General features: G+C 42.6%; 1 protein-coding gene and 1 long non-coding RNA gene across 2 annotated transcripts; one reads left to right on the plus strand and one right to left on the minus strand.

Moving 5' to 3' along the window:
- Positions 1-27,040: 27,040 nt before the first annotated feature.
- Positions 27,041-116,072, minus strand: FOXO1 (forkhead box O1). The gene is made up of 3 exons (XM_019749470.2): positions 114,971-116,072; positions 31,364-32,719; positions 27,041-30,461 (listed from the first exon to the last, which is right to left on the minus strand). The coding sequence occupies exons 1-2, from the start codon at positions 115,619-115,621 to the stop codon at positions 31,382-31,384; spliced, it is 1,989 nt and encodes a 662-aa protein (XP_019605029.2). The 5' UTR covers positions 115,622-116,072; the 3' UTR covers positions 27,041-30,461; positions 31,364-31,381.
- On the plus strand, positions 60,263-63,483 carry LOC141571057 (uncharacterized). Its single transcript, XR_012495556.1, has 4 exons — positions 60,263-60,383; positions 62,432-62,528; positions 62,607-62,698; positions 63,353-63,483. It is a non-coding gene; the product is annotated as an uncharacterized LOC141571057 (long non-coding RNA).
- Positions 116,073-117,773: the final 1,701 nt, after the last annotated feature.

A 117,773-nucleotide genomic window follows, 5' to 3' on the forward strand; every position in this document is an offset into this window, starting at 1 on the left:
CACCAGTGATTTTTGGCATTTAACTCAGAAGGAATTCAAAAGATTGAGTGATATTGCTCTAACAGAACCTTTCCACTTCTATCTACTTATGTATGCAAGCTTTCTTAGCACTTACATCTATAAAAATCAAAAATAGTAACAGAATTGATGTTGAATCTTATGTATTCAGGCAATAAGTCATGTTCAGCCATGGGTATTTCAACTAATTGTCATTTTAAAAGGAGGATCAAGTATATTTAATACCAAGAAATATTTACAATAAAAATTTCACTTTTTATGTTATCAGAAAGTGTTAAGGTTTTCAAGCATAAAATATGTAACATTGAGCTAAAATTCTGATCTAGAAATACAAGTTCAAGGAGAAACAGAAATGATGTTACATTTTCAACAGTTAAAGGTAAGCTTGTTTATGTAGTTTTAAAATGGAAGATGGTAGATACCAAAAAAATGTGATATTTAGATTCCATTAGATACATTTTTTTAAAGTGGCATAATTAATTTTTTAACAAAAGAAATACTTTTCACAATATGCAGAAGTTATATTCTTTATAACTACTAATGCCAAAATTTAGAAGTCCATTTAAAATGGTGAGCATCCAAGAGGACATACAGATGGCCAATAGGCACATGAAAAGATGTTCAACGTCACTAATAATCAGGGAAATGCAAATCGCAACTACAATGAGTTACCACCTATTTGTCAGAATGGCCATCATCAATAAATCAACAAACAAGTGATCATGAGGATGTGGAGAAAAGGGAAACATCATGCACTGCTGGTGGGACTATGAATTGGTCTACCCACTATGTAAGATAATATGGACGTTCCTCAAAAAATTAAAAATAGAACTACCTTATGACCCAGTAATTCCACCTCTGGATATTGACCCAAAGAAATCCAAAACTCTAATTTGAAAGATAGGTGCAGCCCTATGTTCATGGCAGCATTATTCACAACAACAAAGATATGGAAGCAACCCAAGTGCCTGTCAATAGATGATTGGATAAAGATATGGTACATATATAAAATGGAATATTATTCAACCTTAAAAAAAGAATGAAATCTTACCATTTTCAACAACATGGATAGACCTAGAAGATATTATGCCTCGGTTCGTGGCTTGGCATCACGAGGCATCTCCAAGCCCAGTGGGTGTGGTGGCCACCTGTGGATAGCTTTGTGCCTCATGCCAGGTGTATCCGGACAGGGCACAGGCTTCAGCTGAACTTGGCCTGTGGCAGAGCCCTTCCCAGCACCCCAGGGCAGGTACACCTGGTGGTCAGCTTTGGAATGTGCTGGAGCACCACCTGGCTGTCTCCAAGGACAACATACCCAAAGAGCAGACTGGGCAGGCACCAGAGCACTGCTAAAGTGAATCCTGGTCTGTAGGGACAGCCCCTGCACAAGAGCTCCTCCACTGTAGTCACAGCCAGTCCTCTCAACCAATCAGCCCAAGGGCCAATCCCTCTCACTGACATGCAAACAGAAACTAAGATTCAACTACAACAAGAGGGCACACAAAATCCACACAAGGGACACACCTGCAGCACACAGCTCAGGTGACCAGGGAGACTGTGCCACTGGGCCCCACTATATGGACACCCACTACATAAGGCCACTCTACTTAGACTGGGAGGCATAGCAGCCCTACCTAATACATAGAAACAAACACAGGGAAGCAGCCAAAATGGGGAGACAAAGAAACATGCCCCCCAAAAAAGAACAGAACAAATCTCCAGAAAAAGAACTATACAAAATGGGGACAAGCAATCTACCTGATACAGAGTGCAAACACTGGTTATAAGGATGTTCAGTGATCTCAGGAAGAACTTCAACAAAGAAATCGGAAATATAAAAATGGAGATAGAGCTAGAAAACATAAAAAAGAACCAGTCAGAAAGAAAGAATATAATAACTGAATTGAAGAATACATTAGAGGCAATTAGCAGTTGATTAGATGAAGCAGAGAATCGAATCAGTGATTTAGAAGATAAGGTAATAGAAAACACCCAAACAAAACAGAGAAAAAGAAAAGAAAAGAAGCCGAAAAAATGAGGATAGTTTAAAGGGCTTCTGGGACAACATCAAATGTACCAACATTCACATCATAGGGGTACCAGAAGGAGAAGAGAGCAAGGAATTGAAAACCTATTTGAAGAAATAATGATGGAAAACTTCCCTAACCTGGTGAAGAAAATAGACATACAAACCCAGGAAGCACAGAGAGTCCCACATAAGATGAACCCAAAGAGACCCACACCAAGAAACATAAGAATTAAAATGCCAAAGGTTAAAGACAAAGAAAGAATCTTAAAAGCAGCAAGAGAAAAGCACTTAGTTACCTATAAGGGAGCTCCCGTAGGACTTAAAAAAAAAAAAAGATCAAAAATATGAATAATAAAATGGCAATAATACATATCTATCAACAATTATTTTAAATGTGAATGGATTAAATGCTCCAATCAAAAGATAGAGTGGCTGAATAGATAAGAAAACAAGACCTTTACAAATGCTATATATAAGAGAGTCACTTCAGATCAAAAGACACACGCAGACTGAAACCAAAGGGATGGGAAAAAGATATTTCATGAAAATGGAAACAAACAAACGAAAAGCTGGGGTAGCAATACTTATACTGGACAAAACAGACTTTAAAATATAGGCTATAAAAATAGACAAAAAAGGACCCAGTAATCCCACTTCTGGGTATTCATGTGGAGAAAACCCAAAATGCTACTTCAAGGAGACATGTGCATCCATATGTTCATTGCAGCATTCTTTACAATGTCCAAGATATAGAGGCAACCTGGTTGTCAATTTTTGGACAAATGGATAAAGGGAAGGTGTTACATATATACAATGGAATATTGCTTGGCCATGGAAGGGAATAGGTTCTTGCCATCTGCAGCAGCATAGATGGACCTGGGGGATATTGTGCTGAGTGGGGTATGTCAGACAGAGAAAGACAGATGCGATGTGATTTTGCTTATATGAGGAATCTAAGGAACAACATAAACAAATGAAACAGAAACAAACTCATAGATACAGAGAACATTTTGATGGTTGCCAGATAGGAGGAGGGTTAGGGGATGCGTGAAAAAGCAGAAGGGATTAAGTACAAATTTGTTGTTACACAGTAGTCATGGGGATGTATAAGGGTATAGCATAAGGAATACAGTCAATAATATTGTAATAACTATGTATGGTGTCAAATGGGGACTAGATTTATCGGGGTGATAAATGGGAGGGATTGGGGTCAGGGTGAAAAAGGAAAAGGGATTAACAAGTACAGATTGGTAGTTACAAAACAGTCATGGGAATGTAAAGTAAAGCTCAGGGAATATAGTCAATAATATGGTAATAACTATGTATAGTGTCAGGTGGATACTAGAAGTGTCACGGGAATCACTTCTTAAATTATTTGTCTAACCATATGCTGAAAACCTGAAATTAATATAAAATAATACTGAATGTCAACTGTAATTGAAAAGTTTTAAAGGCGGGGGGGGGGGGGAAGGTGAAGGGGAATATTTTCCAGGTATAAAACAAATAAGTCACGGGGATGTAATGCACAGCATAGGGAATATAGTCAATGATATTGTGACAGCGTGGTACAGTGTCGGATGGTTACTGGACTTATCATGGGGATCACTTCTTTAGGTATATAAATGTTGAATAACTATCGTGTGCCCCTAAAACTAATATAATATTGTATGTTAGCTATATTTTCATAAAAATCTTCTAAAAAAAATAAAAAAAGGAACAAACTACTGATAAGTGCTACAAAATGGATGAACCTCAAAAACCTGAGACTATGAAAGGAGCCAGATGCAAAACACTACCTATTGATAGTTCCATTTATATGAAATATCCAGGTAAAATAAATCTATAGAGCCAGAAAGAAATATCATGTTTGCCTGGGCCTGGGGATTGACTACAAACTGATCCAAAGAATATTTTGGGGGTAATAGAAAATGTTTGAAGAAGTGTTGGTTGTACAATTCTATAATTTACTAAAAGTTATTTAATTGTACACTTAAAATGACTCAATGTATGATATGTAAACTATACCTCAATAAAGCTTTTAAAATTTTTTTTAAAAAAGCACTTCCTTAAAATTGAAAGTGAAATAAAGTATATAAATTTGTATGCTTTAGTGGAATAACCACAGAGAGATTATTTTCAAGTGACTTTAAAACTCAGTGACATTAATAGAATATTATTGCTTAGTAGAATATCCCTAAAAAGGAAAAAAATCTTCAAAAAACTTAAACTGTTTTCAGTAAGCATATTGTTTATAATATTGCTGGTATAGTTGTTCTAAGACTGCTATATGTGTTGATAAAGCAAATATGTGATTATATTCATGTAGTTGAAAATGAGAATTTTCAATGTGGAACAAGGAGATACAAATAAAGTTAATTAGGCTAAATAAAAAACCTATGGTCCTGAGTTTGAATTAGAAGTAATCGAATGAATTAATGATTTTTTTAGATCATTAAAAATTGTAGTGAAAAATGACCTATCCAGTACTAATGAGTCTCGTAGCATCCAGACTATGAATACAATTTTCCACTGAAAAGAACAAATACTCCTTGAAGAAATGACTGATTCCAGATCTGTGGCACAAAATAAAATGTACCATAGAAACCTGGAAATTTTTGTCATACCACAAAGAAAAGAAGCTACCAAAAACTACTAGAATCACGTCCAAAAGAATGGAAGTGCCAAGTTGATTAGATTCCACTTGGCCAAAATGGAGCAACTGACAATCAAAGAGGACAATAACCACAATACATTGAAACACTTCCAGGAGGTTCGAATTCTCTGACTTTATAATGACACTAAAAAAAGGACCAAAACTCAATGGTTGCCTTTGGAGGATGCTGGGGAATCAACTCATTATTTTGAAAAATGGTAACTAAAGCAAAAAAATTAAGCATTTATCTTGCTTTTCTTATTCAAATTCAATCTTAGGATACTAAATGGTTTAAGAGGACAAGTTTATCTTACAGAGGTATTCCAGATAAAAAAGGAAGAAGGAAAATGAAATTAGAAAAACCACCATTTTGCAATCCTAATGAAATAATGGAGTTAGGCAATAATTATCAAAGGTTGCTAATATCAAGACAGGAGAGATAATCACACACTGTGACATCTCCCGTGGAAACTACACTATATTAACTATGTATAACCTTGAAGAAGAAAGAAGAAGGAGAAGGAAAAGAAGGAGGAGAAGAAGAATTATTGACCTTTTGGAAAATTCTAAACACAATGACCCATTTTTAAACTTAAAAAAAGGGCGAGAAAAATTGATATAGAGGGTACACTTATATATTAAAAGAGACTTAAAAGACATCACACTGTATGGACCTTAATAAAATCCTGATGCAACCAAACCATTAAAAATGTATAAGTGCTTTAAGACTAGATTGTGGTGATGTTTGCACAACTATGTAAATTTACTAATAATCAAGCTGTACATTTATAATGGACGAAGTTGATAGTTTGTAAATTATACCTCAATAAAAATGGAAAAAAGTGTGTCAGACTATCAAGGAAATAGGAACACTAATGGGTAATAAAGAATTATTGCTGTTTTTTTTAAAGCATAATCATCGTATTGTGGTTTTCAAAAAAGAGTCCTTATCTTTTAAGATTAACACTGAAGTATTTACAGACATAGATAATTCAAAGCATTGGCTTCAAAATACTCTGGTGTGGGGTGCATGAAGGCTACACGTGTTACGGCTGAGCAATGAGCACATAAGGTCATTACACTAGTCTACATTTGTGCCTGTTAGAAATTTTCTATAATAAAAAAGTGACGTATATAAAGATGACTTGAAAAACAAAAGAGAAAAAAGAAACAGTAAGGAAGACAAAGTCTTTTAATGAGTCAGTTCTGTCTCCCTTAATTATTTAGTTCTGTTTTCATCTTCGATATTAATGGAAATGCCTTGTGGGAATAGATGGCACATAAATAATAACACTGTAACTCAGGCCCTATGTCTTCAAACTATATAAAGTGTGGAATTACTGCCTCCCACCTCAGGAATGTTGCAACAAAAATGGAAACGAGCCCGCAATACATGGACTGACCCCACAAATGGAGTTGAACTTCTGAGCAATGATTTGTTTAGTCGTGGTCTACCCTCGACCCAGTGCCACAGGCAGGTGTCATAGCATTTATCAGTCAAGCTGGTAAAGTAAGATCCCCAGATCCATTAAATGGCTTCTTTTTAAAGGAAAATACTTTACACTGTTTAATGAAAGTCAGAGCTTACATATCCATGAGTAACATGGCAGCAGGAAGATTCTGAGTAGAAGTGAGCTTTCCCCGCAAAATTTGGTAAAATAGCTCTGAAACTCTAAGTCTCACCACAGCTCTGCGTAATGGTTGCTCATTGGTTTATACAGTTTGTTCCATTCTAACCCTCCCCCTTTTATTTTCTTGAATCCTGGATTATTTGTTCCGGAGTCATCAGTTCCAGAAAAGCGTGTGGGGGATGACGTTCAGGCCTAACAGTGTTAGTGCATTAAATCATCTTCACCTCCCAGGAGCTGCATAAAGCATGGCCTGTGTTGGGTTATACCTGGCAGGTGTGTAATGTGGTTTTTCATATCTGAACATGACCACTCAGTCACTGGCCCTGGACACTCAGCTAAAGGAAAGACTAATGTTTCCTCTGGATTTGTCTGAGTTAGGCAACACAGTACGGTGGTAAAGAACGTGGCCCTCAGAGAGAGACAGATGGGCTCTGTTCAACAAGTTGGAATAAATTCTTACCTTTTCTAACCCTCAGTCTCCTCATCAGAGACATAGAAATAAAAAATACCTTCCTCTCAGGGTTGATACAGGGATTTAATGAGAAAATGCAGGTAACACTTTTAGCACTCTGCCTGGTACATAAGATATTTTAACCAAAAACATTGTAACGATTGTTCCTAACACTGAGACTTGCGGGAGATTGAACTGGAGATGGACCTTGCAGCCTACTTCACTGGCAAAAAAAAAAAAAGAAAAAAAATTTAATAAAATAAAGGGCTGCTGGATGACCGGGCAGGGCACATGTCTGATGAACAGATTTTTCCAGTGATGCTTCTGCAATGGCAAAGATGTTTAAAAGAGCTTCAAAGGTCTGCCGCAGTCTCTTGGGAGCCCACACAACCGCCCCAGCGGCCTCCAGAGTGGGGCCTGGTGCAATGGAAAGAGCCTGGACAGGGAGTTAGACAGACCTTGCCTCTGGATGCTTGGCCGAACCGCTTCACCTCCGCCTCTTCCCTTGAAAATGAAGATGGTCACATCCACCTCACTGTGAAGGTTAAAAGGAAGCTTCGCAGGAGGACCGGGGGAAGCTCATGCTGACTGAGGCAGCACTCTGGGCCTGGCATGTGCGGGGCATTTACAGTCACCGTGTTATTTCGGCTTCACAACCATCCGGAAAAGGAGGCATTATTATCCTATTTCATCAGGGAGGAAAGAAAGGCTCAGCTCGGTGAAAGCACTTGCCCAAGGTTACATAACTGTTATGTGGAAGAGCCAGGACTTGACAGAGTCTGAGAACAGATCCCAGCCCTCTAAGCACTCCTTTCTACTCCCTCTCACCAGCTCCCCACCCCAGACACAGGGAGGCCAGGACTGCATTCGTGTCGGGACATGATTTCTTAGGTCTCTGTGTATCCCCATGATTTTATGAATCCCTCTCACTGTTACAAAGCGGTGCGGGAGCAGCACCGCTGATTTCCCTTTCTAATCTTGATGAAGGATTTAGCTCTATTGTGCACAATGGGCCCAAGTAAAAATATTAGGGCCCCAGAAGATCAAGGGGACATTTATTTGGTACCTACGGGTCAATTCTTGGAAAGAGAAATAGGTAATACATCTAAAGTCCATTTCTTCCGAAAATTCATTAATGGAAGGGCTGCTCTCAGCAGAGTCTCCAAAACGAAATATGCAGGGAGCGTAAGAGTTTACTTTTCTAAAGTAAGTGCTGTCTCATTGCTTGAATTCTTTAACGCTCAAGTTCTAGTCTCAAGACCCCCAGGGTTAACCTAGGTCCAAAAGTCCTGTGGTACCTGATAAACCTCACAGCTGCTAAGTTTTATAGCTGTTGTCAAACTGTTCAAACACAAGCAGAGCCAAAGATCCTTCCAGCCAGCACTGCCCTGCGTCCCAGAATCATGTGTTATGGTTTCCATCACACGCAGCCATAAAGTCCCATCTGAGCGTGTCATCTGAGGGAGCCATGTGACTGCCGGCACCTACCGGTTACCCTTGCCTCTTCCCTGGGGACAGGGCTTTGCAGCAGAATGGCCATAGTCACTTACTCGCTAAGATGAGTCAGAAGTTCCCCAAATCTCCTGACACCAACTTGGGAGCAAAGAAAAAGGGACAGCAAACAGGCCCAGCGGGGTCTGTCTAGCCATGACCTAAGAGTCCAGCACATTTCTCAGAGGAGCATTCATGCTCAAATCCCTGCCAGCTTCACAGACACCTGGGGGCAGCTCCAGAGACAGTATTTCCACTGCGAGTGACAAGAATAGGCCGAACATCACAAATCCCCACAGGACACTTCAGATGTTCAATGTACCCACCGTAGCTGCCCTGACTGCCCCTGGGCCCAGTGACTCTCTTGGGCCCAGAGCTGGTTCCCAGAAAGTAAAAGTCTGACGAGAAGATTTCTTTCTCTCTGAACAGATAAGGTTCCATGTGACAACAGGAATGTTTGCACCACAGGAGAGGCACAGAGTACACAGTAGCCAAGGACGGAGACCTGCTTCCCAAGTGACCCACGTTCACAGAATAAATGCCCCTGTGGCTTGGGAGTCCTCGCCTGCCGCTACGCACACACTGGTCTCCTGCTCATTCCCTGACTGAGGCCTCAACCTCCACAAAGGCCTTTAAAAAATACATCATTTGTTCCCACACACCTGTCATTGCTCTCGAGGCAGTGGGGACGGACAGGTTCAGACTATGTCCCTTCAATGGGTGAAATCTCCCGTGGGTGCTCAGCCAAGGAGTGTTCTCAGAGACCGTGGCCTGGCTTCCAGCTCCCACACGCCTGCTGCAATGAGGGGCCTGGCTTCTGTCATCCCTCTTTGAAGCTATGGACCTCCAGGTAGACCTGCCCACTCCCTCTTTTCTTGCCCTTGTGCTTTGATATGCCCCACTCTGCACATCAAAATTCCCCCAGCCTTTAAGGCCCAGCCACGTGCTCCCCAGCCAGAGAAGGCAGCCCTGAGTTGTCACATCCTCCACCCCGAGTCCACACCTCACACCTTGGGGGCAGTTCATTTCATTCACCAGCCCGGGTGACTGAACTGTGAATCAGCCTCACTTTTAAATTTCATCTAGCTCTTATTTTTTTACTCTTAGCTCTTGGGCACATATACATTTTTTAACCTTTTTTTATTTTGAGATAATTTAGGCAAACAGAAGAGTTGTAAAAGCACTATGAAGAGTTTTTGAAAATGCTTCATCCAACTTCCCCTAATGCTAGCTACTTACATAACCATTGTACAATCATCAAAACCAGGAAATTAACACTGGGACAACACTGTCACCTAAACTACAAGCTTTATTTGGATTTCACCTGTTTTTCTACTAATGTCACTTTTATTCTATTACAAGATCCAATCCAGGATCCCTCATTGTATTTAATTATCATATCTCCTTAGTAGCCTCCAATCTGTGACAGTTCCTCTGTGTATCCTTGTCTTTTATGACCTTGACATTTTTGAAGATTACTGGCCAGGTTATTTGTAGAATGTCCCTTAATCTGGGTTGATCTGATGTTTTCTCACCATTAGATTGAGGTTATTCGTTTTCAGCAAGACTACCACAGAGTGGATGCATCCTTCTCAGTACATCATGTCAACAAGTACATACATGATGCTGGCATATCTTATCACTAATGGCATCAACCTCGGTCTCTAGGCTAAGGTTTCTGCCAGGAATCCCCACAATAATCTCGTTATTTCCCATTATAGTTAGGAAATATTTGGGGGGAGATACTTCGAGGCTATGCAAATGTTCTGTTTCTCCTTAAAACTCTTGCTTTTTAACTTATCATTCATCAGTGGATCTTCCTGCAGCAATTATTGTTATGATATTCTAATGGTGATATTTATTTCCCTCATTCTTGCTGTATTTATTCATTAGAATTTTTTTGTAAATATCTGATCACTATGTTGTACACCTAAAACTAATATAATTGTAATTGAAAAATAAAAAATAAAAAAATTTTTTTAAGAATTTTTTTCAGACTTGTCCCTCATCTTCACATATTTATTTATTTCAGTCATTTATACTTATCAGTATGAACTCAAGGGCATTTATTTTACATAAAAATTAACATTAAATATAATTATATTATATAAAGAACATAATATGTTAAATTATATTTGTTATAATTATGTATAATGTATTAGATATAGATTATATTAAATATAAGTATATAAATACTAACATTTTTATTTTATCACTTTGGCTCATTTGGGATGCTGTGTTTTGCTTTACTAGATTACAAATTTTTTGAGGGTAAGAACCACGTCTTTATTGGTCTTTTTGCTCCCAAACCCCCTAATACAACGTCATGAATATAGCTGATTCTCAATAATAATACTTAATATTTATACAAATTTTAATTTTAAAAATGTTTTCAGATCAATTATTATCTTATGTTGAGAAGAATGTATGAATAAATAATGACCAGAGTAATTCATGAATAAGTAATTCATGAATGTCCGAAAAAGGTACCTAATTTGAAGTCACTTAGGAACTCAACTCTTTATCTGCCTTTCCTTATTGGATTCTAGAGGAGCCATTATTTGACAAAACACTTGTTATTTTAGCTGTGTTCAGTCACCACTTCTGACTGAGGCTAATTCTATGCAGGACTCTTACATGAGCTGATCTTAGGTTCTTGTTTGCGTGCTTGTTTCCAATCAAGCTGAACTTCCCTTGTCCCTCTGCTCTTCTGGACTACGCTGGGATAGCATCACACACAGAGCCCTGAGACGCCTGTCTGAAGTGGGAAGCATCCTCAGCCATCACACACTCTTAATATTGTTCTCCATTGTCAGGCAAAAGCTTCTGGAGCATCATACCCAGCCATAAACATCTAGCCTCATTCTGCAGGACTGTAATATAGATCTATGTGGCTAGGCTAACGTGAGACACGTAGGTTGCTGTATTTTTGCTAAAATTGCTTGTAATGGGCTGCATCACAGTTGACTAAGAGTGGCTTCTGATGAAAAACAATGTATCCTAGCTATAAAAAAATAACAAGTTTGAATCATAATAGGGTGGCATTCTCAGTCTCATTGACCATATCAGAGGGGGACAGTCATGAAAAACCAGAAGGAGACAGGAGGCCTTTTGCTCAACCTGTGGACTCTTATCTTCATTCTCCCCTGAAGCACATTTCCACCATTTCATGTGCGGGGCCTGAAGAAAGGTAATGCATAAGTCTTGTGCATAGATAAAGTGACCACATGATTTATCCTCCAACCTAGAGTATTTTTTTAAATGAATTAATTATTAATTATTATCATTAATAAGTACAATGGGAAATAAGGCTATTCTGGGAAAACTGGGATTCTATGTAAAAACAGAATTCGCAACTTAAAACAATGGAGACTGGTCAACTTTTACTAAACATATCTGTATTACAAATTTGTAAACACCTTCAAAAAAGCCTCGGTAATGTTTTGAGGGGAAGATAGATTGTCTGGCAGCTGAGTTAAATGTGCAAAGGGACAGAAGTTGCCAGGCATGTGGAAGGTGTTGTGCAATGGAATCAACGGATGGGAAACAAGAGGAGACACAAGCAGCCTGACACACAAGAAATAAGCCCCCTCCTCCAATTAAGGAGAATTCAAACCTCTCTGCCTATGAGCCAGCTGCACAGTGTGCGTCCCTGCAAAAGGGACGGCTACGTAGCATAAGCTCCATTATCTTTCAACTCTTAAACTTTCTTCTTTCAAGTCAAAGTTAATTTTAAGTATTCTGCTTAATAGCTTCCTTCAAACATCCAGTCACTTAGGTCATTTCCTCTTAAAAGACACGAAGCCATGAAAAAGGAAAAATGGGGACTCTCACCAGGAAGGGTGTGTTCTCTGAGATGTTGTTTTCTTCCATTTATTTGGAAGCAGTTACAGACCCTACCATCTACCCAAGCTGTCTCTAGTTGGTCCGTAGTGGGAAACACCTCTTTGGCAAGAAGTCACGATCCAGTCTTATTTTTTCCATTCTACCAAGGAGGAAATGGAGCCTTTCTAAGAGGCAAAAGATCTATTTAAATTTTTGTCTTGAATCAGTAAGCACCCAGAGTTGGGATTACTCATGCGGTAGCCATGGCCCTTCTCTTTCAGCTTCAATAGTAACAGTCAACATCCTATTATATGAGTCTTTATCTTGAGTTCATATTTTTCAAACAGGTTAAGGCATTTATTGGTATAATTCTTTTCAAATCTAAAAAGTTAAAGGAGGAGGAAAGTCTTCCACATATCAATAGTGGAGACAATGTCCCAAAAAAACCCATACAGATCAGAGATCATCAGATAATCTATTGTTATGAAAGAAGCCATGAGGATCTGTGAGTAATAATTTCTACCTCAGAGCACCTGATGAGTGAAATACATTGAGCACTTAGGTAAGGATCTGCCCCAAAGTTCTCAGCATATAGTGATTATTATTGTTGTAGTTGGAAATGTTAATAAGTAACAACTTCAGCCTAATGCTGTGGGGAAAACTTAAAACTAGTGATATAAAGCAGATTAATAACTCTAAAAACATTGGCATGCCTGGGACTATTCAAGGTAAAGGTATCCAAATTGTTTCAGGGAAGATGCTTCATATAAGTTTTTAGCTAATGAATTTAGAAGAAATGATAGAATTAGAATATCACCATTTTAGCACCCTAATAAAATAATGATAATGATCATTAATGCCTGCTAACACCATACAAATGAGAGACAATCAAACATCATGTACTTACTTCCCACCTTATGTTTTTACAAAATATTATGAGAATACTTGACAAAAATTTAACCTAAATATGATCATGCCTCTAGATCTAACTACAGGTTTTCAGGGTATACAGGAGATGAGAAATATACTAAATGACACGAAGAAAATGCAATCTGCACAATTCAAACTGTGGGTTACTCTGTAAGACAAATGACCCAGTTTCTTCAAAAGAAAACAAGGAAAAAAAGGGGGGGGCGGCCCAGTGGCTCAGGTGGTTGGAGTGCTGTGCTCCTAATGCCAAGGTCACCAGTTCGATTCCCACATGGGCCAGTGAGCTGAGCCCTCTACAGCTAAGATTGTGAACGACAGCTCTTCCTGGAGCTGGGCTGCCATGAGCAGCCGGAGGTTGCCGTGGGCTACTGAGTGCTGCCGAGGGCTGCTGAGTGCTGCCACGGACTACTGTGTGCTGCAGTGGGCTACCGTGTGCTGCCATGATCGGCCGGTTGCCAGCATGAGTTGCCGGCAGCCAGTGTGAGAGTCCGGCAGCCATCGTGAGCGGCCAGCAGTTTGGGGAGAGCTGCCATGAGCTGCTGTGAGCGGCCAATGAATGATTGGCAACCGATGGCCTCAGCCGGGGGGAGCGCAAGGCTCATAATACCAGCTGGGCCAGTGAGCTGTGTCCTACACAACTAGACTGAGAAACAACGGCTTGAACCAGAGTTGGGGGAGGGGAAGAGGAGGCGGAAGGAGGGGGGAAAAAAAAGAAAGCAAAAAAAAAAAAAGAGATTCTTAGAGACCTATCAAAATAGCAATATATGAATGTTATTTGGGTTCTGATTTGAATAAACAAGCTATATGAAAAAATAGAAAATAACTGAGAAAACTTAAACATTGTGCTGAATGGGTATTTGATAATAGTAAGAATTTTTTTATTCTTCATATGTGATGATTGTATTGTGCTTATGTTTTTGCTGTAGTTGCTGATTCCACATATATACAACAAAGTGATTAGAAGTAAACATAAGTGAATACAAGTGTAAGTAAAGAATTATTGGTGAAGGCATAGAACGCACAAACCATAAAAGGAAAAATTAATAAATTGGACTTCATCAAACCTTAAAATTACTGTTCATCAAAAGACACTGCCATGGAAACAGATAGGGAGATATCCAAGATGGCAGAGTAGATAAACACTGTGCCTGCTTCCTTCCATTACCACATTAGAATTACAACTAAATTATAGAACAATCAACCTGGAGAACCATCTAAAGTCTGGATGAACGGAAATTTTATAACTAAGGATTTAAGAAGCTATGTTGAGACTTATAGGAGTGGTGGAGACACAAAATTAGCTAGCTGCAAACCTCCATGTGGCAATTGAAAACCAGATCCATTGGCCCCACAGGTTGCCCTCAGAGGAGTGACAGACCCAACCCCCACACCAGTCTCCCCAGCGCATAGTACTGGTGGCGAGAGAAGAAGCCCCCACAACTTCTGGCTGTGAAAAACAGACCATCCAGGTGGGACCAAAGGCTGCTGGAAACCCAGGCGTCCTCTTAAAGGGCCCACACACAGACTCTCTCACTCGCAGGCACTCACCTTGGCTCCGCCAAAGGGACAGTAACTTGGGGTGTGTCGGAGACATACTGAGGGCAGACTGAGGGATGTGGCTTCAAAGCGAAAACTGGGGGACAGTCAGCATTTTCCCTGTGTGGGGTCCTTCTCCCGTGTAACCGGGCAGATAGAAGCCATCTTTACTGTGTTGAGCCCTCCCCCACAGGACAAATCTGAATCTGATTGGCCTGGTGAGCGCTGCTGCTCCACCCTGCTGACTCCCTGAGACCCCACCCCACCCAACTCGCCCAACACCTGAGGTACTTTCTCCAAGAGCAGCCAGCCCTGCTCCCATTGCTCTCTTTCTTAAAAAACTATTGGAGCCCACAGGACCCAGGCAGGTTGCAGCTGTCCTTGGTGTGCTCTGAGACTTTTGCTAAGCAGCTCCAAGCTCAGCATTGGCACCAAACCAGAGTCTACATTAACCTGTTGACCACAACTCTTCCCAGTCTACTGACTCCCTGAGACCCTGCCTCACAAATTATGTACCACACAGGGCTTTATCAGTGGCTGAACCTTAAGGGAACAGGCAGGTGGCAGCAGGCCTCAGGGTGTCCTGGCTGTTTGCAGAGCTACCACAGGCCCGTTACTTGTGGCAGACATCCTCGTTCGCAGCATGGCCTCTCCCACGTGCCTCCAGGGTTAGCACAAGCAGGGAACACCACAGATCACTTTGTTGCTCCTACCAGCTGCCCCTGGCCAGTCACAGGATGTAGGTAACCTGGGCCTGCCCTGGAGCTCTTCTCAAAAGGCCCCAGAACCAACATACTTGGAGGATGGCTTCAGCCCACAGCACAGCATCACCCAATTAGCCCACAAGTGGCACACCCAAAGGGTGGCCTCAACAGGCACCAGAGCCCTCTGGGGAAAATCCCACTTAGTGGGGTAAGACCCCCACACAGCACCCTGTAAGCTGTGTACATGGCCAAACCCCACAGCCACTCAGCCTGAGAGTCAATCCTACCTACTGATGTGCCAACAGCAGTCAAGGCTCAAATATAACACAACCCACACAAGGGGCACTCCTGGAGCACTCAGAGCAGGTGACCAGGGAGACTGTGCCAGGGCTCCACAGGGCACCGACTACATATGGCCACCCAACCAAGACTGGGAGACATAGAAGATCTACCTAATACATAGAAACAAACAGAAAAACAGCCAAAATGAGGAAACAAAACAATACTTTGAGGGCACATGTGCACCCATATGTTCATTGCAGCATTGTTTATAATGGCCAAGATGTGGGGGCAGCCTGGGTGTCCATCAATGGATGAACGGATAAAGAGGAGGTGGTACATATTTACAATGGAATATTTCTTGGCCATGGAATGGAATGGGTTCTTGCCATCTGCAGGGGCATGGATGGACCTGGAGGGTACTCTGCTGAGTGGAGTGTAAGACAGAGAAAGACAGATGCAATGTGATTTTGCTTATATGTGGAACCTAAAGAACAAAATAAACAAACAGAAGCAAACTCATAGATACAGAGAACATATTTGTGGCTGCCAGATTTTTTTTGGGGGGTCAGTGAAAAAGGAGAAGGGATTAAGAAGTACAAATTGGTTGTTACAAAGTAATCGTGGGGATGTAGGGTATAGCATAAGGAATATAGTCATTAATATTTAATAACTATGTATGTTGTCAGATGGGTACTAGATTTGTTGGAGTGATAGATTGATTAGAAGGGGAGGAGGCAGGGTGAAAAAGGTGAAGGGATTAAGAAGTAGAAATTGGTAGTTACAAAATAGTCATGGGGATGTAAATTAAAGAACAGGGAATATAGTCAATAATATGGTAATAACTATGTATAGTGCCAGGTGGGTACTAGACTAGTCAGGGGGATCACTTCTTAAATCATATAAATGTCTAACCACTTTGTTGTACACCTGAACTTAACATAAAATAATATTGAATGTCAATTGTAATTGAAAAATTTAAAAAGCAGGGAGAAAGTGAAGGGGAATGTGAAGGGTTCCACAATTCCAGGTATAAAACAAGTCATGGGGAGGTAATGTACAGCATAGAGAATACAGTCAATAATATTGTGACAGCTTGGTACTGTGTCAGATGGTTCCTGGACTTACCGTGGTGATCACTTCTTTCGGTATATAAATGTTGAATAACTATGGTTAACCTGAAACTAATATAAAATTGTATGTTAGCTATATTTTAATTTAAAAAGTCTTTTAAAAATGAAGTACTGCTACAGGGTAGGGCATGCATGTATCTTGAAAAGATTAAGCTAAGTAAAAGAAGCTAGTCACGAAAGACCACATATTATGATTCCATTCATATGAAAGTCTACAATAGGGAAATACAGAGAGACAGAAAGTAGATTAGTGGTTACTTAGGGCTGGAGTGGGGGGTTATAGGGGTGCTAAAGGACACAGGGTTTCTTATTGAGGTGATGAAAATGTTCTACAATTGATTGCGGTGTTGTTGCTCTGTGACTAAAATCCATTGAATTATACACTTTAAATAGGTGAATTGTATGGTATGTGAATTATATCCCAATAAAGCTTTAAAAAAAAATAGCAGATTGGAAGAAAATATGTGCAACAGCTATATCTAGAGAGGGAGAGAGAGAGAGAGAAACCTATATGTTGTATCCATAATATATAAAGACTTCCTACAACTCAATAATAGACAATCCAATTAAAAAATAGATAAAATAGTTGAATAGACACTTCACATAAGAAGATATACAAATATCCAATAAGTACATGAAAAAGGATTCACCATCATTAATCGTCAGAGAAATGTAAATTAAAATCATAATGAAATACCACTACATACACCAGAATTGCTAAAATTAAAAAGATGAAAAATACTAAATTTTGGATGGAATGCGGAACAAACAGAAGTCTCATACGTTGCTGGTTGGCAGTGTAAAATGGGACAAACACTCTGGAAAAACATTTGGCATTTTCTTAAAAAGTTAAATATATCGCGATCCTGCAATCCCACACCTCGAGAGGTATTTACTAGAGAGAAATAAAAATACATATCCACACACACACACACACAAAAAGAAAACCTTGTACCAGAATATTTATAGCAGCTTTACTCATACTAGTCAAAAACTGGAAACAGCCCCGATAGCCAACAACAGAAGAATGGAACAACCAACTGGCATATCCAGATCAATAGTTACTTCTCAATGCAGGGGACTGAGAAGGAACACAAAGGATGAGATGACAAAAACACGCTGAGTCTTGATATGCAGTCAAATTGATGAATGGTACTTACATTCTGAGGACCTGAATGCATGTAAATTATAGGTCAATAAAAATATTTAAAACTTGAGGGGCAGCCAGATGGCTCAGTTGGTTAGAGTGCGAGCTCTTAACAAGGTTGCTGGTTCAATTCCCTCCCACATGCAATGGTGGGCTGTGCCCCCTGCAACTGAGATTGAAGGACAACGACTTGGAGCTGATGGGCCCTGGAGAAACACACTGGTCCCCAACACTCCTCAATAAAATTTATTTTAAAAAAATATTTAAAACTTGAAAGGATTTTTATCTGCATAATTTTACATGTATATACACTCATATGTATATTTTTTAAACAGGTGAAATTATATATCTGGGGTTTTCTTCAAATAAGCCAGTGTTAAGGGCTAATATATATACGAACAGTTTGTCCATGAGTTGGTAGTTATTTAACCTGGGTGATGAATATGTGGAGGCCCATTATACTTTTTAATTCTTCCTATTTTCCTTCTGTTTAAAGTTTTCCATGATAAAAGCTGGTGAGAGAGAAGGGAGGGAGGGAAGAAGAGAGGGAGGGAAAGGAGGAGGGAAAGAGACAGGGATGAAGTGTTCACCAAGGAGACCCACCTCCACAGCCCTGAGGCCATCTCTGGACACCAACTTGACTCAATCACAGATATTCCTGTGATGACCGAGTCATCAGAAAAGATCAGATGGAATTGGATATGGTGCTTTTTGCAGCAGAGGTTGGAGGGTCACTTATCAAACAAAACAGAAAACATCCAGGCCACAGGGGCAGTGACTCCCGGTGATCCAGAAAGTTTCTTAGTGTGGAACAGAGCTCTGAGCCTGAGGACACCACCCAAACGAAGTGTCAATGCTTTATCATCGTGGAGTGTCTGGCCCGGCCTCAGGGCGGCTCAGACTGGCTGCTGCTCTGGGTTGGAAGCAAGGCTCCCTACCCTGGAGCTGCAGCCGGCTTGGCCCGGGGCAAGGCCATACGCCCAGCCTGGACCACACAGTTCCATACGGTGAGCTCATCTCAGTGGAACAATTGGGTCCAGCTTATAATTCCTCAAAGATCTTGCAAGATGAGCTGCTTCTCTCCTGCAGCTATAAAATAAAGTAAGATAAAATAAATGTTTAAAGCCTCATTTCCAATGGAAAACAGACCTTTCACGGACTGAGTTATTTTCCTCAGACCTGGATGCATTTAGCTCAGCCATTTGGTCACTACGGATGAAACAGACTGCTTCCAGGTCTGCCTCTTGGCTCAAGCTGCTTTAGTGCAGCTCCAAAGTGTTATTCAGGGATTGAGCTGGCGAAAGGACACACAGGCCTTGATTTGTAAGCACCTAGAGGACAGGAGGTCACACTGTTCAACCAGTTTCCTCCGCACCCACAGCAGGTTAGGTACGTAGGTAAAAGCCTCTGATGGATGATGGACATTTTAGTTTCAGAGCCCGTTATCAGCCCAGTGTTTATCTGATCCAAGTAGCCTAATTTTAAAGAATACTTCATGGCCTCTTTCTGGTAAATCTCACTACACGTCTGAAGAGAGTAGGAAACTGAAAGCCTCAGGAGGGCAGATGACGTGTCTGTCCTGTTCACACAGGGAATCCCTAGCACTCTGCAGAGCACCTAATACACAGGTGGTGCTCAGTAGGTATTTAATTGTTGAATGAATAACAGTAAACGTTACAGCTCCTCCACAGACTGCTGGTGGTTCTCAAACTTGAGTGTCCATAAAACTCACCTGGAATAGTTAAAAATGCAGATTTCTCAGCCATCACACACACCCCCAGCCCCCAAATCCCAGATTCTGAACCAGTAAGTCTGGGGAGGCGACCTGGAATTTGCATTGTTAAAATTTTCCCAAATAATTCTGTTGCCCATCATCAGTAGCTCACACTTTGAAAAACACTGTGTTGAACTTCAGCAAGTTTCCTAGGGTCTCCAGGAAGTGATCCCCCCCCCAGGGGACATTTGCCCTCATCTGTGGTCCTCGAGGGTGGGTCTGCTCTGCTCTTTTTAATTCAAGGGGGGCTGAGGAACTAGCATGGGCAAATGCTTGGTATCTCTTAATGAGAGGTATTACACATGCAAAGTGCTACTAAAATCACAAATCCTTTTGAATAAAAAGCCTTTCCTATTTAGCCCATCTACTTTTCTTAATCACAGTTTTTCCTCCACAAACAAGTCTGAGAACTGTCCTGGAAAAAGCATTGGCTCATTTCATAGAGAAATACTCAATTCCAACACTTTCTTTGTGATGGTCAAAGACCAGCCCTGCTACTTTCAAATATTTCATATTTGAGACATTTAATCTCAGGACTCTAAATAAAGTGACAGGAGGCCTTCTTCTCACCAATGCTGGCAAGCCCTCTCCTCGGGCAGGGACATCTGAGACAGGCAAACTTCATTTCAAACTTAGGTCTTTGAGATACAAAGCTGATTCAAACTTCTTTTTGCTGTCAAGTATATTAAGAAATTCTAATCCCAGAGGGAATATTATTGTCCATATTAAAGAATTTTCATTCATTCAATTCATATCAGTTTCTCCAACACTCAGATCCAGCAGTAGGAAGATGGCTGGGTTTTGAGCCAACTCTTTGAGGAAAGAAAGGTAACTCAGACTCCAAAAGTATTACACAACAGAATGCCCAGTCCTGGAAACATTCCGAAGCCTTTTTTAAGCTACTCAGAAACGACAAAGGAAATTATTTACTCCAGAAAGGTTTGCAGATTGATGTGGCTAAGGGATCCAAGAATGCATTTTTCTTATGTCTTCCTCCCTATCCCTATTCCTGCCAGTAACCAAGTGACAACAGAATTATTGCTCGTCATCTATTTTTTTAATCATGTGATTTTCTTACAAAAGACAAGGACAATTGTTGTTTCCAAAAAAAGGCACATGATGGTTACATGAGATTCCATACAGCTGTTAAATGCTTCCAGCCATCCAGGGTTTTGAAAATTATTCATGCTTCTAATGGAATACCAATTAAGAAAAAGGAAGGGAGTTGGAAGGGAATGGGAACCTTAAAGACAATACTAATTTAAAATATAGTCCATAGGGCTCTAAGAACTTTTGAGATCTCAAGATACATTTATAAGAATAAATGAAATTTTCTATTCGGGGTATGTTTCAGCACAACTTCACAAGAATTTCTAAGCAGAACTGCGTGACTTCAGAAAATGTCTCCTTTTTACCAAGTCATTGTTTTGGTAGGTGTGGTGAACTGACATAGAAAACATTTTTGACTTGGAGAATAATTACCTCCCTTTCAAAATAATATTTTATTTTAACAAATATTTGAATATTTCAAATTAATTTCAAAATGTTAATCACCAGAATGCAAAATCCACCTATTTTATCCAATTCCATTTGGGAGAGGATAAGTGGAGACAACCCAATGACATAACATTAAGGCAAAAATTACAAATGACAGAGTTTATGTCTATCTCAGGTGACATTCTGTGAAACCTAATCAGCAACTACCTAAGGGTGATCAGCTGCCTTTTTTTTTTTTGGACTGAGCAACTACAGCTGTTCCTAGGTTGGCACAACCTGTTTCTATAGACATGAAACCCTTCTGGGAGGTAAGCTGGCATTTCAGTCTTGTTAATTTTGGAGGTGGGTGCTAAGTCAAAGGACCTGGTTCTGGCCCCTGAGCCCAGAGAAAAGCTTTACAGAGAGAGGATTATGCAGTCCGATGAGGGACTAGTTGGAAGGAAAGCCTTTGGTCATATCCCCCCTCTTGCCTTTGAACTTTCCTTGGTTGAAGAAAGTGAACAGCAGCTCCAGACTTGTCAAAATACCTTGGGCTTCTTGGTCTGCTTTTAATTTGTTGGAATGTTGGCAGGCACAGACTGGCTCGCCAAAGAGGAATGCCTTCGGCTGTGTCCAGTTGTCAAGTGCACTGGCCAGTTGCTTTAGGCTCACTGGGAGTTTGGTGATGACCCCAATTTGTCAGGCCTGGCTCTGAACTTCTCAGGTAGGATGGCCAGACGGCCAACCTTGGGAGGACTAGTGATAATTTTTAGCTAGAGCTAAACAGCCACACGCCCATATTTAGAAAAGAAGGCCTGAAATTCATCTAGCCCATCTGTGCAAGTAAATACTCCAATACAAGAGGCTGGAGTGGGCTTGAAGGGGAGAGGAAGGTGTTGAGCTGTACCTTGTTGGCAAGGAAAGGAAGAGAAAGGCATTCCAAACAAAATTTCCAGCACATGAAAAGGCTGGAAGCATGAAAGGGAATGGCTGTCGGGTGTGACTGGTACATGAGGTGGAAGAGAAGGCAATGGTAGGTTGGGAAGAACCTTGTATGCCACAGATAAAACTGCATGCTATTTAGACACAGGCTAACATTCCTTTAGGAGAATAACCCTCCAGCAAGAGACAGCTTGGGGGTGCGGGGGGCGGGCAGGGCGAGTTCTCTCACCCACTGGGGGCTCTTGGGATGTCCACTGAGAATGGAGGGCTCTAGGAAGTAATTAACTGAAAAGCAATCATTTGCTGATAAGGTGAACATAACATTAACCAGCCAAACCCAAACACTTCAGAGTGACAAGAGCATCTACTACCGTATTTCCTCGAAAATAAGACCCAGCCAGGCCATCAGCTCTAATGCATCTTTTGGAGCAAAAATCAATATAAGACCCGGTATTATATTATACCTGGTATTATATATTTTATTATATTGTTACATATTATAAAGACCCAGTCTTATACTAAAATAAGACCGGGTCTTACATTAATTTTTGCTCCAAAAGACACATTCGAGCCGATGGTCCAGCTAGGTCTTATTTTCGGGGAAACACGGTAATAATTATGCTGGACACAATTTGTTTGGTCACCCCTATTTTTTGAGCCCTTTCTATGGGCCAGGTATTGAGATAGGGTCTTAACTTAGGTCGTTTATTCCCCCAAGAACTCCAGTAAATAGGTGTAACTACTTCCATTTGACAAACCACGAGGAGTCTCGCAAGTTGAACTGGCCTCCTTCTCATTCCTTTTCCAACTCCAGAATCTTTGCCTTCTTCCTTCATGTCTAAAAAAAACCTGTTCATGCTCAGGGCATCCAGCTCCTTCACGGTGCACCCTTCCTAGTCACTGACATCTACCTGTGACCTGCCTCCTGGTTTCTCCCCGTTAAGCCTTGGAGACTTCCTCTCCACGCCCCATCCCGCTGACCCTTTCGTTGGCTCTGAAATGCAGTGTGCATGGCCCATGCCATCTTCAGACCTTATCTTCCCCGGGCCTCATCCACTCCAGGGCCCCGGACCTCACTGCTACCATGACCACACCCTGGACCTTGCACCAACTTCCTGTCCTCTCACTCCTATTCCCATTCCACCTGTTCTCCATCACCCAAACCACTAGTCCCTTAATGCCTCCATGACACCCAGTCCGTGCTGCGCTGGTAAACGTTTAACCTCCTCCGTGGGGAAGCAATGCATGCCTGTCCATATGCACACGCCTTTATTTTAAATGTACTGTTACAAAGGATGTGCGGCATACAGCTTACAGGTAACAGACAATACTCTCTGTGAATTCTACCAGGCCAACTGATGTTCAGAGAATGCGCTCAACGAGTTTTGCTAAACTCCTTTATCTGTAGCCAACATATGGAGGCGGTGGCAATGCAGCCAGGATTTGACAAATGGACTTGCACCCCAATTCACTCACTAACTCCTTTCTCAGTACATTTATTTTCTCAATAACTTTAACCGATGTGACTTACTGTCAAACTATTTCTCACCCTGTACAAACTCTATTTGTTAAACTGAAGCTGTTCAGCTTCAGCACAAACAGTAGCACAGCATTATACAGCAGGTCCGCGAATACTTCATTATAATGTCGATAAGATGCCGTAGGAACTTAACTCTTGCTTGTATCAATTAGCCTGTGGTAAAACTGGTTGTTACATGTCATTTAAAGTTGCAAAACCCATCAAGGATGTTTAAGTGAGGGCTTAACTGTCCAGCTGTCCCAGAGATACAACCAACATAAATACCTCAAGAGCAAAACGTAGTACATTAGGATGTGATCACTTTTCAGCATTTACTACCTTTGATTTTTTAATATAACTTCATAGCAAATTTATCTAATTGTAAATAATGGTGGTATTTAAAATCAGCTCACAAAATTCCTGCAAAATTACCCATCAGTTCTTATGAATTGGACGATCAGGCTCCAACACCACTGTGGCCCCCTCAGCATGAGTCTTTTCCTCTCCCCCTATCTTATAGGTCAGCCTAAAAAGGGCACATGGAGTTGGCACCCTTCACAGTCTACTGGGTAAACATGACCTAATGTCACAGTCTAAAATGTCTCCCTTTTCTTAGTGTGGGTCCACTGAGAACCTCTTGGGAAATAAACACTAGTTTGCATTGGGCACATAACAACTTACTAAGTACTTCTAGAGTTGCCACGAAAAAGGAGGCCTACTGACTCTCTTCGAGTTTGGTCTGGCAAACTGTCTACGAGCTCCGAGGCCTAAGAGATGGCGGGCTGCACATAGGAATGCAGAAAAGCAATGGACGTGAACCAAGCAGCTCTCCCACTTATCCTGTGGGGAAATGCTGACTGCCCAGGAGCTCCACAAAGGAAACAAATCCCCAGGGGTTACTGTCACCTATGATGACACCAACTCACCTGTACACACGATGCCAATTGTAGACATTACTTCATCCTCTAATCCTCACATCAAACCTGTGAGGCAGGTAGCATAAGGTATCCTCGGCTTCCCTTGTCCATGGGTATCACTGCCCCAGCATCAGAAGAGCTTACGGCTTTGCCAGCACCCGAAATACCCCTGCCACCAGCATGAACTAAGCAGTGGGCATCTCTGGCTTATTCCAGAACCAAGCACGAAAATGCAAATGGATCTCCCCTCTAACTCAATTCATCAGAGAGAAACCTGGTGGAAAAGGTTCACTGTAGGCCCTATTCTAAGCAGCTGTCTCGTCTAAGGTCATCTCACCGGGGCAGCAATTTTAGTCATCTTAAAACCCCAAGTGTGTGTGCAGAAACTTTAGCAAGTATGGGAATCCCACATGGCTCCTAGGCGACCATCCTAGGAAACAATTTTTAAGTTTTATGTGAATTCTGAAACTTTCTTGTCAGGGACTGGAGCTCATGGGGAAGGAATGAGACGTAAACAATAAACAACAGGCGCGCTCTCTTCTTGGAGGATGTAAATCTCTACTGTCCACCAGTGGCTTTCAGGGCAAACGAGTCTTTCACTTTTGGAAGACGTGGACATGATAAAGGTGCTAATGCCAAGAAATTTCATTTAGCTTTTGAGTTCACAGGGGGCAGGGGAGGGGGGTATGGAGGGTAAGGGGGAGACTGCCCTGCTACTAGTCAAGCTAAGAGGCGTTGGCCTAAGAAAGTTGGCCCCAATCTCCTTTTCCTTCTTCCTGTAACAGGTGAATGAATGCCTTCTCATTATGGCTGCTTCCTCCTCTCACAGCCACATCATTGCCAAAGTGAGGCGTCTACACAGAAAGCCACCTCTCCCAGCCACGTGAACACTTGCAAGTCCTCTTTTTAACTTCCATATGCCCACGCCCCTCCGTAGCTTCCTCCAGTCAAAGGACGCGAGACCTGCTGCTCATACCTCAGCTGTCTCCACTTCACACCGGTTTCCTACCACCACCCAGGACTACCTGTCTTCCTCCTTCCTTCACACCAGCATACGCCTCCCTTTCCACTCATTTGCCAGTTACTTACACTGGAAAACATCCCGAGTTCATGTATTTAAGTTATTGCCAGTTACAATTTCTTACAGCAAAATAATGAAATAGCAAATTAGAGTAAGGAAACTTCCCAGGGACACACCCTCATTTTAGAGGCCCAGCCCGGCTGCAGGCTCACGGCCCCAGAAGGAATACTAACACGTGATACAAGTTGCAATGTCTGTGACAGTGGCTACCACTGCCACTTACTGCGGTCTATCTCTTGGAACAGCCTTCCACTTACCTAACCACACCAACTGCTCTAAGTTTAACGAGAACCATGGTTAGAGGTCAGCTAAGCGTGGAGAAAACAACTGCCAAGGCAAAGTCCTACGGTGTGGCTGGTTCACAGGTCAAGAAACAGTCCTAGGTACACACCCTGACTCTACCTTCAGCTCTCCTGTCACAGCAGGGGCCTAGATACTGTCCCAGGAAGGAAGTCTCTCCCTCTTCCTTAATCTCCACACATGAGATCTACCATGGAAACGTTCCTGTGTTGCTTCCTCTTATCAGGTTATGTGAAACTTGGGAACTGGTCTCAATAAATGACATTAGATGCATGATTCTGTGTGTATCAAAGCGTTACAAAAGCAGCCTGCTGGTGTGCGTCCTGGCAGTACAGTCAAGGTGTTTTTCTGCACTTAGACTAGATGAACAGTTTTCAAAGTGCTCTGTGCATAAACCCCAGGATCTGGGAGTAAATGGTTTCATCAGTTCTACACTTGGGGCAGCTGATCATCACGTCTTTTAAAGAAAGGATTCCATTGTCGGCAGGGACGCAGGCAAACCCTGAAAGCTACACTGACCTAGGATCTAGAAAGACTAACATTAGAATAACCTATTTCCTTGTTGTTTCTCCAACTCATTTGGACACTCACGTGCCTGGTAAAAGAGTCAGAAGCAAGGAGGGACTGGCCTTTTTCCTGGTTTAAATAAGCATTTTAATCGCTATTAATCTAACCCTAGCTCATTCTTCAAGGCATTCTATGAAAAAAGCAAACATAAACCTCCAATGTGCAGCCACTTAAATGAGGATGCAATGGCCCTCCTTCAGCGTGTGTAACGTGGTGACCGCAGCACCTATGGCCCTGAAAACCAATGCTCCCTCTACACCACCCAAGGCCTGCTCGGTGACCTCTTGGCCAGGACCCTCCTAACTTGCTACCTTCAGCCCGGTCTGCTCTGACCTGACACTTAACTATCTAGTTTATGACTGTACCAGCCGGTGCCTTCAGACATGCCGAAGATGCAGTACCCACACTTGGGGGTGTTTGTTATCAGAGATTTTACTTGTTTTTAACTCCAGGGGGCTATGGTCTGGTCAGAGAGACTGAACCTCACACCCTCCAGAGGAATCACCAGATTTGAATAAACCATGGCACTGTGGCTGACAAGGTTTAACCCAAGTGACAGTAAACATTTAAAAAAAAAAAATTCCTAATAGAGTTCATTCTGTACAATTAGAAAAGAAAGACACCAAACCATTTAAACGTAATTTATGTACATTTATGGCTTTTATACAATAACATCAAAGATTGTTGTGTCTGTAAATACATCAGCATCATCAGGCACTTCTCAGGGAGTACTGGAATAGGAACGTGGAATCTGCACTGTTACTACCGTGTTTCCCCGAAAATAAGGCCTAGCCGGACCATCAGCTCTACTGAGTCTTTTGGAGCAAAAATTAACATAAGACCAGGTCTTATATTATAGTAAAATAAAACCGGGTCTTATATTAATTTTTCCTCCAAAAGACGCAGTAGAGCTGATGCTCTGGCTAGGTCTTATTTTCGGGGAAACACGGTAAGTAGCAAAATGCAGGCGGGCGTGACTACGTCCGGACAGAACTTACGTGGTACGTGGCCACACCCACCACAACGCCAGGCTGCGCACCACCCTCAAACAGGAAGCCAAGAGTCACGCTAGGAGGTTTTGTTTGCATAAACCACACTGCATTTTTTACTGAATGATTACTCCCAAACTAAAATCACAAGATAAACTTCTCATTTAAAAGTCAGTTGTAAATTAAAAACCCTTAAGAACTGAATATAAGAATTTCGGGGGTGGGGGGGTGGGAGGGGGGCATATCCACAGCAGTTGAACAAGTAAGTCCCAATTGTATAAATACCTTTGGAGAACAGTTTCCATTTTTAAGTGTCCTTCTCTTCTCGGGATGTCCCATTGATTTACTGCTCACTGGGATATAACATTTGCTAATTAATTTAGACTTTGTCAGTTTGTCGAAGCAGAACTTTCCAAGTAATGCGTCTATTACCTAAATATATTCCAAACGTCTATATTACAGAAACAATACTTTATACTTAAAATATCTGATAGCTCTATAATACAATATGCTTTTAATAAAAGTACAAACCAGAGGAAATAAACAAGGCTGCATAGGTGATATCATTTGCACATTTCACAAAGCAATCATGTACAGTAACTGATACACTCATTACTCCAGAACGTCAGTATTCGTACAGGAAAAGAATTACCAGAGGTCACATAATGTTCTCAAATAGACAAGGTGCCTTTCACTGGAGTTCTAGCTACCCAGGATTCATGTTAGAATTTAACACAGAGATAAATTTGAAGGGAAAAAAAGATATTTACAGACTCAAGGAAGAAACATCTTTTGTAAAGTCACTCTGTGAAGTAGTAACATTTCAATGACTTCAGCTGTACTTATCTCTTTACTGAACCAGGGGGGCGCTGACGCCCGTGTGCTGCGGCGCGTGACAAACAGTCCACGGTCACTGCACCAACGCGCTCTATTCCACATGCGGGAGGCACTGCTCAGAGGAACTAGGGTGTCTAAAACCAGACATATTTTGGAGTATCCAACAAGACGGTTAGAGAGGTGGTTGTTTAATGAATTTGCAAAACAGAAGTTCCAGTGGGAAGCTTAGCACAGAGCTGGCCTCCTGTAGGAAATCTATCAGGAACACGTGTGTTCTTGTTAAACATGTAGGAAAAACCAAGCCAACAGCGATGCAATTCACAGGCAAGATAAAGCAAAGTGATTTGGGCCAAGTACACCGAAATCAGAGCCTTCCCAAGAAGGCAAGAGGAGCAGTTTTGTGCACCTGTTCCTTTTATTGTGCTGACTTCCGGCATTCCACATGACTTGAAAATACCAATGCATTAAGTGGGACACAAAGCCAATTTAACTTTGTCTGTCAGTTACAGGTAATTGGAAAATATTAAAACAATGATCGGAATTCCAGTTTAGGTTGCTAAAGGCTAAAGCAATTCTTAACTTATGCAAAGGCTTTCAAAATAAATTCAAATATGCTACTTATAGCTGCTTGGCTGATTTTCAAATTAATTTCCCCAATTTTTAAACAAGTTCCATTGCATTTGGTTGCCATCTGTGCTTATGAACACCAAAGCAGCCTACAAATCACTTAAGTCCCATTTTAAAATTCCCCTCTTCGACTTACTTTCCCCAGTGTGCTAAGCAATCTGCAGAACAGAAGGGAAAAAGGGATGAACTGTGACTGTTGACATAATCCTTCAAGGCAGAGCTACAAAACCAACCTCCATCTAGACCAAAATAAGAGCACAGAATTATGAAGGAAAACTTTTGCTGAAGCTCAACTCAAAAAGGTTGTTGATCAAAACCCCCCCCGTTTGAGAAAGGAGAACTGTTCTGGATGCAAAGCTCCCCTTCTGATCTACAAATATTACAAGGCTCCCCAGTACAAGGCCCCCCAGGAGTAACTGCAATGACAAGCTGACAGGCTTCTATCAAAAGATTCAATGCTATGCGGGACGCTTAGTTCACAGGGTACTAGAAGTAGATGAAATTTCTTTAAAACACATACATAAAAGTGTATCGAGTTCTCCTTAACATGAAACGCAAAATACCCATAACTATACATCACTCTCCTGTCAAAACAGGGCCAGAAACGTTGAGTATGCAAGTACTAATTACAATGATTTTAAGATTAGTCAGAAACATCACCAAGTAGCATCCCAAAGAGTACAAACCAATTAAGCACAAAGTACAAAATTAGTACTAATCCAGTTAGAATACAAAATGAAAATTATGGATGCCGCCTCAAATATCTGGATTTCCACAAATTTACAAGCATACTATAACAAAGTAGACTCTAGTTTTAAGAAAACATTACAGTTCAATGTCTATTCCATAAAAGATCTCAAGTCCCAGCAGTAACATCAAAAATCATTTATCTGGAAATTAGAACCGTTTATATGTTTGTACAAATTTGCAAATAACAAAATAAACAAAAAAAATAGAAAAGACCTGTACAAGGCTGGCATTTAATCTATTTTTTTCCCCAAAAGAGTTTGACAAGTCCATTGATTCAGCAGATTGATAACAGGCTATTGGTTCTCATGTGAATTATGTGGCAACATGAACAGGTCCAAAGCTGTTCAATGGAGGTGCAGAACAGAGAGCTTGGCTCTCTGATATGTCAGTTCAGCAGAACACAGGTAGTACAAACAAAAATTTAACTTATCAAGGACAGAGGCCATCACAGTATTACAAAAAGAGTATAAACTTTCCTTGGACCAAATGGATATTTAAAAAAACAAAACACACACAAGTACAATTCTGCAGCTACTGCTTATATACAAAACTTGAAAGCACACCAGAATCCGAAAGTCTTTTCTGCAGTTATATGGTGTAGTGAGTTTGGCACTTGATTGTAATGAAGTTTCCAATGGCACAGTCCTTATCTACAGCAGCACATAACCTGCAAACACTGGGCAAACATCCTGTACAGGAAAAGTGTCTTCGCTGCCAAGTCTGACGAAAGGAAAAAAGAAACGTTTTTTTGTTATGTTTTTTTAAATCAAGAAAACGAAAAGGTGGGGTGAAGGACATCTTTGGACTTCTCTCAGTTCCTGCTGTCAGACAATCTGAAGTACTTTTAAGTGTAACCTAGAAAAAACAAAACACAATAAAAATAAGGCCAAATTAAAATCAATTCAACTTAACATATTAGAGTGGTAGGCATACTTGGGGTGGGGAGCTTTCTCAAAACAGCTCTACAATCATTGAGGTAAAATTCCACTTTAAAAAGCCCTTCAGCATTTGATTTGTATCAAATGTATTCATTTATTGAAGAGCTACTAAAAAGATGTAGCCATCTAACTGTCAAAAGAAAATCTTTAAAGCAGTTGGAGGAAGCGTCTATGTTTAAGCTCAAAAGGAAAGTTTGTAAGCTATAAAAAGGGTGAAGAATGAAGGATAAAAGAAGCCTCTTGGCAAGGGGCAGCCAGGTGACATCAAAAAAAGTCCTAACCAGGGCCAGCCCGGTGGCTCAGGCGGTTGGAGCTCCATGCTCCTAACTCCGAAGGCTGCCGGTTCGATTCCCACATGGGCCAGTGGGCTCTCAACCACAAGGTTGCCAGTTCAATTCCTCAAGTCCCGCAAGGGATGGTGGGCTTTGCCCCCTGCAACTAACATTGAACACGGCACCTTGAGCTGAGCTCCCGCTGAGCTCCCGGATGGCTCAGTTGGTTGGAGTGCATCCTCTCAACCACAAGGTTGCTGGTTCGACTCCCACAAGGGATGGTGGGCTGCGCCCCCTGCAACTAGCAACGGCAACTGGACCTGGAGCTGAGCTGCGCCCTCCACAACTAAGATTGAAAGGACAACTTGACTTGGAAAAAAGTCCTAGAAGTACACACTGTTCCCCAGTAAAGTCCTGTTCCCCTCCCCCAATAAAAAAAAAATCTTAAAAAAAAAAGTCCTAACCATGGAGGACACATGGCAAGTTGCTGTGTTCCTCTCTTCTAAGCTCTGTTTCCATAAGGCCGTTAGATTTGGGATGGTCTTACCTGCTCACTCACTCACTCTTAGCCTGACACCCAGCTGTGTGTCGTCGTCTTGACACTGTGCTGGAAGCTTTGGTTGGGCAACACATTGTCAAAATTAAAATCCAACGTATCTCCATCCATGAGGTCATTCCGAATGATGGACTCCATGTCACAGTCCAACCTCTCGATTGACATGCCGTCCAAGTCACTGGGGAGCTTCTCCTGGTGGAGAAGGCCCATCCTGCCGTAGCCGTTGCAGCTGCCCATCAAGGAGTAGCCCCCAAGGGCGTTCATCTGCATGGGGTGGGACAGAGGCACTTGTAAAGCTGTCTTCACGGGGGCCAGGCGGTTCATGCCCGCGCTGTGGGACATGGTGTTGACTGCGTGGGGCAAGGCACGCCCGTTCACTGCAGACGCCGGCTGAGCGTGGCCAGGGTGGGTGTGGGAGCTGGGATTCATCATTTTGTTATGAGAGGCCTGGCTGCCATAGCTGGGCATGACCGAATTGGGGCCCATCAACACGTTCTGGCCAAGGACACGGCTGTTGGGCTGGGCCACCCCAGGGTCCACGGGGGTCATGATGTCATTATGGGGAGGAGAGTCAGAAGTAAGTAACTCTTTCAAGAGCCCTGGTGCACAGTTATACTGACTCATCCCCCCGTAACTTGATTTGTTGTCCTGCAGTGTCTGCATCGACATCTGGGGCAAAGGACTCATGCTGGATTGGCCGTACGTGTACTTCTGGTAGTTGGGACTGGGCGAGTTGAGACTGGTGTTGGGTGGCGCAAACGAGTAGCACGGCGTCTGCTGCATCAGGGAGCCGGGCGAAGACTGCGTGGAAACCGTTAATGACGTCGGTGATGAGAGGAGGTTGAGATTATCCAAAAGGTTTTCCATGTTTTCAGGATTGCTGATCTCAGACAGGCTGGGGAGCGTGGACGTGATCTTGCCGGCGGACGGTGGGTACACCAAGGAATGCACGTCCCCATCACCCAGGTCATCCTGTTCCGTCATGATGGGCGACAGTCTCCCGCTGATAGTACTGGCATTGGAGCTCGTGCGCGGGCGGAACGTGCTCCAGTTGTCAAAGTCATCGTTGCTGTGGGAGCCGGGGCTGGCAGGCCATTTAGAGAACTGAGACCCCGGGCTGTCCCCGGCCCCCTCCTGGCCGGACTGGAGGGACGCCTTTTTCTTGGCGGCTCGGCCTCGGCTCTTAGAAAACTTACTGTTGTTGTCCATGGAGGCCGCTCTTCTCCTGGGCGACTTGCCACTCTTGCCTCCCTCGGGATTGAGCATCCACCACGAACTTTTTCCAGTTCCTTCATTCTGCACACGGATGAACTTGCTGTGTAGGGACAGATTATGACGAATTGAATTCTGTAAAGCAAAATATCACGTGAGAAATAGAGTACTTCTCCAATCAGAAAACTTACTAATTGAATAGAGGTGTATATTATATGGAAGGACAGGTTTCAGCTAGTACAGTCACACTGGTTTTTAACCCCAACACAAATGAGTTCAACCTAGTACAGAAAAAAAGAGTACTTTATCTTAAAAATATTATAATAGTATCTGTATGTTAATTTCATGAGTGGACAAAATGAAATATATATTATTATAAACACCTCCTTGTATACAGTTGCCTTTTATAGGGAAATTATAGGAACTGGTTTTAAAACCACCAAAATTTTGTTTAGTCACAATGCTATGCAAATAGTGCTTTACAACAAGGTGCTATCAAAAACCCTTTCCATTCTATCACCCCTAAAGCTACTGCCAGTTCTCTTCACATTGCACACACGAGAAATTTTACATTACTGGGCCCACCTGACTATGAAAAACAAAGAAATGAAGCATATATTCTTAGTCAAGAATTAAAAGCCTAAAAACTAGTAAGACCTGGATTCATCTACTCCCTTAAAAGTCCATTACGCAAATATTAGTGAATGTAAGAAACACTAGGTCATTATTTTTTTTTTTTTAATTTTAGAAAGTACAACTGCCACCCAGGAAAAGAATTTAAATTCAAGCGTTATTCACCACCCCTTCCTCACAAAAATAACCGGTAGTGGGCACCAACTAAGCCAATGACACTGGATCAGAGGTTACTCTCTGTCCAACAAGACAGCCTGGGAGGGGGTGAAGCAGTGGCGAGTTCAACGACCTCCAGGCTTCGACCCACTAAGTAGAGGTTCCTGACTGAATCGTGCCAGGTACACGCCCAGGACAGCTAGTAGAGAAAAATCAACCTTCTTCCGAGCATTCCGGTGGCTCTGCTCTTCAATAGATACACAACCTCATCAAACTGCTTAGCTATGCACCTTAAGTTTCCTTATCTGTAAAACAGAGAAATAATAGCTCCTTGGGCCTGTTACACAGATTAAATGAGATGTGGTATGTAAAATGTCTGGTACGTGGTACGAGTTACCAAGAAGAAGGTATCACATGGCAACTTTAGAGGTAGAGATACCGCCATTCTAAGCCCCCTTCCCCTCGTCCTATTCACCGGGGTGTGGGGAGGAGCTTAGAGGTATTACAAAGACAAACCCACAACTCAAAACATACAGTGAAGGAACTGGCGACGGTCTCAAGCTCCAGTAGAAGCAGTGAAGCCGGGCTGCAAACAAGAAAGCCCCAGCCTGATTCCCCTACCAGACGCCCTGCAAGACTGCCAGCACCTGGAGAGCCTGAGACATACTGAAAAGGAAAGTGGGCTCCTAAGATGGGGGGACCTGTCTTACAGCTTTTTTGCCTCCAGCACAGGACAGGGCATAGGTAAGCAGCAGCTGTCATCAAGGCCTATCCCACACCCAGCAGTGGGTTTCTGGGTGTCCTGGAACCATGGAGCAGGGCAGAGCGCACGGCCGCCGGACATCCCTGGGTCCTTTGCCAACGGGGTGCGAGGCTCAGCTGGCTGAGGCTCCTGGACTCCTGTGGTCCCTCTCCCTGACCACGAAAAGGCTCTGGCTGAATCTGTGGTCACCCAGGGATGCAGCCACACCACCCACATCCTCATGCCATTGACATGGGACGCAGATGTCTGACTGCCAATCATTGCTCCAGAACAAGCCTCTGCACTGCAGGACAAGGCCAGGGCTCCAACACAAACCATGAGCTCAAGTTGTTCCTCAGTAAAAAGAGGTAGAAAACAGAACAGGGGGAAAAATTCTTCCTTTCTAAAAGGAGATACAGAAGCCAGAGTGAGGACAGTCGGGGCAAAGAGTCCACATTTCAAAACGCCCTCTGACCCTCTGCTACATTCCACCCAAGGATTGCAACACAATGGCCATGTGACAAGCCCTTCAGTCAGTACACACAGAGTGGGGGTCAGACCGGGCCCTGAAGGGGGGTAGGAGGGCCTTCAGGCTGGATGCCAGACAGGTGTGTCAAGCGGATGACAGTAAGGGTTCTCATGTTCCCGAGACTTGCCTCTTCCTTCCCACCTATGGATCTGTCCCCAAACTCAAGACAAGGTTTGAGAAGGACTTTATATACACACAAACATGACTCCCTAAAAGAGGCCAAGACTGCCCCTCCCCCATGCTCCCAGCCCCACCCCCACCCCCGCCACAGCCTCATCTGCTGGACCCATCAACCCCAGCAAACTGCATCCAAATTCCTCCTTCACGATGCAGGTCTGGCCCAGGGTGGACCCGAATGGAGCCTGGGCCTCTGACTGAGACATGTTCTGTGTACGCTGAATGTCTGGCATTTGCACTTTGAACACAATGGACATACAGATAAGCTACAATGACGAAATCTCTGCAGGAAAGGAAGCTGGACTCCTGTCCCTATCACATTTAAAGATAAAGGGGGAAGATCTTCCTAGATAGTAGTTTCTTGGCTGTCTGCACTGGCTGGGGGAGGGGTGGTGCAGCTCTGCAACATTTATAATTAGATCAGGTCATCTGCAACTGCAATCGAGAGGCATTTTTCACAAGACTTCAAAATACATAATAATGAAATCTTTTAAAAATTCAAGAAGCATTCACTCACTCAGGTGGGCCATATACTAACTCACTACTTAGACTTACGACAAAAAGGTCCCACAGCAATCCCTCACTTATCAAAATGTTATACTACATACTTTTCTAAGAGGACATTTCAGGTCGCTCTTGGAGTAACAGAACTGTCTCGTAACTTTGCCAACAATTAAAAAAAAAATTTTCCGAACAGGAAAAGGTTTTCTGTGCAGGGCTTGTTACATAAAGTCCTGTTTTTCACATAGCCAGCAGGACATTAAAGCAGCTATGGTTTCCAGGGTGGTGGGGGGAGGGGTACTGAGTAGGTAAATCTTGTAAAACTCCCAGCTGCTATTTAATGATGTTGTGTCCCAGTCTCTGGTGGACCCGGCCGAGGCCAAAGGAAAGTGTGGTCCGTCCAGCAGAGCCGCACGTCTGTCAGCGCTGAGACAGTCAGTTCTTGAACTATGACAACTTACATGAGGAAAAAAGCAAGGTGTTGGGTGTGAGGACAAAAGACCCATGCACTGCAGACCACTTACCCAAATCCTGGGCTGCTGCATGACACCGTTAGAGAAAAAGGCAAGTCAGCACATTTCCTCTCTACTAGCTGTGCTTCTCTGCAGCCAGGCTTTCTGCTAACGCTGAGCTGCCTTTCCTCCGAACACACCTCCCTCTGCGACCTGCTCCCCGGCTCTCCCCCACCAGCCCTCTGCAGGCCTGGCCACCCCGAGCAGTACAGCAGCATGTTCTTCTTGGGACGCTGACCCAACAAACTCCATGGATCACGTGGGTGAAGAGGTACCCTGGACATGATATGCACTTGCTTGTTCAACCTGCTCTGCTGGCTGTTTCTAACTGTCAGGTGTTCGTTCCCTTTTATGTGCTTTAAAGACCAGATTCCGAGGCTCCTAAAAGGGAGAGGGGCTGAAGTCCGGTTTTATTTCCTAATCTCAAATCCCCTGAAGATGTCCTACACACGATATAGTCAATGAATGTTTGTTGATGACATCCCAAAAACATCAGAGGGAAGATGCAATGTCTTCTTAAACATCTTTTATCCATCCATCCAGGTACCAATTCATGCCAAGTAGCACTTATTAGGACCTATTTTCTGCTACATGCAGTCCGGGACAAAAGAAGGAATTAGACAGATTCTGCCCCTTCAGTGGTTTGTGATCTGCCCAGGGAAAGAACAAGTCCACCTAAATACACACTCGGGACAGAAATTGATACACAAAGGACTATCCACTGACTTTTTCCCACTAAAGGTTACTACCCTGCGGCCAAATTCCGTCTCAAGTGTCCCCTCCTTCTGGAAGCATTTCCTGATAACCCCATCCCAGCCTGCAGCTCTCTAACAGGACCTCATTTTCTCACCATAATTATGATTCTGCTATGTCTGGTCCCTTGGGGGTGTGTCTGGCTGCCCACTACACTGTAAGCGGCACGAGCTCAGACACCTGGTCTGTCTTCTTGTACACTGTATGCTCACAGCTCCACCACCAAGAAGGCACTCAAGTAGCTTCCGAATGCATTCATGGTCCTACATTTACAGGGCTGCTGTGAAAATTAAATGAGATGACACATGCCAAGTGCTTACCTCAATTAGTATTAGCTGATGTTGTTATTATTAGGCTAATGGTATCTACAAAATCACACGTCTATGTTTCAGAAACTTAGCTGTATTACAAACACTAGTCTCATTTCTTTATAATCATACCTTGCACTGGTCCCATTAACATGAAGTTTTTACATGTTAATTACTGGAAAAATAGACCAATTTGGGGGTAAGAGTTAAGATATTTTTCTCTGCACTAGGTCATGTCTCATGCTGTGGACAGACGTTGAGGAAGGAATGCAAATACTACGCTGGTCTGTGAACACACTTGGCCGTCAGTGTCCCCAGAACCCTGAAGCCTTTTGAAGGTATCACTGCCGAGCCTTGTGTGGGCCTCACACACGACTCCGGGCCCTCTGGACACAACCAGTGTGTGACAGGGACGTGAGCAAGGCTACTGCCACAGGCCCCAGTCTGGCATCTCAGCGGGGATGGCTATGACTGAGCTTGGCGCTTCGCCGCTGGCCTGGTTAGAACAGCTGGGCTCCAAGGCTGGCCCCTAGGGACCCTGAGGACACCGGACAGGAACTGCCCTCCCCAGGGTGCCCCTAGCCACGCCGTGGAAAGCCATAGTCAGACAGCCATTCAAGTGCAGAAAGAAGTCTTTACACCTTTCATTTCAATTTTTGTCTCATTTTTTTAATTTGTCTCATTTTTTTAATTTGCAAATGTGTTATAGAATACATACAACATATTAGTATAGTATAAATAAATATAATTAATTAATGGGTATGTGATTTTTACAAAATCATTGAGAGGCCACTAGTCTATTACAGTAGACTTCTAGTAGACTAGAAGCCCCAACAAAGAAAACCAAGGGGCAGAACTAGCCCTAGAGCCAAGTCTAGCAAACTCTTTGGCCCCATAGGCCTGGGCTGAAGAAAGGATCTGGTCTAGCCCTGGGTCTGCACCCCCCTTCCCCGGCCCAGCCGGGCTCCTGGGACAATTCCCCCCCACCCCCCCGCCAGCCCATCACTGCATGGACATCACCACCTCTCGGCCGCGGGTCTTCCCATCACTGCCGCACTCCCCTTTTCTTCCTGCTTCGCTGTTCTAAGACTACTCTGGTCTTTGTGTTTAACCAAAATGAAACAAAACCAGCAACTTAAACTGAATACATCCTGCTCATGAGCCCTTGGCTTTATATACTTTATATTGTATTACTGTGTCGTTCACAAACTGCTTTCAATATAGCATCTCATTTGATCCTTGGAAGAGCCCTATATAACACAGGTATTTCAGAAATGGGGAAACTGAGGCTCAGAAAATGAACTCAGACTAAGGTGATGTGAGTCTGCATGCAACCCCACCGCCAGCTGGAAACCCAGCTCACTCACCACCATGGTTAAGACTGAGGTTACATGTGAACAACTTGAGGGTGTGGAAATAATTCTGTTTACAAACACTAGTTTACAAAACTCATTTTCTGCTTCAATGGGTAATACATTTACAAAACATAATTTACTTTTAATTCTAATGGTTACTCTTTGTGTCCGGAAACCACAGTAGCTAAAGTGTGAATTTCAGGTGTGAACAGCGCCCCAGGGAAATCTTGTGTAAAGTGGCTGTGGGGACCCACAAGGAAAACAGAAGGGTCCCCAGAGGTCCCCCAAAGTCTAGAACTGCCCATGGCCCTGGGAGAGGGTGGGTGGGTGTGAGCGACAGTCACCAAGTCAAATGAAAAGAATTTCCTGGACATGGGAACACATGACTAAATGAACCTGTTGTTCTAGGAATTCTAGAATTCTTTCAAAATGCTAGACAAACTCGATTTTTGCAAAAGCATTTTATCTAATTTCTGTGAACTTGGTCAATGTGGGCGATTGTTTCGTGGACTCCCAATGTGGACTTTACTCCCTCCTCCTGCTTCCTCTCTTTTACACCGTCCCTTCCTGCACTTCCACAAGTGTAAACAAAACTAAGGAGAAAGTAGGAATCACCTCTATTCAATCCAGAGTTCCCATTCAAGTTGCTAATAGAACAACTTTGCAAAATAACCCATTTTGCTCACAAACAGAAGGAAAAAATGTGACCTTGCCAATAGGTTTTTACAAGTGATGTGAACAGATATAGTTATCAATAGACAGCGCCTAAATTCAACTTGGAAAAGTGTTACAATAGAAGATGTACCGTGACTAGCTAATCTAGAAGCTTACACATTAGGCCCCAGCAGTCAGCTCTCCTTCCATGTGGCTCTGCATTTCCCCGAAACCCGTCCTTCTTGCCTGAACATCCCAAAAGCTCCTCTCACCCGCTAGCTGCACTGGGAACTCCGGCCTCCCCAGTAATCCCAGGGCTGTCAATGGAGGAGCTGCAGCCCTCATAAAACTTGCGAGCTGGAAGACCGGGCAGTCATTGGGCCCAACAACCCCATTTTATATTCGGGAAGACAGAGTTCAGAAAGATAAAATGCAGACAGAAAGCTTATGTGTGTGCATTTACAAAAAGTAGAACTAGATGGGGGGCTTGAGTCCTGGAATCAATGTAACACAAGAATCAAGAACATGCCATGTCCCTAGCCCTACCAAACCAGTTCTTCGCTACAGAGTCTCAACGGGATACAGATAACACATTTAGCTCTAAACAGCTTTATCTCTGACTCAGATCATTCCAAAGGAAGGAAAATACTACTGTATTATAGCAACTTCTACAGAAAAAAAAACAGGCATGTGGGCGATTACACACGCGTGTGAAACAGGACCAAGACAACTGTAAGAAGTCCTAAGTGCCATGAGAAGTTTGTGTTTGAGGAGGCACACAGGGAGGCGGGACCCACGGTCAGCCTGACTTGGGGCCACTCTGCGTGAGTCACGACCTCGAACTCAGCCTCAGTCCTGACGTGTGTACAGCAGGAATGCGGACCACATGGGGCCCTTAGGGGCGGGTGGGCATAAATACACATGGGAAGTGCTTAGCATCACCCGGCACAAAGCGGAGGAAATACAGATCGGCTGTTTTGTGATAGGAAGTAAAGGGACCTATAACAGGAATTCGTAAGCTATCATGAATGGTTACAACTTGATTAAAAACCATTCATCACAAACTTCCTGTTTAACAGGCAGCCAGCCTTTCTCAGGCTTGTTTCCATGTCCTCACAACTGAGCTGCAAGTCTTCTTTTGCACAAAAATTGTTCTCTCCCCTTAAGAAGATTTTAAATTAAAAAATATGATCGTGTAATTAGCGTTTTCTATTAACTTTTTGACCTACGCCAGAACACATGTATATCCAAGAAGTTATTCAAGGACAGGGAGCCACACCAATTGACTGCTGATGGAGTATGTCCAGGACGGCAATTGTTAGAACAATATTTTCTCATTTCTTCTCACATACTAGTTACCCACCACCATCTACTTAACAAAGAACACACCCCCAAAAGGTGGGGGGAGGGAGGGGTTTCAAGAACACTTTGTAGCACAAAATGCTTGGTGAAGAGATGAGCTCATGAAACCTGTTCACGTTAGGTAAACGTTTACTCAAGGTGTGTGCTCGAACTATTTATAAGAGCCAATGAAAAGCTTTTGTGAATGTAAATTCAAAGGCAAGAACACTGAAACTTTGACAGATTAAAAGCTCTAGGATAGTATCTTACCCATAGGATGCATTACCTAGAATTGTTTTTTATCCTAAATATGCTCACTGTCTGGAAAATCTAGGGAAAAATGAATCCATTGAATACATAATCTATTTACCAAGAACTGCTACTCTTAGTAAATAGAATTTAAAAGTACAAAGTCTAGGCTTATGTGTTTCTTTCCTATTTTGGAACTCAAATACAATAAATCCAGATTACAAAAAGAACAACAAATTGCAATAAGATAAAACACTCTCAATTACCTATTACTTGCAATGTAGTTTTCGTAGTTATACAGAATCTTGAAACCAGCTTGTTACACATCGTTCTGGCTAAGGAGCCTAATGCCAACAATGCTTTGTGGCTGCTGAGTATACATGGTTTTGGGGCTACCTCCCAAAAATTCTTAAGAGTTTGCCCCATGTCGAAGAGCTATAAAAATTCACTGGCTGACCCAATACTAACAAAACCATTGGGGCCCATTTACTTCACGATAAAGCAAAACTCTGCCCCCACCCCATCGCTACCGTTGGGAGACAGGGCCTGAGCCAGGGCTGTTCCCAAGCAGCCTGCAGCCATCAGGGACGTGTCTCGGCAAGCAGACCTCAGGTCTAGGTGTGTGGGGTAAGACGTACCTCGGAGACAGTGCTCATTCAGCTCCGGACCACCACAAAAAAAGCAAATATCACGATACAGTGAGCCACACCAAAATTTTGGTTTCCCACTGCATATAAGTTATGTTTACACTGCACTGTAGTCTATTAAGTGTGCAATAATAGTATTATGTCTACAAAATGTACATACCTTAATCAAAAATTCTTTACTGCTGTAAAACCTTAACCATCATCTGTGCCTGTTGGAAAAATGGCATCAAAAGATTTGCTCGACACAGGGTTGCCAAAAACCTTCAATTTTTAAAATAAACACAGTATCTGCAAAATGCAATCAAGCCAAGTGCAATAAGATGGGGTCTGCCTGGAATAGCCCTCCCTGGTCACCACACCTTCCTCCTGCAGCACCACCAGGCCAGGGCAGGGACGCCAAAAAGAACCTCAAATGTTTTAGAAATGCAGCTTGCATGAAGTTACGCAAAAGCCTACAAATATGACCCTCAAGGCCTCTCTCAATGCGTCTACCCAAAACCCACACCTCCCCACAGCACAGACCCTCGTCCCTGAGGCCTAACACTTAACGTCACGGACTCTCGAGACAGTAGGTGTGCGCCTACCTGTAAGGCCACGTTTCCCCCCAGTGTCAGCACCCACGCAATGAGCAACACTTTCACCTGTTTGGAAAGGAACCTGAGAAGTGGCCCCCTGGCCCCTGCACTGTCACTGATGCTCTACATTTAGGTCAGTGACGCCCACAAAGACTCCAGTCAAGACCAAGGCCATCCTGGAAGAATGTGCTTCTCGCCAAGGTCATCCCCGGGAGCAGGGGAGGCTGGAAGGCTCCAAGCTGAGTCGGCCCTGGAACCCGACTTGGATGGCTGGGGACATCCCACTACAAATCCTTTGGGTTCCATTATTTTGGAGCTCAGCCCCAGGGCGAGGCTGGTCCACATTCCAGAAAGCAGAGAGAAAGTCAGGACAAAAAGGATCCTCACTGAGGGATTAGCAAACCTTACCCTCTGGAAAGGTTTCATTTAACTTTTCAAAGGTTTCATCTTAAAAGTGCATTGAACTTTTTACTCTAATACTGTAGTTTGAACTCATGTCCATCTTTGGAAACATCAACAGTATTAGAGCCAAGAATTAAAAGTACAAGACTGTGTTTATAACTCTCCAAAGACAGTAACCTCAACAGCTACTTTCGGTGGTTATATCATTTTTGAATGCACTGGCCACACACAATAGACATTTGTTGTTTGGGGCTGAGAAAACAAAGAGAGAATTTTGTACAGTGAGCTCTATCTTAAATATTTACAGGGAAACTACCAAAGGAAGAATGAATAAATGATTAAAGGAACCATTTCTTAGGATGATTCACACCAATGGAAAGTTAAAACTTCTCACCCAAGCCCTCAGTAGTCATACCCGTTACTCTTTCGGAATTTTCGTGGCCACTATTTTCAATGTCATCACTCTGAATTTCCTCCTAAAGTGAACTGTGAATAGCAACCACTGCAGCTGGTTTCTCGCACACAGTACCAATGTTTGCAATCTCTTCCAAGCTGCTGCATTCGAGGTCACACTAGGTGCCATTAGGACATTCAGGGGGCCTTTTCTCCACTTCCTTAAAATCATGCATTTGACAATATGGCTTGGTACGCAGGGTCTTCCTAGAAGTCAAGGGCTTGTATTCTGCCCAAGTGAGGTTGTTTATTCTGCATGAGAGTCTGAGCAAGTTAGATGATGATAGTCTTGGTGTCCCACTGTCATGTAACCCAAAGGAGCACGACGGAGACTAAAGGAGAACGTGTTTGGAAACAGCACCACATATTAAAAATGGAAAAGATGCTAATAATTTCAAGCATATTCGAGAATTCTTCTACAAATTCTTGATATGCTAAAATAAAATGTTTTCTAGAAGTTGTTAGCCCCATTGCTGAAGATACTTAAGCAACTATGAGCAGTGAGATCCATCTGACAGGCCACAGATCACTTTTCTCTAAACGTCTTTTCGGTATTAATTTACTTTATTTTTTTATTACTGAGAAAAGTAATTTAGTTGAATTCTGACAATCTAAATAAGATTGTAATGGAGAATTGTTTAGAACTGCCAGCAGTTGAACAAAGTTTGAAACAATCATTCTTCAGTGCAATCCTGCCCCTGACAAGAGGTTTTACATTTTAGCCATTTTTAAAGTCCATGATACATTTCCAACAAACAATGCATGAAGACAATATACTGGATAACCATCTTAGTCCTCAAAGTAGCTATAAATTAACCTGGACCAGCATGCAATTTTAGAGTATTTATCTTACTGAATCTCTGTACCCGATGCTCAGTGCCCAATAAGTATTTGCTATTAGTATTTGAGAGAAAAAAATTTTTAAACACTAACAAGACACGTCTGGAGAAGCAAGAAGAGGTAAGTGCTGCTGTGTTTGAGTTCAGACATAGAAAGGGAGAAATAAGGTGGAAGGGGACTTGAAAAACCACCTAGGAGCTTGTATCTTATCCTACTGCAATACACAGGAGGGCACCTGAAACAATCAGAAGAAAGTGACGATGTGGAATCCAGAGGAAAGCGCCCAACTGCCCTCCCCTGGCGTGCTGGAGAGAAGGGTATGTGCTCCGCTTGGAAAGCAGATATTTTCGATTATTCTGAAATTTAAATGTGTGGGTGCCTGTATTTTTGTGCAGATAAATTTTTGTCGATAAGTAAAATCACGTGAGGGAAGTGCCATCTTGGTGTGGCCTCTCCCACCCCGAAAGGCGCCCTTGGTTCCATCTCCCCAGCGGGAGGACGCTGCCACTTGTGTGGAGAGGGTGGCCTCAAGAAACAAGTCTGTCTACCTCTCTGAAACTCCTGGGGTTTTCTATTAAAGCAGCTGTTTGCTTTTGTCCCGGACTCGCATGCTACTCGGTTGTTCTGAACCTCCTAGAATACTCTCTGATTTTTTCACAGTCAGAGGATGGCAGGATGCTGAAGCAGGGACGCATTTCGAAAACAAATTTTAAAACTCTCCCTTCGTGAAGTCTAGTGTTGTTGTTGTTGTTTTTTCCCCATGCTTTATCCGTCGTTCATAACACTTGGCATACAAATTCAGTTCTTACTTTTTAAAAGGTTTATTTTTGTTTCTTGAGGTCATTGTTTAGGCTCAACCATAACATCTTTCGGGGTGTTTTTTTGAAAACAGCTAAAGGGAAATTAAAGGAAATAATGCCCTGCCATGTAGCCACGCGCTGTTCAACATAAACATGAACAAAGCTACCACAACCACTCACGAGTTCCCAGTACCCGAGTGGATATGTACGCGATCCAGTGCCAAGAGTGTCCCATGGCTGGCCTACACTGGCGTGAGGGTACACTGAGCTGAGCTGACGTCTGGCTCCCCATTATCCCACATACATACAACATTGCCCCCGACACACACACACACACACACACACACCGTCGTAAAAGGTACCACACACATGCACACAAAGAAAAGAGGTCCAAATCTTGGGAACTTAATTTTTAATGGCTGACTATCTCATCAGAATTTGATTATAAAAAAAGCACATGATTGTGGGTATAAACCCCACCCTCGACCTTTCTTTTACCACCCAGATGCCCTGGCCTCGTATCTAACTTCTCTGCTTTCTGTCCCAAAATAAGTCAGTGCCAGGCAACTTACAACCAAGCTGGACTCGCTTCCTTGGTTTGAGATTTCACTGCAAAATAATCTATCACTTCTGCCTGGTTGGAACCATTTACTTCAAAATAAAAGTTTTAAGATGTTCTGCTTCTGCTAAAGAAGTAGGAGAGCTGATTAATGGGATGAATTGGGAATCTGCCAATTGCACCTTTACTACCGTCCTCCGCTCCCTTTGCCCATCATCAGCCAATCTAACAAGAGCAACAAATGCAAGCAAAGTTGAATATTAAATACGAAAGAAAAGCGGGTGGGGGCGTTGATGCAGGTGGCCTCACTCAGGGAATGTGCCTTGTCAAAGGCCTGCAAAGTGGCAGCCGCATGCTGTTCTGGGTCCAAATTTCTGAAGTTCATTCTCTTTGCCAAACAGTGCAGCTGTCACTCAGGCTGCAGCCCATGGAGCTTTCTTTACCTAACAACACTGACAATTGGCCTTGGAATGCTGCTACTGGTGACTGAGACTTTCCTGCGTTCTGATTAAAAATCCTACCCCATAAACCCATAAAGCGCCTGCTGACTTGCTGACAATGACACAGCAACAGGGTTTCCCGTGGCCACCCTCCCATGCCACCCCGAGGGGTAGCCTTTATTCCCAAAACACCTCCAACCACTGCCAATATGACAGCATCCCCTGGACTCTCCCTCTAGGTCCCCAGATGGTTCCTCTAACCATTGAGGTCTCCCGGAGCACCTCCAAAGTAAATCCAGGACAAAGCAGCATTTTTTTTTTTTTAATTAAATTTATTGAGGTGACAATTGTTAGTAAAATTACATAGATTTCAGGTGTACAATTCTGTATTACATCATCTATAAATCCCATTGTGTGTTCATCACCCAGAGTCAGTTCTCCTTCCATCACCATATATTCGATCCCCCTTACCCTCATCTCCCACCCCCCACCCCCCACCCCCCTTACCCTCTGGCCTAGTAATAATGCACCTTCAACATGTGCGCCATAGCATAGCAATACCTCTTGGAGTGAGAGGTGTGCACTGCGAAAATATAGTCGGGACACTCTGGCCACACCGAGTTCAACAGGATCCTAACAGCAGGGTTTTTACAGCCTTTAATACACTAACTTCATGTTAATACACAAAGCAAAGCAAAACAAAACACCCTCCATTAACTTAGACCTCATTTGTTTCGTGGCAGCGGTAACACGCACCCTCCCACATTTGTCTGACGCTTCCTGACAGGCTACCTGCTATGAAACCAACATTTAGGGGCGCGCGCTACTTAGGAGACCACACTGCTGGTATGATGAGCAAGATGGTGGTCAAGAGGGAGAAGACCTCAGCATGGTTCTATCTTTGTATGTGACTGCGGACAAATTTTATATCCTGTGCCTCTAAGCTTTCTTGTCTATATAGTGGAAAAAAATAATGCCACTCAGAACCGCCTCGCAGGAGTTGTAACGGATACAACTGCTTCAACACGCATAATGAAGTCGCATGCAACTGTGCGATTTTAGGATCATGCCCAGGAGAGAAGGGGTAGCACCTGGAAGCTGAAGAGCTGCCCAAGCTTCCCAGCAAAGAACACACCTGTCCCATGTACCTTAGGAAGCCCAGGTGCCCTGTGAACCATGCTTCTTACTCTCTGAAGGATGGAGGAGAAGCGGACAGTTGCTCAGTGTGCAGAAGGCCCTACTCAGGCGGCTTCCCACTCACCATACAGTCAGAACCACCATCTTCAAAACTACACGAGGCAGAGATGCCAGGGTAGAAGAACGGGCCGCTCCAATTTCATCTCGAAACCCCTTCCACCTCTCTAAACACTTCTGAGGGGAAGGCAAGCAGGTACCGGAAGGAGAAGACACAGGGAAGAGAAGACTGGAGGAGTGTTGTAGGTCGATTTGCTTAGAAGACAGCAGAATAGAAAATATGACGAAGAATTCTGAGACTTCTCCTAGGTCCGGAAAATACGCTAGGTTTGGCTGTGACATCGCTCCTCACGCTGCAGGAATTGCGATGGGAGCAGGGGGACAGTTTCTAGGGTCATGGAACTAGAGCGGGGGGGCGGGGGGTAAGGAACCTGCACACAGGCTCTCCCCATGAGCACAGTGAGTAGCAGAACTAGTGCGGAACCAGACTGGGCAGAAACAGCATCTAGGACTGGAAAGTTCCGAGACAACATCTGACAGTGAATGTCCATTATGACGTCCCTGAAAAGCTAATATAAATGGTGCCCTTTATGAGCAGTTACACGACGTGTATACAGTCAGTTATTCCCTTTACAAGACAATCCTAATGCCTATAATGATGTGTCTCTGGGTGGGGAAGGTAACGGGGCTTTTCACTTTCTAGTTCACCTTTGCATGTTGTCTTGTTTGCTGTTATTGTTCAAAGAAACAGCCTGTATAATCAGAATAAAGCCACTTCTTTTGGGAGGAACAAACAGAAAACCTAAACCTGCTCCTCTTCTATGCATTCACTAAAAACAATAAAAAGTCATTTCCTACCAAGTGCCAGGACCTGTACCATGTGACACACACACACACTTAATATAAACACATAGTATTTACATAATCAAATAATATGAAGTTCACAAACTATATCCTAAGATTTTTGTTTTTCCAGGAAACAATAGTTCTTTCCTTAAGCAGGAAGCGGAAAAAACAACAGTTTCATAATAGTTTTACACAAAACAGTATAACGGCCAAGGCACATGGGCTTGTTATCAGACAAACCTGGATTCTAACTAACCCAGTCCTAGCACTTAGCAAACGTGTGACCTTGGCTGAGTCACTCAACCTCCCCATGTTTCAATCGCCTCATCTGCAAAACGGGGGTAACAGTTGCCACTTCAAAGGGCTTCTATAGGGATAAAATGAGATGATCACACACAGCCCTTATAAATATAAAATGTCAAGCAAATGTCTCGTCTCTGACTGCAGGCAACGCAAACCTGTCAGCTCCCCAAACAAATCCGCAAGGAAACTAGTGCTGCTATGTTCTTTGGGCAAAACACATCCAGGACGCTTGGCCTTAATGTTTATCCAACCATTATTAGCAGTAGCAACAAAAGATGCTGTCATTTGAAGGTGAAAGTCATCCAGGGCACAGTCAAGCAAAAGAGGTTCAGCCAGAAGCTCACAGACACTTAAGTCCAGGCCAGTTTGCAGAGCGCCTCTTAGCGCTCACCTACACAGGTACACACGTGCCTCACTCAGGCACACAGGGGCCTTCCTGGGTTATGGCCCGGCCACCAACATTTTAAAATCCATCAGGAGAGGGTGTTGGGAGAAATAAGAAAAAATACAAATGAAATCAAATGCTTGGGCACTTTCTTGGAGAATACAGAAAGCGAGTTAGGCTTTTCCAGGGTGTCACCGATGTCTAAAGTGGATGGGGCACCACTGGAAATCTTAGCTGATTCTGTGATTATCCCTTATCTTGGATAAACCCTAAAGAGACATTGCTTGAAGGCAAAAAGCTGAACAAAAATAAAGCACAACAAGAGCCTTCACACTTGTTGCTGAGACACATTCCTTCACCTTTGAAAAACAATCATGAAAACTTACAAAGGGCTGCCCTCATACAATAGTACAAATTGTGTTTAAATTAGGAAACCAGCTGCTCCTTGATCAGTCATCCTTTTATCATCAACAGAACTTTAATTAGCCCCCATCTGCTTCCTGTTTTATGCCACAAATCTTAACTTTCACCTGTTTGGTGGACCAAACTGCAATAACTATACCAATAGTAAATAAAAACAATGGACTTTTCATACAACATGCAATTAACTCTCATTAAGCTGATATTGGGCTACTCAAAATAGTGCATAATTCAAATCAGACATTTTCCCATAAATGACAATGTTCTATATTAAAAATTCAACAGAAACTCTCTCCCACCCACATCTTGTATTTTTTTCCATTAAGAAGGTTTTCAAGCTGTCTGGCTTCAACTTCCTGATTTTACTGTTAAATATGGGGCCATGTCAGGTCATATAACAACAATGGGTAAAATCTCAAAAACATAATGCTGACTTAAAAAAAACAACAATAACAAAAATACAACTTGCAGACTGATATCTGCATTAATTGACACCCTTTATGTAAATGTTTAAAGGGGGGAGTTGCTATGTAGGGTTGATGGGCCCACATACAGCAGCCCAGCCAGGGAGCACACCTCGCACAGGACAGGAGGCCTCCAACACACCAACTCGGGATTACAGCAAGATGGGTGCTATTTGTTAAAACCTGGCAGTGATGTGTGTGTGCTAATTATATTAGCCTTTGTGCTTTTCTAGATGTTTGGGATCGTTCATAAAGCTGTGAAAGACAAAAGGAGGGTGGCCAGCAGCTGACAAGGGAGAGCGAGCTGGCACTCTGCTTCCTGAGCCTACCACACAGGCACGTGCCCATCTGATGTCGGGGTAGTACCGTATACAGCTCCCCAAAAGATTCTCATGCCACCCACAGACTCATCCTTTGAGAAAGGCTGAGTAACAATTCATGCTCCTCAAGGTCAGGGACCCTGCTCACTCATCTCGAAACTGCCATGCTCACCTACCTAAGTCAGTACCTGACACATAAATATTATTTGAATGAATCAATAAATATCAGAAGAGGATTTCTTGATCTGCCATTATCTAGCCCAATAGCCATTATCTAGCCAATAACCAAGCACATCGAATCAATTTCCCTTTCCTGAAGGAGTCTGAAGATGAGTGGTTACTACTCTACACTAACGATCAGACTCTTCTAGGAAGCTTGTTGAAAACAGAAACACTAAAGCCCTGGCTCAGAGGTTAGTTTCAACAGGTACAGAGTGGGGCCCAGGAGCTGCACACAACAGTCGTGAGACTGACTGAGGGTCACCGGGTTTGCTTCATGCCCAACACCCGGGAAAGCTTCGTGTCTAACATTCCTCTCAGTTCTAATATTCTAAGAAAATAGCTCAACTGTGTTATTCCGTACAGATTCTGATTCAACAGAAGGAGGGTAAAGTACCAGAATATTCTAACAAGTATCTCCCATGACAGGCAAGTGTGAGGAATGCTGTGTTAGTTGTACTTTGGGTCACTGACACCATATAATAAAAGGCAACTTCTTAGTATGATGTTATTTAATAGATGGTTAAGAAAGAATGTTTAAAATATAAGGTTATGGATAAAACTCAGTTCATTCTGAGATCAATTTTTAAGTCATCATTGTTTTTCAGAAAGAAAAACAACAGCATCGTTAATGAATGAGGACGTGTCAACCTCACATTTCAATTTCCTGGAATTTTCCTCCCCCGCTTTCCCCTTTAATAAGTAGTATTTCCTTTGGACTCACGCACACGGCCAGCTTCACAATGGACTCTTTACAAGATCACTGCTCCAGATACAGGGCAAGTCAGGGACTCGGGGAGGGGCCTGACGACAGATGCCCCCACTGCGCCTGCTCTAGAAAAGGGTAATCATCCCTCATCAAACACTGGTGTCCCCGAAGATCTCCTGACATCTCAGACAACCCGTCTGACTGTGGGGTGGAGGCGGACTTCACATCTGCTCTGAGAAGTGACCAGTGGACTGTACTTTCCTGGGATCAAAGTTCCTGCAGACAGCTGACTGCAGGTCAGGTGAGCCCTGACTCAAGCTAATGCAGAAGGCAGGGCGCAGGAAAACCCCGCCAGCAAAATGGATCCAAGCAGCTGCCAGTTTTCAAGGGCTGAAAGCAAACCTAAATGACAAAGTTGTCCCTGTAAGTGCCCAACTATTTTGGCTAGCCTGTCACATCAGCGCTCCCATCACATCGAACATCTTTGGGGGATGTTTAACTCGCTCCATTTGGAGACCAATCCAAGAGGGGCTTCTTCTCATTCTTAGTTCAGCCCAAGTCCTTCAGTACATGTCCAAGGGAACATGACCCCCTCCGCTTTATTCCACGCCTGTGGGCCCGTCTTCTAGACATGGATGCATCCACCTCTTCTCTGCTAACTCCACGGCTGTTACCATGACATGAAGGTCTAAACAGAACAAACGTGGGAAAGCCCCGGGCTAAAAACTCTGGATCACAATCCATAAAGTAGTGAGTCAATCTAGAGTCGAAGACCAACATTTAAAAAATAAAATACAGCACATGTCACATAAACATACAGTACTATTTTGTAAAGCTCTGGTAGCATGTGTGCACATGTACACTGAGTCATACTGTAAGATGGATTTCTTACAATACATCAAGCTGGGAGAAAATGAGAAAGACACAGAAACAGAAAGACAGGTACGTACTGCTTCCTAGAGAACCAGCCTTCCCTCTCCAGGAAAGGCTTCATGACAAAGCCCAATAACATGGTAACACAGCTCCATCCCCAGGGTTTCTGGAGACACCCCCAACCCCTGGGGGGCTTCCACCCTGCACAGGACACACAGGCATCTTCTCAGCGCCCCGTGTGGCAGAGGTGAGTCTCGCCACCCAGGGCAAGGAAGGATGCGGATGAGAAAGGGGTGTATAGTACCACGTCCCACAACCTTTTTTTAACCAAGTAACTTCTGCGCAAGTTACTTCAACAGTTGGAAAGTGGTAGGCTAAGCCTTCACAGGGTGCAATTTGAAAGAAATATTATTACTTAAACCTTCTAACTACCCCTCCATCTTTTCTTTGGGTGAGTGCAGACTCAGCCCAACGAAACCATGGCTCAGGCAAGTGAGAAGAAATGAATTTAGATTATGTTTACAGCCAAGGAAAGGAGGAAAGGAGACACGTTGAACAATCCTCTACTAGAAACATTGCTAAAGTGTTTTTAAACTGAAGATTATACCACCACTTATATTTTGTCTCTACTATTTTGCCCAGCATATTACAAAACTGCATCTAGGACTGAAATAGCAGATTGCCTCAAGAGCAAATGACAATATTTGTACCAGAAATGTTGGCAACCAGCAGCACAGATGGCTTTCTGCACAGCAATCTTCAAACCGGGGCTCCAAAAATAACCCCACCTACTGCACCGACGCTAAGCTGCTGAAGCCCAAGTCAGAAGGGCTCATTATTCCAGTTGTTTCCACCACCTCCCAAAGCATGTGTACCTGCCTGACCCCCTCTGCCTGAGAAAGGCTCAGAACGACTAGAAAAAGAGGAGAGCAGATCAGAGTGAGAAGTTCCCCGGTTATCAACAGCTAGTGAATGGTCAATTACCGCAAGAGGCAGGAACACAGAACGCTATGGAAATGTCCAGATAAACTAGTTATTTACATAAAGTTTTCATCTTCCCCATCAAATAAAAACAAATGTAAAAAAAAAAGAAAGATTTACCCAAATTTCATCTCCTCTCCAAGGCTTGGTCAAATAACAAGTCATTTTTGTTAAAAGAAAGACTGAAGAACGGAGGGAGAAAACAGCCCCAACCACAATATGACTAAGATGGTCCTGAGGCAGCCCTGCCCTAGCAGCACAGCTCGCCAGACGAAAACCAAATCTCCTTCAAATGCTGGGAGAAAAAAGCCACCTCTAAACAAAGGGGCTGGCACTTCCACATCTGCTCTTACTAAATGCCAACTGAGGTGCTGTTGCCCTTCCTCCGTTCCTCTCCAATTTCTACCAAATGGCCTGGAAAGGCAAATTAAACAGAAGTCCTCACTTAAAGAGACATTAATTATGAAACCTATCCAATTAAAGTACTGACTTTGGCATTCACAGTCTCCTTTTCCTGACTTTGAAAACAGCCAGGGTTCAGGAGTGGAGAGGGATCCCTGCCTCTGTGCTACCTAGGCCGACCTCCGAGTAAACCACGGGGGCTCCCATACAGAAGAAAACCAACATACAAACTTCTTCAGGATACGACAGTGCTTTTCAAATAACTTTCAAATCCCGTAGTGCAGAGTACAGAATACTGCGTTATGCTCCACGTCTCCTATACACAGGAGGCACTCCACAAAAGGTTAGAGGTTCAAGCAAACAGAATCCTACATTTAAATAAATGTGGATTTTACCCTAAAGAAACTGACAATGGAGGATTAAGGGAGAGCTAATCTCTCACCTTTCCTCTCCAATGATCAGTATGTTCCTAGGACAGGCTCTGGTTATCATTCCCTGAACTAAACTTTACAACAAGTTCAGGTGTATGTGGAGAATGGACCTAGGCTTTCATTACCACACCTGGACTCAACAGATCTGAATAAGCCAAGCGATGCCACAAGTGAAATAAAATTCCCTGCCTACCTTTTCATTTTCCACCCAGTTAGCTGAAAACCTAGTGAAAATGAGGGTTTTGAACCCTACACAGTCACCACTAACAGAAGCAATCCCAAAGTCCTTGAAAAAAAAACATTTTTAAGCTTTGGAATGCATCTTCATCTTTATATCTGAAGCATATATATATATATATATACACACACACACACACACACACACACACACACACACATATACACACACACACACATATATAAGATTTTAGAGGAACTTTACTTCAAGCCAAAAAGTCACCCTAAGAAGACCCCACTGAAAAAGGGCCTGGGAAGTAATATGCTTATTTCCCAGTTTCCCATCTAATTTTCACAACCCACACTGGTGAAGGCAGCGCCTCATCAGAGCAGTCCTCAACCAAATCTCCTCTAGAAAATTCAGAATGAGCAACAATACAGCCTTCCTTGGTAGAATAAAGGGCAGGTCCCTCACAAGTCATCATAAACTGAGTCAACGACACATTGACCAGAAGTGCATTAACTGCAAACTGCCCATAGGACAGTCAAGGTAGATCGTCAAGAAGTGACTGATGAGTATTTTACACTAAAGAAACCTCACACATTCCCATCTATTCTCATAAACAGCTCAAACCAATTCTCATCAATTCTAGACAAGAAGAGACTGGCATGAAATTTACATTTTCTCACCAATCTAGGCCTTCCTCACCAACGACGTGAAATTTTAAAAAAATTTTAAAACATCACACAAACACAGTCAATATTATTTTTGGAAACAACTTTCATTTCCATTTCAATTTACTTAAAATTCAAAATTTGCTAATAATAGAAACAGTATGTAAGTGTCACTAAAACCACAAGTTCCTGCAAAATAAAATACAGTATTTCAGAGTTAAATTCAAGGACCTGTGTTGTAAAATATTTGGTCTTTGTTACTCTCAGCATTCAATTTGTGAAAAGGAAACATGTTCTAATTTGGTTAATTAACCACTAACATAAGTCGAATAATGAACGCTGCTGCCTCCTAAATAAATCAGAATAGATTAACAGAATCCACTGAATTTATTCCTTTTCAGGACAGGTTTCAGGGCCACCACTGTAACTCTGTCTGGAAATTAAGGAGGAGGAAATGCACTTCTGCATGTCAACAGCAGAACAGTTCTCAGGAGTCCCATTGTTCCCCTGTGCAGGCAGCTCAGCTGTTCTGAACTGGCGAGTCAGACAGGAAGAGCTGTCAGACTTCTGAGGCTGGTCACTGGAGCGCAACTGGACAAGACCCGAAGCAGGTGTTTGAGGGGTGCTTGGACACAACGTGAAGACACAAATACTAGTGACTTGAAGGGTTACAATGCTCTTACTCTTTTATCATAACTGGAATCAAGAAGTACGTTTTAGTAAAAGTCTGCAGTTTTTTCCTGTGGCAGCTTCTCCTCTCTCTCCCTCCTGCTATGGCCCAGACCCAACTCCTCCCAGTAACAACAGTATTATTTTACAACCTCTACAGCAAGTCTGAAAATGTAACAGAGATTCAAAAGCAAAGCTGTCATTTCTGTCCAAGAGTGATTATTCCAACACAGTGACAAAGAGAAGCCCACTTGGATAAACACAAAACCTATTTTCACAAAACAAGGAATTGGATTAGACTAGTAACATCTAATAACATCTAAGCCATATGATGCAAACAGAACACTGCGAGGAATTTACACCAGGGCCTACATGCCACCGACAGGGAAATCCTCTTCTTGCTGAAACTCTTGGGTCCCTTCTTACATAATGACTCCTGGCAGTTACCATCCCGAAAATAGTTTTCTTTCCAAAATGACCATTACCCAAATCCCACCCCTTCCAGAGTTAAAGTAACTCTGAGAGAAACATTCATGCATCAAGGTGCTGAATGAGACCGAGATTGCCTTCCGTGAGCTCTGAAGGCAGCCCAGCTGGGAAGGAGGAGGTGTAGGCAGCAGCCAGGAAACCCTGCTCGGCCTGGTGTCACTAATTAGCCCAGTGACCTCAGGCACAGACTTAACCTCTCCGTTACTCAGACTCCTCTAGTAAATGATAGTCTTCAAAGACCCTTCAACTCCTGGAAAAGTTTGTTAAGTCTAAGAAAACAGGACCCCATTTTAGTAATCCAGCCAAGCTTGAGGAAATAGAGGGACCTAAGCGTACTCTGCAGGAGGGATACTAAGTATTGCAAGTGGTAGCCCAGCAAGAACTAAAATATGGAAACACAAGAAACAACGCCAACCCAAAAAATCCAACAGATGAAACTTCATTTTCCATCTCCGCGGCACAGCATATCCCAGCAGTCTCCACACCCAGAACGCGTTACGTTGCTTCAGATCTGCTGAACGGAAGGCATGGAGGAGCTGGAGGGCCTGCAATTAAGTGTAAGCAACAGACAGAACTACTGATGCCTTCTGTGCTGTTTTTGTTTTTTAAGAAAATCAAATTGTTTGGGGGGAATGGAGTGGCCTTAATTTAACTAAACATTTAGCCTGGCTCATGACAAATTTTTATTTAGGCTATAGCTTTATAAGTTGACCAGCAAAAAAAGGTCAATGAAGTTGACCTTTGTAAGTTGATCATTAAATAATCTACTTCATGATTACTCTCCTCTTCCTTTTATTCCCTTTTGGTTTAAAGGTATCAGGTATTGCAACACACACACACGCACAGACGTATGCACGCGCGCGCACACACGCGTAGGTTCTGGAGGACCTGTGGAGAGATGGGGCACGGCTGATGGAGGCAGGATGAGTGAAGCCAAGAGGACTGGCAGTGTCAACAGCGAGATGACCACTCAAGGAATTCATCAATATTCCATCACTTCTGCTCTGCAAATGAACAGAGACACGGAGGCCCTTCAGCCCACACGTGAAAAGGAGGAAGGGGGAACAGTGAGGAATCCAGGAGGGAGCACACAGTTTGAAAGAGGGCAAGTTGGGAGCTTGCTGGTAACAGATGGCGTGATGCAGACAGCTTCCTAGTGGCGCCCACCTTCCGGACACATAGCACCATGACTAGGTCCCAAACGTAGTCCAGACAGTAGCTCAAATGAAGAAGGGAAGCTGCCCAAAAAGAAGAAACCATCACTGGCAATGCACGTCAGCCAGTCTGGGCAGAACTGCAAACCAGATGGAGAGAAACTAGAATTCTGAGCAACAGAAGCCCCAGAGATGAGGAGTGCAGGGTGATGGGAGGTTAGTGCAAGGCGGCCAGAGGCCCAGAACAGGACGCCCAGCGCTGCCCTTGCCCAGCGGGCCACCCAGACCCTCGCCAAAGACAGAGCAGAGGGAGGCTGACGAGGAGCAGCTGATGCGGCCCATACACTGAGACACCACAAAACCATTCAAGGCCACTTTGTAACCTTAACTACTGTTTTGTTAGTTTTGCCAATCATTTCCCTGGGACGAGTGTTAAATATCTAATTGAAAGACTGGATTTAAAAGTCAGGAAATAGTTTCTTCTTCCTTAGAGGGCAGCAAGAAACGCAGTTCTTTTTGTCTCCCCGGTCTCAAGGCCCATCTGAAGAGATGCGGCGTCTGGAAGACCCTGCATAGCAGCCTCTGCGACTCCCTGAGGACGCCTCCTGATACATGGGCCGTGTCACCCCCCCTCCAGCCACCCGCTCAGCTGGGCTCAGAATTCCTGACACACAGAAACTGAAACAAGGACTGTGTGTTATCTTAAACCGCTAAGTTTTGTAAGACTTTGCTATGCAGCAATTAATAACAAAAATAGCCCATTTCGTTGAAGCCTTCAATATACAAAAATGTAAGCAACTGAAACTAGCATTCCCTTAAGTATGAAGCCACCCAACTCCACATTCAGCTACGTCACCTACCTATGGGCTCAAAGACTTCATTAGGCGCCGGGATTATGACACAGTGACATACCGTTGTCAAGAGCTATCACCACATGGTTCTTTTCCTTAATATTTATCTTTGATGAATAAATATAAGTTACGTGGTACAAAATGTAAAAGATCTGAAAGAAGCCTCACCATTTCAGATGTTTGTATAAATGTTACCCCAATAAGGACACCCTAGAACTCAGGATGCACCCCTTCCTTGCTTAACTTTTTCCAAAGCACTTATCACCATGCCACACGTCACGCTATGCTTATCTAAGTACCACCTCTCCCTCCTGCGGGCGCTGCAGACTCCACGTGCACATGAATTTCGAGCCCCCAGGACGGCACATGGCACGTAGGTATTAGTATATGAACAGGAGGAACAACAAGGAGATACAGTGAGAAAAGTCTCTGCTTATTCTTGACATGGCGACTGTTGTGGGAATTCTAGATACTAAACTTAAAATACTTTCCATCCAGGAGTTGATATCTGTCAGAGCTCCAAAAGAAACAGGACTTTTCTACAAAAAACACGGAACCTTGCCTTGGTGCTCATCAGATGACAACAGTTGACACAAAAGGCCTTTTCATTCAATGACATTTGTGAAATTCTACTTTTGATAAGAGGTTCCAATGCATATTTTACCTTAAGCCAAAATCATTACAGATATTTCCAAGTGTGCCTGCATCTTCCTCCCAGTCACTAACTGTCTCACCAAGTCTTCTGTGGAAAGACTTTACATTTCGATTAACCGGAGGCCGCGCACACCACGCCGGTGTCCGCTGGCATCACTCCGCTTCTCTCACTCCTCACACAGTCCCACGAGCTGCTGGTTGAATGTCATCTCCCAGGGACAGCACATAACCGAAAACCATGGCAAAGACTACTGGAAACTTTCGGTTGCTACAGCTCAGTAAATCAGCAAAAGCTTCACGAGTAGATTACATGAAACAGATTCTTAGGCTTGCTGAATTCTCAAAGTGATAGCCTCATCCCTCAACACTGTGTATGTGTCACTCTTCCAAGGTGGGTACACCACAGTGTGCAACCCCCATCTCATTTACTCCCCACGCTGCTCTCACCTCCTCCTCCAAAAGCTCTCAGATTAATCAACCCCAGACAAAATTTGAGGACCTATGTACCCACCCTCCATTTAAAAAAAGAAAGCTCATCAAAACTCTGGACACAGAGAATGTTGCTTCCTGCACAGTTTGTTTGGTGAAGTAGGCCTACTGTATCTGAGGGAGTTGCCTTAAATTTTTAAAAGCAACAGATCAATTTCAAAGATCCAGAACAAAGAAGATTCGCTTTTTGAATAGCAGTGAAAGCAGGCAAGAAGAAACACTAAACCAGAGGGTGCCCTGATTATTGCATTCCTCAGAACATTTTCTGAATAGTTCCAATCCTACAACTAGAACTGTAATATCAGGTGACCCCTGCCTTGGAAGTAAGCTCCTGAGGGACTAAAACTCTGCCTTCCTCTCGTTATCTTGCTGCAATACTTAGCACAGTCAGGAAACCAAAGTTTTAGTAACTGAAAAGAACTTAAGTTATACCCTCTGCTTTTAATTTCAATAATCCCAATTCCCAATTTCCAATCCCTTATATTACCTTTCTGCTTTACAATGATGGCTGGTCCTTATTGTTTTGTCATGGGTCATGAGCATTTCTGGGTCTCACGTTATTAAAAATAAAAAGGTACATTATGGTATTATTACAAATCTAATAAGCAGCCATTTCACAGCCTACACAGCAATCATGTATATAAAACTTACACTGCTAATGTATCAACTATGGCACTGGAACAGAAGGAATCATTTTGAATGAGACTATTTAAAATCTAAGACTCAAAGAAAAGGGGTAGTAAACCTTGGGCCACAAATATAATACAATAATTAGAAAACAGTGCACTCCCAGGGTCTCAGGCAGCAGTTTACAATCATTCCAAGATGTTACTGTTTTCTATTCAAGCAACGTGAAAAAGCTTAGCAAGACAATCATGCTGCAAAGAAACACCATTACCACTGTACAGTGTGCTTAGAAAGTATTTCAAGTTCCAACTTGAACCCTAGTAATAAATAAGTAATACAAACTACTGGACATCCCAACCTAGGAGCTGGTTCTAGTTATAACACAGATAAAGAATTGGGAAATTTTAATTTTTTTGTTGTTTCCTTTTTTTATTTATTTTTTTTTCAATCTTTATTATATAAAGAATCCTCTGGCATCCAGTAGAATCTGCCCCAATATAAGAAAAAGTCAGGACTTGGGATCCTTCCCTGCTCCTTAATTAGAGGTTTCATTGGCTTTCAAGTGGACCTCAACTGGCTCGGAAATAATTTACGCTGAGTTAGACATTGTAAGCTGTCCTGTCACTGTTACAGAGCTCTGCCTGAGGTCCCCTAAGACAAGCGCTGACTCAACAAAAAGAAAACCACAATAAGTTAAAACTGAAATAAAATGATCCAAGATTTCCTAATTTCTCTGAATTTGAAAAGGATTTAGTGAGCCTTCCTCCCTAAAAGGGTGGGGAAAGAGAGGCAATATTTCATAAAGGGGTGTCTTCTGCTTGAAGCACCTTCCAAGAGAACAGGGCAATCATCAAGCGGACAGTAATATAAAGTCCCAAGTTCACCTCTGAGTCCTTGAACATGACTCTCCCTCCTCCTTGAACAGTTCATGGATAGGACACAAAAAAGCCCACTTCTGTGCTCTTTCGGAGTCTAAGGGGGTCCGTGGAGGCAGGACGAGCCCAGCAGAAGGCAGGGCCGTTGGAGTGGAGGAGAGAAGGGGGTGTCAGGAATGTGGGCAGAAGAGCTGGCTGGGCAGCGTGGGATGGGATGGTGAGGATGTCTGGCTGTTGGAATCCAACACCTTCACTCGGGAGTGAGGACAGAGGCCGTGGTCCGACAGGGATCGAGCCCAGGCTGCCTGAATCCATGTCGGTCAACGACGAGCGGCCGCCGTGGCCTACGGCGCGCCTTCCTGTGTGCCCCTCACACCCCCCTTGGAAGGAGCACAGGAGGAATCAGGAGAGAAAGGGCACCGCAGGGAGAGAAGCCGCTAACACAACTGGCTCATGGGCTTCTATCTTCAATGGTACCTCATGAGTTATTTGGAATTTGGTTCTTTTTATACACTTATTAAGAGAGCAGATAAATGAACACCCTACTAGCTTTGCATTACAAATGGAACACAAACTCAGTACAAACAGAAAACTGAGTTGGATAAATTAAAGATTTAATAAGTCAGACTTAGCCAGAAATGGCAAAACGCTCCTCAATGCTAAACAACTACACTTGAGACTTCAGTTCTTTAGGCCCCTGCTCTAAAAATGTAAGAGTTCATCCTTGAAACAAGTTTAGTAGAGAAGGAAAAGGCCTCCACCCAATAAGGTTAACCATGAACTTGGATGGGGCCAAGTACCATAAAAACCAGTGCTTCTCACACTTCAACACGCAGAGGAATCACTGAGGATCGTGTCAAAGTGCAGACCGTGTCAGCATGAGCTCATGTCAGGTCTGAGACTGGAACAAGCTCCCGGACGGACGTGCTGATGCCCCGGCCGGTCCAGGGGTCCAGGGGTCGCGCTGTAAGTAGTGAGGCCATAAAAGGCAGGAGGTATGAAAGCCTCATTTCAAGGTATGTTTATTTCACAACTTGGACTGCTGGCTACAAAACAGTAACATGTGAGCCTTTTTCCTTTGGAGAGTGACAGGCTCTGTTCAAACATCAACATCATTTCTTTGGGGGGAGGGGGAAGGGGTTCAAGTCCAATAAGTAAGTAGAAAAGCATGCAGTACATTGCACAGTGGTTATTTAATACAACAGAATTTGCCCTGGGCTTAGGGAAGAAGTCTCAGCCTGTGTTTGTCACACAACAAAGGGACAGTGAAGGCTGGTGGAGTTAGGGAACCTGATTTAAATCCTCGAGTGGCCAAATGAACCAAGTGTTCATTTGCATGAAAGCTAATCTTTCCTTAAATGAAAAGGAAATCTGCTCTCAAATGGACACTGCATTGTTTTCCAGGAGTCCTGAGCCTTTTTTACCTGACAGCCCACAGGCGAGCCTGGGCCAAGACCATGGAGCAGGGCGGCTCTAATCCACACACATGACTACTAATACCCGACACCATTTCTTTTCGTGGCCCCATGTGCCTTAGTAAAAATGTCAGCCTTCTGAACACTACCCTCCAGTCTTTGTGGGCTAGTCTGTATTTGAGAACTTTAAAAACTAGTCTTAGGAAGTGATGTGGCTTTGGTGATCTTGACTCAAATCCCCGCATTTACGAGCTCTGTGACCTTGGGCAAATGACTTACGCTTTCTTCCTCTGCTTCCTCCACTATAAAACGGGACAATAGGCACCTGCCGGCAGGAAGGTTCGGGTGAGGTCACGTGTCACATACTCCAGGCGCCCAACAGCGCAGAGGCTGGCCCATGCGGCTCAAGGGCGGGAATGCCACTGCCACCGTCAGGACCACCTTCACCAACTGCCCAGTACCAATGGTGTACGCATTACAGTCTTTCTTTACTGAATACCACAGTGCTTAGATCAGTACAGCGAAATCGAGAATTATCAGTGATGTTTAAAAAATGGGTGTGACGTACATGTGTTGGAATGTGGACTCCCTGAGAATGCAGCCTGCACGCGTATATTTAGCACATGACAAACGGGGCTTGGTTGGCCGTCTCATCATCATGAATCCCCCCGCCTTCCCATCATGTGCTCTCACCCTCATTCTGTCTGAGGACGGCACTGTACCCCAAAGAGGAGGAAGAGAACCTGTCCCCTCCCTCCATCTCCCCATTACCGTATCCTTCCTAAGCCAATAGCAATTCACCTCCCTCCACATGGTGTAAAAAGGAATGGACTGCCCTCCTCCTGCTAGTTTCACACTGTAAGGAAGACCATTACACCGTTATTTACAAATAAGTGCATGTGATTAATGCTTTCCCGTTCATACTCTTTCCGTGGATATTATCTTAATCCCAACAACCCCCTGTGAAGCATGACAATAGGACTGCTATTCTTATTATCATTACAGATAGTCTGAGAGTTTGATGTGATGTGAGAGAAAAGTTCGCGGCCACCCCTTTTTGCACGTGTGCTCTCATTCTCCTAAGGCAGAGATCTCCCCAGTGAGAGCGTGGCAGGGATGTGACAACATCTTCGTTATTGGAACCATTTACGTAATCCAATTACACGCACACACTCCTGACAGAGCACACTGGAGCCCACGTCCGCCGGTCTGAGCTGTGCCCCTCTGAGTTACTAAGATCTGCCAACCTCAGCCCATCATCGGAGGCCCTTAACCATAGCTTTAAAATGGTCTCCTGTGTGGGACTGTAAACGGCAACGCCGAGTTACGACGGAAGCCGAAACCCTGCATTTCCCCTCAGTGAAGGGTCCTCCTTTTGAGTTTGCACCTCCCTTCTGCCAATTCAGGGCCGTCTAGAAACAGCCGGCCTTTGAGCACGCCCCCCAAGGAGCGTCTGAGACCCCTGTTCACCAGTGTGATAGCAACGCTTTCTCTGCCCTCACCCCCTTCTCAGGCTGAATGGGCCTTTGCAAAGGGATGAGAGGTGAGCTACAAAATCTTCATTAAGTAATTTAATAATGTGTGCGTCTGGTACTTCAGTCCCAAACAGAAAGGAATGCTCCCGGGTGCCAGTAGGCAGAGCCACATTCTTCCCGTCACCCTGTGAGGCCGGCCGGCTGACAGGTTCTGCTCTGGGGTAAGTCCTGTCTCTGATGGCACTGCTTCATCCAAGGGGAGGATCTCATCTTCAATTTGTAAGTTGGATTTTTCTCAGTTTCAAATCACAGGCTGACAGAGGTCAAAGACTGACAGTGTATAAAATCATCCTCTACCGAGTCCAGAATGTGACAAGCAAAAAGGAACAAGGTAATAAAAGAGGTTGCAGTTCAGAAGGGGAATGGAAATCTACCACAGTCAGTGGCAGAACATGAGGGATGAAATTGGCTCTTCAAATAGCATACAGCACAGTGATGGTTATTCTGTCAAGTATCGTTCACTGAATACAGTGACAAATGGAGAAGGGCTGTGTCTTGCTGGGGCTATTTTTCAGTTTAGTTTTCTGATTTTATTTTTTATTTTTAAGAAACGGCATTCACAAATGATTCCAAGTTATTTCTAAAGTTCTTTCCCTAAAATTTCTGACTGAATTTGTAACCATTTCCACCGATATAAAAACAAACTAATGAAATCAATCAGGCTTGCCCACTAGCATGAAAAAAAAAAATCACACAGCTCCCATACTTGAAAAGAAGAGTTAATACTTTCTCGACTGGATTCTTTCAAGAATATTCACACAAATATGGTTCACATGGTCATTACCCACCCAAATTTGTGGAGATTTTATGGGCCAAGTTGTTCTTGTTTCGCCCTTCATGATGTCACATCTCTAAACCAGAACATACCCTTAACTCTGTGCTACGCCAAGTTCGGGGACCAGCACCACCACCTGGGATCTGGTTACAAATGCAGAACTTCAGGATTCAGCACAGACATACTGAGTCAGAACTTGTATTTGTACAGATTCCCCAGGTGATGCATGTAAGAGGACGCCAAAAAAAAATGTATACACATCTTAAGGAAGGAAAAAAACTATTAAAATCGTAATAATATCTACCAACAACAAAAGATGAATAAACGTTTGACGTCTGCAATACAAGAGGTGCTCAAAGTGGTCACCATCAGCATCCAGACACTTCTGATTACGGCGAACTACTGCTTGAGCAACGTTGACCAAAGTGTCCACTTGTATACAATTTATTGCCACCCCTGGTATATATACATTAAAGCCTGCTAACCACCATCTCATGAGACGTTTTATTTAAAAATCATTTAAGCCTATTTTAACAGCTCTGCTAAGAAAGTCTTCCTTACACTGAATTGTATTATAATATGCTGTCCCATTAGTCCCACTTCCGGATGCTTCCCTGGCAACTACAATACTCGCAGAAATAACTCCAATCTTAAGCTTGTTGTGTAAATACTTTTAAAATAAACTCAAAGTGCTTTTTCTGATGTGTACAATGTGTGGGGGGAAATCTTTAAGTCCATTACAAGCTTTCCATCACATGCCACACACGCTATTTCTACTGATAATCAAAAATGTACACTACAAACAATACAAGCAGGTACCCACATTAAATCAATAATAGCAACAGAGCAACACACATGGCAATAACATTTGAGTGAAGAATGTAATACAAAAAATGTCTCCAAGGTCAAATCCTTTACAAAATTAGTCTAGCTGGGGAACGTCCACTACACCATTCAGAGTGGGAAAGACAACTGTGTCTAACTGAAAGACTTGGCATTTTCCCCACGTGCCAGTCTCTGTGCTCAGCGTTTTAAATATTATCACATTCAAGCCTTACCTCAAGCCTTACCACAAGCCTCGTAAGGCGGACACTGTTTCAGTCTCTGTTTCACTGAGTGTTAACTTACATCTACCCAACCAGTGAAATCTGCTGTGGACAGCTCCATGAATTTTTACATTTGTATGGCCCTATGTGACCACCACTCGTATCATTTCCAGGCCCCTTGCAGGAGGCTCTCTCACACTCCCCTCCCCAGTCAGCCAGCAGCCCCTTCCCTACAAGTAACCACTATTCTGACTCATAGCACAAACACTAATTCTGGTTGTTTACTGAAATTCATAAAAATGGAATTGTGCAGAATGTACCTTTTTGAGCCTGGCTTCTTTACTGAATAGTTCTAGAAAGATCAGTGTGGACAGAGAACAGGATACGCCTAGCTGGAGGAACAGAATGGAAGGTGGGCTGGTAGAGGTCTTTGTAGGAAAGGAAGCTGGAAAAATGGGTCTTTCAGACGGTGGGTGGCTTGAATGTCTGACAGTGTTTGAGGAGATGAAGGATTTGGTGTCACAGCTTGCCCGGAGTAGAATGAAGAAAGAAGCTGGAGGCAAGCTCAGGTAGTGGGCCAGGTGAGGGGCGTAACAGCCACCGGAAAGGGGAGAGGGGCAGAACTCTGAGGGAGCCTTCACCGGAATCTCCACTGTGGAAGCTGGAGTTAATGAGCAGTTTTTCCACAGCTCCAGGATCAGACTGCTGAAATAAAGGCGGTAGTGCTATTCAAAAAATAATGGAGTCGGGAGGGAAGACCAGTTTTAGGGAGGCAGGTAAGTTTAAGGCAACAATGAGATGCCTATTCAGTTACCAGCTAGTTGACAAATTAGACTAAAACTCAGGACAAAACAGGTCGAGATGCACGTATGGGAGGTAAAAGAAGGAGACAGCAAGAACTCAATGGGACTCAGAAACCATGTGCTTGTATCAAAGCAACTGGCTGAAACCAGTGAGAAGAGAAGACCAAGGAACAGTGAGAAACACAGGACTGAATCTTGCTGAATACTCACATTAAGTAAGAAAAAAAGAGTATGTAAAGGAGGAGAAGGAGAAGGAGGAAAGAAAACAAAAGAAGGGACAGGAATAGGATGGAAGATAAAAAACCAAGAAATGCTAGCATAAATTTAGCCAACAATTCCTGTAACAGGCATTCAATTTAAAAACATTTTTCCTCAGATGCAACCATTGTAAATGCTGAATCAGATTCTCCAAGAAAATACAAGGTACTTCAGAAGCTTCATTAACTCTTTCTAGCATCATCAAAGTATTGCTTTGCAAATTACTGTCTGGATAGGCTAAACTTCGTAAATTATTGTTTGGGCTGACTAAATAGTAGCCTAGTACTCTGAAAGAGTTAATGTAGCTTCCAAACTGTCTAATTTACTCCTAAAGTGCTTTTCATATTCAAGACTCTAATTCAATTTGCATATCACTAATGATGATTTAAAGGCAACCCACTAAACTGGGCATTAAAATTTCTGTCGAAATTGAATCTAATAGATTTTTATTCAGACTTCCTAATCATTGTAAATTCTAGATAATTAACAACCAATCAACAAGTGGTTCTTCCTCAAGAAACCCATACAAATAAAAGCTGAAAAAGGAGAGAAAAACAGAAAACCTGAGATCAATGTCTGCCCAGTAAGGTGTTTGGAAACATGAACTTGAGGTGGGTCCCCTCTGTGTATAAAATTAACCCACAGGCTGACATTATCACTCAATCCCCCCTTTCCTTCTCTACATTCATTCCCACCCCCCACCCCACCCCCACCCCCCGTCACCAGACTATAACTTCTACAACGTGACAATTTATAAATGCATAAAACCCAGTCTTTGGGAGACGTTAAATGAGAATCCCTAAGGTGAAGTATGTTAGTTTTCTCTAAATGATGATAACATGAACAGAGGAATTTAGCTTTTAACTTGAAGCTAATTTTTATCGGCTCAGGTCACTTCCAGTTATGCTGTCAATAGTCATATTTTACATTATTCCCTGACTGAACTTTATCAAAAAAAGGCAAGTTGGGAAGTTCTATACGTAGCATTAAGCAGTGATTCTTTTAAAAGATAACGCATAGAAAATGGAAGCATTGCTAAAACATTGTTTTGTTTCATTAAAGAAAGACGGCTGAGAAGATGGCTGTTAGCTGAACCTACTGTGGTAACCATTTCACAGTACATGTAAATCAGACCTCATGCTGTCTGTCTGCCTTAAACTTACACAGGAAAAAATAACCCACCTTACAGTGATGTCAACTATTTCCCAATAAAACTGGAAAGAAAAAAGAAACATAGTTGCCTCTTTCCCCTAATTTTCAAATTTTCTTTGATGATCGTATTTTTCAATTATAAATTGAGGTGAAATTTGCACTATCAACTCTCCAAACAAATCTGAACACATCAATCTTCTGAACTGACCAACACACTAAACATTTACTTCACTATACTACGATTTTGGAATTCCTATTAAAATTTTCAGTGGTTAAATGGCTTTTTGTCAGACTGCACTTTTTCGGCACATGTTTTCAAAGATGTAACTCTTGCTTTGCTATTCTGAAAAAGAGCAATAACTAAGCATATCTTTGTTCAAGCATAATTTTGTGATTAACATCTTCACTTGACAAATGCTTTGAAATGGAAAAAGATTCTCAGTTCAGACCTTTTATCTAATCTTAGAAAAAAAGTCAAAGATCTATCTACATTTTCAAATATTAGAGATTAAAAAATAAGGAGATTGGAACTCTAGACAGGTACGGATGTCCTTGTTAACAATGAAATTATATACACATAGCTTTCAGGGTCATGAGGCATCGCTTGAAATCACACACAGAAAAATTCACAGAAACCTCAGCAAAAAGACAAGCATTCTGCTTTTCTTTTTCATTTTTCAGTTTCATCACGATAGAAACAAATAAGATTAAAAAATTTTAAACTTTGTTTTTACTAACTACAAATTAAATAACCAACCTACACGTTAACTGTCCCTAACTTTCTGAAGGTGAATCTGAGCAAAGACATGGGGACATGAGCAACCAAGGAACAGCGAATCGCAACATATTCTCTGGCATTTAGTCATTTGCAAACAACCAAGTCTGCTGTACAGAGAAATTTTCAAAAGGAATAGGTATGTAAGATAAACAAAAGCTTTCAACGGAAATTTGAAAAGCTTTCCTTCTCCTTCTCTCCAGTCTCACTTTTAAGGACAAGAAAAAAATTTAAGTTCAAAGCATAAAACTCAGCACAGATCCCTTGAGGATTAAATGTGGAGGATGGGGAAGATGCACAAGCAAAGTACATGATAAATGTAAAAGACAATGGAAGTCATATAAGCAACACAAAAGATTATTTCAAACACCCATGGAGAGATACTTATCTTCAACCGCTAACACAGCTTTTGTAATGCTCATGTTTTTCTACATAAAATCATTTAGATTTTTTTAAATGTTTTAATTTCATCCCAACACAATGCATTCTATCAGCCCCTAACACACCACCTTTGGCCATGATGGAGTGCCCATCATTTAAGGCTTTTTCCAGGACTTGTGCCAGAGATTTGGGAGTACATTAACAATATATCATTTTTAGTTGACACATGTAAAGATGGTCCCAAATACAAAACAAAAAAGCCATACTACCAAGCTCATCTATTTCATAAGCAAAATTTTCTGTATGTTATTCACACTACCTGAGAATTGGTACACTGTTCAAGGTCCCCATAGAGAGGTAGCTGTGTGGGGGATGAGTCAGGGACTAACGTGAACACCACAGACACGCCCATACCACACACTCAGCTCACCCACGCACTGCCCCCTCAGTCACGCGACAGCTACCCTCCGTGAGGCCGTTTCCTCAGTGTTCGCTGAAGGCAGTGGCAATAACCCAAGTCTCTCTCAATGTCTTACTTGTGCCTATGCCTTCTATTTGCATTTTAATCTTCAACCAGCACACACTTAAGATAAATCTATCATTTCGATATTAAGGTAGTAAGGAGAAACGATCTAGCTCCCAAATAAAGTAGGCTAGAGGTGCCTTTTGGCAGCCAATGCTCTTAATGTCAATGAACACGAGGTCAAAACAGGTTTGCTGTCCAGTCCAACCCAAGCCAACCCAGACCAACACGCCAGTTGGTCAAGTAATCAAACAAAGGCACGTTCAAGTACAGAATATTTTAAAATGTTATATAAGCCTTAAACATTTACCTTAAAAATGTACTCGTAAATGTGCTTGAGAGAAGGTAAAAACTTTCCTTGGAGGCAAGGTCCCTCCGGCTGGGCTTCTAGTCTTTCTTACAATGCACTGTCACCGACGATTTACAACTTTGATTTCAGAGTGGAGGGCTCTCCCTAAGCAGGGCATGGCTGTCCAACTACAAAATTCTTCGTGCTTCCCCAGTCTTGGGACTGACCACACCTAATTTATCAGCAATTTAAGTCTTTCCAAAGTGTTCCATTTCGTTTTCCTAAAGATAATTATTTCATTCACATTTAATGGGTTCATTTAATATTTAATTCATTTTTATGAATTGGGACAACAAGTACCACTGCACAGACATGTCTGAAAATGCATAACCGAATTCCAAGAGAAATAGCAACTAAACCGGTGTGCGCAGGGGAGCGCAGGCAGGCAGCGCCACATGCACCAGGGAAGGTGCCTCACGGAGAGAAGGAAGAGCACGGACATGAGCACTGGTGAAGGGCACCGGTGAGGACGGCGGCTCCAGTGGATGCTGTGTTACCACCAAGATGACCCTAAACAGGTCTGGGCCAACGACTACATCCAGCGTGGTTTTTTGGAATGTTTGATTTATGTTGAATGTGAGTTTGCCTGAATTGTTTCAACTTCCACTAAAAAAAATAAAATAAAATAAAATAAAATAAAGACCTGCAACCCAAGAGCATGAATATTAATGCTTTCAATGTGTAAGAGTTGAATGTTACTTGTTCCGACAAGTCCACCTTCTGGCAAAGCTGCAGAGATTCTGTATGTGCACGTGCATGTGTGTACACGGTGATTAACGTGCACATATGACCGCACACGGCTCTCAATTATCTCATAATTAGCTTGATGCCAGATCGTTGTTAATCTTCCTAGGCTTTGGAATACATGGTATATGGTCTGTATGTAGTTCTCTAAGCATGTTTACCTTCTGTTTTTTGCTCTTTATACCTACATTAGAATTGATTCAGATGCCGTCAGCCCAGTGTCCTGCTGGTAACAGGCAAGGACATCAAGGACCCAGCACTGAGGAAAGGACAGGCAGCTCCACAATCTACATTGTAGATGACTAAAAGGCAACACTACGCAATCACCACAAGGCTTTCTCTGCTGGAAGCTTTCTTCTTTGAAACGTCAGGCAACACTGGTTCTAAACCAAACAGCTCTGCATTTGCTCACATATTTGTAAATATTACTGTCACCCCTAAAAGCATCCCTATATAGAAGAACAAACCACACACCACTAGGTTAAGGTGTTATTTTTTTCCAGATAGAAACCAAAAGTGTATTTATTTAACTTTACAGAGGGTGAAACAGCTATATGTTAACTCCTTCCTAAAATCCAGCTGCTTCCTGTTTGACACAAACTCTTTCCCCCGGTTCTTACACTGCTTCAGAATTTGCTATGAATAATCACATTTGTTAAATGCCATAGAAACCTGAAGTCTGTTTCTAGAATTTAAAAACTTGTACATATTTCTTGATCTACTAAAAACCAAACAAACAAAAGTGGGTAGTAACGTTCTTCATCATTTTCTTTAAAAACATGTGATTTAACAGTTTTTAAAACTGTAAAATGCGTACTCTGAGTTTCTAAGAGTAAAGGAACAAGCATCCCCAGGAAAAGGAATTATAGTCAGTTAAGTTAAAGTCCTTGTAACATGCTTTTAGGTGGACAAAAATTGGTAACTCGAACTTTCCAATGACAATTTATATATAGTTTTTATCCCTACCCACGATCCAGGCCTCATTTTTAGTCAGCAAAACCACACACTGGAGAAAAAAGTCAGTACTAAAAGTCAGTCAAGTACACGTCTACAGGAGCAAATAATTACACAGAAAAACAAAACTCTTCAAATTCACTGCTTGATCATATAATTTTATTCCCTGATCAAGGAACAGGCGGATGCTTCCAGGGTATTTTGAGGATAATCCCGATCTGTCTGCAGACGCTCAGTCACAATGCTAAGCAGTCCAGTGTCTCAGCTGGTCTTACAGCTCCGACAGGATTACTGTCCGCAACACATAGGAGGAATTCCTACTTAGTAGCTTCCTGTTCTCGAGGAGAAATGATGGCGACAAGGCCCCCACTTTTCCAGCATTATCGCCGGTAATCCAGCTCCCACTGCACTGCGCTCCTCACTCAATTCCCTCTACACACCACCCTCTCCCCCCACCATCATCATCGTCCCTCTGTTCTGGCTGCCCCTCCACCCTGAATCTCTTCACTGCCAGGCCCAAAATACAGCACCAGCCTGTTGAAATGCTACCTACACTTCAGCACTCACCTTAACTGCAGGCCATAGTTTTCCTGCTGCTTGCAACCCAATGTGACCTTTCGAGCTCCTGAAACCCAAGGTACTTACTCCCTTTTACATTTCTCTGCTCACTTGCCCTATTATAATACTCCAGCATCCGTTGCCAGCTTCTTAAGGCAGAGGCTGTACTGTGTCATCATCCGCTGCACAAAGGAACAACTACCATTGCTGATCAATGGAGACGCAGAGCTGGCAAAACAACCAACTGGTGTGAAGAAGGTGCCACAAATTATAACAAAAGTGCTGCCAACACTAACCACTAAGAGATGCCTCTTAGTATCAGTTGACAAGTGTTTAAACCTTGTAAGAATGAACCTAATCATCTAGAAGATGTACATGGGCCAAACAATAATAAAAGTACCAACAAACCTGGGACAATAGGAAAGACATTCTGACACAACACAGTGGAATCTACTGAAAGGCACGGTCTGCTCAACCAAAACACTGTAAAAACAATTTTTTGAAATGTTAGATAGCGAGATGAAGCAACTATAAAAACTGAAGATCAAAATAACATCCATCACTTTAGTGACCCCGGTGGCTGCAAACATACCAAGTTGCCTGTGTACCAAATGGAGATGACATCACCTGTTAACAGCAGAGACTATGCCACACCCATCCTGTCACCTGAAGCCATCCAGCCTCAAACAGACTATTTCCAGGAGTAGCACCATCTCAGAAGTAGCACACCAGCTCTGTCAGCTCATGAAAAGGTTAAAAGGAAGTTTCAAATGACCGCACATCATGTTCTCTATTTTTTGGAAGGGCGGGGAGAGGCGTGTCCGACTGGGCCTGTGGGAAGCTGTGGAAGGGGCTGCCCATGCGGGACTCTCCTCACCAGCGTCCCTGTCCCTCCATCCTTTCCCAAGCCATCCTGCCACTTAGGGGCCACATCCCCGCCCGGCTAGCTTCCTGCCATTCCTATTCCCCACTTTCTGAAACAAGCACATGTGACCACATCCCCGACCCAGCTTTAAAACCCCTCAGTGGCTTCCTTGTTCCATCAGGTGAAGATCAAGTTTATGCAACAAGGCTCTCGGGTCTGCGCCGCCTGTCTCTGCAGCCTTGCCTCACCTGCCTCTCCCTTCAGACTTTGTACTTGGGCTCCCCAAACATTGTGCCACTTCAGGTTTCCCAAAGGCTCTCCATAAAGCCCTCCAATTTCTTCCCCGAGAGAGGTCCCTCTGTCCCTTCTGACCAGAGGTCACTGCTGCCTCCTGCACGTCTCCCCTGTGCCTTGTCCAGGCTTCTGTTACAGGACACATGGTGCTGCCAAGTGCAAGAACTGGAAAACTGGAGAGCAGTGACCGTGTCTCCTTGTTGCGTACCCTGTGTGCCTAGCAAAACGCAGAGACACAGCCAGCAGTCAGAGTCCGTGACGTCTGCATCCCGGGGGCAATCCCAGGACCACTGTAATATTCCAAATCCCCAGAGGCAGACAACGAGGCGTCCTAGTCACCAAACAGGAGCTCCAGGAAACCCACATTGTTCTTGGAGACACTTTTACGCTATATCCGCACTAGTTTCCCATGTGAGGCTTCTTACTTCATTTGTTCCAAATGTGCTCTACTGCATGCCAGGCAGTGTACTAGGCTGGATGGATGAATGAACAAGAGGGAGAGGGGCGAGTGGAGGGGGAGAGAGGAGAGGGAGGAGATAGGCAGGCACCGTCTCCACTCTCAGGGAATTCAGAGCCTACTACTGGGAGAGTGTACAACCCCAAATACAGCATTCAGCAGTCATTACTCCACCTTATTTAGTACAGTAAACACAGATAATAAGTCCCTATACACTCAACACTTTTATGCTCATCCACTATTTGACCTTCTTTGGCTACTAAAGTCATTTTTGTTGGCCTGGGTGTTTTCCAAGTTTTACACCCTTCTGATACTTGGCAACATAAAGGTGGACTGGAGTTGCCAATAAATAAAACGTGCATTTTACCAATAAGGAACGAAATCTCAATTCTAGTGGTAGAAGGAACTGCAGCAACAGACAGTCCAACATCTTCATCTTACAGAACAAGGGCCATAAGACAGGGACAAGTTATGTGAACGCCTAGCGTCTCCCAACAGGTCTCTAGTTGAACCAGATTTGAAATCTAGATCTCTGAAATCTCAGCTCCATTCTCTTTCCCTCTCTCTTGCCCCTTACATGATAGTAAGGAGTCCCCTGTGATATGTTCAATTTGGCCCAAAGTCACATGAAACGCTGAACTGGTATGTCCTGGGGCAGAGGAAACAACAAAAGTCAAAGGCAGCGAGGTACTACATTATATAATCTTACCACCAAATGCTCCTTCAGCTGCTAACATTTTTAGCATTTGTGGTAAATAGAACTGTTGGTCCCAGTTGTTCCCATGTAGTTATTTCCATGGCCTCTGGCTGGATCAAGTTCACTTCGCTACTCCCTGAGTTCAGGCTTGGTTGGCCATGTGACTTATGTTGGCCAAGGAGATGCTAGGGAACCTGACACAAATAGGCTTGAAAGGAACTTGCACATCAGACATCATTATAAGGAGAACAGATAGTTACTTACCTTCCAGCCTGGGCCTCAAAGTAAGAAACAGAGTAAGATGCCCCAGGCAACTTCGTACATGGGAGCAAAAAATAAATGCTTATTGGTGTATAAGCTACTGAGATTGAGGTTGTTACGCAGCAAAGCTGACTGATACAATCTCTTATCCTTCAAGTCAAAAATGGGTACTTCTGGTTATCTGTCACTGTCGTATCCCCTCACAGCATTAACTCCCTATTAAAGTAGCAAACACCTTATTCTTTATTTCTGTTTTACTGATTTCTCGAGGCCATCTTTTACTTGAATTATCTTCAGAAAAGAACATGTCTTTAAATTAAAATGTCATCCAAATGTTTTACTGATTCTGAAGGTAGGTATTACGTAAGTGAGAGCAAAATGTATGCTTTCAGTATCACCTCAGGAAAAGCCTCCTTCTCTCCCTTCAAAGCAATAAGATTTGTCACGATCACAGTTAATTTATTAAAGATAATTTTCAGCTTATATGATGGATCCTACAGCTAGGTGGGAAGGGAGTACATGTATATTTCAGTGCAGGCACCGAAGATTTTTAAAAGGCTGTTCTAAAACCCTCAGCTGAAATAAATATTAAAATAAAATGATTTTTGATATTTTTAAAGGTTTCTAAATCTGAGTAACATTAAACAAATGTCCTTCAACTTAGCCTTTTTCTTATTCCAGCACATAGCTCAATGTTCTTAAAACTACTCCAATTCAATTAGTTATTATCATAATTTTTGAAGCTCAGTAGACTTGAAATAAAATTACTTTTGTGTGACACAACATATAAAGTCATCTGGAGCGTAGAATACCAAACTGGAAACTTGTTCATTTTTCCTTCTGCTTGCCATTACAAGGTTAATTTATTTCCTTTCTTTATTATTCTTTCTGTATTATAAAATGAGAAGGATATGCTTCCTTTTGAAAGGATGTAATTCCCATGTTTTATATATCAGTACATGTACAGAATTATACACGTGCACCTGTTCGTGTTAAGTCCATTTCTGCAGCACCAGAGAAAATATCTGTTTGAAAGAACCTATCTCTTGATGTCAAAACAGTTGGTGATCTTCTTTGAAAAATAAAGGCTGGTTTGCTCATTTTGGACTAGAAAGAGTTAATCAGCATTTGACCAGGAAAACAAAGTGAAACACTCCTCCCTGTTTCTGAACCAAGACCAGGAGAAAAGCACTGTCTTCAAGAAAGACTAGATTTACATATATTCAAATTGATGTCTGAAGACATTCTTCAGGGAGAAAAAAATATGCCTCAAGGCCAAAGCTTTTTAACCTGGGGCCTATGGACAGAACTCAAAGGATTTAGTAAACTTGGGGGTGGGGGGAACCCATTTTTACTTTTATTAACCTCTCACTGAAACTTTGCATTTCTTTCCATTATGAAAACTAGCAATATGAGCAGTACCTGTGGCTCTGACACCAATGGAAATCTGGTACCTTCACATTACAGTTGCTGTCAAAAATTCAAACTAAAACTTACTTGTGATGCAAAATTACAATGACTCGCTACTAAATCCTGTTACAATTTTAGCGTATTGATAAAGCACATCTACCATATGACAATTTTGATAACTGTATTCAGTAAAACTGGTTTTCTCTGCAATCCCATGTGTTGCTATTAACTAAGGATATCAGAGCAGGGAGAAGACGAGCACATTGGGGAGAGGGAGGAGATAACGACATATATATGTCTACAACAGTGAAATTAAAAAATGGTAATTATGGTGAGGCATCTGTCTATTTGGCACCATCTAAAACCGGCAAGTAATAATTGTACAACAAGGGGGTATTTAGTGTGTGAGGTTTAGGAGAGCGAGCCAGAAAACCTAAAGCATCCAGGTTGTAAAACACTGTAATAAGCAGGTAACCACAGGCCCAGCATCCAAGTTTCTGCCCTAACCTGTTCCTCATGATTATGATTTTACAACATCCCAGTGTCAGCAGGTTCACTGTGAGTCAGACCTGAAATAATAAATGGCTTATTTTCCATCCTGATGGAGGAAATACATCATGGCTCATTGTGGCTCACTTAACTGAGGCTGTTTTTACAGGAAAATACAAAAATAACTAAGTCATCCCGCCTTAGCATTTTTATTTTAATTTTTTTATTAACAAAGCTCTATACTACAATCCACTTGGAAAAGAAAAGGCATGTTTTCAATATAAGCTATAAAAACAATACCTCACAAACATCTAAAAAGGAAAAATAATACAAACAGTGAGAAAGAAAATAAGTTTTTGATCAAAAAATACCTGGTGGCCAAGATAACCAATTAAATGCATCCACTTCATCAAGATACAGGGCTGCTTATTTAAACTGTCAACCACATGATAACGCCGTCAGCAACAGCCAAAATCTTTCACCACCACTTGTTAACGCTGCCAGGTTTTATAAAACTACATTTATTTATACACAGACACATACATACATTCCAGAACCCCAAGCCTTAGTTATTACAAGTTCTCAACTAAGTTAGGGGGAAGGTGACATCATCACCAACAAGAATGCTTATTCAGTGACACATATACTGCAGACTGTAAAACCCCTCATGTCTGCAGACACAGTAACTAGAATGAATGAGTGGTAGGTACATATATCCTAGGAACAATGAGTTTGTTCTGTCCTGCTATTCAAATATATTCTACGCGAACTTATGGGTTCCAAAGACCACTGATGACACCACTTTAGAATGTAATTTTGTTTGTTACCCAAAATTGTGCTAGAGCAGAGTCAGTACATTTAAAAAAAAAAAAAAAACTGTTTTAACAAGACATCATCACTATAGCCAATATTAGGTACATACAGTATACATGTCAGGATATGACCAATTAATTTAGAATTATATAGAAGGTTCTCAGCGTATAATACATGTGAAAACAAAAGAATCCGTACTCAGTTCTGCTGATGAGTAAAGCGGTCATTCCATCCCTCCTCTGTGAAAGGACACCGAGGTAATAAAGCCCGCTAGGAGCTCCCACTGACTTACCTGCCCGTTCCCCTCTCACTTAACTCTTCTCGTGCCCCTAACACAAACGAGGAAGTGGCAAAAGAACACACATATAAAGGCAAACAGAAGGAGCTGTATTCTCGTGTGGTGTTCTCGCTGTCACGTACTCGTTAAGTTTTAAAAGGCAGACACCGCGCTCTTAAAGCCCTGTTACCTCCTTCCTGCCATCACAGCTATAGTGTTATTAACAGTTAAAAAGAAAAAGAAAAACGAACGGAAGGAAGGAAGGAAGGAGGAAAAGAAGAAAGGGAGGAAGGAAGGACCCTAAGAACGCGGACGCAGGCTTTGCCCTGCCTTCTGCAGGAACCACCAAGGACAGGGTCAGCAGGCTCTTTGAGACCTGCCAGAGAAGGCAATGGACTTGAAAGTTCCAACTCTCTATCTTCCATTTATTACCGTGTTTCCCCGAAAATAAGGCCGGGTCTTACACAGTATATCCCTGAAAATAAGACCGAGTCTTAAATTAATTTTTGCTGGAAGGAGAACTGACTCTGGGTGATGAACACACAATGGGATTTATAGATGATGTAATACAGAATTGTACACCTGAAATCTATGTAATTTTACTAACAATTGTCACCCCAATAAATTTAATAAAATAAAATTTTAAAAAAAAATTAATTTTTGCTCCAAAAGACACATTAGGGCGTATTTTCAGGGGATGTCTTATTTTTTCATAAATCTACATTTATTCAAATACAATCATGTCATCTTCTTCTGGAACATCGTCATAACATATTAAATGCGTCCATCTGGCTGACGATCTTAACTGGGGCTTATTTTTGGGGCAGGTCTTATTTTCAGGGAAACACAATAGCTGTTCACACCATGGAGTCTCATGGACAAAATCTGGGCTTCACCACATCTCCCATAAGGTTCTATGAAACTCAAATGGGGTTATGGCAGGCGCACAGTACACCACTGACACTCAAATATTAAAAGAATGTGCTGTTTATAAGGGAAAAAATGTTATAGGGTTGCCATGAATCTACAAAATTAAGTACCAGGATGGCACCTCAAGTTTCCAACCTTAAGGAAACAAAGGATTCTTGATATCACACACACACACACACACACACACACACACACTCAGATTTCTTTCAAAAAGTACATTGAACCTACAATTTCAATGGCCAAGATATTTTAAAGTCCTAAGGCACAAAATTTCTTGCTTGTTTTTTTAAAGTCAATTCCATTACTGGTGTATCAATTGAGCTCAAATTTTAATGGTAACTTTTTAAAGAAGAAATGACCTACAAACTCTCTTTTCCCTTTCCCCATACTTCTTTCATCAGCAACACGGAGGCAAAGAACTAAACTTTCACCAGCCACAATTTTAAGAAATCTGCTAGATGATCCCAATTATTTGAACCTTGAGGTCATGGTTAAAAAGAACACCTAATGCACGGAAACTCTTATTTCTCCAATGAAACACAGCAAAGTCAAAAATACCCTCTTTCTAGGGTGTTGAGGGCAGGGCCTGTGAAGAACAGATAGAAGTAGAGAGTGAAAGGTCAGTGGCCTGTCATCTCTCTCTCCCTTAGGCACTGAAGGATGTGACATAGTTACATGTGGTTTGCAAGAAAGAGGCCTCCTCCCTTTACGATCTGCTGCTCCAACCCTTCCCCAATCTAAATCAATTTTTATTTTCAGTTTGGTGTTTAAAGGAAAACCAGTTACCACACACAGAAGGACTTTAAGTCTGAGGCTTTAATCACATCACAGTGTGCAACTTCAAAGTTACAGCTCCCACAGCAGCTCGGCTCCTGTGCCATCTGAGTGTGACTGTACATGGCCTCTCCGGTGTGAGAGCTCAGTCTCTCCGGTGTGAGACCTCGCTGTGTGTGTGGGCAGTGAAAGCAAGTCACAAGCACTATGTGAGTTTCCTGGCTCTCACTTGGTTGAGTGTAAGCGGGGCGTTAGCATCTGTATTTAAAACAGGTCCCCAAAGAGGAAGCACATTAAGGTCACTTAAACAAACAGGAGGAGCTGGGGCCACAGCAGAAGCATCTGACTGCCTGCCTGACTGCCCCGCTTTCTCAGCTGCATAGTCTTCCACCGGGATCCTGTGACCAGGCCTGACAGCACAGCTCTCACAGGATTCAAAGTTGGACCCTCGTGGCTGGTGCAGTAAATGGCTCATTTGTCTTAGTGCCAGGGAAGAGCATTAACACAGAGAAGAGAAAGTAAATCATGCTCCTTCTTAAAAAGAAATCGGCTGGCATCCAGCCCAGCATTTGAAGTAGCGGCAGTTACTTTTTCTCTACCATAGTGGTTTCCAAAGGTATTTTCCAGCAGTTCTGGTTCCTGATTTCAGTGGCCACTCTATTTCAGGAATAAGTACAAAATTCAATACAGAGACAAATGTTGGAAAAGCCCCAGGGAACTAACTTGGCACCAGTGGCTATGTGCAAGTTCGCTCGGCCCTGCCAGGATGCTTCTAAAAGCCAAAGGGTTTGCTTGGTCCCCACTGTCCCATCTTCTCCAGTGACTTCAAATTTTGAGGCTAGGTACATATAACCACCAGGGTACGTGCCGACCATGAGCTAAGTCCACTTTAGAAAGGCAAGGGCACTAGCGAGAATATGGCCCTCCTTTTCAAAGCTCAATCCTGTAATACCGTGTTTCCCCGAAAATAAGACCTGGCCAGACCATCAGCTCTAATGCGTCTTTTGGAGCAAAAATTAATATAAGACTCGGTCTTATTTTACTATAATATCAGACCGGGTCTTATATTAATTTTACTATAAGACTGGGTCTTATATAATGTAATATAATATCAGACCAGGTCTTATATTAATTTTTGCTCCAAAAGATGCATTAGAGCTGATGGTCCGGCTAGGTCTTATTTTCGGGGAAACGTGGTATGATGGCTCTACATTTAATTCACCTGAAAATGCTACCCAGAAAGCGGCCTACATGACTCCAGGTCACTGAGACTATAGAAGACTTGAAAACATAGCCAGTCCACCTCATTTTGCAAATAGGAAAACTACTGAGCAGAGGGGGCAAATCCTCATGCAGAGGGTTTTATTACTGAGCATGCTGCTGGCGAGAATGAGGCTGGAAGAAATGCAGTGCTGGGCCCTCCAGAGAAAACGTGCACGTATAGCAACAATACCCTTCTTACCTGGTGGCCAGCTTTGCATCAGCCTTGGCGTTTAGAAAACATTTAGACCATGTGAACAAACGTGAGCCAGAAAGTCGGAGCAGACAGAAAACGATGAAGGCAGAGCGCTGATCCACAGCGCGCGCACAGAGATTCCTCAGATCCTCATCCAGACCCCGCTGGATTTAAACTGTGTATAAAATAAGGTCAATTGTTTAACACACTCCATTGTGCTCCTTATCTCCTAAGAACCTCATTCCTTCCTAGCTTGTGGACCACGTTAAAGTAGCTAGGAGACCAATCAACACACAGTTGAGATGTTTCAATGGTTCCAGAGGGTACTGAGACAGAACGGGGGTGTTCGCAATGACCACCCCCAGTCACTCCAGTAAGACAGAAAACAGACAGTGAAGTCAGAGGTATCGGAAACGTACACTCATGTAACAAACACTGGGCACCTACTATGTCCTGGGTTCAAAGGAATGAACAAGACAGAAAATGCTTCTCCTTATGGAGCCCCAGCTCTACAGGGGAAAAGACCAGCAGAACACATGCAGTAGGTCGGGTGGCAATAAACGCTCTGAGGAAAATATAAGCAGAGAGAAGAGGGGGTGGGACGCACTGGGGATGAGGGAAGCTACAGTTGTCAAGAGTTGTCAGGGGAGGTCGCATGGAAAAGGTGACATCTGAGGAAGGGAGGGAAGAAGGAAGTCAGCCATTCGGGTATCTGGACAAGAGTGTTTCAAACAGAGGCAAGGGATGGTGCCAAAACCCGAGGCGGGAGGATGCTTGGCCTGCAAGGAGGTCTGTGCGACCAGAGGGACATTAAAAAAAGGGACATAAGGCCAGAGAATGACTGGGGGATCGGGCCAGGAACACCTGAGGCCACTGGAGGAACCTCAGCTCTTACACTGAGGGAGCCAGTAGTCAGCGAAGGTTCTGGGCAGAGAACCACTCCGGCCCTGCAGGCAACAGGCTGTGGGGAAGCAAAGGCCAAAGCAGGAAAGCAGTCAGGAGACGCAGCAACAACAGGCGAGCGGGTGAGCATGTGGTGTAGACCAGGGCTATGAGAAGAGGAGGCAGAGGTGAGAAGTGGACGGAAATCTGGATATATTTTGAAGTTAGACATGACAGCGTTTGCTGATTAAATTGTGTGTTGGATGGGGAAGGAAAGGAAAAAGCATCTTAACGTTAGTTATTTGGACTATTTACTCAAATGGAACACAAATATCTTTAGTTGACCACGCTGAGACAAGAATACTGCACACACAACAAAAAAATAAAGGCAGAGATCTCTACAGAGGGGCTAATGTTTGGAGAGAGATGGAAATATTGACAAAAGGACAAGAACCAAAACAGGCCCCTCTTAGAAAGTTCTGCAGAGGACAAGAGTCTTGAGCACGAGACATGTAGGTCTGCTGAAGAGGGTGGGGGAAAGAATTTCAAATGAAGAGGCTCAGCAGAGGGCAAAATGCACTTGGAGAAGAACCGAAGTCTATCCGTAAAGTCAGAGGCAGCAGCAGCAGAAAGGCCATCCCACTGCGGGGAGCCACGTGGTGACACGAAATGCTCTGAGGAGGAATGTTTTTTGTTACAGTAAATGTTAGAACCCAGCACAGGGACAGAAGCAGACAGACAGACAGACAGACAGAAGATGAAGCTTTGTTTCTGTGCTGAGTTAAGAGTGGATGGAAGGGGAAAGGAAGAAGCACAATAAAAGCTACAGGAGATCCACAGAAAGAAAAGAATAAACTGCCACTACATAGCAGACCAGATGGGGGGCCAGGCACAGGGCGAGAAAGCGGCGACTCACCTCCAATGCCAACTGCAATTCACTGGTAGCAGTGACAGACTCTCAGAGGAAACACTTGAGTTTTTCAGGTGATCTTTTCTCAAGTGAAATCCCTTCTTCTCCAGAAGCCTACCTAACATTCAAACACACACACAGACCCCACCCGCCTTACTGAATCCAAGCCACTTTAAATATAAATAACTGAACAGACCTTTAAAATATGCATGGAATCCAAATGAGATGACAGGAAGAGAAATAATATTTTCAGGAACAACCTATGCCTGACGAATAAGGGAATAAAAAGGATGAAAGGTTATTAAGAATGTTTACCACTAAAAAGAGAGAAAGGCAACTGATCTCAGCAGCGCTCAGATGCCTTTGACAGAAGATGAGAAGCCCAGAGACCATGCCCCTGGCATCCGAGGGAAACTCAGCCCCAGCCAGTGGGGACATGGAGCCATAGTAAGGGGTCTGCCTCAACGGGCCAGCACCCCTGCCATCCTAACCTGTACCCGGGTGAAGGAACAAGGGAAAGAAAACCAAATCAGGTGTGTGGGGGGGACGGGGGGGGAGTCAGGATCTGAAAATGTGAGGGAAAAAGTCAAGTAACAATGCTGAAGAACACGTAACTAAGAAGAAAGCAAAAATATGAACAGTATTTAATTAATTTCAGAGTTTCCTAAGCAATTAACACATGGGTATTCTATACCATACAACAAATGAGTGTATGTGAAATTCTCTGGAAAGAATGAAAAGGTCTAGACTGTACACTTAAGGTTATAATGAACCAGAAATGAGAAGTCTAGTTCTCACACATACTTTCGGCCACTGAACAAATACTTCAGCCTCATTCTCTCACTGGCAAAACAGAAAGCACACACCTGTCAAAATTACATCATCTGCATTTTTAGATATTCCTTCCAGAGTAATGCAAGATTTAAGAACTTTAAATGCACATGTATAAATACCAATTCATAAAAAAATAGACACGCCTCATTCTTCCAAGCTACCAAGAGCTGTGTTCCACGTTACAGGATTATGTTTAGGTGGGTGATGAAGGCAGCGAGAAGAGTAATCATCATTTTATTGAAGAACAGAATTACGAAACCAAAAATGGTGCAACATAGTTAAAACTAAGAGACTTAAAGACAGACAGACCTGACTTTGATTTCAGGTTAATATTTTTAATTAACTATGTTATCTACCTAAAACTTCTAAGCCTTGATTTCTACTTTGAAGAACAGCAACAAAATCTACCTTATATGGATGAAGTAAGAATTAGAACTAGATATGCCCCCGCCATCGAACACAAAATAAGTACTCAATAAAAGGTAGTTGTCTCATTAGCTTGTCTATAACTTAAGCTCAATTTTCATTTCCACTGGCATTCCAGCTCCTGAAATAAACCCTACAGCACTTTATGAGATTGGTGGTTGTCTACAAATGTTTGAGGCTCCTCAAAAGATATTTGATGGATTAATGCTATTCTTCAGCATTACCTAATTTTTGTATACAGTATTATATCAGATTTGTGTAATTTATCCTAATTAATGAGCTTGACATTTCTTACGTTAACAGCCTGTATTCCATTAAAGACGTACCCTTCATTCTAAAATAAAAATCTCCAATTTCATAACTGTGGAAAGAGCTGGACGTACAGAAGAGGTGTTTATTTAAAAACTACAACAAACTTGGATTGAACTGGCCGAGTCTTGACACCAACACCATGAGATTCTACTCGTCCAGTGCCAGCTCATCCAGGCAGTTTCTATTCTAGCAAAGGCGAATCTGCCTTTGCCAAGTCAAAGATACCTGAACAAAAAGGAGCCAAGCCTCCTGCCAACTCCACACAATTGCTCTATTTCCTGAGCCCACTTCCACGTGAAACAGGGTTCATAGCAGGTACTTATTTCAGGTTTGCTGTGATGGTGAAAGAAGACAGCTCATAGAAAATGTAAAATGTATGCCTAGCATATTAAGTGATAAAAAAAAAAACAAAAAGCTAGCTCTTTGTTATTATTGTTACTGATAAACTTCAATCCTTTAAAATTTATTTTCCGGTTTCCTCCCATTTTGCCCATTCCCCAAGAATTACTAGAGCTATAATATACGCAAGCATGAAGGAGAAACTTCTCCAGAGAGGAGGAGACTCCCCGGGCATTTTCTGCTTCCAGGGTTAAATTCAAAGATTTAAGCCTATGCTAATCATTTTATGGCTTTAAGTATGCTAATGGTTAACAGAGGTATACAGTTACCAAATTCTAAAATGAAACAATACCTTTTATCAAGAGCACTATTAAATCAGAACAAAATAACCTAATTTGCATTCATTCACCTTTCCTCTAATCCTCCAATGGGAAAATTGAAAAACCATCAAATACAGGTAAAATGGAAACTGGTTTCTGAAAAATAACACAACCATTATATTGAAATACATTTCTCCAACAGTCAACAATCAAAAACATGAACATAAGACCTTAATCTATTGGTAGGCTATTCCATGAACACAGGCTTTTTAAAGTGACAGTTGGGATCATGGGGGCATTAGTTCTTACTGCTGTTGCTACCAATAAATCTTTTTTTACTGTGTATGTGTATCTCTGTGTATCACATGAATACCCAAAAAGCAGACAAGCAAACTTGCCAGTAACAAGAAGCAAAAATGAGAAAAGCAAGAAAATCAACAACAGAATTAAATTACACTGACAAGTTAGAATGTTAGATTAAAAATCAAGATAAAATTGGAAGTTCAACAGTTATTTAAAAAAAAAAGATGTGGGAAACTGAGGGAATATGTTTGGAAGTAATCAGAAAAATGTCTGCTGACTGCAAGCCTTCTAGAAACCATCAGAGTGATAGATACTGAACAAGCTGTTAGGGTCCTAGGCTGCATTAACCGATGTATAATTTCCACATCACAGAAAACTGTAGCCTCATCAAAGCTAAAAGAGTAGCTGAGCTGTTTATTAGCAGAAGGACACTTTCAGAAGGACACTGATAGATGAGAGTGCATCCCATCAAGAGAATGGAGGCCAGTTCTGCAAACTACAGTCCAAGAAGTTCCCATCTCTGGAGATAAACAAAGACTGGGGATCCTCTGCAGGAGATGCTGAAAGAAGATGTGACCCAGTCTCCGTGTACCTGGGAATTGTAACTATCTCACAGCATGATGGTGCCATGCAGAGGACACAGGTCAGTAGTGTGATGAAAGCTGTTAGCAATTAATATTACTGCAAAAATATGTCGCTCATGATCTTCCCAAGACCATACAGAAACACCCTACTACAGGAGCTTCATAAAAATTTATCAGAAACCACAGAAATGCTTTGCTTTAGAACACCTAAAAATTGTATCATAAAAGAACAGTAACCAAACATCATTTACCATGTATTGTCCTCCCTAATTGGCATAATCCTGCCAATTATGAAACTCTAGTACCGATTCGTATTATGGTACGAGAATGGTCCTCTGACTAAAGGAGGGGGTGGAACTCACAGGGCCAGGTGGTTAGCCAGGCGACTGGCACGGGGACACTGTGTATGAGTTTAGTACTTTTTAAAGTTTATCAACTCCATTCCGATTTTTCAGAAATTTTCAAAGTGTATGGAATTGCCCACTCTCCCAATTTAATCTTTTTTGTAAACATGTAAAAGAACAAATGATTATAACTTCCAAGGAGATTGTTTCAGTAATGGAAATAACCATCTCACTGAGAGCTATGCATACAGTTTTTTATGTATATAACAAAGACTATTTCTGGTAATCCATTAGTTAGAAAATTTAACAATATTAGTTTCAGCATGAAAGATTTGTGCGTATATTCTAAACCTCCTTGCCAATCACTTATAAAACATGGTTTCAAATGTTATTTGAAAGTAACAAAGTATAGTAATATATAGTTTTAATTGGATAAACTTGAGTAACAATCATGCATGTACTATGTATTGTGATAAAGTGGATTGTTAAAGACAAAACTGCTTCAAGCTTTAATTCAATGGCATTACCACACAGAATTGAAAGAAACACAAAATACAGTAAATTAATCTAGATTCAAGCCCAAAAAGGAAATAAAAGCATACCATGACTACCATAAATATGGCATATTGATAAACTGTTTATTATGACCCAAACCTAACTTGACATGGCACAAATGAACTAATGATTAAATACAAAACGTGTCATCCAAAAACTCTTAACTCAAGGGCTCTCCTCACTAAATAAAATAAATATGGTATCAACAACTCATACTGCTTATAATCTACAATGTTAATGGATTACTTTTCCAACAAATCCAGCAAAATTCTGAATATTGCTCAATAAGTGTCCATAATTTCTCACCATGAACACTTACGAATATAAAAGCAAAAATATCCATAACATTTATAACACTTAAATCTCCATTAGCTTAGACTCAATTAAAAGGACAGTCTAATTTTTCATGAAGAGGGAGAAAGTGGTTATATGACATTGTGGTAATTCTACATAAGGCAACTGTCTCTTTAAAATATTTTAGGTGCAAGTTAAAGGGAAACGTAGATCGTAATAGATACATTATAGAGATAACAGCCTTCCTCTTACCATTTAAAGACGTGCCTTAGCATGCACACTGTCAAAAGCCATCGGGACAGCACAGATTATCATCTCTATTTTACAGATGCTGAAACTGAACCGCGAATTTAAATGATATAATACCCAAGCAGGGACTAAGGACCAGGGAAGGTGAAAACCTTTTTTATCTTACTACTCTCTATTTTAAAACCTACGATTATTTTAGAAAATACCTGTCTATAATATATTCTACTGAGATAGAATAAGAAAAAAAAATCCTAGCCAGCAGGCATTCTAGTTACAGGATGTATTTTTAACTAATCCTACAATGTAAAACATTATAAAAACTTGAAAGGATACAATATTCCCAAGTCTCCTGACAAAGGAACCAAGTAAGATCACTGATCCTAGGCCATGATGATGGTTCAATATAAGTGATAACGTTTACAAAACTGAAAACCTAACAGTTTCTAAAGCTGTCCCATCACTGAGAGATCTCCTGACCCACACCTTGCAACGTTCTTTGTGTGACAAGGGTTATGAAAATAATTCCATGTCAGTTAACATTCCCTTGAAATTTTCTTGAATCTACTGGATAGAAGAGTCAGAGGTAACTCCACGCACTCAGTGAACTGTTCAACACCCACAGAAATGATAACGAGGATATATTAACAAAGTTGTAAACTCCACTCATACCGCTCCCCCTTCAGAACCCGATCTCAATGTGAAGCTCTCAGGCTGCTCTCCCAGTTGGGGAAAGAAGCCTAGTTTCACTTGCAGGCAATGACCAAAAAATATCCCTAAAACTAGGTACGCCGGACTCTGCCCACGTTGACTCCAGCCCTTGATTCCTGAAAGCCAGAGGACAAACTTTCTTCCACTTAAAGCAGAAGGGTTCCAGCTTTCACATGTGCCCAAGGGGGACTTCACTGGCAACTGCCCTTCGTACAACAAACTTCAATCTGGCCGCAGCGCCCACAACGCCTAAAATGTCACTCACTCCTTTCTAAACCGTTACCACCAGAGGTGTCGTGATGTCCAGTAAGAATTAAAAAATGTACATATATGACTCAAGGACATAATACTTCCCTTTGCCAATTTTTCTTTACTCCTCCCTCCTCTGTCTTTAATTTTCTAGATCATGAGCATTAGAACCCTGCAATCACCTCGGCTCTTCCCCAGTTCCATCCACAGCTAGGCAAGTCTGTCAGTACTTCCCCCCCATACCTAGACCTCTAGTGATCAGAGCACCACAGCCACCGCCCCCAACTCTCCCACTCCTCCATCTCCCAGCTGTTCTTCCTCCCCAAGCCTGGAGGGATCATATCCACCCACCTGCTCAAACACTGACACTCTATAAAATAGATGGTGTGTATTCTTCCAAATTGTCAATTGCATGAAAGATGAAAAGGGGGGAACTGTTCAAATCTAAGACCAAACAAAGAAAGGTAAAGCTCAAATGCACTATGCGCCCCTGCACTGCATCCTGCACCAGGAGAAAAAAGAAAGTTGCTATTAAGGACATTATTGGGGAACTGACAAAATTGGAACATGGAATAAAAAAATAGGATGAAAAATGCTGTGTGAATGATAAATTTCTCAGTGTGACAGCTGTACTATTGATACATAAGAGATGACTCTTGTTCTTTGGAAATATACACTGAAATGTTCAAGAATAAAGCAACACCACTTATACCAGCTACTCACGAATGGGTTGGGGAAAAAACTATAAATGTATGTCTTTATAAATCTACACAGACGCACATATATACATAAGAATGCAAGCAAATAGAGCACTGTTATATGGATTGGTGAGTCTGAGGGGGTGGAGACAGGCTGAAGAGGGAAAAGGAGCCAAAACATGGTGACTGAAGGAGACTCAACTTTGATGAGCACACAATGCAATATGTGAGCACAAGTGCAGATGGCGTATTATATATTGTACACTTGAAACATATAATCTTATTAAGCAATGTCACCCCAATATATCTAAAATAAACAAACAAACAAATCTGGTGAATCTGGGTAAACGGTGTGTAAACGTTCTTCGTATTATTCTTTAAGCTTACCTTTTGAAAATATTTCAAAGTAAGAAGTTGTTTTTTAAAGTCCTTTGAGGGGGCACAAGTAAGCTCTTCACAGTGACGGGTATGTTCATCGTCTTGATTGTGGTGATGTTTCACAAGTACACACATATGTCAAAACTTACCCAATCATGCACTTCATATATGCGCAGACTATGTATGTCAGTTACACCTCAGTAACGCGGTTTCTAAAAACACACGCTCAGAGCCCTTTGAGGGTTTCAGTCTTCTGGGCTCTCCCACAATTTGTCTCAACACATTGTAACCGTGTGGCTCTCTCATCCCTGTTCTATACTTTTCACCCTTCCCTCCTACAATCCAGAAGAACTCACTGTACTATCTGAGCTTGTCTTTCTTCTGCTATTTTGTTCATTCTATTACTACTTCCTGGAAAAGGGATAAGTGGAATTCAGACTAAATTTCAGCTGTATCAAGTCACTGCTCAGTTAGAAGCCCAGTTCCTCATCTGTGCGATGGGGTTTTCGGTCCCTTAATGACAAGATGCTCCTGGGAACTCGCAGGGTGACTGAGTTCAAGCTAACCAAGGTGGAAAGTGTGAGAGCACTTTGTAAACTGAAACACTACACAACAGTGTGGGGTGTCATTACCTCCACACACCCAAAGCCCTGCAGGCTCAACCTTCTTCCCGAAGTTTTCCCTTTGGCACTCTCTCTGAAAGACTCACCTCTCCCCTGAATTCACACAGTACTAATTACAGACTCTTTGTAAGGCCACCGAGGGTCTACCACATTCATCACAAGTGTGTGCACCTCGTGAATAAAATCACTTATGTTACACTCTGTCCCCAAGTCCAACAGCCGCACCCTGATCGAGTGCCAGCCTTGTACATCGGAGGAGCTCGGTATTTGAATTCGACAGTGTATTGAACTACAATTAGATCATAATCATTGAAAAGGCCCAGCCAGTTAAGTGGCATTAAGTAGTTGTGACAAGTTTTGAACTGCCTACAACTTCATTCATAACCTGTGACTATATAAATGCCCTCCTTTCACAGACTTGGTTGTGGGCCTTAGCTAAAACTTGGGAGGAGACCACAGGTAGGTCTGGTTTCCCTGTGGGGATTTTGGCCCCACGTGGCCCTGCTGGCACACTGGGTTCTGTAAGAGGAAGCTACAGATGATAGGATTCAGGGCGATTATGAGTGCGAGGGGAGTGAGTGTACATCATTCTGAAACCACAGGACCTAGAAGGTAGGTGGGAACTGGCAGTCAAGAAGACTCCAGAAAGAATAAGTAGCTGGGTTTGTGCTTTTCTCATGCTCAGCATTCAAGCCAATCAGCATATGGTGTGATAAGAACTTTGTACATCACATTATCATTTTTAATGTACTAAATAATACTCACTTTTTTAAAAAATGCTATCTTCTACTTTTCTACCTCCAAAAAAATTAAGAGGAGGTTTAAAATGTAATTATCTAAATCAGTAACCTCACACCTGCCAAAATGCTAGGCATTTTGTTCCAGGAATTCAAGTAGTATTAAACAGCAAGGGGAACCAAAACCCTGAAAATCTCTGATTATACAGAAAATACCCCAAAATAAGACCGGATCTTATATTAATTTTTGCTCCAAAAGTTACATTAGGGCTTATGTTCAGGGGATGTCAACCTGAAAAATCATGCTAGGGCTTATTTTCCGGTTAGGTCTTATTTTTGAGAAACATGTAGTTTATACACATGCAGGCCAGGGGTAAATCCGTTAAAATAGTCTAAGCTGTTTTTGGTTTTGTTCCTACTAAAGAGCGACAATTATTTGTCAACCCTGGGAAAACCAGGAAAGGCTTGCCATTTAATGATTGGTCCAATAAACAAGAAAAGGGCCTAAAAACTATTTTTCCCCCTTGAAGTACCGTGAAGGCTACTACGTGCTTTGGCAACAACACGCTGTCATTTTCTTTGTTCAAATCTTTTCAATTTCTGAAGCGGGATAGAAGTTGCCTTGAGGTCCAACATGGAGATTCCCTCCCGGCACCACTCTGCGGGAATACGGTCCAGAACGAGTACAGACGGGGCAATGCCTCCACACAGGTGTCACTTCTGATTCCCGAAGAAGCCGAGTGAGGTGCAGGGGAAATTTCTCCCTAACATAAATTACGTTGTGGGGGTGAACAGGTGAGGAAGAATGAAGCCATTATGATGAATAAAGAACAATGAAGAGGATAAAAAAATAACTACTGCCAAAGTCTTTGTCCAGAGTTCTCAATCCTGGGGGGCCAAGAGAGGCCGGGCGTGGGGTGCTGGTGGAGGGAGGAGTGGCAGCATTGTGCTGGAGAAGGGCTGGGCGGGAAGGGCTCTCAGCCACGTTTTCATGCATAACAAAGCAGACCTAACAACGGGAGGGTAAGTTTGGAGCCACCATTCCACAAAGCATGAATGGGACCTCACACTATATGCCACAGTTAAAAGGATCAAAGACCTAAATGTAAGCGCTTATGCTATCAAACTCTTCAAACGTAAGCATAAATCTTTGTGACCTTGAACTAGGCAATGGTTTCTTAGATGTGATACCAAAAGCACAAGCAAAACAGGTACACTGGACTTCATCAAAATTAAAATCTTTTGCACTTCAAAGAATACCACCATAATTTCTACACCCATTTCATATTCACAGTACTCACAGCAGTATTCACAGTAACTGAAAACTGGAAGCAATTCACGTGTCCATCAATGGATGAATAAACAAAATGTGGTAGATACATACAGTGGAATACTACTCAGCCTTAAAAAGGAAGGAAATTCTGTTATATCCTATATCTACTTGAAGACACTACGCTAAGTGAAATAAGCCAGTCACAAAAAGACAAATACTGTCTGACTCCACTCATGAGATCCCGTGAGCAGTCAACTCCAGAGATATAAGCAGAATGGTGGTTACCAGGGACTCGGGGTAGGAAGATCTGAGGAGTTATCGTTCAATGGTAAAGTTTCAATTTTACAAGATGAAAAGAATTCTGGACATAGATGATGACAGTACTTCATGCTATTAAACCCTACACTTAAAAATGATTACGATGGTAAATTTATGTGTATTTTACCACAATTTAAAAAACCACCACCAAGAAAAGACAACCCACAGAATCGGAGAAATTATTTGCAAACATATATATACACACACACACACACACACACACACACACACACACACACATATGTGGGATTTGTGTCTAGAATATATAAAGAGCTCTTAAATCTCAATAATAAAAACATAAATAACACAACTGAAAACCGGGTAAAAGATCTAAATAGACACGTCTCCAAAGAAGATACACAAATGTCCAGTAAGCACATGAGAAGATGCTCAGCATCCTCAGCCCCCAGAGAAATGGAAAACAAAATCACAGTGAGATACACTTCATAACCACTAGGACGGTTAAAACAAAATAGTAACAGGTGTCGTCGAAGATATGGAGAAATTAGAATCCTCATGGTAAGAATGTAAGATGGTGCAGTTACTTTGCGAAACAGTCTGGCAGTTCCTCAAAAGATTGAACATGGAGTTACCATATGACCCAGAAACTTCACTCCTAGGTATATATACACAGCCAAGGGAAATGAAAATATATGTACACACACACACACACACACACACACACACACACACACACAGTACAAGAATATCTTAGCAACATTAATTATTCCTAAGAGTCAAAAATTGTCTATCAACTGATAAATGAATAAATAAAATGCAGTGTATCCATACAATGTAATGTTATTTGACAGGAATGAAGTACTGATACTTGGTACAATGTGGATGAACGTGGAAAATGTTACGCTAAGTGAAAGCCAGTCACAAAAAGATTGTATATGAAATTTACATGAAATGCCCAGAACGGTCAAATCCATTATGACAGAACGTAGGTCACTAGTTGGTGGCCTAGGGCTGCAAGCTTGGGGCCAATGAGGACTGGTTGGCAATGGTTCTAGTTTTCTTTGGGGGGATGATGAGAATGTTCTAAAATTGATTGTGGTGATGGCTACACAATTCTATGGCTATACTAAAAACCACTGAGTTGCACTGTTTAAATTGGCTAATTGAATGGTATGTGAATAATATCTCAATAAATCTATTACGAAAAAAATGAATGTGGATGTCTATCCATTCCATACCTAAACGATACCTCTGAATGGCAAACGAAAGAATTCACAACTCTCCTTATAATCAATTATAGGAACTGAACTTCCCTCAGCAGCCCACTTGGTACCACTGACCCGTGCACACAAAGTAGAAATGCCTGTTGTACAAGCTCTCAGGGTCATAAAAGAACAGCTACGAAGTACTGTACCACGTAAAGTACTCACTAGGAAGGTTGAAAACGTAATTGAAAAGTTTCCTGTACAGTCTAGGACCTGACAACAGCCCGTAGACATCAAACTGCCCACGTGATAGGTATGTGACAGGATACCAAGGCTTGATAGTCCATCACTGTGTGATTTTACAGTGAAATTTAAAGAAGCTCCAATTTTTTAATAAAATTACCCATAACAAAAGTCCCCTTAGTTTTTCCAATGACACCACAAAGCCTTGCTTTGTGTTAAACTTGCAGAAGACTCAGCAATTTAACTGTTTCGTGTCTATACAACTACATACAAGCATTTATAATTATCTCACTTAGACATTAACAAATGAGCAGTCCTATGTTCAATAAACTAAATATAAGTCCAAGAAGCTGCAGGGGAAAACATGCAATTTGTAAGTCACTCTAAGTATATTACTAAGAAAAGTGGCGTCAGTCTTAGTTTATTTTTAAAAAACGCTACAAATTCAACATTAATTTAGCATATTCACTAAAGTATAAGCCTCTAAACCTAACTCGCATTTATAAGTCATAATCAATTAAGTATATAAACCATCTACATTATGGGGCATCTGACATTGTTTTACCTGCCTAAAATGAAGTATTACACAGACATCAGAAATGCTTACAGAAGAGCCTTTCAATCAAGAAACCATAAGGCCCAATTCTAAACATTAAGTAACCCTCCCCCACAAAAAAAAGTTTAGAGAACTACTGGCTCTGAAAAATTGTCTCCTCAACTCCTCCCAGGAAAAAGATAAGTAGTAAATTCAAGATGATAAAATTTTTCTATAAGCTACAAAATATCTGCAGCTTTATAGAACCATTACATTACAAGCTTCTTTTAATATTTAGGGAAAAATTTAATTACGTTTTTCTAAAAAAAAGTCCTTTAACAAAGAAGGGTAACTTTAAAGACTTAATTTACAATTTTATACTGCAATCCATGGAAATGAGGAGGAAGCAATTTATATATTGCAGAGGCCATTTAAAAAGAAATCACCATGGTTGGTTTTGGTTTTACTCACCTTCATAATCTGTTTGTCAAACACTATTGATATTTTTGAGGTTTATAATCCCCGAATAAATACCCTATAAAGACGATAGTGAAAACATTTTTACAACAATTCTTTTAGAAAAAAATTTAGAAGATGTCATGTCTGGGCAATGCCTTAAACCAAATTTCTCACCTCTAATCACGCCTCCCTCTCCAACTGGGCAGGGCTAGTGCCTTCTGTAGGACGGGCCTCCGGCCATCAGCACATCCTCTGACAAGGGTGATGAGTCCTTCAGCCTCCCTTGGGGGCCTACCCTACCCACTCTCAACTCAGCGAGATTTGAGTTGAGAGATGCACTGTACTCTAACCACTGTACTCTAGCCCAGATGCACTATACTCTAACGGCTGCCCCCTCCCGGGGTACCCAATATATGTGTAACACACATCCTTGGAAAAAGCAATGGGGTCAGTTAAACCTCTGCCATTTACAACTGCCACAACAAGCTATACATTCCTGGGCAAGTTCTTCTAACTCGGGGTCTCCTGATGATAATATTTACCTTGAAAGATTGCTGTGTGAATGAAATGACACCTACAACAAGCTTTGCACAGTCCCTGGCACCAACTATAAGCTGAATAAATGATAGTAATTATAAACAATGACAATTCTTGACCATTGACATGTGCCAGGCAGGCACTGTTCTTTAAGCACCTTACATGTATTAACTAATATAGTTCTCATAGTAACCCTCAATCATTATTACCCCAATTTATATATGAGGAAACTGAGGCACAGAGATTAAGAATTTCATTCACAAGTGGATTCAAAAATCAGAAAGAGGGCCAGCCTGGTGGCTCAGGCGGTTAGAGCTCCGTGCTCCTAACTCCGAAGGCTGCCGGTTCGATTCCGATATGAGCCAGTGGGCTCTCAACCACAAGGTTGCCAGTTCAATTCCTCGAGTCCCGCAAGGGATGGTGGGCAGCGCCCCCTGCAACTAAGATTGAATACGGCACCTTGAGCTGAGCTGCCACTGAGCTCCCGAATGGCTCAGTTGGTTGGAGTGCGTCCTCTCAACTACAAGGTTGCCGGTTTGACTCCCGCAAGGGATGGTGGGCTGCGCCCCCTGCAACTAGCAACGGCAACTGGACCTGGAGCTGAGCTGCGCCCTCCACAACTAAGACCGAAAGGACAACAACTTGAAGCTGAACAGAACCCTCCACAACTAAGATTGAAAGGACAATAACTTGACTTGGAAAAAAAAAGTCCTGGAAGTAGACACTGTTCCCCAATAAAGTCCTGTTCCCCTTCCCCAATAATATCTTTTAATAAAAAAATCAGAAAGATTCCCATCTAGACAGTTAGCAGTCCTTCTCGTAGCAGTGGCTATTGATCTTAGCATAAAATCTTACAACCAGTCCAACTTGGGATTTCCCTCTTGACCTGAGTCTTCCTGTCTATCAAATTTTCACCAATTCAAAAAATGTCAGTCTCTTATTTTCTGCCTTTTAAGTATTTGCTCTATGCTAAAGTATTGATTATAGCTATCATTTATAAAACACTTCCTATGTGCCAGACACTGCACTAGAACATTTCATACTTTATTAGATTCTCACAACTTGTAAGAGTTACTATCTACATTTTTCAGATGAGAAAACTACAGCCCAGAGAGGTTGACCGCCCAAGTGACAAAGGTGCTAAGTGCTAGGGCAGAATTTGACCCACACAATGTGACTAGCAAAACCTGAGCTCTTAACCACTCTGGGACACTGACTTCCTCAGCCATTATTAACTCTGTGCGACTATCAGATCTTTGGTTCAGATAGCCTATACTACAAGATTTCAAAAATTTATGTGTATCTGTAAATTAAGTATAGAAGAGATTAAAATTTTTGAAGCACCACACATTAGGGTCATTTCCAAGTTGCAGTGTACATTTTTACCAACAGTCCATTACTTAAGTAACAATGCCCTTTTTGACTGTTTTAATTCTTGAAATGTGTTTTTCTGCTAGCATAATTCAGTAGTAAGAGTGGAATATTACGGAGGATTCTTTCTTTCTAAATTTAGGAACAGCATGGATTGGTTTAGCTTAGGTTAAATGATAACAGTGGACCAGGCCACGTAAGGACCTGATAAAAGGCTGCTCTAGGAAAACACGTCAAGCCAGATGAGAACCTCACCATCATCATTTACAGAAGACTATTCAAGTGAGGTAAGGAAGACACAGTATGAGAGAATAAAATAGTTTTTACATCCTCATCAAGAAAAATGTCATGTGTTGTTTTCTAAATGTCTGTTTCATTCCCATTATGTAAGGAACTATACTCAGGTGTTCCCAGAGCCCAGGAAAGAAAAGCCAAGAATTGTGCCCTGAAGAGCCTGCAGTCTGAGGAGAGACAGGAAGCCAAGAGACAAATCCACAAGAAATTCCAGGAGAAAGTACACCCTTTATGAGAATCAAAGGAAAGGCAGAGATCCCATTTAACTGGGAGGAAATCAAGAAAAGCTTCATAAAGGAGGTGGCAAAAAAGGTCACGTGGGAGGAGCAAGGACGCAGAGCCAGAGTGAGCGTAACTGACGCCCACTCCGTAACGCTGTGAGGACCGGGCCTGCACTGGTTGCTTTGCTAGCACACACCCCAGGAACCCAGGACTTCAGAAGGCAGCCACTGTCCTAAGAAAACTCTCGCTCTCATGATAGATGAGAAGAACTGAAGCAAACTCTATATTCATGCCAAGCTGAGGCCAGAGGGCATAAGAAGTCTCTAAGTTTTGAAGTCACTTAGGGATTTTAATTAATGTTTTTTTTTCCATTTTAAAGGGAAAAATATAGGGTAATTTTGCATAGAGGAGGGTTTCCCAAATTCAGCAATACTGACATTTGAGGCCAGCTCATTCCTGGTTGGGAGCGCTGTCCCAAGCATTGATGAACATTTAGCAGCAATCCTGGTCTTCCCCTCTGGATGCCAAGAGCAACGCCCTCCACCCCCAAAATTTTGACAACTAAGAATGTTCTCCAAATTGTCAAATGTCCCGGGGGAGGGGCGGCAAAACCCCCCAGTGGAGGACCACTGGCCTAGTCTTTTGTACAGCACAAATGTAGAAATACTTATTTTTTTTTCCTTTTTCCAGTCTATCTGAAAAAAATTCTGCAGATAAAATGGACCCAGGATGGAAGACAGTAGCTTTGCCTTTTTATGTGGCACCCCAATCTCTTAGCCCTCACAACAGATGACGAAACCTATACTTAATGTTAACTTGTCCAAAGTTCTGCTAAATTCAACAGCTTAATCGCATTTGGTGACAACACTCAAGGTCCTAAATACTATTGCCCCCAGGAGCCCTCTTAAGTAAATGAAAAGTCCATTACTTTAATAAAACAAATATTAACAACCCCCTACATAATCCCATGGTAAAATGGCACAAATTCTGTCCATTAGGAACTACTTGTTTAGGAAAAATCGAAATGCCACCACTTCACACAAGCAACGTGTGCAAAAGCAGCTGGAACAAAGCAGCGTGGGCTGACATGATTCTGTAAAGGATACATGGGAAGACAGAGATGATGAATGTGTTTGGAGCAGGATCCAAACCCAAGCAATACCTACCTCTGAAGCCTGCGCTATCGCTACCTAGAACCACACAAACTCTCTCCAAGCTTCTTTCAAAGCAAAACCAACCCCTATCTCTCAGCAAGGGGCGTCCTGGGAGTTATACAGGCCACCCGATGGTCTAGCAAGAAGGGCAGTGTTGGCACCCTACGACTCCCACCACTTCCACGAGGGCAGTCTGGAACAAGCCACATGGCCTCACTTCCTTTCCATGCAGCACAGACACTTCCAGAAGGTAAGGAAGACTGACGAGCACTTCATAGTCTGGGTGACAGCTTAACTGAGAACTTCACCTCACCCTTGTCCCTTAAATGAGGACTCAGAAGCATTCCTGATGCTAAGCTCACCCCAAGAAGTCTTTGCTGTCCAAATGGGGCCTGTATTTGTTCTATCTGTCAGACGCTCGAGCATCAATAGGCTGAGTCCATCTCCCTGGGAAAGCAAGTCCTTTCCTCCTTCTAAGCAGTACGTGGAGGGGTGACAGAGCCCAGAGCCACCCATTTATCTGGTGAGGAAAACATGGTGCAACTCCTTTTTGCCACACCATGGGACATGACTGGGTCACTTGTTCAACTCTTCCCACCTGCTCATCAATCATCATCAATGTACTCCTTCTCAGAGGACAAGAAAATCTGCTAACCCAACGGCTCACTGTCAAAGTCGTTTTTCATCGTTAAGTGTCTCGTTAACTAGCTGGACAAACCAGCAAAACTTCTATCTTAGGATTGTCAGGATGTGCATTAATTGTTTAGATTCTTTTAATGAACTCTTTATCTGTTACTTTTATTTAAACTTTGTATTTCCAGTTTAAATTTAAAGTCCTAGTTTTTTCTCCAAGATTTCAAAGATAACACCTCTCTGGTGGAGCAAAGTGAAGTGGTTAAGAGTCGGGTCTACCATAAACCCCAGTGACATCCTGCCTTCATGACTTATGGGGTAACACTGCGCAAATTATTTCGCTTTGGGCCTCAGTTTCCTCATGTAAGAAATGGGGATAGTAATGATAACTACCTTCTATGTCTATGCGATAAAATAATAAATATTAAGTCTAATTCCAATCCCTTTTTCCTCCCCTAAGTGTAATTAATCAACACTTGCTTGAATCCAATATTCTCTCGGGGAGTGACAGAAAACCACAAACTTCATGTTCATTCCAAACACCTTAATGCTTCTAATAAAAGTGTTTGTTACTTGAAAATGTAAAAAGGCAGGCAAAAATAAAGAACAAATAAATTATCCGTATTTATACAATCTACCACTAACATTTGGGGATGATATTTCCTTTCAGGTATTTCACAAAATTGGAAATGGAAAGATATTTTCATACAACTGGATCAGTTGCTATACAGTTTTGTATTTTGCTTTTTCATATTGCCAGGTATTTTCCAAAATCATCAGAATTTCTTCCGAAACACAAGGCAAGTCTCCCTGAATGCCCTTATCAAACCTGCTGTAGAATTACTAGGAAAGATAGGTCTAGTGAGGTGTTTTGGCTCTTTCTTTGGTTCTGATCTGTGTATTTTTATCTAAGAATATTCCATAAACAAAAAAAATTCAGCTACTCTGAATTTTCAGTCCAGGTATTGAAGTGAGTCCAAAAACTTAGCATTGGCTAATACTAAAATGTCTAATTATACAGCTCACTGCTCTGAGCACCTCAACTTGCCTTACAAGTACCTCCCAGTGGTATCATTAACCCCATTTTACAGATGAAGAAGCTACTACAGCAGTGATGTGACTTCACTACCTATGAATTATCTGGTTATTCAATCTAGAAACAGAATCCAGGACTCCCGATATTTACCGCAAAATTACAGATCCGGGCTACGCTCATGAGGGTATAAAAAGCAAAAGCTGGAGGGAAGTCTTGAGAGTCTGACATGACCCCAGCATTGGTTCTGGAACACCCCAGAGAGCTAAGGGCACCCTCCCACGGGTGTGAGAGCACATAATCTAACCAAGGATCTCTGTGCATGTTTTGTAGGCACTGGCACTGGCTGACCAACTATCACTGTCCAAAATTACAGGTGGGGAAATTGAGACAAAAGGAAATTGAAACACACATTCCCAACAATCTGTGATTAAGACGGGACCAGTCTTCCTCTCCTACCTCAGCTTACCCCACGGGGAGCCACGTAGACAAAGCTTCCGTGTGGACTGGCAAGGAGATTGGGGACTTCGCTACCTCCGACAGAAAAAGTTACTGGGAGCGGGGGATGAGATGGGAGAGGAAAGAAGGACCAATTAGAAGCCATAGGTAGGGTGAGAGCCAAAACCTTGGAGCCGGAGAAACACTCATGGTATCAGGTTATAAGATCTGCAGGAAAGGCCGGAGGGCTGTACCAGCTTACACTTTCAGCACTGGCCTGGGCGCTTCCCAAGTGGTTTAGTGGAGCTCACAGCCCTTGAGTGTTGAGTACTGGAGATCTCAAGTTCACAAAGCCTGGTTTGACTGGGTCAGATCTACATAATCAACAGGTAAAATGTCTATTTATGGAATTATTCACCCAAAACACAGGGGCAGCATTCTCTCTCATCCTTATTAAAGCACAAAAACCGTACAACCCTCTGGTTTTAACTCGTTTTACTAATGTGGAGACTTCTCCAGTCCATGGTCTCATATTCTCCAGGCCAGAAATTAAAATTTAAAACTTCAAAATGTGAAGTCAGCCAATACCACCCATCTCAAAGTTAATAATTTCCACATTTGACACAGATGAAGAAGGTTGCAGAATCTGCTAAACTAGACTATAGCTAGAGACAGAGTTCAAGATTCACCACTGAAAAGCACAAAGACACTTTCCTAGCTCATCAGAACAGCTGATGACAATCCACACCTAGAACGCTGTTGCCACGGCTGTGATGGCTGTGATTACTCATCTCGCACCCCGTGCGGTTCTCCTCCCGAAAGTCAAACATTGGCTAACTACACCTCACAGCATGGGATGCACTTGGCAGTGCAGATTCAATGGATATTTACTTCTGTATACTTCAGACTATCCAGCACTGAAGAGCTACTTCCTTCCTTCTCTGCCTATTTACCAACACAAGCTGGTGGTAGTAAAAATGTCTTTCAAGACAGGCAAACACATCCGTATATTTTAGCTTAAAAGGCTAGAAAACGCAGTTGCTTCCATTTAGCTGACTTCCCTCGCTCTCCTCGTAGATTTCCCCTTTATGGGCCCTGCTCCATGTGGGACTGGCAGTGGGCTTGTATCATGCCCAGTGAGGCACATACCACCATCCTCCAGACACCGTTACAGCCTCGCTGGCACCTCTCTTCTCTGTCAAAGGGTGACACAGCATCCAAAAGCTAGCACAGGCTTTCTCAAGCCGCCCTACCAGAAGCATGCACCCCTGGACAAGGGCACCATGGCGAGCCATCCCTGCTGTGTACTTCACTGGCCATTCTCCATCCATAATGCAAGACCTGGTTTTCTGACATGTTGACAACGTATAGAACTCGGAAGTCCTCTGAAGGGCTCATTAAGGAGTTACTACTGCTTAGCTTGGAAAAGAATAACGATGGGAATTGGCTTCATGTACCTGGGGGAAACAAATTAAGCTGATTCAATGTAGCTCCCAAATCCAGAACCAGAAGCAAGCTTGGGGGGTGGGGGCGGAGTGGAAATCATAGGTGAACACACAGGCTCAATATAGAAAGAAACTTTCAGCAGTGCGGGCGGGAGTGCATTCTCAAAACCCCCAAATGGCCAAGCAGAGGCTCCTATATCAGGGGTAGTTTTAAAATTTGTTCAAACTAAGACTCCAGGATTCTTCATACCTCCTATCACAGTTTATAAACTCTTGGGCCAAAACCCAAAAACTGGGAAATAAAGGGGAACGTCCAACAGTTTAAGGTAAGTCCTATACAGACAACTGGTCAGAGTAAATCTACTTGTAGATACTTCTGGATGGGTTGAATCTATGGGAAATGCAGTGAGCGTTCCCAGTGGCTGTGGTTGTGGTGAAGCAGAACACACCAGTAACCAGCAGTGACGTTTAAAAGGAACTTTTCACCCAATTTACATTAATAGGTGGGAGAAATTTATTCAAATCAAACATTTTAAATGAGGGGGTTGAAAATGAGAAGGAAAGAGCAAAGGAGGAGATGAGAACGTAGGAGGGGGAGTAGGAGATGATCAAAGGTAAGTGCCCTTTTAGTAAGAGCCATCTAGATATGTGCCCTCAAAAGCTCAGAAGGCTCCCTGTGGCATTCTTCAGTTAGTGGTTAATTGAGAATAGAACAGACAGACTACAGCCTACACTTTTAACTAATCTACCCTTGTGTATTAGCCTTAGGTGGGAAATGAGAAAACGAATGAACAAAAAGCAAGTCTTTAATGGGTTACAGGGGATCATGATTTTCTCTTTAAAGCAGTTAAGGCAAAAATTGACTTTTGTGACTTTTAAAAGGGAAATACTGTAAAACTCTGGCTTCAAGATATCTCTCTGCTTCATCAAATTTTAGATATTTGAACTTCATGATGATTCAAAGGGGATAATTTTTGATGGTGGCTCTGATTATATTCAGGAAACAGAACCACACATGTAAATGTTTAGTCATTAGCAGCAAAACCCTCTCCTCTCTCACGGGAGAAGTGCAAATTTGGTCCCTTCTACAGCTTTCTCTGCTGCTGATGGCATACTTACTACTGGTAAAGGCATCACAGACATGACAGGCAGTTTAGTTCTTGCTACCACAGGTTCTTAAACAAAAAACAGTTCAAAGACCCTAAAAAGTCAAGCTAGTCAAAAACTAACTCCAGGGCCGGCCTGGTGGCTCAGGTGGTTAGAGTTCCATGCTTCTAATTCCGAAGGCTGCCGGTTCGATTCCCACATGGGCCAGTGGGCTCTCAACCACAAGGCTGCCAGTTCAATTCCTCGAGTCCCGCAAGGGATGGTGGGCAGTGCCCCCTGCAACTAAGATTGAACACGGCACCTTGAGCTGAGCTGTGGCTGACCTTCCGGATGGCTCAGTTGGTTGGAGTGCGGCCTCTCAACCACAAGGTTGCTGGTTCGACTCCCGCAAGGGATGGTGGGCTGCGCCCCCTGCAACTAGCACAGCAACTGGACCTGGAGCTGAGCTGTGCCCTCCATAACTAAGATTGAAAGGACAACAACTTGACTTGGAAAAAAAGTCCTGGAAGTACACACTGTTCCCCAATAAAGTCCTGTTCCCCTTCCCCAGTAAAAATCTTTAAAAAAAAAAAGAAAAAAGAAAAAAAAAAACTAAGTCCAGATCAAAAAAAATAAATAAAACTAAATATTACAGCATTTTCTTAGTATGCTGCACTAACTACTTTTGTAGGCTCAGACTCCTATAAAAAGCATGCCAATTAAACCACACCCAGCAAAAATAATACCCTCTTTGTGTATTCCAATTTTACTTTTTTCCTGTCTTCCTCCACCTCTGGTTGAAACTGTCCAGTGTGTATTCCCCACACTATCACAGGAAACAAAGCAAGGGAATTCCATTTAAACTGAAGGATGTCAAATTCCCAGGCATAGCCAAGCAGAATGTCAAAGGTCATGCCTCATATTTGTCCCAACAAAAATACTATTAATATACTTACATTTATAAATCCAAAAGCTATAACCTCATGAAAACAATGGAAAAGGCATTAAATTCAAAAGTTTTTAAGCCTACACAGGTATGCTGTCCTAGTGACATTCAAGTTCATTTGCACAATAAATGTGGTCTGACAAGTCATTATGCTCTTATCAGTGAGATCCTGAGGTGATGGGCCAGTGCAGGAAAGTGGCTGCTGACTTGTTTCAGGCCAGAGAAACAAGATAGCAGCCTGAGGGAGCAGGGACACCTCACCAAGAGTGACGAGCTTCTGTGCAAAAGGCAGGACGCAGGGACTTGAAAGTCTGCTTAATAAAATTCAACGTCATGTTTTAAAGTGGGTCCCTCAAACAGTCTCAGCAAGCCACCCAGAAACAAGCTTAAGAAAGCAGGTAACTAAAGGGGTGAGGGAGTCTCCATTACAAACCCCACGGGTGTATTCCCAGTTAAGGATCACAGAATTCAGCAGTCATGAGAGGAACACTCAGATGCGTTCATTACCTTAGTATCTGAAATGTTTTAAGTTTTCATTTTATCCTGTTGACTTCATTACTTCTTCCTCCTAGTCCCCTTTCAGTTTTGTGAAACACAAATGGGGGTGGGGAGTGTAAATGAGGCTTAATTGGAGCCCCCGAGCTGTAAATCCCAGTGAAACAGATCTCAGCTCCCGACTTCTGTGATTCAATGTGTTTTCCTTTTTCTCTTCTTGCCTTTTATATAAACACAGGTGGAAGTCTCCGTCAGTCTAAGAACCATAGCCATTAACAGCTTGTCTTTGATTAAAACCTGTCCACAATTTCATCCCAAAAGAAGTAGGGTCTTTCTATGAATACATTCAACATCTGACATAACTCAAGATCATTTACCCTGTTCAATAGGATCACATGGCACAATATTTTTTAAATTTTTCTTAGAAATACAATTCGTAAGGCATTCAATCAAATGATAATAAATTCTGAAATTGACCTCAAACATGCACCAGCCCAGTTTGTGGAGAAAAAAACACTCAGCATAAATATGGGCTACATCTGTATATCAATACAATATTCTCTCCATTTAATTCTGTATCTCACACATCCTCCACTTTTCACTTAAGATGAAGCAACCACACTAACGATGCAATAGTACAAACTTTAATATTCAAACTACTTAATAAATGGCTTGAAACTCAAATTCAACAGAGTGCTTTAAAAATACTTACTTCTGAGTTAGACACCACAACGAGAAATTCAGATCATGAAGAAGAGCAGTCTCTGAAAGGGCAGTGACAGACAATGGGGGGACCAGTCCTCAAACACTGAAGTGCGGGCAGGGTAATTCTTGAAGCTTGAGACAACCATGCTTTTAAATTTTTATTGTGATAGCCCGAGTTCTGCTTTCCTTGTATTTATTTTCTTTAGTATGTTCTCAGTGATTATCAAAGATGTTAAAATGACATTTCAAGAAATACAAAGCACCTTAAAGAAACATCCCAGGAATACTGGAATATAATATTATAGGACTACTACAGGTAAGTGTGGTCACATCTGGGGAAGTATCCATGACAGAACAAAAACAGAGGATGTAAATAGCATCAAAATATAGCTAATTGCAGGAATTTTTAACCCTAGTAAGTTTCCTTAGCATTAATTATTTAATTATCCCAAATACTTCAGAAGAGGAAAACAACAGCAATAAACCATTTCGGTGTCCTCTTCTACAATGTAAAGCCATCAAATACTGTGTAAAATCAATATTTGGGCCGGCCCGGTGTTTCAGGCGGTTAGAGCTCCATGCTCCTAACTCCAAAGACTGCCAGTTCGATTCCCACATGGGCCAGTGGGCTCTCAACCACAAGGCTGCTGGTTCAACTCCTCGAGTCCCGCAAGGGGTGGTGAGCAGTGCCCCCTGCAACTAAGATTGAACACAGCACCTTGAGCTGAGCTGCCTCCCGGATGGCTCAGTTGGTTGGAATGTGTCCTCTCAACCACAAGGTTGCCAGTTCGACTCCCGCAAGGGATGGTGGGCTACGCCCCCTGCAACTAGAAAACAGCAACTGGACCTGGAGCTGAGCTGCACCCTCCACAACTAAGATTGAAAGGACAACTTAACTTGGAAAAAAGTCCTGGAAGTACACACTGTTCCCCAATAAAGTCCTGTTCCCCTTCCCCAATAAAATCTTTTTTTAAAAAAATCAATGTTTTAAATACAATCTCAAAGCTTGCATGTTAATACAAATGCATATAGTATTTAATTATATATATAATACAAACTTTATATATATAAATAGAAATCTAGGTCCTACAAAATTCTATTTCATGAATTCTAAAGGGTTCAAGAAACCACCTTGGACACACAGGTGACAAAAGAGAATGAGTACAGGAATCTTCCACATTCAATGTATCCCAATGTCATAATGGACCACTAAAAAAGTTAAATTCTCAAAAGATTAAAGGAGAGAGACCAATTCAGTCACATAGATTACACAGAACTCTCAGTAGGATGGTCCAAAGGAAGATTTCACATTTATTGTATGCAAATTTCATGGCATGTTTATCTACCCACCCAGAAAAAAGGTCTAGCAAAAGCTTACAGAAATGCACCCAGCTAGCATTTCTGTAAGCTTTTGCTAGACCGTTTTACTTCTTAAAAGTGGAGGATGTGTGAGATACAGTGAGCACACAAACAACCTCAGTTGATATTTACAAGTTCTGCAACCTCCCCTCTGCTATCTCCCCCTCAGCCACCTTCAGAGCTGGCCCTGGAGAGAGGGAGGTCCCTGGCTGCCGACAGGTGATGTAATAATTGCCTAAGGTAGCTGGGTTTCTCCTCCATTCAAATCACAGGATGGCAGGCTGAAACCTGACACTCAACCCACACTGGTGTGACAAATTGATGATTCTGCAAATTAAGCTTCAGAGTAAAGAAACTACATTATCTCTGATACAAAATTATGGTGACTGAATGCACCTATCTTGATGCATTTATCTTGATGCAACCCTACACTTCAGGTTATATGAAAATAGCTGGGAAAAAACTCCTTTCATATCAAAATAGTACAATAAAATCCACATTTGCCCATCACTACCTCAAGAATCTGCCAAAATAAGAGCCTTTAACTAAACCATATGCAAACCATTTCGTTTGACGTCGCTTCCAAGCAACCGAACAAGTCTGAAGTAGTTGATAATTTACTTGTATAGATATTCCCAAATATCTATGATTATTTTGTTTTCTAGCTTTTGAAGGACACACAATATTTACAAGCCTAGCTATTACGCAATCCAATTATAATTTATCTTTCCACACTGGATTTGGAATCTAAATGCATTTTTCAGATGCAGAATGAAAAATGCTTACCTCACCACCACTGCAAAGATAAAGATCCTTCCATTGTCTGCAGGGATTTTTCAGACAAGATGGGTATTCCTTCAAGCCACCCCTTGCAAGCTTCTGGGCCTTGGTACAGGTGGAAGAAAAGCACTAATTTTCTAGATGTAAAAGGAAAACTGGTATGAAGGCTGGGGGAGAGTTTGAGGAGGCAAAGCTAAGTATCTCCAGGCCTCAGATAACTACTGGGAAAGATACCAACTATCCACAAGACCTTTATCTTCCCACAAAATCCAAACTGGTTCCCCTCTTCTTCCTTCCTTCATTAGGCTTCTTTCCAGGCAGGTGTCCAAATAAGACTTAGAGAGTTAATCATGCTCTTAGAGACTTTTTTACTAGTTACAAAGTGCAACCCACTGAGGAGCCCCTTCCCCAGGCCAGGTTCCTTCAGCTACTTTCAAATGTTTAGGTCGGCAAACCAGTACTAGAGGCCTCTGGGGAGCAGCACAGAGGCGGATCTGTAACAACTTCAGGATCAGGGCTGTAAACAGAAAAACATTTTTCTTCTCAACTCTGATGCTTATCAAATCTAATATCAGAAAAGTAGAGATTCACAAAATCATGACAATTTTCCAGACTTGTGAGGAATGGCAATTGAGAAAAATCAGTTTATCCAAGAAATGTGTTTAATCAAACAAGAAAACCAGTGGAAACAGGTCAAGCCCTCTTCCTGCCCCCCGCCCCCCCCCCCCCCTCTCATCACAGCTCTGCTTTAATCAGATGAGTTGAGCAGCATCTTCATAGCTTTTAAGATTATGTTGTTTGGCATTAAGGTCAGTTCTATAACTTAAGCCACACAAAGAACGACACTGTAATTAAGACAAATATCATCTGGGGGGAAATTAATCATGGCAGAAAAAGATTTCCTTTTTAGGTCTCAAAGATCCATACAGAGAGTTGAAAGCAAGTCCCACTGTAAAAGGGGCAGCCTCAGGATTTGCCTGTATGTGCTGGCAGGTGTGTGAGGGGAGCAAGGCCTTGTTGGAAATAACAGCACATCCCAGGTCACAGATGCCACACGCTTTCGAGGTGAAATTCTCTTCTAAGGCAGATGTGCCACTCACTGTCCTTAAGAATTAAAGGACTCCTGTGACTTAGTGTCAGTAGGAAAAGGCTACCTTCGTAGAAATAACCTGTCCTCCAGCAGACCTACAAGTTCACGTCTGACTCTCCTCCCAGAAGGAGGTAAGACCCAATACTTCTTCCCTTCAGTATTGGACCCAAGATGAGACACAAGTTGAAGGCTGAAGATGTTCTCTACCTCTCTCTACTGATGGAATGAAGAGCAAAGAGCTACAATTTTGAACTTCACTTGCTCTATGAACACTAATAGTGGGAAAACATTAAGTTGGCCAATTCCATATTGTTTCCTAGTTGGTTTGACTAGTTTATGGTGACATCATTAACAATCACACAAGTGTACTTTGTATTTTGTTCCTGTGGAAGATAACTTACAATTTAATAAACAGTAGTGAACTATTCAGTCTACTTTTGTTTCACTGTCCCCCAGCACCCCTCTGCAAAGTATCTTTTAAGTAAAATGCAGTCTGCTACTATAGTAAAATAGCTTTCTACATATCTTCAACACTTATTTCTAAAATGGCTAGTAAGTTTAATAAATCTGTATTTGTGCCTATCGATGATGTCACAATACAGTTTTTGTTGCATAAACCTTTTAGTTCACCATGAGCTAATCAGACTCACTCAGTTACGACTGTTTGCTTGGCACCAATTCTGGGTTTAGCCTCTCCAAATTTAACCTCCTCTGGATCTGTTGAAGCATCTCATTACAACTGTCTTTATTTCTGTACTTGGGTTAGTGGAATAAAGATCTATTACAATGAAAGAGCTATCCAGGATATCTAATATTTTGCTAATGCCATTATTAAAATTGATATTTATATTTTAAAGCATCTTTTTAAACCAATATAACTTTCCGTAACAACTGCCTTAAGTACATTTTAAGGTTGCTAACTTCAACTTCATAATTTCTCCTTTTTCAAAAAAAGAATTATGTTCAAGAGTGATCTTTCTTTCTTTGAATCACTCTGTTCCTAGGACACTGGGCAGAAAGTTAATTTTAAAGAACAGAACAAGCAAAAAGCTAAATATTTTGTAAATGCTTACTATTCATATTAAGTCAATTACATAATCTGTACCAAATTCTCTGCGTCAGTTTTAAATCAAATGCAGTACACTACTGGCTTTAAATTGTATTCCGTAAGTCTCTGTATTTACACATAAGTTGAAAAAAAAACTAAAAATACAAACCTATATTCATAAGTTCTTATATTACAAAAACAAAGGTGCAATTCCATAGAAAAATTTGGTCTTATAATACAATATTACTTTCACAATAAAGCCCAAATCCAGTCTGACAAGGCTCTCCTACCTATATGTCTCAAACGCTCTGTATTCCATCTAGCACTCAGAGAAACTGACACTTTCCCTATTTTCATGCCTTTCTGAATGCTAGTCCATCATTCCAAAAATAAATTTAAAAAATAAGATGGATTGATGGATAGAAAAATGGATGTGTCAATGGATAGACATATGGTAAAGCAAGTATGACAAAATAGTAGTAATAACAAAACAGCAAAACTAGGTGGTAGGTATATACCGTGTTTCCCCGAAAATAAGACTGGGTCTTATATTAAGGTTTGCTCCAAAAGATGCATTAGGGCTTATGTTCAGGAGATGTCATCATGAAAAATCATGCTAGGGCTTATACTCGGGGAAACACGGTATGCATGCGCAATGTAGATAGAATTCTTTCAACTTTGCTGAATGTATTAAAGATTTTATAATGAAATCTTGGAGAATAACATCCCATTTTCAAGACCCACCTCAATGGCCAACACAGAACTCCATTTTTCTCAAAGGCACTTAACCCTTTCTACCAAGTATCATAGTTATTTACATGTCACAATCCTAGTTTGATTCCTTTCTCTATCATCCAAATGTATTTAGTACATCTTACACAATAGTCATTCAATAAACGGGAAAAAATACTTTGACCATCTCTTGAAAATAACAATCACTGTTCTTTAGTTATACTACTAATAAATTTATTCTCGCATAATAGACTGTGATCATGCTGAATACACAGGAAGCAGAAATATAAAAAGGTTCATGTGTCAAGAAAAAAATACTTTCTCCAAGCATATATTTAAAATATAACTGAGGCACTAAAACATGCAGGCATTAAAGTTAAATTATAATACACAGCAGCATGAATTAAGAGATTACCAAGCATTCACTCAGAGAAGGCAAAAAAACACTTTCTGGCACAAGCCAAGAATGGAACTTGATTGAGCCTCGAAGACTAAGCAAAATGTGTGGAATTTCCAGTAGACACACAAATGACCCAAGTCCTGGGGGTAGGATGGTCTAGCCCGAAATAAGAGCGAACCTAAGGGAATGGTTAGAGGTTGGGAAGTGCAAGTCTTCTTTCTCAAACTCTGAGAAAGAAGAGTTAACAGACATAGGGACACTGAACACCCTAAGAAGAAAGTGAAGACGACATCCAGGTTTGAAAACGAGGGAAAGGGCTAAGAAGACCATTAACCAAACCAGGGAAATCAAGATAGGCGTCTCATCTGAGAGGAAGAAGAAATACAGCACGCTTGGGTTTAGACATGTTGAATTTGAGTTGAAAGTGGGACATCCATGGCCTTTAGGTAACTGGAGACATAGGACAATAGAGGCGTAAAGTCATCTAAAATAGGACCTGAGAAAAAATCCACAACTAGCCCTAAGGGATGCTCACGACTGACCACAGGAAAAGGAAAAATGATGAGTGAACAACTGGAGAAGTCAGAATGAGGGGTGAGGATCAGGCAGTACAATGCAACCGAGTCCAAGAGAAGAAAATACTTCTACAGACGGGGTGGGTCGCCAGAAAAGGAGAAAGGGGAAAACTGAGACACTCCCCTGCCAGCCTCAGTGATTTACAGACCAGAAAGAGCAGCTTCTGCAATCACTGAAACCAGAATTGGGGTCTACAGAAGCTTATCACGAAACTCTGTCTCACTGTATTTTTTCCTATGACGAATATGGCCTGAAATAAAGGACACATGTTGAATATGTCCTTAAGTAATGCATTAGGGTGAAAATTCACTAAATAATAAACTATAAAGGTGCTGCAGAGTTAACACTATAATTTTATTTGGCTTAACATCAAAACTTTTTTTTTCTTTAAGCTTCTATCAAAGCTATATATGGATAGATGGGAAAAGAAATTTTAAAAAGGACAGTGGTCCAAATGCCTTAAGTGACAAGAAAAACTCAACCCAAGACTCCATATTTAGAGTGCTTAACCCACAAATTGATAAACCATAGGTAAACTGAGCAGACTAAATTAGGATGCCAGCGGGAAAACGTATTTTTAAAAGATTGACCACATGAACTCACCAATGCACAAAATATATTGTTTCATATGTTCCTTACAAATAACAAGGAGTAATTCTCTGCAAAGAATTTCTGTGCCACTGACTTGAGTTTTATTAGTCCTTACCAGGAATTAGCAAAAAACGGAGAATTCTTCCATACTTTAGTACATTTGTATACAATATATCCATTGGAATGCAAACGTGCATACCTTAGACACCAAAATAAATATTTTTTTCAAGTTCACCTCGTTCTTTGTTTCACAATTGAGAACAACCCACCAACTTCAGAATTTTGTACACATTGAAAAAAGGTGGTTATAGGTGGTTATCTGACCCAGCGGAGGTCCCAGGGGTTTGGGCAAGTTTCTGCAAATTGTTTCTATGAAGGCCAAAGTAAATTTTGGACTGCAAAGAAGCAGCGCTGAATCCACTCTGTGCTCACTGATAATCTGTACAGTTGCAAACTCCTTTGCTCTCTCCAATCACCATGGGGTTTATACTGGCTTTCCAAGAGGATTCCAGGAAGCCCCAAAGTTACGGTACACACAGACTAAAAAACTGGCCAGTAAATTCCCATGATGCCAGGGTACTGGATAGTTTCCAAGGGTAGAATGTTCCAGAAAAATACAAATAGTTCAGCCTTCACAAAGAAATTCCAGGCAAATACAGAGAGTTGCTCTCCTAGAAAGTTATATGGAATTGCAGTTTAGGAGCTTGGTTGAAGAGGTTAGAATACAAGGACTGGCAAAATGTTTCTAGCCTATTGCAGATTCTAAGCTAACCACTGAGTATTCTTTCCCCTCATCCTCATTTCAAATGTCTGCTCAGATTCCCTGCGAAGCGTATGATATCTAGCAATATTTGTGTCCACTGCCAATGCAATAGTCTTTCAGTAATTTCCGGAAGGTCTCGACAAATGTTAACCTTTTTTTTAAAGTTTACCTGAGAATTTTGAAACCTTTCTTTCAAATATTAAAAAATAGAAGCCACCTCTCCCGCCATCTCTCCAAGGATTTGCCACAAAAACACAGGTAAAATAAAATTAAAGTTCTTATGAGTCTCAATTAAGATATTCATGTTTGACATCTATTTTAGAATTTCTGAACAAAATCTCATCATAAGACATATTCACATCAGTCCCACACAATTTTCAGCATTTGCAAATAAGATACCACACTTGGCTATATAATCCCATTCCCCATTTTTAATTCTCTTTCCTCACGCTCCCTTCAAATACAGATATTGCAATTTTCACCCATCTGTAAAAAACGTGTTCCTTAAGGTAATTTCTGTAACAAACTAGAAGTCAGCCTCACCAGAATTAAGTCAAATGTGACTGTGCAGCAACAAAGCAGCCATTTTCCTGCCATGGGATCTCTGTGGCAAAATTACTCACCTACAGATTAAAAACTCCAATTACAGAACAGATACGAATTTTAAAATGCAAGAAGTGGAGTACAGCATTAGAAATAGAAATAGTGGAAAGGTAATGGCTGTGTGCGATGCCAGAGGCATAGTAGATCGGGGAGGGGGCTTTTCACTGTGTGAGGGATATAAATGATAAACGTCTTAACTATTACACTGTTTTGTGCACCTGAAACTAACAATAAAAAATGTTGTTAAAAAAAAAAAAAAAAGAAAATACACTCTCAGTTCACAGACCAAATTTAAGAAATGTCATTCCAAAATAAATACTATCTGAGCTATCTTACAATAAAACAATTAAAATTTTTCTTTTTTGACACATGTTGAATCTTATTGTTGAAGCATTCTTTTAACCTAAATTAAATATTCCAAATAATATCAAACAAAAAAGAAGAGTCAACTCAAAACTACCATTAAAAAACAGAGAGAGAGCCAAAGGTCACAATACTACTTCCCAAGCTCTAGAAAGTTTTCTATGTGAAAAAAAAACAACAGGTCATGGAAATGAAGTTTCACTATTTATAAATACTGAACATGGTTTAAAAGATCCCGGGTTTTCCAAAAGTCTTAGCTTCCACTTTGTGTGTAACCTTATTGACAGTTCTAGCCAATACTAACACAAGTGTAAAGCAAATGTAAGGTACCATCCCAACAAACACAAAATGCATGTCCCGAACATATAACCAGTATTTAAGGAACTAGAAGTTTTTGAACTATTTAACAGCTTTTCAACTATTTTGTATAATACTATGTAAATGACTTTCAAATTCTCAGGCAGGCCCCAGGAAGTAAAGCACAAGAAACTATATTTAATTAAAGATTCAGTAGAATTCCCAGTAGTAAATCACAGGAAATACTTAGTTCCAAAGCAGTCTCTCCTAAGGCTCAAAACAGTTAACTTTTGGTTGATTTGCATTTTAGAACTGAATTTTTTAAAGCTGAAAGTCATAGTAAAATTTATTCCTTTTATGAATCTTTAAAACAGGAGTCTTTCAGATCTGAGAGTGAAACTTGGTTTTAACAAGTAACTCATTTTTATGAAAACTCTAACCAGAAAACTAGTTATGAGTTAGAACACTTCATGTCGTTTTTCTTCTTCTTAAAATACCCTTTTACTCAAAGTGAAAATGCACTTGCTGTAATCTGACTTGCTCCCACTGATGATTACACCTGAAGCATTCACTCAGAATGGCAGCCTGCTGCCTCCTCAAAGCCCCACTGGGTTTCTACTGGGAGCTGCCACTGGGCCCCCAAGTCTGGACAGATAATCCTTACTGACACTTAATGGATCTGCTAGCTCTGTTAAGTAATTTTTTTTAATAATAAAATTATAATTGCATTTGAGAAAAAAATTAGAACAAGAACCTAATAAAACTGGTCGGGGCACTGGTTTGGCCTTAGAATCTATTTTTTAAAAAAACACTAAATCTTAAAAAGTTTAAGTTACATTTCTAGTTTAAGAATACCCTGATTTAAGACCATTTGGGAGGCAAAACTAAAAATAATCTCCAAACTGTGCGTTTCTCCACCTTGAAAGAAAGGCACTCCAGCAAGCTTAAATAGGTTGTATCCATTTCCAAGGACATAAAAGAATGGTGTAAAGTACACACTGTACTTTGAAATCCAAAAAAAAGAAAGATTTTTTTTTTTAAATGGCAAGTGCTTTATCATAGCTCAAGTAGGATCAATAAATGAGCAAGTCAGTCAAGTACTTAAATTCAAATGTTAAGTAAAATTGGATTTGGCAGGGAAGCCCCACTTTGTGACTTAAAAGAATATATACTGAGATTGCAGTGAGGAGCTTTACCTTTTTAAAAACACTTGGTAAAATTGCATGTATGCCTAGTAATGAGGTGGTAAGTGCTAACTTTACTCTAAAACACACTTTGGAAAAAATAAAATCCTGGCTCCTCCAAGGAACTTAATACGATGTGAATTACTTAATGTTTCTGACACAATAACCACAAGTATGGCAGTGTATGTAAAACAACCTTGGTGTAACAACTGCGCAAAGATTATGCTGTACATAAAGATTATGATTAACTTTACTATGCTATACAGTCAGCATGAGGGGTGAGGAAGGAGTCTGGCTCAACCAGAGAATCTTAGCATCAATGCCTCCACCTGTGCCTGAGAAACTGTCAGCTTTAGGAGGCCAGAAGGCAAATGGACCCTGCGTAACCGTCCCGAGAGCCCGTCCTCTAGAGGGGCCTCAGACCTTCACCTGGAGGTAGGAATATGACTGCCCCCACCGTCTCTCCGGGTCTCTCTGAACGGCAAAAAAAGGCCAGAAGCGCCTCATCTGCAGTCCTGCCATGAAGGCAGGAGGAGGTCCCTGCCGGTTCCCCAGATGCGCACCTCCATTCCAACGCCTCCAAAACACTTGTCTCAAAGCCCCCGGCCTTGGCCCTCGGATCTGGACACTACCGTTTTCGGTAACACTGAGGTGGCAAAGCGAAGAGAAAGTATACACGTACCCAGCCCTGGTCACCCAGAGGAGCCTCGCCGTGCCTAATTAGAGGCCTCGGACTATGGGCGAGACCAACTTTAGGGGCACTTCCTTGCGTAGAGAAGTGCCCGCCGCACCTCCCGGCAACCCGGCCTTAAGCCGCTCACCGCCAGGACGCGCTGGCCCTTTAAAGGCGCTCGCTTCCTGCACCCTCGGCCCCTCCCTCGCCCCCGCCAGCTCCCGCCTCCGCCCCCGCCGAGGGTCACACTTGAACTTTAACTCGCCCCGCACGGCCGGACGCCGCAGCTCTGCAGGCGGTGACCATCCCTTTGCACGTGTTGGATGAGATACCTCGGGCTCGGCGCGCCGGGTCCCCTGAACTCAAGGCCACCTCGGATAAAATCAAAACAAAGCAAAATGCACACCGGCCTCCAAAAACTGCACTGCCAACCCCCACGGGCCGGCCCGCGCCCTGCCTCTGCCCTCCACCTGCAGCCCCATCCCCCGCTGTGGGGGCGGGGGGCTCAGATGCCCCTCGCCGTGCCCACCAGGGCCAAGCACAGCGGAAACGGCTCCCCGGCGCGGCCCAAGGGGGCGGAAAGGAGCCGGCCTCACCCGCGAAGTCCTGGAGGGAAAGGAGCTGCGGCAGGAGTCCACACCGGCCGTGGGGGAGCAGCTCCCAGTGAATCACCTTCTTTTACCGGCGAAATTTTCTGCCCGCTGATGTCACTTGTACTTTTTTCACTCCCTCAGTTTCCAAACGAGCCCGTTCCCCGTCCCACTCCAACTCGCATTTGAGCGCGCGCACACTTATCCAGTCCCCCAACCCGTCCCAAGCAAGCCTACAACCTACATCTGCCACTTCTCGCCTGCTCCCTGCACGCGCTGCTCGTGTGCCCTGCACTTTCAGGACAAGGAAACTTGCACAGCCACCCCCTCATCTGCCCTACTCCGACCTCAAGTGCCGGCAGAGAAGTCCCTGCGCCCCCTCCTCCATCCGACCATGTGCCCCAAGACCACTCACCTTCCAGCCGGCCGAGCTGTTACTGTCTCCCTTATCCTTGAAGTAGGGCACACTCTTGACCATCCATTCGTAGATTTGCGACAGTGTGAGCCGCTTCTCCGCGGAGCTCTCGATGGCCTTGGTGATGAGGTCTGCGTAGGATAGGTTGCCCCACGCGTTGCGGCGGGACGAACTACTCTTGCGCGGCTGCCCCGCGAGAGGGCCCGCGGCGGCCGGGGGAACAGGCGGGTGCTGCGACAGCGGCCCGGGAGGCGGGGGCTGCGGCGGCGCTGGGTGCAGGCAGCCCGCCTCCGGGCCCTGGAAGTCCCCGCACAGCCCCCCGGTGGCGGCAGCTGCGGCGGCCGCCGCCGCCGCTACCGCGGCCGCTGCCGCGGCCGCCGCCACGGAGCCGGGCGCCTGCTGGAAGTCCCCGCTCTCTTCCAGCAGGCTCAGGTTGCTCATGAAGTCAGCGTTGACAGCGCCCGCCGAGGCCGAGGGCAGGCCTGCCGCGGCGTCGGGGTTCGCGGCCGCGCCGCCCGACGGCGCCGGGCTGGAGGTGGCCGAGTTGGACTGGCTAAACTCCGGCCTGGGCAGCGGCCAGGTGCACGAGCGCGGCCGCGGAAGCGGCTCGAAGTCCGGGTCGATCTCCACCACCTGGGGCGCTTCGGCCATGGTGACCCCCGCCCCTCCCCCAGCCGCGGTAGAACCAAGGGGTAAAGCGAGGCACTGGGGGCCAAGGAGAAGAGGGCGCGAAGAGCCCGTCCGAGATTGGTGGGGGGTGGGGGCGAAGTCGGTGCCGCCGGCGGATGGAAACCGGGAGGAAGGCGCGCTGTAGTGGAAGCGCGAGCCCAGAACTTAACTTCGCGAGTCCATCAACATCTAGGCTCCTCCGAGTCCGCTGCACCGACGGGACGGCTGACCAGTGTCGCCGGGCCCGGACAGCGCCGGCGCCGCGCTCCTGCTGACAGGGCCCGCGGACCGGAGGACGGACCGACGCCGCGAGCCGCTCGCTCTCCCGGGCGGCGCGACTGCGGCGCTGCTGCCTGTTGAATGTGGCGGCGGCGGCGAAGGCTGCAGCTACTACGCGGCCTCCGGACTTACGGGATCTGCCGCCACCCCCCGCCCGCAGCGGCGCGCACGCCGGCCCGCCCCTGACTAACAGCCCGGGCGGCCAATGAGCGCGCGGCACCGCCGCCCAGGCAGCCAGTGGACGCAGTCCTGGGCGGGGGCCGATTTTCCACCGGGAGGTGGCAGTGAGTTGGTGGGGGGTAGTGGGGTGTTTTTCTCTCTCACACACTCTCTCTTTTTATTTTTATTTTGGATGGCTTATTATTTTCTGGTAATTCTCAAATGTTTCTGTGAGTCTCTCGCCCGTCTCAGTGTTTGATTGCTAGGAGGCAAAAGAGCGTGGAGGCGGCGGCGACACTTTGTTTACTATTGAGGAGCAAAGCCTAGTACTCTGGAAGCACCCATGGAAGAAGTCGCTCACTTTGTCTCGACCTCCGCTCCGAGCCCCAAGTGGAGTGAAGCTCCACTTTGGGGATGTGGGACGCGCAGAGCTCTGGGGGCGCTGGGTGGGTGGGCGGAGACGACCTCGCGGAATTCTACTCAATAAATAGTCCAGCTCTGGGCTCCACCCACGGTTTCTTTGCAAAGAAACGTGGGGCAGTCGGTGGGTTTTGTTTTGGTGTTTTCTTTCTCCGTGATCTTTCAAGTCGTCCTGCCCCGGCGACGGTCGCACAGGGCCCCGGGCGCCGGGACCGTGGTGGTCAAATCCGCGCGACGAGCACCCTCCCACCGCCTCCGCGCCCGGAACCCACCTGTCCGCACCCCTTAACTGAGCCTCTGCGGTTCGGTCTAGCCCGGGGCCAGTCGCCCAGCCCGGCAGCCACTATCCGGATTCACTCACTCCATTCTTGACCTAAAAGGCTAGAAATGAGGGGAAAGGGCGCGGCGCAGCGAAATAGTGCTTTTTCACACGCACACGCAGTCGCAAAGGCATCCTAGACCTCATGCCGTCCGTGGGAACCTCTTCTCCTGGACAGGAATCGCATACTATCCACCGAGTCAGTCCAGGGATGGCGGAGAAGGAGTAAGAGGACAGCATTTACACATAAACTTGTCACTTTAATTCTGACTCTTAAGTTTAACTGTTTGATTGTAATTTCTTTGCTGTTTAGAATGAAAACGATGAGTTGTTGAGAACTGAAAACTCAAGAGTCTTGGGGCACAGTCCTGCCCCACCCCCAGGTTCCTTTAGGCTGCTTGCCTCGTGCGTCAATCAACCCACCCACCCCATCTTTCCCCATCTGGGCTCCAGGTCCAGGACGTCCTGTAGAGATCAGTGGGGGCAAAGGTAGGAAGACAATGGTCCTTGTGTCTCAGGGAGCAGAAGAAACAGTTTTCAAGTTTTGTTTTGCTTTGCATTTTTAGGAGGAATATGGAAGGCATTTCCTTTCAGAGGGATGGGATCACTTAGGATGGAAGATTGACAGGGTTTAAAATATCTTGTCCAAAATGACAGCTCCCAATTCTTAAAAAAAAAAGAAAGAAAGAAAGAAAGAAAGAAAGAAAGAAAGAAAGAAAGAAAGAAAGAAAGAAAGAAAGAAAGAAAAAGAAAAAACTCATTTTTTTCCAGGTAATTCAATTGAAAAAACAATGACATCTTAAGAAAAGTAGGCCTCTTGTTGTAAAGTTTGAAGACTTAAGAAATTGATTTCTTCCTTTACATTTTCACTATTATCTCCCTAGTCCACTTACTCATATTTCTTCATAATCCACTTATCACGACAGTTTCCGAATGATACTGGGCGTGGGCGTTTGG

Source organism: Rhinolophus sinicus, linkage group LG04 (assembly GCF_036562045.2).
Source record: "Rhinolophus sinicus isolate RSC01 linkage group LG04, ASM3656204v1, whole genome shotgun sequence".
NCBI classification, from domain to species: domain Eukaryota; kingdom Metazoa; phylum Chordata; class Mammalia; order Chiroptera; family Rhinolophidae; genus Rhinolophus; species Rhinolophus sinicus.

Bases quoted from the DNA above. Each gene is read 5' to 3' on its own strand.
- FOXO1 (XM_019749470.2), bottom strand. From the start codon at position 115,621: ATGGCCGAAGCGCCCCAGGTGGTGGAGATCGACCCGGACTTCGAGCCG. The intron at 32,720-114,970 runs GTGAGTGGTCTT...TTTGCTTTACAG, and splicing joins ACAGCTCGGCCGGCTGGAAG to AATTCAATTCGTCATAATCT.